Here is a 143,522-nt window from a genome sequence, read left to right as displayed (position 1 = left end):
TATGATTAATTGCAAGAGAATGGTATAGACAGTGAGCACTCTTGTTGGAGTTGAGTGGAGGGAGATACTACTTTCAGCTAAGTAGGATTGAGGTATGTGCCGGATCTACCAGGATAAGGGAGATTTGGATTGCCATGGGGAGGAGGGGTGGGGATGGGGAATGTAGCTCTTGCTAAGTGACTAGATCTTGGAGATGGACAGATGAGCAAGACACAAACAATCCCTGCTTTCGCAGAGCTCATAACATGCTTAATATAGTAGACAGTTGAATAGATATCTATCTAACATGGTGAGAACAGTGAGAAACATTCAAGATAGAAAGAATTTGAGTAAAGCCCATATCAGGAAAGTGAGAGAAATATGTTGGGGTAGAACAGGGACCAATTCAACCTGAGCCAAAGGTTTATATAAGGGAGTGTAAGAAATACTACCTTCTAGGCTCAAAGGAAGAGAGTAAAAGGCTTGGGAGCTTGGGAAATCTTACGGAGTAGGAAGCCTTTCTCGTACTTTTGAAATCATATCAGACAGCTTCTATTCTATTTACTCATGAGGCAACCTTGAGGGCGAGAGCACTTGTAGCATTCAAAGTAGAGAAAGGGGGTAAGAAATGAAATGATCCTGGCAAGATAGGTTGGGATCAAATTGTAAGGTCATGAATTATTCACTGATATTTGGTGATATGGACAAGTCACCTAATCTCTCTAAATATCATTTTCCTCATCTTTTTCTTTTTAAGATTTTTTATTTATTTATTTGACAGAGAGAGAGATAGCGAGAGAGGGAACACAAGCAGGGGGACTGGGAGAGGGAGAAGCAGGCTTCCCAAGGAGCAGAGAGCCCAATGCGGGCTTGATCCCAGCACCCTGGGATCATGACCTGAGCCAAAGGCAGACGCTTAACTGACTGAGCCACCCAGGCGCCCCATTTTCCTCATTTTTATGAGGGTTTTGGACTCCATTTCTAAATATAACATAGTGCTTAAGAGTACTCTGCAGCCAGGCTTGAATTCTGGCTCCATGCTTCCTAGCTCTATGACTGAGCAAGTTACTTAACTTCTCCATGCCTCAGATTCCTCATCTGTAAAATGGGGGATGACATGACCCCATAGTGTGCTGTAGATTAGATTAAATGAGTAACTATATGGAAAGCTCTTAGAGTAGTACTTGGCATATAGAAGTGGTCTGGAAGTGTTAACTCTACACCTTCCAATTCTTCAGGTTTTGACTCATTACCAGGTATCCAATCTGAACACTAGAACACAGGAATTATTTAAGAGGACTCACGAAAAACCGTAATTAAAATCCAGGACCTGCTATCCCCACAGCTGTGTCAAAATATGAGCTGAACTTGGAAAGGACACACCGCACAGGTGTTTCCTTCTGAAACTTGTTTAGAGAGGGCCTTAGAGGCTTCATTAAGAGTATAAAGCCCGGAATCTACTCATTGTCTCCTTGGGATGCTAATATTACTTTATAAATGTTGACTGGACTACTGCCATCTATTGTGTTGTTTTTCTGTTGTCTGTGCTGCTGATGAAGTCTGGCCACCGTTTTGACATGCACTTAACTATAAAACACATCGTGTACTAGAGAGTAATGAGTTGCAGAACAGCAAATGTGTACTTCAGGATCAGAAGAGTAAACTCCAGAGAACAGCGTTTCCTAAGTCATAACAGTTGCTTACCTGTAGGTCCCATGGAAAGAAGAACCTAAAACCAAGAATACTGGGCTTCAGTATAAGGAAAAGCCTGTAAAAAAAAAAAAATGAGCCAAGACATTTTATATTGATTTAAAGATTTTCCAACCATTTTTTTTTTCTTCTCTGGAGAAGAATCCTTAGTAAGTAAAAGAGATACAAGCAGAGCTGCTCTGCTGGGAGAGGTCAAAGTAAAGAGCGTGGAGCTATGCCTACCAGCTTTCTTTCCACTTATTCCCAGTCCTTCCATGTGGCCCCTGAGTCACTGTCAAGGAACTCTAGGACTCCTAAACTCACAGTTTAAAAATCAGTGATGCAATTGATTATAGGTTCATTTTTCCAATAGCATATTACCAATTTTTCCTAGGAAAGTTGTGCATTAGAGAAAAAGTGAAGTCCTTGTTTATGGGTTCCGGGTCCTGTACTTTATTTTCTTTATCTTTATTGCTCTCTTCCCCCCCCTCGGGATACACTCTTGCTCTTTATCATCTTTCTGGAAGCAAACCTCAGCCCTTTGTATACTTCTGTGGATATAGGATTGATCTGGAGGCAAATATGCCTGAAAGCTCTCCACTTACAGAAAATTAAAAGAAAAACAAGAGCAAGAACTTGATTAAAACCTAGACCTCAAGCTCAGACTGTTTCTTTTTATTCATTAGATTTGTCTGCCTCTGCTCATTCCAAGGTGGTGATCTTCACGGTCAACTCTTTGGGTAGTTCTCAGTCCTACCTGGATGTGGTACAAAGCAATGTGGATATGTTCAGAGCCCTTGTCCCAGCTCTGGGACATTATAGTCAACATGGTGTCCTGCTCGTTGCATCTCAACCAGGTAAAAGGTTTTATTTTAAATTAATCTGACAGTCCAGAGCATCAGTAGAATTGCCATTGCTGATAAAAGTCATAAAACTAGATTATAAAGGAACAGCTAGGCTATCCAAATTGCTCTTATACTGAACAGTACAGTACCTCCATATCCTGTCAGCCAGCCACTTCTTAGGACTGGCATGAATTAGAAGGTTACAACTTACAATTTTTTATGTCATATCACTATCATTCTGTTCCAGGGTTTTAGCCATGTCTCCTTCAGTGAGAAAATAGTTGAACACCCAAGAGAAAAATACAATGGCTTATGTGAAAGATCTTCTGTTAGCTCTAAAGTGTCATAAAATATTAGTGAGCATGCCAGTATGCGTTGTTGACTTTTCATATATTGCAAATTGTTTTTGGAACTGTTTTACTTAAAAAAGAAGTATTTTCAAGGAATTGGGTGGTACTGGACTCAAATTGGTGAACAGAGTTTCTTCATGTTCCCAGTCTAAGGGTATGCATTTTACATGTTTTCCTATAGTAATTGGTTGAGGGACACTGGTCTCTTTAATTCCTGACATCCCATTGGCATGGCAGAAAAAAGTAGTTGTTTTTGTTTGTAATGTTGTACTGCGTAGTGGTGGTATGTGGTCATTATTTTAATTTAAAGCTAGAAATTCATCTAAAGATATAAAAGAGAGCTTGACCAATGAAAAACAATTATTTTCTGGTTTTCTGTTCCCAGTTAACTAGGAAAATATCTATTTTACACTCTTAATTTATATTTAACAACACAGTTATGTAAAATCATGCTGAAGCCTGGCTAGTGTTTTTAATATATATTAAAAATACAGTTTGCCTCATAGTGCATTTAGAACCTAGGGAGAATATATAGAAGCTCTACTATACTTATTAACGTAATAAGTTTTTGTTTATGAACTAGGCTAGAAGTGTATTTTTAAAAATCTTTGTATTTTCACCTTGTGTGCGATATTCAGTGGAAATCATGACATATGTAACATGGAAACTGAGTGCATTTCCTGTAAATCGAGTGATCGGAATTGGATGTAATCTGGATTCACAGAGATTACAATATATTATTACAAATGTCTTGAAGGCACAGACGTCAGGAAAACAAGTATGGGTTATTGGTGAGCAGGGAGAAGACAAAGGTAAGAAGTACTTTTTTATCGTGAAGAGACTCTTCAAGTGTGGCATTCTCGTTTATTTACTTTTCCGTAAGTTTAAGACTAGGCAAGAGCCCTTAGTTTTATATTTTTTAATTGAATTTCAGAGTCCAGGATTAACTTGAAAGTTTAATTCTCTAGAGAGCCACGTTTAAATAAACCTTAACACATATACAGAACTCTTTCCTTTCCTCTCCCCACACTTCAGTCTTGCTTGCCTTTCCTAGGTTCAGACTGTCTCCCTAGGGCCATACCTCCTGTCTGTTTCTCACCTTTTTTAAACACAATTTTCACTCTTTGTTTATCCTTATGACCTCTTTCACCAGCCCACTTGCTCTCTTCCTACCACAGAAAGCATTCAGTTCCCCAGACTGGAAAGCCCCTTTTCCTATCCGAAAAGAATACTTTCCCTATCCAACTTGAGAATCTCTTCCTTTACTCCTTTACTGTTTCCCTCATGTTTTAAAGTCAAGTTGGTCAGGTGACAGAAGTTCTGTGTTTGTCCTCATTTTGTATGTAAGTACCTACTCTTTCCTCACTACTGCGTAAGTGTTCGTATGATCTAAAAGAGGCATGGGGCACCTGGGTGGCTCAGTTAGTTCTGGCTCAGGGTGGTCTCAGGGTCGTGAGATTGAGCCCCAAATTAGGGCTCAGTGGGGAATCTGCTTGAGATTCTTTCTGTCCCTCTGCCCCTCCCCACCCCCAGACTCTCTCACTCTCTCTCAAAATAAATCTTTTAAAAAATAAAAGAGGCATAGAGCATGGTCTCTTCCTTTATCACACTTAAAAATCATTTTAGAGCAAGAAGGAAAGTATTTACGTGATATTTTAGCTAATTGTGAAAGTATAGGGAACTATTTGATTAAGTGCCAGAATGAGTATTATAGACTTACAGTGCTTAGCTTATGAGTGAGCATTTAACATAAGTAGAAATGACTGGAGAAAATTCTATATAAGACATCATTGAACTGGACTTTGGAAGAATGAATAGGATTTGAATAGAGAGAAAAGAGTGGGAAAGATACTCCAGAAATGGGAAATCAGAAGCAGGCAAAGGCACATATTAACAGTGGTTGTATCTGTGTTAAAGGAAACTTTTAAAAATGTGTATTTGTCAGTATTTCCTAATTTTGTCACTATGGATATTTAGTATTTGTATAATTTTTAAGAAATTTTTAATAAAATGTAGCAGTATTTAAATCTGTGTAAATTGGTACTGGCTACCTAGAAAATTCAATGCTAGCAAGAGCCAGGCTGTAGAATAAACCCTTTCAAAACCTGATTTTGTGATTGAGCAGGATGACTTTTCAGGCTCAAAATGCTCCCTACACTAGACGCTGATCAAGAGGACCCTGGAAAAGGGTAGCAAACAAGAACTTGGAGCAGATGTATTGGAGTAATGCACGTCTAGGGTTGCAAACACACCTTAGACCCCATATTTTACTCACTAGTACTATTTGAGTTCTGGTCCACGTTGATCTCTTGCTTCTCTGATTCTTGCAGCTCTCCTAATTAGTTTGCTGTTTCCCCTCTTGTCTACCCTGTAAATGATGCCAAATAAATAATGATGTTGGCCAGAACTTTACTATGTGCTTTCCTGTATGAATCCAATCTTCCTAAATCACGTTACTCTTTTCAAAAACCTTCACTGACTTCCTCTGACCAAACTATTAAATTCCTTTTCTTGGCATTCAAGAAATCCCAAAATAAAGCCCTAATCTTCCTTCCCTATTATAATTAAGGAGGTAGTAATGTTATTTGAGAGTTAGAAGGGACACAGGGGATCAGTTACATTTTGTTGTAGGGAGCCAGCAATGGATACAGAGATGGTAAGAGTGATCTGCCTAAGAACCTATAGTTTTTAGGGTCAAAGAAGGACTAAAACCCAGGTCTTGTACCTCCCAGCCCTACCCAACAGCTTTGCTTCAGCCACAGGGAACTTTGTCCTTCTCCTTCTCTCTCAACATACTCAAATCTCATCCTTTGATGTCTAGGTCAAGCCCTCCTTACTTACACCGTGAAGCTTTTCCTGATCACATCACTCCACAGTGATTCCTTCACCCCTTTGAGCTAAAAGCTATTGCTAACTATATGGTAATTAACCATATAACCAGGAAACATGATGCTTATTCTTTTGTTAAACTGCTGTTTATTCTGGCCCAACTTGAATATTTTGTGTGTATACCTTCTCCTTATTGAAAATGTAAATTATTAAGCTGTTGTCTTAGTTGAAAGTCATACATTCACATTGCAAAAAGTTAAATAGTACAAAAAGGTATGTGCAGTAAAAAATAAGTCTCCCTTCTATGCCAGATCCCCAGTTTTTCTCCCTAGATTCCGTCACAGTTACCAGTCTCTTGTGTAACCTTGTGGCAATGTTCTGTGCATAGATAAGCACATATATGAAATATTTCCTAGGTGGCCAGTACATACATCATTCTGCACCTTGCCCTTTTGCTTACTGATATGACATGGAAATGATTGCATAATAACATATATAGATCTCACTCATCCTTTTAAACTACTGGATATGTCAACATTTATTTAACCAGCCCCCCTAATAAGTTACAATTTTTGAATGAATAAAAGCATTTCACAATATGGTTGTATTAATATCTCAAATTGTAAAGAGAAAATAAAGGATAGTGAAATTGATAAATAAGCCCAGGCACTGTGCTGACTGCTCTTGGAGCTATATAGTTGTGTAAGAACCTGACCATGTCTTCAGGAAGCTTAGATCTAACACAGAAAATGACTATAATGGAAGGCAGCATTGACTTGCCATGAGAGAGGTCCATGGGAAGTAGGCTTTTAAAAACACAAGGAAAGAATATGGCAATTTTGCCTTGAGCTCTCACATGGGAACTAGAAATAGAGGGATGTAGGTACATGTGAATTGGAATCACTTAAATATAATATTATGTACTATTTGACTTATATAAAAGAATACATAAAATGTATAACGTATATTTTGAAGCATAATAGTAGAACAAACATTCATGAATCTACAGTCAATTAAGAACATTACCAATACCACTGAAGCTACTGATGTTCTCCCCAACCCATGTCCCTGTGTTCCATCTAGACACCATCATCAGATCGCTTTTTATCCTGTCTTGTACTTTGTTTCAGAGATAGTTATATCCATGATAGGTCTAACTTACCTTGGCCCTGAAGCCAGAAATGGACAGAGGCTCCCTCTGCTGGTTACGTGTGTAAACATCAACTGGTTATATTTTTGCATAAGTGACGTCCCTGCAGTAACAGCAATTATAGTTACTTTTCATTGAAAGCCTACTATGTGTATTAAATGTGTTACATATCTCATTTAAAATTTACAAACACCCTCTGAAGGGGATGGTGGTTTTCCAAACTAAAAGATGAGGAAGCTTAAGACTCCATGAGGTTAAGTAATTTGCCCAAGATTACATACTAGGAAGATTTGAACCCTGCTCTCACTCCAAAGCTGTGCTTTTTCTTGCTGTGACTTAATTAGAAAGTTTATCTAAAGCATTTAGTACCGTGTCTAACACAGCGTAAACACTCAGTAAATGGCAGTTTCTATTACAGCGATCAGCAAGACAGCGATGAATAGAAACTTGGTGAAAAGACATGTAAAACTACACTTTGAAGTAAAGCAACATTAGGATTTGGAAACTGTTCTAAGAATAGCAGGTGTGCAAATAAAATTAATCCTCATCAAGTATTTCAGAGACAAATGACAGCTACAGCCTGGGGGGAGGAATACATGACATACAAGACCCTTTAGGATTAGTTTCCTGCTTCCCTCCCCTCACCAGCTTCCTCTTCCGCTATCCTGCCAGGCACTCTGTGCTAGTCATATGGTCAACCTGCAGTTTCCTGAATGATGCACGCACTGTCATGCCTCCTTGCTTTTGTACCTGATTCTTCCTTTCCCTGAACATTCATTCACTTGGCTAACTCCTGCTCACCCTTCCAGACTGGGCTTGAGTGCCGCCTCTCCCAGGAAGCCTTTCCTAATTCTCCAGGTTAAGTAAGTCCATGCCTCTAGCATAACTGTTATCACACTGTGTTAGAATTGCATATTTACCTGTTTACCCCACCGAACTGCAAGTTCCTTGACCGTGGAATGACCTTAGTAAATGTGTTTTGAAATGATGCTCATACTATCTTGTTGTAACCAAAGGTCATTCATACTATGCCCCCCCAAATTAGAGAGCAGAACATATACTTTGGAGCTGCTATTTTCGGCTGTGTTACTAACATCACATGTAAACCGCAGATAACTCCTTCAAATGATGGTTTAGAAATCCAAGGGTTGGATCTCAGAATAGACTGTTAGGTCATATGCTTTGGGCTTCAGTCTTACACAAGGGAAGGTGTTGTATACAATGGAAAAGGTCATTGTTCATTAAAATTTGGGGGGCCAGAGGATTGCTGTTCTTGAGAAATGGAGCCAGAAAGATAAGGATTGATTAGCTACAGTATTTGAAAGGGCTCCCTAAAATAGGTTGGACATATATTTAGGAAGTTTGAAGGGCTGGGCAGTAAGTAAACAAACAAAATAAGTCCATCTAAACTTAATTGAAAATTCTAATGACTATGTCACAAGCAAAATTGAACATAGTGAAGCTTTCTCCCTCTCACCATTCTTTCCTAATGGCTCTTGGAAGTCAGGATTCAGAGAGGAGAGAATGAATGTGATATATACATACACACACTCATAATTAACTTTCAGATTTTTGTGCCCCTTTCTGAGTCTTCTCATTCCTCCCTTGTCCCTTTTATTCATTCTTCCAAGGTCTGTAAATGCTGTATTTCACTTAACGGACATTTCCCCCAATTTTCTATCCATTGTGAATATACCAATAATGTACAGAAATTTTTTTTTTTAAAGATTTTATTTATTTATTTGACAGAGAGAGACACAGCGAGAGAGGGAACACAAGTAGGAGGAGTGGGAGAGGGAGAAGCAGGCTCCCTGCAGAGCAGGGAGCCCGATGCGGGACTCGATCCCAGGACCCTGGGATCATGACCTGAGCTGAAGGCAGTTGCTTAACCAACTGAGCCACCCAGGCGCCCAATGTACAGAAATTTTTTAGAAAAAAATTCATATATAACCATTCTGTCCAAGTAAAATGTATTTTAAAAATCTCTTAATCTGCCCACATTTATTTGTATTGTTCATATAACAATTTTTTTACTCAACATAAAAGCTTTAAAGATTTATTTATTTATTTGAGAGAGAGCATGCACGCAGGTGGGGGGAGGGGCAGAGAGAGAGGGAGAAGGAGAGAAGCAGACTCCCTGCTGAGCATGGAGCCAGATTGTGGATGCTGGGCTCAAGTTGACCCTGAGATCATGACCTGAGCCGAAATCAAGAATCTGAAGCTCAACTGACTGAGCCACCCAGGCGCCCCTTAATATAAGAGCTTTTAAAATTTTTTCATGTCTTTGAATTTAACTGTTGCAAGTATGCTTTCCTCTTTGTTGATATAATTTTGGATTATGCATGAAGTCAGTTCTGCATCATCTCCTGTGTATCCTTTACCACAGTAAAAATACGTGTGAGAGGACACAAAAGAACACATGGTCCCTGTCCCCTGCAAGCTTATCATCAGTTTGAGGAAGAGATATCTGGATACATATGGTGTCCTTTGTTGCTGACCCATCACTAAATGGCCTAATTTTGAATGCAGTTTGGAAGACATATCTTGGGGCGCCTGGTGGGACAGTTAAGCGTCCGATTCTTGATCTCGGCTCAGGTCGTGATCTCAGGGTCATGAGATGAAGCCCCGTGTCAGGCTCCGTGCTCAGCGGGGAGTCTGCTTGAGATTCTCTCCCTCCCTCTCCTTCTGGACCTGCCCCCCTGCACTCTCACTCATTTTTTCTCTCTAAAATAAATAAATCTTTTTTTTTTTAAAGAGTTATAGCTTAAATATAGTCTTATATATCCAAATGTATTTTTGTTTTGCCTACCCCAGTACAGATCTGTATTAAAGAATGTCTTCACACAGATGAGAAATAGATGAATATTATAAGGGTTTCAAAATGTTTGTGGCAATTTCTATTTAATATTAAAATGTGGTGTAAACATCCAGTTCATGTGCAAAGCTTTGAATTTTTGAGTTGTTTTTGTAAATGATGTAATGAGACGAAATGGTAACCCAAAAGATCCTCGTAGCAAACAGGACCCTGCCTCTCTAACAGCTGTGGAAATCTAGCCAAAATAGGTGACCAAATTATTCCTCACCTGGTGAAAGAAATTAATCTCAGTGTGTTTCCCAGTGGAGCAAATGCCAAGTGCTTGCTGCTGAGGAAAGAAAGCTTTCTACTTGGACAGTAAAACGGCCCTCGTAGAACTAGTGTTGATGAGAGAGCACAGGGAAGGAGGCTGAAGATAGGCTCTGAGGATCATGCTTTTGGGGGCATTGCAACTCCCAGGCAGTAGGCACAGCATACCCAGTGCCAACAGTGGAAAACTGTTTCTAGAAAAGGGGGAAAGGTGTTTAAAGCTTAATACAGATACCCTTGACTGCAAATGATCGTTTATCACGTCTTAATCCTAAGGGAGTTGTTAGCAACATATAATTAATTTTTCCTTTAATTTTTAGTGCCCACATGGGGTGGCCAAGAAGAAGTAATGAGTCCTAACTCTCAGGTGCAGTTGTCCAACAGGTAACACTGAGTGTCGATTTGCATTTGCCCAGTTGAAAATCGTGTATTTCGTAGCTACCATAACAACTGTTTACACAGCATGCCCTTACCAGGCTTCTGCAAACAAAACTAGCTAGTATGGACAAGTTCAAAGTACAAGAGATCAATGCTTTCTAGTCTCTGATTTCTTATTTGAAAGAAGATCCAGGAGTGCTTTGCAAACTTTATTTCAGATATACTGTGGACAGGTAAATGGTAAAACAGGGTTCTTATTGATAGTCCTTGATTTCCTGCTCTGATGAGTCAACATCTGAGGATATTAAGAATTTTCTTAATGTGGAAAGAATTTGTATCACTTAAATTTAATACGGGGGCGCCTGGGTGGCTCAGTTGGTTGAGCGTCCGACTCATGGTTTCGGCTCAAGTTGTGATCTCAGTGTCGTGAGATCGAGCCCCACGTTGGGGCTGCTTGAAATTCTCTCGCTCTCTCTCTCTCTTTCTCCTTCTGCCACTCCCCCGCTCACAAGTGCTCTCTAAAATAAATAATCTTAAAAAAAAATGTATTTATTGATACATAAATACATTTGGAAACCAATCTAATATGAATGGATAAGCCATATTATAAGTTCAGGCAAAAATAAAGTGTAACACATAGATCCCTGTGTCTTTTGCCTTTGGTCAGACACCTTCCGAGGTCCCTGCCCTATAGTTTGTACTCCATGCACCGTGTATTTTTATGCCATCTGTTGTCTCGCCATCACGTAATAACATACATTTCTGCAGTTCGGTGGAGACTTTTCGCTTTTTAAACATTCAGCTTAAGACTCTTAGCCTGTAACAACTGGAAAGAATATTCTCTTAGTGAGAAGAGTAGAGTGTTATATAATCCCTTCTATAATTTTTTTTTTAAGATTTTATTTATTTGACAGAGAGAGACAAAGCGAGAGAAGGAACACAAGCAGGGGGAGTGGGAGAGGGAGAAGCAGGCTTCCTGCTGAGCAGGGAGCCAGATGTGGGGCTCAATCCCAGGACCCCGGGTTCATGACCTGAGCCGAAGGCAGACGCTTAATGACTGAGCCACCCAGGCGCCCCATATAATCCCTTCTAATCTGATTCTCTACATAATCCTACATTTATAAGGAAGAAATTATAAAAGGAAGAAATCCAAACATGTTTAATTTATATCATTTTTATTATTTATAAAGAGAATGTATGTTGTTATAAAACTTCATATACTACAGATATCTATAAAGTAGAAAGTGAAAAGCTGGGGGGGGGGTCATCCCACTCCCCAGAGACAACCACTAAAACAGCTTAGTGTCCACATGTCCAAACATTTTTCCAGTGCTTATGCAAACATTATTATTTTTATTATTTGTATAATAATAGATATATGCTATTCATATTACCTTGCAACTTACTTTGTTTCCTTAATAATAAATCTTGGACATTTTTCCATGTTGTACATAGAAGCTACCTCATTCCTCTCTGGAGCTATACAGTACTACATTTGGATAGTGATTTATTGAACCAGTCCTCTTTTGATGAGTTGTTTCCAGAATTTTTGCTGTCTCACACAAGGCAAACATGCATATATATTTGCATATTTGCGCATATTGCAGTGGAGTAAAATCCCTGAGGAGGAATTTCTAGATCAGATGTTGCTAAATCTTCCTCCTAAAAGATTATATCACTTACCGCTCTCAACGGCAGTTATGGGAATGCCTGTTTCTCTGTAGCTTCTCCAGAAGTAGTTATCAATCTTTTTAAATTTGCCGATTTTGATAGGCAACACTGGCGTATTGTTTTAACTCACATTTAAATATTAGTAGAGGTGAGCTTCTTTTTATGTTAGCCATTTGTATTTTCTCTGTCAACTACCTGCCTGACATTTTTAAAAAGTTTTTTATTGTTATGTTAATCCCCATACATTACATCATTGGTTTTAGATGTAGTGTTCCATGATTCATTGTTGCCTGCCTGACATTTTAAGAAAAGTTTAGTCAGTAGATTATCTGTAGGCTTTCCTAACAATTGCTGTATAACACTTATTTCTGAATCAAAAAATATCTAATTAATACCTTAAATGGTATAAAACTAAATGTACATACTTTGTGAATTTTCTGAGATTTATTATTATTTGTTTATTTATTTATTTATTTATTTATTTATTTTTGGTAACCTAGAGCCATGGAACTGTTACGGGTAAAAGGCCAAAGATCCTGGTCTGTTGGACTGTCGGTAGCTGACCTGGTTGACAGTATTGTAAGCAATAAAAAGAAAGTACATTCTGTATCAATTTTAGCAAAGGTAATTTCTGTTTTCATACTTTCATCATGTTTTTAAACTTCGCAATTATTCGTATAAATCCAGAAAAAGTGTTACTCTGACTGTTCCTCAGGGGTCTTCAGTATCACTGGTTTCGAGAATGACACACCGGAGGAGACAGTTCGGTCTAAGCCCCGTCCTGCTTGGTTATGGGAAGCCTGGACTTCTTCCAGGTTGCCCCTCCCCCCCACGTAATTTTTGGGAAGCCTCAACAAACATTTGTGTATTCCATAAAGTTCTTCTGGTTGTCATTTACCACACCTCTGCCAGTCACCTCACCCCAGACTGACGTGCCAGCTCGTCTTAGCTGCTCGTCCATCTGCTTCTCCAGTTCACTTTGTCCTTTACCACTTTATCCAAGCATAGAGTCCCTAAAGCACAGCTAAGATAAGGCACACAGGCTTAACCACATTATCTTGAAAACTCTGGAATATCAGAAGGGAAATAAAACACGGAAAGGGAAACTTAAAACAGGTTACCGTATGTGACGGGGTCCCTCCCCAGGGAGTCCACTCTGACCATCTTCTCTCAGCCCCCAGCCTGCTCCCCATCCTGCAGCGGGCTAGCGCCCCACAAAGCGGCTGTCTCTGACCACGTGCTTCCTGTCTCGCACACATTTTCTGAAACAAGCATGAGTTTAGAAATTAAATGAACACAACTTTTTTTTAAAGTTCAATTCGTATCTGTTTATAACAACTAGAAAAGCAAGGAAGTATCCATATTTATGATATTAATTTTTTGCAGTGATTTAGCTCTATCATAATCCCTTTTTTTTTTTCATTTCAGGGATATTATGGTATAAACAGTGAAGTGTTCTTAAGTTTGCCTTGCATCGTTGGGACCAGTGGCATATCAGAAGTCATCCAAAGCACAGTGAAGGAAGATACAGTGACCAAGAAACTCCAGAGCAGTGCATCATCAATCCATGGTCTCCAACAACAGTTAAAACTTTGATTCTAAAGTTCAGTTACCAGAAGGGAAAGGTCATTTAATTTGGCCAACATATATGGGGTTGAGAATTTCTGTTTCTTATTACTTACCCTTACAAACTGCTTGGTTAAGGTAGACGGTTTCCGGTTAGCTTTGTAATTTGAATCCTTAGGGAGTGGGGCAGTGGGGAGAGATCTAATTTTCTGTGTTGCTCTTGAGCTATCTAAACTGTTCTTTAAACCTCCAGCAGAAGTAGACATGCATCTACAATATGCATCATTTAAATTTATGGATCCTCAACTAAAAGCACATTCAGCACTTTGGGAATATTTTGAAAGTATATATTTTTAAAAGAAAGTGACTCCCTGACTGTTATAATAAACACGATAAGCTGAAGGTCCAGTATTGATTTACAGAATCTGTGCTAGGTGTACTTTCAAAAGATCCCCAGCCTAAGGTATTGTTTCTTCTTTAAAATATAATTGGTAGTAATGGGAAAGCATTTTGTTTCCCCTCTTCAAATTAATTAGCTACCAAAAAAAAAAAAAAAAAATTTATGTGCACTTTCAAGTAGTAAAAGGGCAAGTGAAATTTTTTAATATTTGAAGAAAAAGTGTAGTTAAATTTCCAGTGGGACTGTCCTTTCTGAAATTTTTTATAACCCTTTCTTGGGCTATATAATAGATCTCCAACATCTCAAAAATCCACTATACTACTAGTATCATAGAGAAATGTGTATTTTTAGTGGAAATAGATTATGAAAAAAAAGCCAAGCAATTTACCTTAAAGCTAAAATATGAGGCTTTCTTAAAAACCATTAGTCTTAAGGAGAAGAGGTTGGATGGACTGGCTGTTCTGAGCGAACCTTTTTACCACTCCTGAAGAAATGATTCAGAGTCCGTATGCCTTTATGGGTCAGTAACAGTATCTTCGGGCGCCTGGGTGGCTCAGTTGGTTAAGCGACTGCCTTCGGCTCAGGTCATGATCCTGGAGTCCCTGGATCGAGTCCCGCATCGGGCACCCTGCTCAGCAGGGAGTCTGCTTCTCCCTCTGACCCTCCCCCCTCTCATGTGCTCTCTCTCATTCTCTCTCTCTCAAATAAATAAGTAACAGTATCTTCATATGTGAAAGATAGCGCATTATTACAGATGCAACACACAACTAGTAGTAACAGCTAATGCTGACACTTCTATTTCAGGCAGGGTGATGAGCACTTTATTATTTTATTGAATCCTGAAAATCATCCACTGCGGTAGGTTCTGTCATTTTATAGAGGAGAAAACTGAGGTTTAGTGCCCAGGTGTCACAGCCCAGGGGCACTTATCCACACAGCCTCTTCTTTTTCTAAGCAGTAGAAGGACGAAAAAGCCTAACAGCCAAAATAGTAAGCACAAGACCATAAAGCTGGGATTCTGTACACTACAGAAGGATTACCTCTATTCTCATGTAGGGGCTGACTTTCTTTGTTATCCCAATATAGTTTTTTGAAAGATGGATTCCCTGACTTCCCAGACTTGCCCTCAGCAAATAGCAAAGAGGAGTATGCACTGAGATAGGTGTTTATTTATTTAGTCACAGGGTACTGACTAGAAGCCTACAGCACACCAGGCACTGTACTGGGCACCGCAGATACACGGGTGGGCCAGCCGGGAACTAGGCACAGCCCTCACTGTCCGTACAGTCTAGTATGGGAGACATCGTAATCAAATCTCAGAAATAAATGTACAATTCCAAGTACAGTAAGTACTGCAAAGTTGTCCCAGTTGCTCTGAAAGCACGTAACAGGCAAATCCAAACCTCGTCAGAGAGCTAGGAGCCAGGTGGTTTGTAAGGGCAGACACATCCCTGGTTAGTACTTGGATGGGAGAAACAGTGAAACTAATGCCGATTTAGTGTAATAATAATGGATGCTTATAATGAGCTTAAATCATAAAGTGAAATTATACTGTGTCCCATGTTTGAGAAAGTATAAAGTATTTAATACGTTTGGAAAGATTCTCCGTGAGAATTACCTGGGCTAAAAACCTTGGGCATTTGAAGAGATATGTATTAGTTCTGTGTAAGTTCACTACATTGGGTAGATTATTTTGGTGTTACTCTTAACAATGTATCCTCACTATCCTGTTGCATGAAATACGGGAGTAAAACTGAAAGAATCATTTCTTGTATTTTTTAAACTAGCCTTTTCTAATATCTGTGATCTAATTAGAAATTAGATAATTTCTACTATCTAATTTCTAATACGCTCTTGAATAATAACTTTGCTGCAAGACATTGTGTAATAGATGAATTACCAAGAGTTCACTATATTAATTATAAATGAAGGTCAATGAGGGAGCCTGGGTGGCTCAGTCGTTAAGCGTCTGCCTTCGGCTCAGGTCATGATCCCAGGGTCCTGGGGTCGAGCCCTGCATTGGGCTCCCTGCTTGGCGGGAAGCCTGCTTCTCCCTCTCCCACTCCCCCTGCTTGTGTTCCCTCTCTAGCTATGTCTTTCTCTGTCAAATAAATAAAACCTTAAAAAAAAAATGAAGGTCAATGAATGCAATATAACAAATACTTACTGAGCATCTACTGTTACTCCAAATACTGTGTTAGAATATAAGTATTCAGGGACGCCTGGGTGGTTCAGTCGTTGGGCGTCTGCCTTCGGCTCAGGTCATGATCCCAGGGTCCTGGGATCGAGTCCCACATCGGGCTCCCTGCTCAGCGGGGAGTCTGCTTCTCCATCTCCCTCTGCTGCTCCCCCTGCTTGTGCTCGCTCGCTCTCTCTCTCTCTGACAAATAAATAAATAAAAATCTTAAAAAAAAAAAAGAATATAAGTATTCAAAGTTGAGTAATTGTCCTTGCCCTGCAGAAGCCCACCATATAGAAATAATTCTATCAGTTATTTCCTTAAGTGTTGAGTATTACCAATCACGTAGGTTCCATATGTAAGTCAAGAAGCAGTACCACCACTACCCCACTATGATTTGGTGGTAATTGCCTTTCATGGTTTTTTTAACTTTCACTGTTTCATTTTTCCAAAATCATGCATTGTTTCTTCTTGTTATGATTTTTAGTGGGGCTTGGATTAAAATGCTTTGATTTTGTAGTGCAGAGATAAATACTTGATATTCCAATTTACATCGTAGCTTTCCTTAAGTATCAAGAACAAGGAGTAAAATAAACTTTGACTTTAAAATCACCAGAAGAGGGGCGCCTGGGTGGCTCAGTTGGTTAAGCGACTGCCTTCGGCTCAGGTCATGATCCTGGAGTCCCGGGATCGAGTCCCGCATCGGGCTCCCTGCTCGGCAGGGAGTTTGCTTCTCCCTCTGACCCTCCTCCCTCTCATGCTCTCTGTCTCTCATTCTCTCTCTCTCAAATAAATAAATAAAATCTTTAAAAAAAAAAAGTTAAAAAAAATGAAGTTTAAAAAAAAAAAAAATAAAATCACCAGAAGATGCCTAATTTATTTAAAGAGTGAAAGAAAATTTGTTCAGATTGAGGAGAGTTTCTTTCATATAATTGATACAGTACCCAGCACATTTATTTCATTTTAAGTGGCTTAAGTGCAAAATTAAGAGACTGGCTTCTGTTGTTTTCAAGCTTTTATTTATTTATTTATTTATTTTTTAAATTTTATTATGTTAGTCACCATACAGTACATCATTGGGTTTTGATGTGGTGATCCACGATCCATTGTTTTCATATAACACCCAGTGCTCCATGCAGTACGTGCCCTACTTAATACCCATCACCGGGCTAACCAATCCCCCCTCCCCACTCCCCTCTAAAACCCCGTTTGTTTCTCAGAGTCCATAGTCTCTCATGGTTCATCTCTCCAATTCCCCCCGCCCATTTTTCCCTTCCTTCTCCTAATGTCCTCCATGTTATTCCTTATGTTCCACAAATAAGTGAAACCATATGATAATTGACTTTCTCTGCTTGACTTATTTCACTTAGCATATTCTCCTCCAGTCCCATCCATGTTGATGTAAAAGTTGGTATTCATCCTTTCTTGTGGCTGAGTAATATTCCATTGTATATATGGACCACATCTTCTTTATCCATTCATCTGTTGAAGGGCATCTCGGCTCTTTCCACAGTTTGGCTATTGCGGACATTGCTGCTATGAACATTGGGGTGCATATGGCCCTTCTTGTTTTCAAGCTTTTAAAAATTACTTCCAGCAAGAAAACTTTTTAAACAATGTATTACCTGCACTCTCCCAATTGATAAAAGCACAGTTGCTCTGAGGGTACTTCTGAATAAGTTGTGGCTTTAAGACCAGTTTGAAAACTGCTTTGCTTTTAAGTGACATAAAAGAGGTGCAGTGGAGGGGTGTCTGCGTGGCTCAGGTTGTGATCTAGGGGTCCTGGGATCGAGCCCCACGTGGGGCTCTCTGCTCAGCGGGAATCTACTTCCCCACCCCCTACCCCACCCCTGTGATCGCTCTTGCTCTCAAATAAATAAAATATTTAAAAAAAAAAAAAAGGTGCAGTGGAAAGATAGATTGCACTATAGTTTGGTTTGACCGGAGCTGTATACTTAACTAACACATGATGTCCTTATCAAAAAAAAAAAATACCTATTGGGATAGCCTGTGCCTGTGTGTTGGCAATAATTTAAGATACTTCCACATGGTTCAATTAGGCCCTCTGTGTTTTTGACTTCACCTAGATGCCAATTTAGAAAAGAATTAATACCACAGTCTGTTCCTCATTAGCATTAAGCTAACATCATCCAAATGAACATACTTCGTATCATCAAACCCAAGTTTTACAATACCTTGAATGACACCGTGTGCTTATAAAACTGGTGGTGAGTGCAATAATGACTCATACAAATGACCATGAAGAACTTCTTTGGGTAGTAGAAATGCAATTACGATCAAGTCCCTACTCTTGCTCTGTACAAGGATGAGGATCTGAAGATGAGCCTGCCCTCGAAGATTTGGACTTTGATAGTGGCCAGGCCAGTATGCACGTGTAGAGCAAGGTAGAATGCTGCGTGTGTTATGATTTATGGCTAGGAAGAGAGTTTCTGACTTAGCGGAATGGTTTCCCAGAGAAGAAATCATCGCCCGGTTTCCTGTGAAACCAGGGCTCTACACTTCGCCCTTGTGGATGTAGTATGAAGTACTTCTATGCTTAAAAAACAAAAACAAAACCTCATAATCAGAGAGACCCTAGGCATCATCTAACGCAAGCCTCTCATCTCCGAGCTGGGAAAAACTTAAGCCCCAACTACAAGTGCACTTGCCTTCTATTATCACAAGGGCAAGTTAGCCGCACAACAGTTTTCTGACTCCCAGCCCACATGATGAATCCGTCATTAAAGCTCACAAGCAAAACCTTCCTACTTCCCCTCCCTGCACCTGCTCCGTTAGCCTAAGGCAACCGTGAAACACCTGCTGATCTTACCCCAGTGCAGGGTTTCGACCCTCCCAACAGGCTCGGCCTGAGGAGAATACCCCACCAGGTGCGTCGGAACGCACGCCGCTCCCAGCCTGTCGCTTACCCCGGAAGTGACGTAAAGGAAGCGGAAGCGCTGGCCCGGTGGCCGACTTCCTGTTGTTAGAGGCGGGGGGGTGGGGGGCTGGTTACTAGGTGTGTGATTGTGTGGGGCGGCCAGGGGCGGCCCCGGAGCGGCTGACCCTCTGCCTGCGGGGACGGGAGTCGCGAGGCGGCCGCCATGGCGGTGTCGGAGAGCCAGCTCAAGAAAATGGTGTCCAAGGTGAGTCCTCGGCGCGCTAGCCACAGGCGCGCGCCCACCACTCCCCTTGGCGCCCGGCGGGGCCTGGCCGCACTCAGCCCAGCGCGGTTCCTCGGCCGGCCGGAGGCCCAGTGCAGTCCTCAGGCGCCTTTGCGGCCGCAGCCCCGAGGTGCCTGTCGCCTTGTGCCGGAATCCCCGCTCCGCGGCCGGGGAAGGGTGGGGGCGGGGGTCAACAAAGGCGCGGAGCCGCGGCCGCCTGCCACCTGCCGCCCGCCCTCCTCTCTGCGGGTAGTTTGGAACAGTCTGGGGCAGTGTAGTTTTCGTCCTAGTTTTTATAAACACAGAGAGGGGGTTGGCCTTAATTCTCCATCTGAGATAGTCCTCCACTGCTGTCCCAGTGTAGGGATCCGTCCGTCTTCGCCCTTCCGTCCCGGCCCCCAGAGATTGTGTCCTTTTCAGTTTTCTGTTTCTCACACAGCTCAATACCCGACCCGCGGAGGTCAGTTAACCGTTGGTTGAATTGGTCCAATTAAAAGTAAAAATGTTCAGAGAAGCCTAAGTACCAGTCGCTCACTACCTCAATGGAATAAATAGAATTCATGACCATTTCAGGGACTTTTGATTTTCTAAGAATAACCACTTTTAATTGTATGCTTCTTACAACGCGAACTTGTTTGCTTTGAACCTAATTTATAATCTTTACAGTTCAAGACCAGTGTATTTTTTTAATTCTTAAAAAGTAGATAGGCATTTTACATTTTAAAGCCATGAATTATTTTGATCATTACTTTAAATGTGGCACCTGGTGAACTGGGTGATAGTGGGGTTTTTTTCAGTTTACCAATTAGGAATAAGATGTATGTGAAGTGGTTGAGAGTTGAATCTTTTCCAGTTCAGTGGGTTAGCTTTGGATACTTTTGTCAAAGCAAGAATGGTAGGAATCAAAGTAGTTTAAGCAATTTTCATTATTAATAAAACACACACTTGTGTATAAACTTATTTCTTTGAAAAATATGCAGTCCCTCTCCCCTGCCCCCCCAGTAAAATCGTGCCTCTAGTCTTTGGTTGAAGAGCAAATAACCTCTAAAGAGGAAGTGGCAGTTTTCAAAATAAAGCTTCTCTTGATTGTCTAATAACTTCTAGGCTTCTTAATTTTCTTTTGATAAAGTAGTTATTCTTGATTGTAGAGGAAGTTTGGGGGAGCCCTAGTAGATAGTGGCTCAGGTCCATGTTGAAACATTTATATATCACTTTAAAAAACAGTACATTGTTTTACATATGATGTAACTGAAAAGTGTTCCATGCCGTTTTTGGTTTTTTTTTAAGATTTTATTTATTTGACAGAGAGACAGCGAGAGAGGCAACACAAGCAGGGGGAGTGGGAGAGGGAGAAGCAGGCTTCCCGCCAAGCAGGGAGCCCGATCCCAGGACCCTGGGATCACGACCTGAGCCGAAGGCAGACGCTTTTAACGACTGAGCCACCCAGGCGCCCCCCATTTTTTGTTTAAATTGATAGCATTAGTATTAAGGTTTATGCCTTAGTCTTCCTATGTAAGGACAAGAATATTCAAATAATGGTTCTGAATTTTAAAAACCATGATTAAGTTTCCTAAACTTCCTGTAGCGGAACCTGCCTTCAAAGACAGACACGGAACATCTTTAGAAGATTTTTTTTATGTCTCCACTGCCTCCCCCACCCTCCAGCCTCTTTTACCCTAAGAACAAAAAGGGACATAAAGAAGAGGTGGGAGAGGATATTCTACCTAACTTTTGGTTCTTGGCCCAATATCTGAAAAACTGAGCCTCCTACAAGTGATAATGTCAGTTCTGAGTATCAACATCTTTTCTATCCGGCCTATGTTAGGTAGGAATAGAAAGAAGAATAATAAAAGCAGCTTGTGGAGTTCCTTCTTTCTGGTAGAGGGCTAGCTCCGGGTGTTAGCCTTTCAGTTGGGTTTGGTGTGATGTAGGAATTGTTAGCCAGGACCCTAGCCACATTGCAAGGGTGATGGTCCTTTACTCCTTATCTGTGGGACCTCCACACGTATCATGCTACTTTGGGCCACCTGTTTTGACTTAATGTCTTTTTATTTATTTTGAGGTATAATTTACATACATTATATGACCTTTTTATATATTATTGTAATTTTTACCTTTTAGTATTATCTTGGCTTCCAGTTTAACTTTTAGTTAATGCCCTTCTCTGTCATCATTTTAGCAATTAACAGAGATACAATTTTACCACTAGTCCATCTTGTTTTACACATACAACTTTATGCTTTAGATTTTTCATGTAGGCAACTACCTGTATTCTTACAGCATTTCTAGAGGTGGAGTCACTACTAAATAGGTAGAAGAGAACTGACTCATTGAAGATTGCTGTGCACCTCACACTATTTTAAGTTCTAAAGATACAACAGTGAATGGTCAGATAAAATACTCTTCTGCAATTTAAATTCTCATAGAAGGTAATAACAACTCAGTAACTACATTAAGTACTATACTAAAAGGTGATAAATGCTTTGGAGAAGAGTAAAGCTGCAAAGGATAATAGAGAATGCTCAGGCAGGGAGATGGGATGGATTGCACTTTTACGGAATAGTAAAGGAACGCCTTTCTGAGAAGACCTATTTGAGCAGGGACCTGAAAGAGATGAGGAAGCCAACTGGAACAATCTGGAGTAAGAACATTCCAGGAAGAAGGAAAATAAGTGCAAAAGCCTTGAGACAGAAGCTTGTCGTGCATGATAAAGGAACAACGAAGGGGGCTAAGGTGGCCAGAGTAGCATGAGCAAGGGGGGAAGGTAGTGGGAATAAAAGTGGTAGATTTTGGAGAGTCTTGCAGGCCACTTATGTAAGGATTTTGTCACTTACTTGGAATATGGATGGGAAGCCATCGATCTGTTTTAACTTTGAACAGTATTGCTCTGGCTGCTGTATTGAGACTAGACTGTAGAGGGTAAGCATGGAGGCGGAGGCACCTGTAAGAGACTGTTGCAGTAAGCTAGGTGAGAGGTGAAGTGGCTTAGACCAGTTTTATAGCCACCGTAGTAGTGAGAAGTGGTCAGATCTGGTTATTTGTGAAGGTAGAGTTAATAGGATTTTCTCACAGGTTCACTGTGGATGTGAGGAAGAGGGGCATCAAGGATAATTTCAAGGTTTTTGTCCTGAGCAGCTGGATGTAGATATGGAAGAATGTAAGAGGAGTAGATTTGGGGGGGGGTAAGCAGTTCAGTTTTGTTGTTCTTGTTGTTGTTGTTTTAGATTTTCTTTATTTATTTGACAGAGAGAGAGCACAAGTCAGGGGGAGCAGCAGGCAGGGGGAGAAGCAGGCCTCCCGCTGAGCAGGGAGCCCGACACAGGGCTCCATCCCAGGACCCTGGGATCATGACCTGAGCTGAAGGCAGACGCTTAACTGACGGAGCCACCCAGGCACCCCAGCATTCAGTTTTGATCATGTTAAATTTGACATTCATGAGATATCCAAGTGGAGATGATCAAACTGGCAATTGGTTATACATGTCTAGAGTTTAAAAAGAGATTCAGACTGGAATTTTTTTTTTTAACTTGGGAGTTAATGTCACATAAGTGGTATTTAAAGCCATGAGAGATCACTAAAGGAGAGAGTTTAGATAAAGGAGAGGACCAAGGACTGAGCCGTAGGGTTCAGTAGTATTTAGAGGTTAGGAAGGGAAGGGACCAGCAAAGACACAAGAGAGGAGGAAAACAAGCAGTGGTGTCCTCAAAATCGAGTGAAGAATTGTCTTAAGAAGGAATCAACTTGGTCAAGTGCTGCTGATAGGTTGAGTAAGATGAAGACTAAGAATTGGCCATTGCATATAGCCATGTGGCAGTTACTGGTGACTTTGACAGTCAATTTCAGTCAAAGTGCAAAAGCCTGATTGGAGTGGGTTTGAAGAGAATGGGTGTAGGCATGGAGCATCAGTAGTTGCTAACATCACAGAAAGATACCCGGATAACATATGCTACCTGATGGGAAACACCATCGTCTGTGAAATGATCTTGCTGGAGGGGGGAAGAGAAGAGGTGGCAAAGAAGTAAAATTTAGAAAAAGTCCTGAAAAGGATCATAACTTTTAGATCCAACTAGTAATTCACAGGGAATACGAAGGACATAGGAACATATATATTAAACTACAACAAGGAGATGCAGTTAGCAAAATCCAAAGCATGAGAATCTCTGTAGGACAAATTAACCAGTTTCTTCAACAAATAAATTCCAAGGGGCAGAAATAGAAACGGGCCCACTGATGATGAATAGACAAATAAAATGTCCTATATCCCTATAATGGAATATTCTTCAGCAATGAAAAGGAGTAAAGTACTAATACATGCTGCAACATGGACGTAGCTTAAAAACATGCTGAGACATGTTACATGATTCCATTTATATGAAATGTCTAAAATAGGCAAATTGATAGAAACAAAATAGCAATTGTCTGGGGTAAATGGGCGGTTAGCAGTTATAAGGGAATGATTGCTAATGGGTACAAATTTCTTTTGGGGGTGATGGAAATGTTCTAAATTGTGGTTGCACAACTCGGTACTGAAACCCATTGAACTTTATATAATTCACCTTAAATGTGTGAATTATATGGCATGTGAATTATTAGTTATCTCAGTAAAGCTATTATTGGAAAGAGAGGTAGAAGAGAGAATCTATGGATTAAAAGAGACCTAAAAGACATTTAAGCAAATGATAATGTATAGAGTTTATTTGGATCTCTATTCAAACAAAATATGACCTGCAACTGCATATTTGATAATATTAAGGAAATGGATTAGTTTAGTATGATAATAGTATTGTGGAATTTTTTAAGTTTTTATCTTTTAAAGATATACACAAATATTTATGGGCATTGGGTTATGATGTTACAGTTTGCTGCAGAATAATACAAGAGGAGGGAAAGTGAATGAGGTTATAGATTATGACTGGCTATGAGTTGATTATCGTCAAAGCTGAGCATAGGATATAGGGCACTCATTCTACTATTCTGCCTATGTTTGGGTATGTTTGAAATGTTCCATAATAAAAAGTTCTAAAAAGAATAGGAAAAGAGCAATCATAGTCAGCAAATGTAGGAATTTCCTTGCAAGAGTTGCTATAAAGGAGAACTATAAAGGAGAAGTGTGGTTGTAGCTGGAGGGGAAGGGAGGTCAGGAATGTGTGCTCATAGTACTGATCCCATAGCAGGGAAAAAGCGTACTTCAGGTCAAAAGAAGGCAAGAAGTGCTGAAGAGAGGCCTTTCAGTAGACCTTCTGGATTTATTCCCTCATTTTTCTTGTATTTTTTCCTTTATTGTCTACCACTTTGTCTTTCTGCACTAGTCTCTGTGAGATTTCTTTTACTATGTCTTCTAATCCTCCTGTTGAATGCTTGTTTCCCAGCTATTATATTTTTATGTCCAGGAGTCCTTTCTTCTCTGAGTGTTCTTGTTTCATGGATATAACATCATTTCTTCTTTGAAGGTATTGATGCTAATTCTTTTTGAAGTTTTCTTCTCCTTGCATTTTTTCTGTTATTTCTTAATTCCTTCATTTCTGTTTGTTTTGGTCTTTGTCCTGCTTCTTGGAGTCTGTCTTTTTGGAATAGCCAGATTGCTTCTCTTTGAGAGAGAAGCACTAAAAGCTGACTGAAAGCTTTGTGTAGATGGACGGAGCTTATTAACTGGTGAGCTTTGATGTATTGTAATATGGTGGGGGTCCCTGTCTCCTTAGCTCCTCATCTGCCAAGAATGTGTAAGCCAGGTTCCTCATTTTCCTGGAGTGGAGTAGTATAAGGTGGGGGTTTGAAAATACAATATAGTAAATGATAAATTGCGGAATAGTTCGTATTGATAATAAATGCTGGAGTTCGGAGGAAAGGGAGAGATCACTATGGGCTAAAAGGAAGTCTGGAAAAGGATTCATTAAGAAGGGGGAGAGAGAGGAAAGCTGGGTCTTTGATAAAGATTAAGATTTGATTTGGTGGACAGGTCTTTCCAGTTGGAAAGAAGAGCTAGAATGGAGGTGAGTAAAGGATTCGAATAGGTAGCAGGAGAGAAAACTATTGAGGTTCTTTCAGGCTTTAATTAATGTTAATGATTCGCAAGAACCATTATACTTTTAAGAAGAGTGCTATTAAGAAAATAAGATTTTAAGATGATATGCCTAACAGTAAAATATGTGCATTAGTTTTAAAACTAAATTCCTGTGTGATTTTTCCTTTTCAGTACAAATACAGAGACCTAACTGTACGTGAAACTGTCAATGTTATTACTTTATACAAAGATCTCAAACCTGTATTGGATTCATATGGTGAGTTTATATAATAAAAACATCAATTACTGTACTTTGAGTTTACTCTTTTTGTAGGTTTCCCATTTTCCACTAAGTTTGTTGGTTTTTCCTTTGTAGGACTGAACCTCCACCTAATAAAAGTATTGGGGGGATAGGAAATGGCACAATCTAGTAATAACAGATTTGTTCAGGTTTTTTTTTTTTTTTTTTTAAGATTTTATTTCTTTGACAGAGAGAGACACAGTGAGAGAGGGAACATAAGCAGGGGAAGTGGGAGAGGGAGAAGAAGGCTTCCTGTCGAGCAGGGAGCCCGATATGGGGCTCGATCCCAGGACCCTGGGACCATGACCCGAGCCGAAGGTAGATGCTTAACAATTGAGCCACCCAGGCGCCCCTAATTATTTTGAGTTTTAAAAAAATAACAGACCTATGCAAATTTAGACCTAGAGGGGATCTTAAAAATAATTTAGTTTATCATTTCCCCAAATTTTATCCATAGTTATGAAGACTGTTTCTTGGGATGAGGGGTTAAGTTTGAGCAATTATAAATTAAACAAAATTAAATGGGTTTCTTTGCAGCAAGATTTCTCAGAGCCTTTAATAGGCTGGGATGTTATGCCTCACCAAGAGGGGAGAGAAGAGAATCTATTATACAGTATATCCTAAAGTTAATTAACTACTGAACTTTTTTTTTCTCCCCAGAGCATCTCTTTATATTCTCAGAAACACATTTTGCAAAATAATATTCTGGAATATCTTTTTCATTTTATAGATGAGGAAAACATTTTTTTAATATGGTCCTTAATTCTATAGAATAGGTAGGTACAGTGTGTGTCTACTGTCTGTTGAGATGAAATAAAATTGAGAGATAAGTAAAGAAATGACAATACCTAGATTTGTTCTTTGTTTTTGTTTTTTAAGATTTATTTATTTTAGCGAGAGAGAGAGCGCAGGGGGGTGGGGTGCGCAGGGTGGCAGAGGGAGATGGAGAAACTCAAGCAGACTCCATGCTAAAGCCTGACATGGGGCTGGATCTCACCACCCTGAGATCATGACCTGAGCTGAAACCAAGAGTTGGATTCTTAATTGACTGTGCCACCCAGATGCCCCCAGAGTTGTTTTTTTTTTTTTTTAAGTCTTTTTGTCCCCACCAATCCTAATGTCATCTTTCTAACTCTGTGTCCTTGTAAACCCCTAATGTGCCAGGGCCAGGGGAAAACCCCTGCTGCCTCCTGTCCATTATGAGGCTCTTGGCACTGAGGGCTACAAGCTGAGTTTTGTAGGTGAGACTATCATTCTAAACTCCACTCACTCCTGGGGCTTTGAAAACAATAGGAGCTTGGTGACAAGAGATGAGAGTTAACAGAGGGACAAGCAGTCCTGTGTTTTCTGAACAACAAAGACATGAACCAGAATTTCTCTCCCAAACCTAGGGCACAATTCTCCTTCCTGTCCACATACTGTGGTATTTAGATCTGGGGAAAACCTCATATTACCAGAATTGGAGTTAATTTAAAAATGGCTTCAGTGAGGGGAAAAAGTGACTGGGGCTAGAACTTTACTGTAAGTGTATAGTTTTTACTGTATGCTAAAAGAATAAATATGTTTATCTAAACTGACAAAGAGGGGTGCCTGGGTGGCTCAGTCGGTTAAGCATCAGACTTTTGGTTTCAGCTCAGGTCATGATCTCATTGATTGTGGCATCGAACCCAGTGTTGGGCTCCATGCTTACTGCAGAGTCTGCTTAAGTTTCTCTCTTCCTCTCCCTTCACCCTTCCTCCCGCCCCCCACTCATGAGTTCTCTCTCTCTCAAAATAAATAAATAAATAAATGAAATCTTTAAACTAACAAAGACTCCAGCATCACTGAATAAATTTTATATAGCATTATATGGCTGGACCAAGTCTAAACCATTGTTATCAGCATGCTTTTAGAGTAATTAAAACCCTAAATTTAAATAAGATGATTTTTTTTAAAAAGCACAAAATCAGAATAAATTATAGCACAGATTATAATTGTCAATGCTAAGTAAAAGAACAGAGGTAAACAGTACAGTTCTGTGTTCTTGTACTGCACATTACAGCTTTTCTATGTGATAGTGTTAATTCCAAATCATTATTACAAATAATAGCAGTCCATATGATACAAATCATGTGGCCTAATTATAATCAATTACAGATAGAAAAACTTACATGATATGAGAAATACTTGTATTGAAAGATGTCTATATTTGACTGAAAACTTTTTAATACTGTGGTTTGATACTACATTGGGATTGAGAATGACATTGAGTAGGGATAAACATCTGGGCAATCTAAAATTTAACGATACTGGGTTAACATTTAGTGTGGTATCAGCTGATAGTGATTTTTAAGTAACTTTATAATCATACTAGTTGGGGACCAAGAGCTTATATTTGCTGGGACTGAAGCACTCACATTCATTTTTCCAAGTAATTCAAAGCATCTTTTCTTCACTCATTTAAAAACCGATCCCACTGAGTCAGTCAGTCAACAAAGGATATTTTGTTATTGGGCAAAATGGGTGAGACATTAACAAGTTAGCTCCTTTCAAGGGTAATAATGAGTTTTAACCAATGTTTCTGAAAGAATAATTCATCTGGGAGTGTCTGAAAATGCTCATGACTGAATCATTATTCTTTCTTTTCAGTTTTTAATGATGGCAGTTCCAGGGAACTAATGAACCTCACTGGAACAATTCCTGTGCCTTATAAAGGTAAACATCTTATGTAATTTATGGTTCCAATATAGATGCATTGTGATGCACCTAGTAGGTACCAAAGAGTTATGAGTAAATTAAACCTACTTTCTCCTGACTTTAATGATGATATAAAGATTTTAACTTATTCTAATTGAACTTCATTTGGCAGCAGCACCTAATATTTTCAGCTTTTTCCCCCATTCTTTACTAAGTCATATCAACAAATAAGTGCCTCAGTGCCCTGGAAGAGTTTGATGTTTCATAGACTCAGGGAATCTTAGAACTAAAAAGGGATTTTTTTTTTTTTTTAATGTTGTATTTTTAAATAGTCTCTACACCCAATGTGGGGCTTGAACTCACAACCCAACCCCAAGAGCAAGAGTCTCGGTCTACCCGCCTAGCCAGCCAGGGACCCCTAGAGAGGGATTTTCAATGCCTTGTAGTTCAGCCTCCCACCCCATCCAGATGTTTCCAACAATGGGAAGCTGTATAGTATAATGGCTAAGGTAGAGGCTTTAAAGTCAGGGCAAAGTAAGGTTTCAGTTCTCTGTAATCTGTCAGTTTTGTGACAATGGACATCTAGAACAATTGGATGATAGAACTAAAAAAAGTATTCATTGTGATAATGTAAAGGACTTAGCACAGAGCCTGGCATGTAATAAACAAATACCAAAAGGAGCTATTATGGGATGCCTGGGTGGCTGAGTCACTTAAGTGCCTGCCTTCGGTTCAGGTCATGATCCCAGGGTCTTGGGATTGAGTCTCACATCAGGCTCCTTGCTCAGCTAGGGAATCTGTTTCTCCCTTTGCCTGCCACTCCCCCGCTTGTGCGCACGCTCTCTCTCTCTGACAAATAAAATCTTTTTTTAAAAAGGTAGCTGTTATTATAGTTGTAATGTTGGTGATAATGCTGATGATGGATAATTATGTCTTCTTTTAGCCAGTCAGCCATCTTCTGCTGGAATACTTACAGTGATAAGGGACCATTCAGCTTCATGAATGACTGTTCTCTTTTTGGACAGTTCTGTTTCTTAATTATTCTTTGTGACTTCCTAAGACCTGTGACTCTGTAATACACCCATTGATTTTATTTTTTTTAATTTTATTTTATTATGTTATGTTAGTCACCATACATTACATCATTAGTTTTTGATGTAGTGTTCCATGATTCATTGTTTGCGTATAACATCCAGTGCTCCATTCAATACGTGCTCTCCTTAATATCCATCACCGGGCTAACCCATTCCCCCCACCTCCCTCCCTTCTAAAACCCTCAGTTTGTTTCTCAGAGTCCATAGTCTCTCATGGTTCATCTCCCCCTCATTTTTCCCTTCCTACTATCTTTTTTTTTTTAACATATAATGTGTTATTTGTTTCAGAGGTACAGGTCTGTGATTCATCAGTCTTACTCAATTCACAGCACTCACCATAGCACATACCCTCCCCAATGTCCATCACCCAGCCACCCCATCCCCCCTCCTTAATCCTGCTCATATCTTTTAAAAACTGAAAATTTGAGAAACATCTTAAAACTTTGAACCAAAGTATTTGTGATTTTTCTTTTAAGTGTTGCTTAGTTGTAGCTCTCTCTTGCTTACCTACTAAGCCATTGATAAAACATAATAAAAATAGAGTAACTGAAGTTTCTCTTTCTCTTTCAGGTAATACTTATAATATTCCAATATGCCTGTGGCTGCTGGACACATACCCATATAACCCCCCTATCTGTTTTGTTAAGCCTACTAGTTCAATGACTATTAAAACAGGAAAGCATGTTGATGCAAATGGGAAGATATATCTTCCTTATCTACATGAATGGAAACATGTAAGTATTAACAGTATTGTGTGAACTCATTGCATTTTATATACTTTGCTCCCTAGCATCTCCTTTCTGTTAATATTCAAAGAGGATTCCCAGGAGGATAGATAAGTTCACATAAGATCCTAATCACTGAGCTGGATAATTGGAAAAGGTTCTCCAAAAGAAATATATTTGTATAGAGCTTGGTACTTTACAGAATACACATAGTCACTATTTTATTTGCTTGAATTGAACCTTTAAGAATAAATGGGATTCACATAATGGGAAATGCATTTTAAAAAGTAGTTTACTGGTGGCATATATTTGTGAAACTGTTCAAATCTCATTACTCAGCATTCCTATCAAGTAGCAAACCAGATAACCTGAGTTTCTCCCTCAAGGGAATAAACTGAATTCCAAGCTTCAAAGACAGTGTTAAAAAACTAAGCAGAGGGATGCCTGGGTGGCTCAGTCGGTTAAGCGCCTGCCTTCGGAGTCCTGCATCAGGCTCCTTGCTTTTTCATGTCCAGCATACAATTTAAAATTATCAAGTACATCAAAAAATAGGATAAAGAGGGGAAAAAAAGACAGTAGCAATAGGACACCACAACTCCCAGGCAACCCAGTTATCAGACCCAGACTTGAAAATGATTGTGATTGGGGCGCCTGGGTGGCTCAGTTGGTTAAGCGACTGCCTTCGGCTCAGGTCATGATCCCAGGGTCCTGGGATCGAGCCCCGCATCGGGCTCCCTGCTCTGCGGGGAGCCTGCTTCTCCCTCTCCCACTCCCCCTGCTTGTGTTCCCTCTCTCGCTGTGTCTCTCTCTGTCAAATAAATAAATAAATATTTAAAAAAAAAAAAAAAAAGAAAATGATTGTGATTAATATGTTCAAGATGGAGAACTGTATTAAAAAGGAACCAAGTGGAAATCTTAGAATTGGAAAATAGAATAATAGAAATTAAGAACTTGGGTGCCTGGGTGGCTTAGTTGGTTAAGCAACTGCCTTCGGCTCAGGTCATGATCCCAGAGTCCCGGGATCGAGTCCCACATCAGGCTCCCTGCTTGTCAGGGAGTTTGCTTCTCCCTCTGACCGTACCCCCTCTTCTGCTCTCTCTCTCTCAAATAAATAAATAAAATAAAATCTTTAAAAAAAAAAAGTAAGAACTCAGTAGCCTGGTTTAGTAGCAGATTGGACTCAGCAGCATAGAGAATGAATGAACTGGCAAATGAATACTTTACAAAAGATGTACAAGTCCATTATGGAAAAAATTCTAAATTTTATTGAAAGACATTAAAGAAGACTTAAAGGAGAGAGAAACTTATTCATGGTTCTTTGTCCTAACAGTTTTTATTTCTTTGTATATTTGTTAATTTTGTGAACTTGATAAGCTGAATCTAAAATCTATATGGAAATGCAAAAGATTGAGCATAGCTAAGGCCCTCTCCAAGAAGAATAAGGTAGAAGGGACTTGCCCTACCCATGTCAAAATGTATTATAGAACTAAGATAGTACGGAATTGTCATAGGAATATTCAGATGGATAGATGGAATATAATAACCCATAGGGGCGCCTGGGTGGCTCATTTGGTTAAGCGTTGGACTTTGGCTCAGTTCATGATCTCAGGGTCCTGGGATCAAGCCCCGCATCAGGTTCCACGCTCAGTGGGGAGTCTGCTTCTCCCTCTGCCCCTTCCCCTTTTCCTCCCCCTGCTTGTGTGCACTTGCGAGCCATGTAAATAAAATCTTAAAAAAAGAATTAAAAAAAAGATCCACTAGATATAAACACTTGATATATGACAGTGGTATTATAACAGATCGTTTGGGGATAAGATGAACTTTTTAGTAATGGAGCTGGGACAGTTGGATTCCTATTCATATACCACACAAAAGTTTCAGATAGATTGTTAAAAGGGAAAAGGAAAAAAAAACATAGAAGATTGCTTTTGTGATCTTGGAATAGGTTAGGTTTTTGGGTTTTGTGGGTTTTTGTTTTTTTTAACAAAACAAAGCATTTACTAGAAAGGAAAAGTAATAAATTTTACCTTGAATTTGTACAAAGTGAAAACTTATATTTATTAAAGACATTAAAAAGTATGAAAAAACTAACCACAAACTGGAAGAATACATTTGTAATACTTAATACCCTCAGACTAATATCCAGAATATTAAAATAACTTGGGAATCATAAAAGAAAGAAACCCAGTAGAAAAAGAGAGAAAACCCTTGAACAAGGGGCACCTGGGTGGCTCAGTTGTTAAGCGTCTGCCTTCGGCTCAGGTCATGGTCCCAGGGTCCTGGGATCGAGCCCCGCGTCGGGCTCCCTGCTCAGCGGGAAGCCTTCTTCTCCCTCTCCCACTCCCCCTGCTTGTGTTCCCTCTCTCGCTGTGTCTCTGTCAAATAAAAAAAACAAAACAAAACAAAACCCTTGAACAAGTAAGTACTTCACAAAAGGGAAATTCTAGTAGGCAATAAACATACTGAAAGATGTTTAACCCTGCTAATAGTAAGGGAAATATAAATTAAAACCACAGTGAGATACCACCACATACCCATCAAATTTGTGCAACCAGTTGACAATGTGGGTTAGTGAGGAAGCGGAGAACAAGAACTCTTTGACACCAGTTACTTTGGAAACCAGTTTGGCCTTAGTAAAGTTGTGAGCATATGCCCTGTGACCTAGCAGTTCCACACCTAGGTATGTAGCTCAACATTATTGACATTGTAGGTCGGGTAATTCTTTATTGTGGGAGGGCTGTCCTATTCATTGTAGGATGTAGAATCTCTTGCCTTTACCCACAAGATGCCAGTAGCATAACACCCAGTTGTGACAACCAAAAAATGCTCTTGGAATTTCTGAATATCCCCTGGGAGGCAAATGTATCACCCCCAGTTGAGAACTACTGCACAAGAGTAACGCTTGCACATACCTACTCGAAAATACAGCAAGAATGTATTCGGCATACATTGCTGAAGACTGGATACACCCTAGCTGGCTATTAGCGGGAAAATGAATAAAAAAGGTGTGTATTCATTGGGTGGAACACCATACAGCAGTGAAAATGAGTTAAATATAGCTGTGCTCTTTAACATGACTGTATCTTTCAAACATTGAACAAAAGCAGCCAATCTCGGTAGAATGAATATGCAGTTTGATTAAATTCATATGAAGTTCAAAAAAAGCCACATTAAACACACAGTTTAGGAAATCATTCTTAGGTAGTATGTTTAAAGTCAAGCAAAAGAATGATTATCCACTAAATCAGAGAAGTGGTTTACCTCATGAGGACATAGAGTGGATGCAGTCTGAAACTTCTAAGTTACTGTCAGTCTTCTATTTCTTAACTTGGACAATGGCTTCCAGGTGTTTTCTTTATTGTTACTCTTTAAAGTTACATAGGTCATACATTTCTGTAGGTATGACAGATTTCACAGATCTAACAGAAAAGACACAGTGGTGGCTAACTTTAGTATGGTATTCAAGGCTATACCATGAAGGATCCTGATTGTTAGCTAAGGACTTTGTCCTTCAGTAGACAGATGGGAGTCATTTTAGACTTCTGAACAAGATTAGGGTATTAGAAGCAATGATTATTTGGTATAATGTCTGAAGTATACTAGATGAATACATTAATTAGCTCTCTGACTTTAAAACATAAACCCCGAAATGCCAAGAGGCTTAACACTAGATAAGTTTCTTGCTCACATAATAGTCCACTGGGAGGGGCGGGCGCCTGGGTGGCTCAGTCAGGTAAGCATCTGCCTTCAGCTCAGGTCATGATCCCGGAGTCCTGGAATCGAGCCCTACATCGGGCTCCTTGCTCAGCGGGGAGTCTGCTTCTCCCTCTGCCTGCCGCTCCCCCTGCTTGTGCGCGCGTGCTCTCCCCTTCTCTCTCTGACAAATAAATAAAATCTCTAAAAAGAAAAATCTGTAGCTGACCTAATTTTTCTGTTTTTAGCCACAGTCCGACTTATTGGGGCTTATTCAGGTCATGATCGTGGTGTTTGGAGATGAACCTCCAGTCTTCTCTCGTCCTACTATTTCGGCATCTTATCCACCATACCAGGCAACAGGGCCACCAAATAGTAAGTATAATTAAGTTTGATTTTTAAACTCATAAACAAAACATAAAACCTTGTAAAAAAATTTTTTTTCATGACTTCACTTTTTAGCTTACCCAGTTAGTGGATTTTTTGGAAGTATTCTGAGGCCACACCTCTGCATGTACAGATTCCCACCAAAGACTGGCATTTGGGCTTCCGTTTGTGGGTAGAAATCTAACTATGGGTGTGCTAGATTCCAAAATGGAAGAGAAAGAATGCTGGAATAGAGCTAGAATTGTTTTTTAATTTTTAATTATACATGCCATGGAATAGCCTTATAGCATCAGTTTGGAAACAGATATAACTTGAAAGGTAGGCTGCTTTTCTTTGCAACTGCAGAATCAGTGTTGTACATAAGAATCAATTAGAGTCAACTGAATCATTCACATTCTGCAGTTCTGGCTGTAACACAACTGAACATCTAGCTCTTGGCTTCTCTTTAGTACAGCCAATTCATTTTACCTGGTATGGAGAGGGTGAGAGCCTGAAGTCAGTACTCTCCCCTGGTTGGTACACATTATCTCTATTATTTCTTCCCCCCCCCCCCCCAGAAATTCCTATTAATACTTTCAGATCACCCTGGATAATTGAGAGTTGGTTGTACTTACTTGTTTTGACTTTACTAAACCTATATTGATTTCATTGTGTTTTGAGCTATGATTTTTTTTTAACAAATTTTTTCAAGATTATAATTAAGCAAAACTTAAGTTAGATTATGTGAGCTTTCATTTTTCTCGTACTGGGAGTTATTCTCTTCCTTTTTAATCAGTTCTGTCTCAAGGAACATTTTGACTCACAAGCTGAATGGGAATTTAACAGAAAGAACTTTCTGAACCCATTTCCTTTTCCTTCCCTGCTTTCACAGAGTAAGTTTGGTTTTAGGAATTAGTAGCTCTTTTATTAAAAGTTCTAGTGATTCTTTTGGACTAGAAATTTGTTTTCATCTTAATAAATTCTGTTGAGGCTAGTATTTGAGGTTAGACAGCCTTGCTCTTTTAAGTTTGAAATACCAAATATTTCCTAGTTTGCCATTCATGTTTATTTGCTCCAATAACATAGCTAGTGACCACCGAAGATAACCTTTACAGAAGTTTAGGCAGTCTCCTAAGCAACATTTTTTTCCTAAATTTCTTCCAGTTTTATATTGACACTGGAAGTGTCCAGAAAGAGACCACAGTAAAGAGATTATTTTTGCAGTTCAGGTTTGCACTCACTGTATATCACATTAAACAATCTATAGCTGATTTAAGTAAATTACTATCCTTCAATTCAAGTTTTAATACTTTTTATACATTTAAACAATATTGATTAGTAGTAGGTATGAGTGTAAAGAGATTAAGTCCAAATTCCATTGCCCCCCACACACACACACCAAGGAATAGCCCAGAAATTTGGATATATACTTATATGAAGATTATCTTCTAGTTCAGAAATTATATACTTCTATTATTTTTATCATTACTCACAACACTTTTTGAAGGCGCCTGGGTGGCTCAGATGGTTAGGCGTCTGCCTTCGGCTCAGATCATGATCCCAAGGTCCTGGGATCGAGTCCCACATTGGGCTCCCTGCTCCCTGGGGAGCCTGCTTCTCCCTCTGCCTCTCTCTCTCTTTCTCTCTCTCTCTCATGAATAAATAAATCTTAAATAAACAAAACAAAACACTTTTTGATCTGCTGTTTTAGGATGACTTTGAGCTATGAGTCATATTAAAAAAGGTAATGGCCAAACATCATTTTTTGACAACTAACAGTAATAGTCAGCATTTATTGAATTGTAACTGTGAGACACAGCTAAGCACTTCATATTCATACTTATTTGATTCTTATAATAGCCCCATATGTTATATGTATTTGTATCCCATTTTATTCTGGCTCTAAAATTACTTTACCTCATTTTCTTCTTCCTTGATGGTCTTGGATCCAAATAACATTGTTGTTTCTAAGAATTAAAATTTGAAGGCTTTGGTGGAATTAGTATCTTTTCAGAACCTTAGAAAAGGAAAATTGCTTCTGATTATGAAAATTTGGTGCACGATTATGATTGCTCATAAAAACAAAGTGGTAGCTTATGTGTACAGAGAAAAACTAGCATGGGTGGGGAGGGGTAGTAATTGACCATGTATTTTGCCGACAGTAGTAGCCTTGTGTTCTGATGTTCTTAAGGATCAGCTGTGCGTTGCCCAGGAAGAAAAAAATGTCTTATGGAATCTAGCAATTGAGACATTTCAGGAGTTTTTTTCCCTTCCTGAAATAGCATTGAACATCATCCTAGCTTCATTATACTTAAGAAAAAATTTACTTAATATCTATAGTTCATCCTAACAGGGAGACTGTGAACACTGATACTTGGAGATGTATGCTCAGCAAGTCTGGTAAAGATTTATGAGGCCCTTGGTCAGATCCCATTATATATGTCTCCCAACCCACTTACATTCTGTGCTTTAACGGTTCATTTCTTGAAGGCTCCACCTCTCTTGCCTTCCAAGCCTTTATATACCATTCCTCTACTAGATCCCTTTTATTTACCCCCACATCCTAAGTTTAGATTAGCTGCCTCCTGTATGATCCCATGTGTATATATATATTTTACTCTGTACTTCTCCTGTCATAACATTTAGCACTCTGTATTATTATTATTCCTTGCTTATCTCCCCCACTAGACCATGAGCAACTTGAAGCCAGGAATTCTTTCTTTTTTTAATCAGAATCCTGGTGCTGGTTACATAGAAGCACTAGAATATTTATTGATTGGATTAAGAGCTAATTCATCATTGTATTCAGTGAGAAAAATTTCACTGAGGATAAACTGATTCTCAGACAAGTCATTTCCAATTAAAGTCAAAATTCTCTTTTTCTTTCACTGTGTTGATTAGCCTCCTGGCACCACTGCCTAGTTCAGGGTCTTTAGTGTTATAAAAAATATATAAACCATTCTTTAAGCTTGCTAGATTTGAACCTTTTTTCCCTCGTATTTCCAAGCTTTTGTTTTGTTTTTAACCAGTCTAGCTGAATATAAGTTTTGTAAAGGACTTCTCATACTAATTTGAAGTCTTTTAAAGTCCTCAGTCAAGCCAACAAAACCACCTGTGCAAACTGGTCAATATTTGGTCAATAATGGGTCAACAAGAAATATCAAAAGATTTCTTAGATATAATAAAGAGGGCACTTTCTGAGAAGCTGATCTTGGACCAGAGGAGGGCAGAATTACCTTCCTCTAAATTCCAGTTGAACCAGCTGCTGTGTCAGGTTATAAACTCTTTGAGAGTGTGGAGAGCTGACCAGGTTGACCTGTTTGCCGGTTATTCCCCGTTGGGACTGTCCTGTGTATTGTTTTGCCTCATAGTTAATGCTTTGAGAATTTTGTGATTTGAAGATACTGCTTGCAGTAAAGAACTAATATAATATGGGTGGAGTGTTTGTTTTGTTTTGGTGCTGAGATTTGGATTCTTTACCTGTATGAAATTTTGCAGTGGTTTGACAATGATATATGTCTTCTTTGATAGCCTGTATATCCAGGACTATGCATATTATTTTAAAATGTTAAAAATTATTTTTAGCTTCCTATATCCCAGGCATGCCAAGTGGAATCTCTGCATATCCATCTGGATATCCTCCCAATCCCAGGTAATGAAAAATCTTTTGAATAATTGTATTAGAAATTCTATTAGATCTAGAATTGAAATAATGGGGGCTAACTAGAGCATTAAAGAAACATAGTTGCAATTTAATGGAAGGTAAGACTTGATTTTTAGTGAAATTTTATAGTATGTATATAATTCCAAAGGAGTTTTTTCCATTCTAGAGAAATGTAGCTTCATTCTATTTACAAAGAAGGAAGGAGTGAGATAATGACAATAATCTTGATTGGTTTTGGACTTTGAAATCCTTGCTTGCTCTGCTTCCCTTTTAAGAATTTTATATATTTAGTGTAGATAACTGAAAGGTTAATGGATTACTAATTATAATGAATTCAACCAAGGAGAAAAATAATTTAATACCTTTTTTTTTTTTCTTGGAGAGGGAGAGAATCTTAAGCAGGCTTCACTCCCAGCGTGGAGCCCGATGTGGGGCTCGATCTCACAACCCTAAGATCATGACCCGGGCCAAAATCAAGAGTTGGATGCTCAACTGACTCAGCCACCCAAGTGCCCCTATATTTTAAAACCCTTTAAAAAAAAACCAACTTTTTCATAAATTACAGGGAATGGATTAATGGCTCACTTGATGGGGTCAGTCTTATTTATTCATTTAGCTCGTCGACTACATATACTACAAACCTCTGTTAACCATTTGATAATAACATAACTCAGGTAGGTTAAATTAATCGTGAGATCAGTCTATGAGTAAGACACATTAGAAAATCCATGAGAAATAATTAACCCATGTTGCAATTGTGTAGTTTCAGTGGTAATCTAGGACTACCTTCCAAAGGGGTGGTCTTTGGGTTGACTTATAATGCAAGACGGCATATGCCAGTGTCCAGATGAGATTTCTGGCTACTTTAACTATTAACAAGAAATTTTTCACCCTGCTAACTCTTTTTAGCTTCATACAACCCTCACAGATAAATGTAGCCAGATTTCCTGAACACCTGATGTATGTACATGTATAATATACAGGATCCTATAAGTTAAATTTAGTAATCTTATTTATTTATGGATCTTTCTTAATTTCACAGACTTGCTTTACAAGGTAGGAAGCATTCTGTCATATTAGGTAAGCAAAGACTAGATGAGTATCTGTCAGGGACAATAAAGAAAAAGACAAAAAAAGAAAAAATAATTATAATCTATAAACAGGCTATAAGTTTTAGATTTCTTGAGGCACTTATTTTTCTGATTAAGTTCTAGAAACAGAATCTTCTTGTCAGTAGTAAGATGGAACTTTGGACATAAGGAAATGGTTGTTGGAAGTACAGTAAGGAAATGGACTTCTGAACAATAAAACCATTTCAGAGAAACTCGTAGATAAAAATGAAGCTGGAAAATATTGGCAAAACTCTAAATCTTACTCACTTAGGTAACCATAAAAGTGTCTTCTGTGAGGTTATTTGTAAGAAGTTCCTTTTTGAGATAGCTGTTTTTCAAAGATTTGATGTTTTTTTTTCCTTTGAAATGTAACTTTTAATCTCAGTGTAAGTAATATGCCAATGCGTTGTTAAGGGTAACTGTATTCAAACTGCCATCTGTATCTTTCTGTATATAAAAGATTTTGGCAGAAGAGCTTCAGAACCTCTTTCTCTTCTCCCTTTGTCCTAAAGGAGAATTAATAAATCAGTGACTCAAGAAGAATCTTTATCTTAAAACAATGAATATGAGAGTCTTTATTCTTGCTCTAGAAAGTTGGACTAGATGATCTCTAAGTTCTCTTCCAAATCTTAAGATCTTTTGAAAGTTTAATTTAGCACCTGCAGCGTGTATACAAGGAAACTAAAAGGTATGTCAAGAATGGTTGTTCCAGTTTGGGTCTGTGTACTAGCACGCATGTAATAAGATATTAGGAACCAGTTCCTGGTATCAGAAAAGACAGACAATGGTAAGTGCTGTGATAAATAGAATTCAGAGGGGAGGTCACATCTCCTGTGGCGCTGGGAGCTCAGTGATAACTTCATAAATGAAAGAACAGGTTTACAAGGAGGACCTTGAAGAAGGAAATTCGGTGTTTAGAGGTGGAGGGAGCAGCAAGGAGTTATAACACTCTGTGACTGAGGGGATACTTTCCAGTTAGTCCAGCCCACTCATTTTATGTAAGCAAAGTGTGAAAGCCACCAAAAGCCCCAGGAACAATAAGGAAACACTATAATGCGGTTGAAGAATATGGGGTTAGGAGGAAAGGAATTAAAGAGACTAAAGGTGCAACTTCATGGATATTACACATCTCCCAGAACCTTCCCTGATCTCCTCTAGCTGATAGTGATTTTTCCATTCTATATTTCCTGGATTTTTACTTAGCATTTCTTATTTCCTTGATCCTATCAGGATTGTTTACAGGGATCTTGCCCTGTTTTGATAGCATCTTGAGGAAGAAACGAATTCATACCTTAGCTCCTACCTCAAGCACTTAGAAACAGTTCCTTAAATATAATAATTAGTAAAATTTGAAAGAGTACATAAAGAAAAAGGAACATAAGAGTGTTGGAAAATTCTTTTTAAATACGTAGTTTTAAAAGGACTCTTCAGTATGAAAAAGATGTGCTACATAGAACAAATTGTTTAATAATATACAAAGATAGAAAATGTACCACTCAGTTCTTTACTCAAGAAAAATTATTAACCCTGAACATAGAGAATAACTATGAAGAAGAAATTGAGCAAACTAAGAGACAAGGGAGTTCTTGGAAGTTAATGTCTGTAGGCCTAGAAAAGTTTTATACCAGGTTACTGAAAAATTCAACAGTATAATCACAGATTGTCTTTAAAAGGGTATGCAAAATGGGAGTAACCCCAGGAAAAAAGAGCACGTTTATCCCAGTTTTCAAAACCATAGATCCAGAAATTTCAGTACGATTGGCACTGTTTCCTGATACCATGGTAGCAGGGTTACTAAAGAGACCAGAAACAAAAGCAGCGTTCAGTAGCCTTTGGCATGTGTTTGCCAGGAACAGAAATGCCTGCTATTTTCTTTGATTTTGCTTTTATACTGATAGATGAGAGAGTACTGTGACTACATCGAATCTTCAACAAGTGCTACAAAATTTTTTTGTTGGGGACAAGTGATAAAGTGTGAGCTGGTAGTACAAACAGTAGAATCTTTGAACCACTACACTGGAAAGGGATTACTGACTCCCAGCTCAGAGCTCTTGCCCCAAGACTCTGTATGGGCTGGGTTTCATCAGTAATTTTAATGGACTTGTAGAAAGCATATTGATCAGAATTGCCAATATCATAGATCTGACAACTAATCCAGATTTATTGTCCAACTAACAGGTAGCTAGTGATCATCTTGTTTCACTTTTCTTCCCCATTGTAAGGGAAATACCTCCAAACTAGTGAGCATTCAGAGGAAAGTGATTAGACCTTAAAATCATGTCCTGTGAATAATGGTTGAAGGAATTTAAAAGATTTCACCTAAAGAAGAGATTAGAAGACTGATGTTAGAAGTCTTCTACTATTCAAGTGGTTTTCCAGAATGCAAATTTAGGACCATTAGGTGGAAATTCTATCAAAATGATATTTAGTGTTCAGTAGAGAAAGATGACTGTTTGTCAGGGATATTGTTAATGATATTTATAAGACAATGTTGGATAACAGACTGGAGAGAATACTTCTAAGGAAAATTCCTCCTGACTCTGATATGAATACATGAATGAGACAAACTATCCATAGAGTGAAAAGAAAATTTTTAAAACTATTTATAAAGAGGAGAATTTTCAGATCAGATACTCTCAAAGGGTATCAATGAACCATAGGTAAAAATTGAATAATATAATTTCCGGGATATGCTCGTTAACCAGAATGGGAAAGTTCTCTCACAAATTGGGGTTGCTTCTAGTTCTAATACTGTTCATCTGCCCTTAGAAATATACTAGTTGTTTTTTGCTCCCTGTGAAGACAACCGTCAAATAAGCAGGGCCAAGCAAGAGTATTTTAACCGTTTACTTAAGAGTGAATCCAATGTCATTAATGGAACTTCTTCTAGAACTTTGCTTGAATAGACACCTGGAGCTCTAAAAGTCATTAACTGATAAAACAACAGGTCAAGTTTAACTTCCTGAATAGGGTTCTTAAAGATACTCTAGCATTGAGTCATCTTAATATTGAATGGGTTTTGTTCTTTTTTCAGTGGTTACCCAGGCTGTCCTTTCCCACCTGGTGGTCAGTATCCTGCCACAACGAGTTCTCAGTACCCGTCCCAGCCTCCTGTGGCCACTGTCGGTAAGTACCCTTCAAAACTGTCTTTCTCCCATAAGGAAAGTCAGAGGCTCCTGTTGTGAAAAGTGCCTTTCAGTTTTACATGTGAGATGTCAGAATATTCTTCCTTGTTACGAAGAACTCTTAATGGTCAGTGTCCTATAATCCAAAACTTGAAGTAGGTGATATAGCATTCATTATATAAATGAGTCTTCTGTTAGGGCATATAAAGAAATGATTGACTCTTCACTCTTTCCTGGCTCACATATTTTTATTGATGAACTTTGTATGTGTTGAACTATTGACAGATACTTAGATTTCCCTAGCCTGGTTATATATAAAAACAGATGAGCTTCTTTAGGAGAAGAAAGCACCACGGGGTATATTGCACATTATCACAGGCCAGTAGTTGTTTCTGTTTAGTGTTGCTTATTAGAGTGCCTGAAGTATAATTTTCTTCAGTTGAGAAAATTTAAGCAATAAGAGCATTTCTACAGATCCCCGCCCCCGCTGCTGCATGCCCGTCGCTGCCACTCTACCGCCATGCCTGCCTCCTCCCATAGGCCAGTTATCTTTGCTTCTGTGCACAAGATCTCACCCTCTCTCCCTCCCTCGGGGGCCAGTCAGTTCAGCAGTTCTTCCCTCCCATTATCAGTTTCTGTTCTCTACTGGATTGCTCCTCATCAACACACACACAAAAATATGCCCTAAACTAACCTTAAAAAATCCTCCTCTCAATTCCACTTCCCCACCACTATTCCATTTCTTCATTCCCCTCTGCAAGCAAAACTCCTTGACAAATTATCCGTACTCCATTATCTTCAATTCATCTTCTCCCTTTCTCTTGTAAAGTCCCTCCATTTGGGATTTCCTTCATACCATTCTGCTAAAACTGTTTCTGTCAAGGTCACTAATGACCTTTACAAGGTTAAATCCAACAGGTAGTTACTTTTCTCCACTTACTTGGCCTGTCAGTAGCATTTGACACAGTTAATTACTCCTTCCTTGATACACTTTCTTAATCTTTTTTCCAAGACCCCACACTCGCTCGGTTTTCTTCCTAGCTTGCTGGTACTCATGGTCAGTCTTCTTTACAGGTCTCCTTTTCTTAATGTTGGCGTGCCCCCTGGCTTAGTCCTTAGCATTCTCTGTACTTAGCGTTCTCTGTACATTCTCCTGGTGATTTCCACCAGTCTTAGCTTTAAATACCACTTCTATGCCCACAGTTCCCAAATTTATACTCTCTCCTGAGCTCCAGATCCTTAGAGCACCTGCCTTCTTAGTATCTCCACGTGGATATTTAATAGACATCTCAAGCCCAACATGACCAGAATTAAACTCTGAATCTTTCTACACAGCTTCCCCATCTCCATTGATCCTACTCAGTACTCTTACTTTGGCATCATCCTTGATTCCTCATCAGGAGCCTACTGTCTTCAAAATAGATCTAGAATTTGATCATACCCAGTGCAAATCCAAGTCATCACATTGTGTCTTATCTAATTTATTTCAGAAGCCTCCCAAAAGGTTTCTGTGTCTGTCCTTGGCCCCTACACTCTGTTTTATACACAGCATCCAGAGTAATCCTAGTAAAACAGAAATAGGGGTGCCTGGGTGGCTCAGTCAGTTGAACATCTGCCTTTGGCTCAGGTCATGATCCCGGAGTCCTGGGATCAAGTCCCATGTGGGGCTCCTTGCTCAGCAGGGAGCCTGCTTCTCCCTCTGCCCTTCCCCCTGCTCGTGCTTTCTCTTTGCCCCCACTGGGCTCCCTGCTGCTCCCCCTGCTTGTGCTTTCTCTCTCTCTGTCAAATAAATAAAATAAAAAACCATAAATAACGTCGCTCCTGTGCTCAAAACCTGCCAGTATTTCCCCATTTTACTCAGAATTCAATCCAGAGTTCTTAGGCCTAGAAGGCCCTGTGTGATCCTGCTTTCTTCCCCTGTTATTTCTCTGACCTCATCCTCTACTATTCTATCTTAGGAAATCCACTTCCTATTTCCTTTGCAAGGAGCAGGCATGCCTACCTGACTAATCACCTACCCCCACCAATCCCCGCCCCCGACCCCCTAACAGTGCTTTATATATAGAAGTGCCTCAATAAATATTTTGCTGAGTGCCTAAATGAATGTAGGAGCGTATGAAGTTCATCTTTCTGTTATATTTCCTGATAAACTGTAACCATCCCAAGATCTAATGTAAGTACCCTCCCCCCAAAAAAGGATTTTCTTTGCTTTTTTTTTTTTTAAAGATTTTATTTATTTTTTGACAGAGAGAGACAGCACGAGAGGGAACACAAGCAGGGGGAGTGGGCGAGGGAGAAGCAGGCTTCCCGCTGAGCAAGGAGCCCGATGTGGGGCTCGATCCCAGGACCCTGGGATCATGACCTGAGCTGAAGGCAGACACTTAATGGCTGAGCACCCAGGTGCCCCCCAAAACAGGTTTTCTAATGCTGTTCTTGCCATTGATACAGTCTAGTTATTGAGGTTCTGGTGGCATGGTTTTATTAAAATGTTCTCAAAATTACTATAATGTAGCTCTTTTTCTACAATATAATTTTTTTTTTTTTTAAGATTTTATTTATTTATTTGACAGAGAGAGACATAGTGAGAGCAGGAACACAAGCAGGGGGAGTGGGAAAGGGAGAAGCAGGCTTCCCGCGGAGCGGGGAGCCTGATGCGGGACTCGATCCCAGGACCCTGGGATCATGACCTGAGCTGAAGGCAGACGCTTAACGACTGAGCCACCCAGGCGCCCTCTACAATATAATTTAAAGGATTTGAGTTAGAAACCTAATGATGGGAGATCTTTCATCCATAAGCAAAGCACACTAAGTCTTGTTAAGCTCTCCATTTTGGTTCAGGCATCATCAACAAAATGGGAATAGTGCTATTTGTTACCGTTTTTCATTGAGATAATAGCATAATCCCTTTGATTTCTAGAAAACCTCAGTTTCTAACAATCTTTTATATGTTAACTCATTTTAAACCATAGGTATGAAGCATTTTATAGCTTAGACTAGATTGTTTCCACATATCCAAAAAACAGGGATGTGGAGAAAATGGTATCTTTAAAATCACATCTAAGCTTTGCGCAGTGGCAGTATCGTAGCCAATGAGGTTTATCCGAGGTGTGATTATTGCTAATTAAAATAACATCTAATGTTTATTTTTAGAACAGACTATCAAAGAAATTTATGTATTTTTTTAAGAGTACTTTCTTAGGCTAGAAACATTTTATGATAATCTTGGCTATCCTTTAATATGTATTGTTCTATCTTTGTTGCTTGCCTGCTTGATTTTTTTTCATCGTTCTGGTAGTACATTGTGCACAACGCTGTTGGACTTCAAAACTGTAATACAGGAAAGCAGAAACATAAAAGTATTGAATGTCAGTTCACAACTAGTCAGCGTTTCCTCAGTAGATCTGTGGTCACCAGAATTTGTGCTATTATTCTCTATACTACCGAGACCATGAGAAAGAATGAATGTGGTATGTTTATCCTTGTACTTTGTATCACTTGATAGTTTCACTGCATAGGTTTTGATTTTAGATGTAAAACAAGCACCTGACTGAAAGCATCATTAACATATGTCTTATTATGGACGTGGATGCCTGTGCAAGTGTTGGTATTTAACCATCCCGACAGCACTGAAGTGAAAAAGCCATTTAAAAATGAAGTGATAAGGGCGCCTGGGTGGCTCAGTCATTAAGTGGCTGCCTTCAGCTCAGGTCGTGATCCCAGGGTCCTGGGATCGAGCCCCACATCGGGCTCCCTGCTCAGCGGGAAGCCTGCTTCTCCCCCTCCCACTTCCCCCTGCTTGTGTTCCTGCTCTCGCTATCTCTCTCTCTGTGTCAAATAAATAAATAAAATCTTTAAAAAAAAAAAATGAAGTAATAGAGGGGCACATGGGTGGCTCAGTCGCTTGAGCATCTGACTCTTGGTTTTTGGCTCAGGTCAGGATCTCATGGGTCTTGAGAGCCCCACAGTAGGCTCCTCAACTGAGCAGGGAGTCTGCCTGAAGATTCTCTCCCTCTGCCCCCCACCCCACGCAGGTGTGTGCTCTCTCTCTCAAAAAATAAATCTTTAAAAAAAAAATAAAAATGAAGTAATGGAGATTGCATTTTTTATAGCAACCTCTTCTGACAAAGTACTGAAGAAGGAGGACGGATACAGATCTTGGAACTTAAAATAGCTCTTTCTGATTCCAATCAATGTAGATTTTTTTTTTTTAAGATTTTATTTATTTACTTGAGAGAGAGAGAATGAGAGAGCACATGAGACGGGGGAGGGTCAGAGGGAGAAGCAGACTCCCCGCCGAGCAGGGAGCCCGATGCGGGACTCGACCCCGGGACTCCAGGATCACGACCTGAGCCGAAGGCAGTCGCTTAACCAACTGAGCCACCCAGGCGCCCAAATCAATGTAGATTTTACACAACATTTAAAATCAGAATATGTTTTGTCGTTTCATTTTATAGCTTTTTTTATTAGATAGCTTCCCACCTAACCTGACCTAAAGCCAGTCTTGTGAAATTGGAGCTCACTGAGGGCACTAAGCAGTGAAGACAGCTGTGGAATGATGTAAAACCTGTCGATGGTGCTTTCCATCAGGTCTGGGCAATTGTAGTGATATTTTAATACCCTGGTATAGTGTAAGGGAAGAAAAAAGCTGTGTAACTCAGATTTTTCCTAGAAGTCATTGTAAGACCAGGTGTATTTTTTGTATATCATCTTTGCAACTATCAAAAACATTTTCGGGGCACCTGGGTGGCTCAGTTGGTTAAGCGACTGCTTTCGGCTCAGGTCATGATCCTGGAGTCCCGGGATCGAGTCCCGCATCGGGCTCCCTGCTCGGCAGGGAGTCTGCTTCTCCCTCTGACCCTCCTCCCTCTCATGCTCTCTATCTCATTCTCTCTCTCAAATAAATAAATAAAATCTTAAAAAAAAAAAAATTTTCTACTGGAAAATCACTGGGAAAAGATGTGGAATTTGGATAACTTTCCTTAGATTTTCTGTCCATCGTAAGCATTGTTCGTCAACAAAGGCATCACAAGGAAGATAAACTTTTCTTGATAACTGAGGGTAAAAGTTAAATTTTTAAAAACTTAAATTTCTGTTTCTTTGGATTAAAGTATGTGTTTCTTAAGAGTGAAACACTTTTGGGGGCACCTGGGTGGCTCAGTCTTTAAGCCTCTGCTCAGGTCCCGGAGTCCTGGGATCGAGCCCTGCATCGGGCTCCCTGCTCAGAGGGAAGGCTGCTTCTCCCTCTCCCACTCCCCTGCTTGTGTTCCCTCTCTCGCTGTGTCTCTCTCTGTCAAATAAATAAAATCTTAAAAAGAGTGAAACACTTTTGCTAGGACAAGGTGTATAACTTTCACCAAGTTGGTATTGCCAAAGCTGTAAGAGAACCTGGACTCTGATTTTAAAGGTTTAAAATGACTTGACCACCACCAAATTATAAAGATTAAGTTGAGGAGACAATATTGATACTTGTTTATGTTCTCTTAATAGCAGATGCCAGAAGAAAGCAGAAGTAGGTATGGATATGTGGTCGTTTGTACGTTTTCTGGGCTGACAAATGGGTACTCAAGAGAACCTTTAGTCCCCAGCTGGGCATTTCAGTAGAGAACGCCAAACTCCCCTGGATAGGGAAGAGTGGCATGATGTGGGATCAGCTGATTCCCACTTTGATTCATGCATGGCGCCATCTGCCAGATAGATCCTCATGCGCTGGTGGTGCCCGTGGTGCACCTGGGTGGCACCGATTTGGAGATGATGAAGGTGTGGATATTATAATCTGGATTAAGAAGGATTGAAGGCTATCAGGCAAATGTTCAAGAATGTTACTACAGGGTGGTCCACTGTGGTCCTCTGAACAGTGTGGTGCCACTCAATGAAACTTCCCCATGTTATGAATATGTGTGTGAAGGAAGTCGGAGAACTAGCTGGCTCCTTTATGTAGTGTATCAGAGGATGTACTATTGCCATACTTCCTTTGTGCCAGAATCTCCAGGTTTATTTCCTCTCAGCGGAGTCCTTTAATCAGAGTGGTTACAGATGGCTTCAACCCTGATTTACTTAGTGTTCTGAAACTTTGAGGAGACAAATTTGAGGGGAAAACAAAATGAGGTGCTTCTGGCCAATACTTGACCCAGAATCGAATCTGTTGTTTGGACACTTTGGATCTGTTGTTAACATTCTCATCCTTGAGGAGCACCTGGGTGGCTCAGTCAGTTAAGCGTCTGCCTTCGGCTCAGGTCATGATCCTGGGGTCCTGGGATCGAGCCCCGCATCAGGCTCCCTGCTCAGTGGTGAGTCTGTTTCTCTCTCTCCCTCTGCCCCTCTACCTGCTTGTGCTCTCTCTCTCAAATAAATAAATAAAATCTTAAAAAAAAAAAAGTCTCATCCTTGAAAGATCCGCATAGCTAATTCACACTTTGAGAAAGAGTTCTTTGAAATCAAATAATCTATGAAGGGGTAGATGTACCTTTAGGATTGTATATCATTAACTTTTCCTATATTCAAATGGAAACCCACTTTCACTTTCCAAATGGAATTTTTTTTTTTTTTTGCTTTGGCACCCCTTCTGCACAGTCTTTCACAGACTTCCTTTGGGAATACCTGCCTTATCTTCAGGGTAAAGTAGTAGTTTCCTCCCATCTGGGCAGTCAGTGAGGGCTTACTAAGGGTTGCTGTGCTAAATTTTGAAAGCTTAAAGAAAAAGGCCCTTACGTAATTTAACACTGTATTTTAAATTTTTTTTGGTTAATATATGAAGGATATGAGAAGCTGATTAATTTGGCATCCTGGGGTTATTCCAATAGGATACTTCAAGGAATGACTTTGATTCTGACCCATCTTTTTAAGGATGGAATTTTACTGTCCTTCAAATTAATTGGCCTTTGTGCTTATGCCTGCTAGTAGCATCTCTCATTTTTTATAATTGGATGATTGTAGCACTGCCTTTTTTGAAGTAGTTAACTACTTTGCTATCCTATTTTTTTTTTTAATTTTTATTTACTTGAGAGAGAGAACAGAGTGAGCGTGAGCAGGGGGAGGAGCCGAGGGAGAGGGACAAGCAGACTCCATGCTGAGCACAGAGCCCGAATGTAGGGCTTGATCCCAGGATTCCGAGATCGTGACCTGAGCCAAAACCAAGAGTCAGACACCCAACCAGCTGAGCCACCCAGGTGCCCCTGGTATTGTTTTAATGAGGTTCATACCTATACTTACCTGTACATTTGAAAACTTGAGTTTTTATGTAAACTAATGTAAACCTTTCCTTGTGGTTTGTGTTTATTTTCAAGAAGCATAAACCTTGAAGAAAAAGTGTTTTTCTTACTGATGGTGATTATAGAAACTTTCTAGAGCTTAAAGAATACTGCTCTAATAGTGTTTAAAAGATAAATTGAGGTCCCCTGATTTCGTTGGAAGAAAAGTTCCATAGCTCACACAGAGGTTGGTAGTAGTATTAGAAGCTTACATGTTCATAGACTACAAAAGCTTTTTTAAGCAGCTTACTGAATTTGCCAGGTTTGCACTTAATAGCATGAATCAGAATGCCTTTATTCATACAGTTATTTAAATGTTCCTCCTAATTCAGAGATTGTCCTATTTTTTGTGTGTTTTTATTATAAAAGGAAATAATATGGGCTTGATGTGGTCCTTGAGTGACAGTAAATTACTCTTGGGGATTGCGTAGGCTCCATAGTTTGATCTGTAGCACAGATGTCAAACCAAAGACCCTAGTTATGTGGGTCTGAGCAAGTAACTTCCAGAAGTAAAAATGCTGAGCAAGTGATTCCCTTTTGCTGGTTAGAGGAGCGTTTAGAAAGGTTATTGTTTAGTCAGACAAATAAGTCCGAGAAAGACAACTACCCTTATGATGTCACGTATATGTGAAATCCAAAAAATAAATAAGCCAAGCAATAGATATACAAGCCAAACTCACAGATACAGAGAACAGAGTGGTAGTTGCCAGAGGGCAGGGGTTGGAGGGTGAGAGAAATGGATAAACTGTTCTCGTTTTTGGCTTAAATAAATTGACTATTTTTAAAGGTTACTGTTCAGTTATCTTGTACTTCAGGACTACCGTGGATTCTCTAATATAAATGATCTTTCTGAGTTACAGGAAACTGATCATGCAGTAAGTACTATTAGGAGATAAATAAAAGTGATTGTCTTAAGTGTTTAGTTTTAAATCAGGTAGTCTGTACCTGTGCACTTTGAAGATACAGGCCTGAATTATTTGTTGAGTTATCAGGTCCATTGGGTAGTATATTGGTTTCCTCGTAGTAGAAAAAAAATTTTTTTTCAATTATGTTTTAGTTCCTAAGACTTAAGTTCAGTAATTGGATCCTACCTAACATTTAAATGAGGTTTTTGCTTAGGATTGTTTCTCAAAATCTTTGTTACCTTTTCATTGAGGCTCATCTGGAATTGTAGAAGGGCACGTCTGAAATCTGACTCTGCATGGGTAAAGGTCAGGATGTGGGGACTTGAGGTATGGCAGTTTGGCACAAACTCTTCTTACTCCAGGGCTTGTTACCTGGGTATAAAGAAAATGAAAATTTCTCTTAAGACATCTGAGGGGGTTGGGGCGCCTGGGTGGCTCAGTCGTTAAGCGTCTGCCTTTGGCTCGGGTCATGATCCCAGGGTCCTGGGATCGAGCCCCACATTGGGCTCCCTGCTCCACGGGAAGCCTGCTTCTCCCTCTCCCACTCCCCCTACTTGTGTTCCCTCTCTCGCTGTGTCTCTCTCTGTCAAATAAATAAAATCTTTAAAAAAAAAAAAAAGACATCTGAAGGCAAAAAATTTTTTTTGTTTGAAAAGTGATCAAGATGATGAGAATCTCCCACCGATCTTTTTTCTTACTTAAACAATCCCTTAAAGTGTCAAGGTTCATCGAATTTAGAATTTTAATTGGTTTTCTTTTTTGGCGTTCATATTCCATATCTTCATTAAAATTCTCTTCTTTTTAGAAGGTAGGTGGACCTAATGTGTTTAAATATACTGTATAGTAAGGTCTGTGGGTGGCAGAGGAAAGGACAAGGGCTAATCTTGGCACTTCCACCCTCAGGTGAACTGCGACCTTTATCGAAAGCCAAGCAACTAACTGCTGCCTCAGCTTGGTTCCCATTTTGAGTGTTAATGGCTTTAGCTGGAGACTTCTTTGGGAGGCCTTATTTGGTGCTGTATGGTAGTGTTTGCTTTAACGTATTTCATAAGAGAAACAGAATATAAATTCCAGAATTTAAATGTGTGTTTTTAAAAAGAAATTTGAAAACTTCACATCAGTGTAAGTTGATCCATTTTAAGGTAGTAATTTTAACAAAACTTGATGTTTTTGTGTGTGAAAAATCCAGACTAGTTATAAAAATACACTTAATCCTTTATTACTTCAGATAACTTCTACACAGATAAACGGAACACTTTAACGGCTGCATAGGATTAACCACACAACTCTACTGCCTTGAAGGGACGTGTGTTGAAAAGCAAAAAATAGAGTAAAATAGTTAACATTGCAGATTTTAACACTCACTGCTTCCATTAACTCAAATAATTCTGCCTGAGCAGCTATCACAGTTCAGTGCTAAGCCCTTCAGGAGTCAAATTCTTTAAAGATACTGTTCCTGTCCGCAAAAGGACAGCCAAATTTTTACCAGGAAATGTTACCGAGAATTCAGTCTCTTTGACTTGCTTTGGTTTGCCATTTTGCCAGGGAGGTGAAAACCAATTTATGATTTTAGTTTCTCACAACAAATTCAAAAATTTAGGGAAAAGGCTAATTGTATTTAAATCTGAAAAAAATCTTATTGAAACAACTTAATACAGGGTGGAATAAACATTAAATTGTTTCTGTAACAACCTACCCCTTTTGATACGCAAACCACAGTTAAGTTTCTAACCTCTATTGCGAAGAAAACAAAACAAAAACAAAAAACCCAAGAGTGTAGGAGTCCCCAGTTCCCGGTTTGTAACCTGAGCGGTGTTCTCCACCCCCCACCCGCCGCCAGGTTTAGGTAAGTGCTTGCCTCCTTTTCCAGTGATCCACGTTGCCCTTCTTATCTGGAAACTATGGTATCAGGAAGTTTTTGGCAGATCCTAATCTTTTAAAAATATACCTTTGTCTTTTTTGTACTCAGGTATTTTTTAAAGTTCAAAGTATGTTTTTAAACTGATAAATATAGTAAGAACTATTAGTGGGAACTCATTAGGGTTAACAGAGGAAAGATCATTAGTGGAGATTAGCTTTAACACCATATTTGATGGTAGAGAGAAGATGGAATCTGATATTTAAGAACAGTAAACTGTTTTTGGTAGTTAAAATGACTTAAGAGTTTGATAGTGAAAGAGCTAGAGCTGGCTGTGGAAAAAAGCAGGATCATCTAGCAGGTAATTAGCGCCGCACCCCGGTCATTTACAAGGCCTTCAGGAAGTTTCTGCCTTTCATAGGTTGTGATTAGGATAATTCAAGCATTGTAGCAAATGTATACCATAATTTTGGGGATGAGGTTGGGGTGTGGGGACAAGGCCAGCAGGTAGAAGTTTATAGTAGCAACACAGTAGTAGAAAAGCAAGAATCACAGATGGATTACAGCGGTGTTTCTTAACCTTTCTTTCTTCATCTTCCTCCTCAGGAGCCTTTTTAGACATTTTTTTTTTCTTAATTAGAGTAATGTTGTATAAGACTGGCCGTGAACTCAGGAAAAAAGAACTAGAGAGCATAGAGTTTTGAAGATTACCCAAGATTTGGGGCTAGGAAGAGGGATGAAAGAAAGCAAGCCAAGAGCAGAGTAGAAAAAGCAAGACACTGTGCTTAGACTACAGATGAAAGCTTAAAAGCATCTGATCTTTCAGAAGGATCTAGAGGAATGCAGGTTGTCTTCCTGAGAAGGTGAGGTTAGTACTTTTAAACAGTGAGGGGTCAGACCATAGTTAAAGGAATTAGGATTCTTGTTCCAAAGGAGAGTGGGAGAAAAGAGTGGAAAACTCCCATCTGATGGTTTCACTCCTTTGAAGATATCCTGAGGATTTTTGCCTTGTGGGAAGATGGTAAAAGGAGGCTAGGGCTTTAAGAAAGAGTCAGAAGGATTGAGGACTTGAGTTAGGTTAGGTTTGGCAGGTGAAGTCTTTGGAGGTAGGAGGCCTGGTGGTCTGATAAATGTGAGAGAGGCTGCCTTGGCGGACCTCCTGCGTGCTGTAAGAGACGGCAAGAAGTCCGCGCGAGGCGAGATGCTCCCAGGAAGCAGGGGTGGGAGAAAGGGAGGTCAAAGGGACGAGAAGGAATGAATGGAGATCTTGGTAATTGGGGAAGGTTGCTAGTCATCCTGGTCTCTGTTGGGGATGATGTGAATAAAGAGGTGGTCAGACAGGAAAACAGCAAGAGAAATTAGGGGCATGAGCCTGGAGGTGGTGCAGTAGTTGGTAAAGTGATGAGAACACTTTAGAAAAGTTAGGTATTAAAGAGGCCAGAGATGTGAAAAAGAAGACCTCAGTTTTCATAGGGGAAATGTGGTTACCCTCTGGCTTTACCATTCTGAATTCCAAAGCACAAGTTACCTGAAAGAGTTAATACTTTTGCTTTTCAGAAATACGAAATAAGCTGAAATATTTTGTAAAATCAGAAATGAATTCTCGAAAGCACATACCTTATCGATTTGTATGTTAATAATCAAACAGGAGGTATTAATTGCTTCTCTGTCAACCCTGTAGGATGGATACTGTCTGGGCTCTCCTCAGCAAGAGGTTTCTAGCAGGAAGGAGGGAGGTCCTCGTAGGGAGAAATCAGCGCACACGGGGGGGGGGTCTGATCCTGGGCTCTCACTGTGCAAGCAGTGTCCTCAGGACAGATGGACGAAGGACTCTCTTCAGGAAAAGCGGGCCACAGGAGACCCTGTCTGTACTCATTTCTACTTGCAAGAAGAACACCTAAGTCAGAAAAAGCAACAACAACAAAAAACAGTTCTTCTGTGGTGGGAATGAGAGAGAAAAAAGAAAAAACAAAACTATTTAGACTCAGACTCTGCCTTTCAAAACCTCTGAAACCAGAGAACGCCAGAGTGTCCTGATGTCGTTTGCAAAAAGCCAGAAAAGCATTCAGGGTAACTTGGTATGAACCAGCTTCTGCAAGAAGACAACTTTCCTAACTAACAAGTGGAGCTTTTAGTTAGTACAAGGCGAGCTTATGTACTGGCAAGAACTGTGAGCAGACGGGACACTGAAGAGCAGGTGTGGCGCTGGCTGCGTGGGGCAGGCTGCCTGTTGTTGGTAAAGCGCGGCTGCATTTGAGAAGCAGTGTGCCTTTTCGGTACGGGGCCCAGGCCTGTGATGGGTGGGAACATGAATGTAAGAGTTTGGATACATTTCTGCAAACAGACTAAAGGGTTTTGGGGTTTTTTCCTCCTGTTGAGTATAACTCAGTGTCCCCGGGATAGAAATTTTCGGCTCAAAGTGGTAGTGATACTCTGTTAGTCTGTAATCATTTTTTAATCATTGTAGGCAGTGACAGATAAATATAATTCCCCACATGATATTCTGTCATCAAACATAATTGGAAATCAGAATACCATGTACACATTTGCTGAATTAGGACCCTAACTAAAGAACGCCGATAGTCCTAAAGAGTACCGTACCATACTTCTGTCACTGGGAGGACCTTTTGAAGAAAATATCAGAGGGATAAGTTTATTTGATCTGAAATATGCAAGGAAATTCTATAAGACACTGATGAGGAAGGGATGTTTTGAAGAGAATACTAAAGAATCTGAGACTAAACAAGTTTATCAGCTGTTGAATTTTCTGTACATCACTCTCTCTTGCTCATCTGTTCATTCCTCTTTGGGTAAAGGGTAATGGAGTAAAAGTCTTGTAGAAGGGAAGCCTTATTAACCTTACACCAAGGAAACTGCCTATTCAGTCCTCTTACTGGCCTCTGCAGTAGGTTTCTGTCTCCCTCACCTTAGCAGTGAAACCGGAGAATGCACCTGACCTGAATCAAATGTTTTTCTTTGGTATAAACTTGTCCCATTTGTTGGAGATTGGGGAATAATTGTAATCTGTGGGGACACAGCCCCTGCCTCATTGAGAAGAGAGCTGATTATTTCAGCAGTCAGTAGAAAAGGCGGGTAAATATGGATTCATAGTAACCTCTTGCAGGGAAAGTATTTCTGAATCAACTCAGATTTTAATGTTATTTTTGATGAAATTTTTACATTTACTAGAAAATTTCTCTTTCCTCCCACTCTGAAAGTGTCAACTCATTTTGTCCTGTTTTCTGAAGGTTCCTGTGAAAGGAATAGAAAGTGCTTAGGAAATTAAGCCAGTGGTTTCTGCCTTTTCCCCTGCAGGTCCCAGTCGGGACGGCACCATCAGCGAGGACACCATCCGAGCCTCTCTTATCTCAGCGGTCAGTGACAAGCTGAGATGGCGGATGAAAGAGGAAATGGATCGTGCCCAGGCAGAGCTCAATGCCTTGAAACGAACAGAGGAAGACCTGAAAAAAGGTCATCAGAAACTGGAAGAGATGGTTACCCGTTTAGATCAAGAAGTAGTAAGTAACTCATTGAATAGTTGCGAATTTTAGATATCTACCCCTTTTTCACCCTGGACGTTGTGGGTCCAGTAAGAGTTCAGAAAATTATGCATGCCTTTAAGCATTTGAATATAGCTTCTCTATAGCCTTGTTAGACGTGGGGCCTGGGTTGGCAGTTTGGTCTTTGGCAGTTGGAGGGTATTTAGAACATTTTTCCTTGCACCAACTTCACCCTGAGGGGTGAGGTTTGACTCAAAGGAGGGTGGTTTCAGTGCGTGATGTTACCAGACAGTTGCCAGGAAATAAGAATTTGAGAGAGTTCTGAGCCCTGATGAAGATCTGCAGACCGTGGGTCCAGACTTAAGGGTCCGTTCTTTTTTGTCTCCAGATGTCATTTGAACTATATTGAAAGCATCTTCAGCGAGCCCTCTAATGCAGCCTTTCGCTCTTAAACTTTCTCACATTTTTATCAGACTGCTGTGCCCGTATGACTTTTTTGGTTAATGATGAAGAAGAGGCCTACTGGCATGATTTAAGTGCCAGCTTCACTCGCCACTTTCCTTCCCACGAAGGAGAATTTATTCCAACAAATGTGTCTGAGGGCCCTGGGGACAGTGGTTTGTGTGTGCACATTCGTCTTACAAAATGGTTCTAGGGCGTAAAGTCAGCTTCACAGTAGTAGCCTGCGATTTTTAAAAGTTCAGGAAAGCGACACCAGGACAATTCCAAGCCTGCACCCGCCACCTACAGTAACTTGTAACTGAAGTTCAGCTATTTGGGGTTCTGTGGATTAAGCTGTGTAGACTGGGGGAAGCTATCCCTCTGTAGCAGTGGCCCCCTTGTTTGGAAGAAAAACCTCTTTTACGATTGTCATGTGAGGACCCTCCTGCTGGATGGTATCTTGTCTGATGGCTTAGTTCGCAACAACATTTGCCACTGCTAAGTGACAGACTTATCACTGCCACTGGAAGTGCTCAGCTTAGGGTATTTTCAATGTTATTCTGTTCTCACTCAGCATCTTACATCACCCTTTTTCCTCTACCTTTGGCCAGGATGTTGTTTGAAACAATCTCAACCATGAGTTGTTTTAAGTATCGCTTTTTTATTTCCCGGGTCTGTTTCTGTAAAATTGAGTTGTAGATTTTTGACCAGCAGATAATTATGTACAGTTAGTATGAAGTCATCATGCTTGGACTGTTTTGTTTTCAGGCTGAGGTTGATAAAAACATAGAACTTTTGAGAAAGAAGGATGAAGAACTCAGTTCTGCTCTGGAGAAAATGGAAAATCAGTCTGAAAACAATGATATTGACGAAGTTATCATTCCCACAGCCCCACTATACAAACAGATCCTAAATCTGTATGCAGAGGAAAATGCTATTGAAGACACTATCTTTTACCTGGGAGAGGCCTTGAGGCGGGGAGTGATAGATCTGGATGTCTTCCTGAAGGTACGTCTTCCTCAGTCTGCTTTCCAGGAGCTCAGAACTCATGTTTTAAAAGAGGCACTGACCTTGAAAGCCACAAACCAAGAGGGTTTCTGTGTAGGAGAAGTTAAAATTCCTTGTGTTCCCAGAGAGCGCGAGTGAGCTCTGGGGCTGAGGCTCCATCTGGGAGGGGAAGGAAGGTGCGCCAGTGGCTGCAGCCCCCGCCCCCCCGGCAGCACGAAGCTGAAGGTAATTCTTCAGTCTTACTGCCGGGCCTGCGTGGGTCCGGAGGAACAGTCAGATTTCCGTTGGTTCTTTCAGGTCATACACCATCCAAATTAAGATCGCTGACTGCCCCACCTGTTTGAGATTCTGTTTTGGTCTTTTCCTATTAATTTTCTTAGAATTGCATAATTTTAGACCCGTTTTCCTAGATCAAACAGCCCTGCAAAGTACTGAGCTGTCCTGCTCGTACCACAGCCCTTCTGAATGAAGGTGGTTCAGGCTCACTGCCGTCGCACAGAACGTGAAGACCCAGGGAGCCAGTTCTGGCTCCTCTTCTCTGTTGGGTCACGAAGAGCATGGTTTTAGAAGTAATAGTGGCCGCCCTTTGGATATTTGATCCGCTGCGGCTGGTGCTTCAGTAAACGTGCGAGGCTGGTCGGGTCACTTACTCATCTTGTCTGTCTCACTGTGATTAAGTGGCCAAACCAGTCTTGGGCCTGGTGCAAGCACATGAATGTCTGGGTGTAAGTCCGAGACCCCAGACTCCCTTTCTGTATACTGTCCCCTGCTTGGGTGCCAGAGCTTAGGGAAAGGTGCACCCAGGGAGGCCAGAGAGAGATGCTGTTGCTAGGCATGGGACAAAAGCTGGCTTATGCTGCTCATTCCCTGCTTTTTGACAACTGGGGATAGTCGTAGTTATCAAAGTTTTATGTAACTTTTGATAGGATCACAGTTCAGGTTTCCCTGGTGTCTTGGTTTATCTCAAGGTATAGTTCAAACTCCTGAGCCAGATCCTGTAATGGCATGCTTTCCCTGTAACGTAATCCTTTATAGAGTCTCAGAAGGTAACTTTCCTTATATAACCTGCCAGCATCAATCTAGTGAGTTTAAAAAGCCGTATGTCATAAAGTATTGGTTCCAAAGGAAGGTTGACAATGAGTTTAGGGTTCTTAGATCCCATCTAGTTTACAAACTGTCTGATACTTCATGCCTGGGTCAAATCCATTCTAAACTGTTGAAACTTTTTCCCCCCTCCCAGCATGTACGTCTTCTGTCCCGTAAACAGTTCCAGCTGAGGGCACTAATGCAAAAAGCAAGAAAGACTGCCGGTCTCAGTGACCTCTACTGACTTCTCTGATATCAGCTGGAGATTGAGCTCTTCTTTAAGCATTCTTTTCTTCTCTTTCTCTTATCAGTAGTGCCCAGAATAAGTTATTGCAGTTTATCATTCGAGTGTAAAATATTTTGAATCAATAATATATTTTCTGTTTTCTTTTGGTAAAGACTGGCTTTTATTAATGCACTTTCTATCCTCTGTAAACTTTTTGTGCTGAATGTTGGGACTGACTATGCTAAATAAAATTTGTTGCATAATTTTTCTCTTTATTGAACATTTTTAGGAAAAATTAAATATTAATAAGCTCGGTTTTTTATTTCACAAAGCATAATATCCATCAAGTTAAAAATTAGCATTATTTATTCTGTAACATATAAACTTTAATATGGGATATACCACATAGAATTCTAACTTGAAATATTTGAAACTGAGGGATTTGAGTGACTTTTTCTGTGAAAGAAAAGAATGCCCACCTTGGTATCATTCATCACTGAAGGGTTTATAGAGTTTAGATCTTTTATAAAAATTATCAGAAGTTGATGGAGCGTGCGACTCGATCTTGGGGTTGCGAGTTCAAGTCCCATGTTGGGTGTAGAGATTACTTAAAAAAATAAAATCTTAAAAAAATTAGAATAAAAGCTAGCAAGGTCAAATCAAGGTTTAATTTAGTATTAGGATTGGAACTACCATTTGTTTTTGTGTATATATCCATTTTTACATTGTAGAGAAAGTTGCACTTTTTTATAGTGTATCAATGAACATACCAGCCAGAAAAAAGAATCAGAATCTCTGTAAACACAGTATACACACACATCATTCATTCTTTTGAACCAAATGGCAAATATATATATAAACACATAAACATGGGCAAGAACTGCAATCATGTAGGAATTGTAAACACAAAGTATCATCCAACATCTGGATGCTCAAACAGCTGGAGGGCTAAATAGAGAAGTCACTGTTGCCCCCTTTTTCCACTTTTAGGAATTCAAGTTTAGTCAAGATTTTGACATATCTAATCCTATAACTACTCTCTCCTTCCTTAACTTCAGAATGGAAGCTTTAAGCAACTTTAAAGCTTGAGCCCCTTCTGAATTTCCCAGAGTTTCTGCACTCTTTTTCAAACGAGCCTCCTCTTCAGGGATCAGCTTTACCTTCATGAGATCTGTAATGCCATTCTCTCCGAGGACATAAGGAACACTAAGGAATACTTCTTTTAGTCCATAGAGGCCCTGAAAGTAAAGGCTTAATAATTATTTCTTCCGTTCTTCCTCCTTTCCTTCCCTTCCTTTCTTTCCTACAAAGGTCTGCAACATGAAAAACAACAGTTGCTGAGTGAATATTTCACAGCTTTGTGGTATGAATTATGGCAGAAAAATAGACCAACAGGACAGAGAACAAAATAAAACAGATGGTTAGACATATTGTTCAGATTCACCAGCCATCTTTCCACATGGGGCCATGTTTGCTGGGAACCACTCTCCTTTTCCTATCTCCTTACCCCAGATCACTTCCTATCGGGGAATCACTTCAAAATTCCTATTACTTTATTCCCAACGATTTGATTCCATTTTGCTTTAGCCTGTCACATTCAGACTAGCAGGGGAGTCTTACCCAGGCCTCAACTTCCCCTTCTCCAGGAGACTAACTGCTAATACTTTTGTTAACTAGTGCTTCTTTGTTAGGTCCTTCCATTGGACATAATTGAAAATCTTAGAAAACAACTCAAATGGAGCAAGACCTACCCACAGTGGTTCCCAATGTTAGCAGATATTTGTAGAGTTAAACATGCAAAAAAACTTACTTTTATGCAATTGAATGTAATAAATACCAGGACAAAGGTCTACAAAGATAAGTCCCTCTACCACGAACACCACACCTTTCTCTGTCTCTTCAGCAGCAGCAAAGACTAGACTTTTGGAGGAGAGATGCTTGAAAAAGATCAACCTCAAAAATTAATTGTTCTTCACAAATGCTCTTTTACCCCTATTTTATGTTAATGTTAAATGGTTTTTCAAACATGAACATCTTACCTTACTTATGGTAGTCTCCTAAGATTCTTCAAAATACTTTCCATTAAATCAGCTACAGATAGGGAAACAGCCCCAAGAAAGGAGTCGTCTCATAGCCACTGTGGAGTTCGAAGAAATCATGAACCTAAGTTAACTTTGAAGAAATAATTGTCACTGAACATCTATTTTGTGGCAGCTTATCTGGACAATGCCACAAAACTGAAATGTTTCCATCAATAATGTCCCCTAGAAATTTCTTACATCAGTTGGTTATTTAAGGTAAACAGTCATGAGGGTAAGTACAGAGATACAGAAATTAATATGAAATCAATTTTACCATTAACAAAGACTATATTGTCAGTCAGCAAGTGAGTGCCTGCTGTGTTTAGGGTTAGGCTCAGCAAGGAGTGAGACAGACTCAGTCCCTGACTGGTGAGCTAAAGAAAAGTGTGGGAAATAAAACAATGTATACTTAATGGAGCTGAGCTAATCTCATCCCCCTGGCAGAACTCAGGCTCACATCTAACTTCCAGGGACTGAAAATGCAAAATGCACATACTACCTGGCAACTACTTCTCTGTGGACATTTCCCCACTGCTCAGGATCTTTATCAGTTCCTATATCTAAGTTCAGGTCCTTTAGAGAGACCCCAGCAATGTTCACTCCACTCCACACAGGAACCAAGAAAAAGACACCAAAAAATCTTATTACACGGTATTATATAACAGCATTTTTTTAAGCTTTAGCAAAACTGTTATAATTGTGCTGTCTAGGAATGTTCAACAGAACAAAAAATTCAGATGTCTAAGTCCTGCCCCAAATATGCTAAACTAAGATCTCCCCAGGCATAGGGCCCATAATTCTATCCTCTTGGCAGAGATTCTCCACACAAGAAAGTGACAGTTTTAAACTTTCAACTACAGATAAGTATAAACCTTTATATGAATGGATTTCAAGGGTTCTTAGGAAAAACTAAGGAAAAAAGGACTACCATCACCATAGCACCTGTCCTCTTCCCTATAATGTTCTCCAGCTAATATAAAGAATTCGTGGGGCGCCTGGATGGCACAATCGGTTGAGTGTCCAACTCTTGATTTCAGCTCAGGTAGTGATCCCAGGGTCGTGAGATCGAGCCCTGCGTTGGGCTCTGCACTCAGCACAGGGTCCGCTTTCTCCCCCTCCCTCTGCCCTTTCCTCCTGTGCTCAAGCTCTCACTCTCGCTCTAAAATAAATATATTTTTTTAATTTTGTTACTTGGATTACAGTACTGAACTTTCTAGAGTGTCCCAAATTAAATATAAACTATATCATGTTACTTAGTGCTGCATTAAGAAAGTCTTTTGATTGGGCACCTGGGTGGCTCAGTTGGTTAAGCGACTGCCTTCGGCTCAGGTCATGATCCTGGAGTCCCGGGATCGAGTCCCGCATCGGGCTCCCTGCTCGGCAGGGAGTCTGCTTCTCCCTCTGACCCTCCTCCCTCTCATGTGCTCTCTCTCTCATTCTCTCTCTCTCAAATAAATAAATAAAATCTTTAAAAAAAATTAAAAAAAAAAAAAGAAAGTCTTTTGATTATAGTAACATTCTCACTTTTTTCAAATCTGAGTTTTTCTGGTAGATTATTAAAATGTGCTTAAATCCACTATTAAAAGGGTCTAGAGGGGAATAAGTCCTTTCTCCCCCCCACTCAGGAGCTATTTTACTTTATGATGAAATCTCTGTATGGTCAATAACGTCTAAATATATTTCAGAGAATCAACAGTTCAGTGGTGCTTTTAGGCTTACCGCTCGAGTCTCCATGCTCTCCCAGGACCAACCCATGGCAGCTTTCAGAATGGATACCAAGCCTCTGCCCAAGAAACGGAAACGGGCAGTGTCCAGATTACAGCCACTACCAATAACACGGTTTTTGGGAAATGCACTCAACTTCCAGGCTATGTAGGTTAAGATATCCACTGAGAAGAAAAAGTTCTTGTCAGAAAATAAGTTGTCAGAAAATGTTTTTATCTAACAGGATACATTTTTTAGGTTTATCTAAAACTGGTAAATCTGATGTTTTATGGGAGAAAAAAAAACATGGTTCTTTATCAACTCCAACTATACCACAATTCCAACAATATCTACCCAATAGAAATAAATTATGAGGGCGGCTGGGTGGCTGAGATGGTTAAGCGTCTGCCTTCGGCTTAGGTCATGATCCCAGGGTCCTGGGATCGAGTCCCACATCGGGCTCCTTGCTCCTTGGGAGCCTGCTTCTCCCTCTGCCTCTCTCTCTCTTGCTCTCTGCCTCTCATGAATAAATAAATAAAATCTTTAAAAAAAATTAATAATGAAAAACCTTTTTGTTGCTATCTTGCATAGTCTTTGTGCAAAACACAGTAGTAGGTTCACTCCATAAAAAATTTTGAGAAACGGGTGCCTAGGTGGCTCAGTCGGTTAAGCATCTGACTCCTTTTTTTTTTTTTTAAGATTTATTTGACAGCACAAGCAGGGAGAGCGGCAGGCAGAGGGAGAGGGAGAAGCAGGCTCCCCGCTGAGCAGGGAACCTGATGTGGGGCTCGATCCCAGGACCCTGAGTTCACGACCTGAGCCAGAGGCAGACGCTTAACTGACTGAGCCACCCAGGCGCCCCAGCGTCTGACTCTTGATTCCAGCTCAGGTCATGATCTCAGGTTCATGGGATCGAGCCCCAGGTCAGGCTCTACACTGGGCGTGTTGCCCGCTTGAGATTCTCTGTCTCTGGCTCCCTCTGCCCCTCCCCTCTCTCCCCCTCTTAAAAAAAAAATTAAAGTAAACGAATGCTCCCTTATCAAGTCTTTTAAATCATACTTTTCTCAGAGAATAACCCATTTAAAGCAAAAAGCTCAGATCAGGTGGGAACGGAAACAAGCATAGATCTTAGAATATCATTGTTGAGCAAAACATAATCAGGCCTTAGTCCCAGTAGGCAAAGGAAGAATTTTTGGTATAGCCTGATGGTTTGAATGTGTGAACTATTTTAAATTTTTTTTTTTTTAAGATTTTATTTATTAGCGAGAAAGAATGAGAGACCGACAGCATAAGAGGGAAGAGGGTCAGAGGGAGAAGCAGACTCCCTGCTGAGCAGGGAGCCCAATGTGGGACTCAATCCTGGGACTCCAGGATCATGACCTGAGCCGAAGGCAGTCGCCTAACCAACTGAGCCACCAGGTGCCCAGGATGTGTGAACTATTTTAAAATATTAGCTTTATCAGAATTTTTTTCTTATTGAATTTAAAAAGTGGTAACTATAAGCCAAAAGAAGGTCAGTGTAGATGTGGTGATAGCAAAAATGGAATTTTCAACAAAAAAGCAATAGGGATAGAGATACTACATAGTATATGAAACAATCCAACAACATATAATAATCATGAACTCAGAAGTAACCAATAAAATGGCCTCAGAATATATGGAGAAAAATTGGGAATTCCAAGGTGAATCTGATTCATAATCAGTGGAAAATTTTAATATACCCAAGTCAGTAATAATTAAAAATCAGTAGAAATTAGTAATAACTTAGTAAAAGCAAACAATTAACAATATTTATATAGAATATAGAAAAATCATCATGCCCAATAAAGTTGTTTTTTCCCTTAAATACATAAGGAACATTTATAATTAACTAGATTCCAAACTAAGGCTTACTAGATTTCAAAGAGCTGATGTTAACCCTAAAAGTAACAATAAAAATACCACAGATACCTCCCCAAAAAGTACCTACTGGTAAATTTATATTCTCAAATGGGCAAAACAAAATTTAAAACAAAAATAAAATCAATGACAGGAGTTATTAATCATAAAGTTTAAAAGGATGTAAAGAACAGACTATATATACTAGGACGAAAAAAAAAACTAGTATCGATAAAATAGAAAGCTAGTTGCCGGGGAGAGAACTTAAAATTACAAAAATATTTAGCAAAACTAGGAGGTTAAAGGGCAATGTCGCAAACAAATAATATTAGGATACAGAAGTAACCACAGAGAAGTTCAAAAAGTCATAAGATACGACCTTGAGGCTGGGAGGCATGATTGCGGTGGGGGGAGAGGGGGATACAACTTCTCATAAAATATGAAATACATGCCAGTGCATTTAAAAACTTAGATGAAGTGATCAAGTCTAGAAAACTTCCTAAAATGACTTAAGAAATGGAAAATCTGAATAAACAAATATACATTAATGAACTATTCAAAATCTATCCCCGCACCATTTCAAATTGTTTTACAGATGAGTTTTATCAAAACTTCAAGGAACAGTTCATTCTTCTCTCATGCAACCTGTTTTTTATTTGATAACAAAAAGATTTTGGTAGGAATAGTAAAACCCTGATATTAAAATTAAGCGAAGACCACAAGAAAAATAATAAACCCATATCACTTATTTACATAGATGCCAACAAGTACTAAATAAAATATTAACAAATATAATTAAGTGGGGTCTTTGAAAATACTTTATGACCAAGAAGAGTTTACCCCAAAAATGCAAAGACAGTTCAGTATCAGAAAATCTATTAATATACCACATGAGATTTAAAGGAAAAGACATATATGATTATTTGAATTGTAGAAAAAAATTATGAAATTCCAAGCCCATTTAGGGTTTAAAAAAATAAAACTCAGGGCGCCTGGGTGGCTCAGTTGGTTAAGCAACTGCCTTCGGCTCAGGTCATGATCCTGGAGTCCCGGGATCGAGTCCCGCATTGGGCTCCCTGCTCGGTAGGGAGTCTGCTTCTCCCTCTGACCTTCCCCCTTCTCATGTGCTCTCTCTTTCTCTCTCACTCTCTCAAATAAATGAATAAATAAAATCTTTTAAAAAATAAATAAAAAAATAAAACTCAACAACCTAGGAAAAGCAGGAAACTTCCTTAACCTCAAAAAGGTATCTATGAAAATCCAAAACAAACGTTATACATAATGAAGAAAAATTAGCATTTTCATTAAAAGTCAGGAACAAGGGCGCCTGGGTGGCCTAGTTGCTTAAGCGACTGCCTTCAGCCAGGTCATGATCCCCGGGATCCAGGGATCAAGTCCCACATCAGGCTTCCCTTGCTCTGCGAGGAGCCTGCTTCTCCCTCTCCCTCTGCCTGCCATTCTCCCTGCTTGTGCTCGCTCTCTGTCAAGTAAATAAATAAAATCTTAAAAAAAAAAAAAAAAAGTCAGGAACAAGACAAGGATACCCACTACCAGTGTTTCCATTTAACACTGTACTGGAGATCCTCTTAGCTAATGCAATAGGGCAGGAAAAAGATAAAGGTCTTAAGAATAAACAAGTCTTTATTTGGAGGTGGTACAATTATCTAAGAGAAAATGTTTGACAATGCATGAACTACTGAAATTAAAGAACAGAGACATGTGAGACACCATTAAACACACCAACATATGCATTACAGTAATACCAGAAAGAGGAGAGTAAGAAGCACAACAGTTATTTGAAGAAATAACGGCTGAAACTTCCCAAATTGATAAAACATTTATCTGCACAGATAAATGCAGATACTTCTGGAACTCCAAGTAAGATAAACTGAGATTCTCACTTCGACACATTATAGTCAAACTGTCAAAAGCCAAAGAGAGATACTGGAGATGGCAAGAGAAACCAGACTTGCTGCATACAAGGGACCCAAAATAAGTCAACGGCTGACTTCTCATCTGGAGCAGTGGAGGCTGGAAGACAGCTGAATGACATTCACAGTGCTGTAAGAGAAACTCCACCAAGAATTCTCGACCTAGCAAATCTATATTTCCAAAAATGAAGGCAAAATAGAGACATTCCCGAATAAAGAGAATTCACTGCTAGCACTTCCGCCCTACAAGAAATACTAAAGGAAGTTATTCAGGCTTAAAGGAAGTGATACCAGGCAGCAATTCGAATTGAAATGAAGAAATAAAGAGTACCGGTAGTAGTGATATGTAGCAACTGTAAAAACAAAAACAAAACTATATATGTACATAATTTTATAATATATATCATATATAAAACAATTATAAATAAATACAATTTATATCTAAAAATGTGTGTGTACACACACCCCCTTATTTAAAACTGCATAAAACGATTATCTATAAAATTTAATTATTGGGCCTACAAGATATAGAGAGAAAAGGTATTTGACAATAACAACCCAGAGGAGGGAGAAGAGAAAGAGCTAGAGTAGAGCAAGGAAGTGACACCAGACAATAACTCAAATCTAGATGAATAAAGAATACCAGAATGAAAAATTAAGGTTAATATAAAAAACTTAATAAATGTATATTTTCTTCTCTTAGCTTCTACAAAAAACACAAGATTATATATATAAAGCAATAACTGTAACACTGTATTGTCAATTTTGTTATATAAACGTAATATATAAAATAATAGCACAAAAGTCAGTGAGGGGCTGATACTATAATGAAGCAAAGTTTCTATATTTCGTTGGAATTAAATGTGCAAAAATGTGAAGTAGATCATGGTATGTTGAGCTGTATATTGTAACCCCAAGAGCAACCACTAAAAAACAAAAACCCTCAAAAACCATAGTTAAAAACAAATAAAGGAATTAAAATGGTGCTTCAGAAAATATCCCCTTAACGCAAAAAAGTCAGTAAAGGAGAAACTGAGGAACAAAAGAAGATATAAGACATATAGAAAACAAAGAGAAAAATGGCCAAAATAAATCCAAACATATCAATAAAAATATTCAATGTGAATAAATAATCCATTCAAAAGACAGAGCTTTTCAAACTGAATAAAACAAGATCTAATTATATTGCTCTGTAGAAGAGTCACATTGTAAATTTAAAGATATAAATAGCATATGAAACAAATCTAACACTGTTAACTACACTGGAATAAAAATAAAACTATAAATAGGTTGAAAGTAAAAAGATGGAAAATTATACACCATACAAATGTGAGTCTGAGTAGTTCTATTAATGTCAGACACATTTTTTTGAAGTTACTAGAAACAAAGAGGGATATTTTTAAATGATAGAAAGTAATTCATCAGGGCGCCTGGGTGGCTCAGTTGGTTAAGCGACTGCCTTCGGCTCAGGTCATGATCCTAGAGTCCTGGGATCGAGTCCCGCATCGGGCTCCCTGCTCGGCAGGGAGTCTGCTTCTCCCTCTGACCCTCCCCCCTTTCATGTGCTCTCTCTCATTCTCTCTCTCTCTCAGATAAATAAATAAAATCTTTAAAAAAAAAAAAAGTAATTCATCAGTAAGTTATAACAGTTATAAACATAGGCCCCTAAAATACATAAAGCAAAACTGACAAAACCAAAGGGAAAAGTAAACGATTCAATAACAAAAACTGAAAACTTCAACACCCCACTCTTGATTATGGATAGAACTACTCAGGTAATCAGCAAGGACACAGAAGACCTGAACAACCAAATACTACCAACCAGTTAGAACTAAGTTACACAGAACCGCAACAGCAGAATATACATTCTCAAGGGCACATGCAATCTTGTCCATGCTAGGCCACAAAATAAATTTCAACAAATTTAAAAGAGTTGAAATACAAAGTATATTCTTATACCAGAACAGACATTTGAAATCAACAACATAAGGAAATCAGAAAAATTCACAAGTATTTGAAAAATAACACGTTCCCCTTAAGTAACAAGTGGTTCAAAACAAAATCTGAAGAGACTCTTCCTCCCACTGCCAAGTCACACAGAGGCAGAGGCTCGGGTGCCATGTCCCATAACCTACCGCCATGGCCCAGGAAGGCATTGCTGCCAGAGATGTAGTGGACATTCCTACAGCTTCACCATAGGTGCTGAAGACGCCCTCATCCACAATGGCCTAGCATGTGGAATTAATGAAGATGCCAAAGCCTTAGAGAAGCACCAAGCCCATCTTTGTGTGTTTCATCCAAATGTGATGAGCCTTATGTACGTCAAGTTGGTGAAGCTCCTTTGTGCTGAGCACCAAATTAACCTAATTAAGGCTTGACAACAATGAGAAACTAGGGGAATGAGTAGGCATCTGTAAAACCGACAGAGGGAAAACCCTATAAAGTGACTGGTTGCTGTTGTGTGGTGGTTAAGGACTATGGCATAGAATCTCAGGCCAACGATGTCATCAAGGAGTACTTGGGATGCAAGAAAAGAAATCAAAAACTTGGCTCTTGCTCCTCAAAAGAGAAAAAAATATCTTAAGAGAAATTTAAAAATACTTGAGACAAAAGAAACAAAAACACTATATACCAAAATTTATGAGATGCAGCTTCTCTGAGCTTAAAGGAAAATCAATACCCATAAATACCCACTACAAAACAAAAAAGATTTCAAATCAATAACCTAACCTTCTATCTTAAAAAATAAGAAAAAGAAGAGCACACTAAACCCAAAGGAAGGAGAAGAAAAGATAATGAAGATTAGGATGCAAATAAAAATGAAGCAAAATAGAAAGTCAATAGAGAAAATTAATGACATCACAAATGGGTTCTTTGAGAAGATCAACAAAATTGAAAAACCTAGTCTGGCCAAGCTAGATTGTCCAAGAAAAAGAAGAGAAGGAATCAAATTACTAAAATCAGGAATGAGGGGCGCCTGGGTGGCTCAGTTGTTAAGCATCTGCCTTCAGCTCAGGTCATGATCCCAGGGTCCTGGGATCGAGCCCCACATCGGGCTCCCTGCTCAGCAGGAAGCCTGCTTCTCCCTCTCCCACTCCCCCTGCTTGTGTTCCCTCTCTCGCTGTATCTCTCTCTGTCAAATAAATAAAATCTTTAAAAAAAAAAAATCAGGAATGAAAGAGGGGATCATCACTATCGACTTCAGAGAAATAAGATAATATGGGAATAATATGAACTATGAGCCAACAAATTAGATAATTTACATAAATAGGTAAATTCCTGGAAAGACAGAAACTACTAAAACTACTCAAATAGAAAATCTGAATAGACATACAAGAAAAAGAGATTAAATCAGTAATTGGGAAATCTTCCCAAAAGCAAAGGCTTCACTAGGGAATTCTACTAAACATTCAAACAATACCAGTCCTTCACAAACTCTTCCAGAATGGAAGAAGGAACACTTCACTACTCATTCTATGAGGACATTATTACCCAAAGGTAGACAAAGACCCCTCTGGAAAAACATTTTCCCTCAAGAATATAAATATGAACATCCTCAACAAAATGTTAGCAAACTAAATCCAACAGCATTAAAATAGATTATACATAAGGACTAGGGAGATTTATCCCAGAATTGGCTTGACATCCAAAAACCAATTGGTGTAACCCATTAATAAAGTAAAAACAAAAAAAGAGTGTATCAAGAGACAAAAAGCATTTGACAGGGGCATCTGGGTAGCTCAATAGGTTAAGCATCTGCCTTTGGCAGCCAGGGTCCTGGGATCGAGCCCTGGGTCAGGCTCCCTGCTCAGCGGGGAATCTGCTTCTCCCTCTCCTTCTGCCCCTCCACACCCCCAGCTCGTTCTCTCTCAAGTAAGTAAATTAAATCTTTAAAAAAAAAAAAAAGCATTTGACAAAATCAAACACCCATTCATGGTAAAAACCCTCAACAAACTAGGAATAGAAGGGAATGTCCCTAATATAATAAAGAGCATCTATGGAAAACATACACTTAACATTATTCTTAAATTGGGAACTAAGGTAAGGATGCCCACTCTCACCACTTTTATATGCAATACTGTATTAAAGGTTTTAGCCAAGGCAATTATGCAAAAAAGAAAGAAAAGCCATTCAGAGTAGAAGGGAAAAATAAAGCTATATTCACAGACATGATCTTGTATACAGAAAATTCTAAGAAACTACTATCTTAAATCTACTAATCTAAAAATCTAAAAAAGTGGAAGATTTGTAGACTGAAAACTATAAAACATTGCTGAAAGTAATTAGAGAAGTCCTAAATAAATAAATGGGAAGACATCCCACTGACATCAGTCGGAAGACTTAGTATTGTCAAGATGGAAATACTACCAAAACCAGTCTACAGATTCATTGTACTCTTTATCGAAATCTCTGCAGGGTTTTTTGCAGACATTGACAAGCTGGTTCTAAAATTCATGTGGAAATGCAAAGGATTCAGAAAAGCCAAAACAGTCTTGAAAAGAACAAAGTTGGAGGAGTTAACACCTCCTAATTTCAAAACTTACCACAAAGCCACAGTAATTGACACATGTCTAAATAGTATGGAATGATCTTCATGATATGTTATTAAACTAAAGAAGAGGATGAGGGGCTCCTAGCTGGCTCAGTTGGAGGAACGTGCAACTCTTTATCTTGAGGTTGTGTGTTCGAGCTCCACACTGGGTGTGAGAGTATGTAAAAAAAAAAAAAAAAAAAAAAAAAGGATAGAGAGAAGTGTACATAGAAACAAAAAGCGTTTTATAAACAATAAAAATTTTCAACAGCTACTTATTTAAAAATGGAGGCTAAAGGGAAAAGAGGACAGAGATAGAAGCTAGACTTCTTGTAGCCATGTAAATATTTAATAAAATTATCAAACAAAAAAATATCAAAATTTAAATAGCAGTTCCTTGGGGCGCCTTGGTGGTTCAGTCAGTTAAGCATCTGCTTTGGCTCAGGTCATGATCCCGGGGTCCTAGGATTGAGCCCCACATCGGGCTCCCTGCTCGGCGGGGAATCTGCTTCTCCCTCTTCCTCTGCACCTCCCCCTGCTTGTAAATGCTCTCTCAGGCTCTTGCTCTCTCAAATAAATAAAATCTTTAATAGCAGTTCCTCGATATCAAAATTGAAATGAATAAATGTAATCATGTACTCAGTTTTGTCCTACCTGCAGACAAAACCTATTCCAAATGACTTTAAAATACAGTAATTTGACTGAATATCCCAGCCCAGATTTCTGAGCTCCAGACTCAGCTACCTGTTTGATATTTCTTCCTGAATGTCTTCAGATATCTGGAATTTAACATGTCTCAATTGGAAGTCTTGATTTTTCTCCCCTAAACCCAACAACCTCTCCTACTTCCCTCACTGACTCCCACCCCTTGAGAGCATCCAACCCGGGTAAATGGAGCCACCATCCAATTAGTTGCTCAAGGAAAAAAAAATCTAGAAGTAATTTTTTATTCCTTCCTGTCCCTCACTACATACAATCAGCAGTCCTGCACATTTGATCTCCAAAATATATCTTGAATTTGTCCACTTTATTCATGCACCAGTGAGGAGTTGTACAATTCTGGAAAGTCAGGCAGTAAACTAGAGTGCTACTTTCACTTCTGCACCCTCAATAATCTGGAAAACAGCTCAGATATGAAAACCTTTAGAATGTAAACTTCAAAAGTCATATGATTAAACAAATTATGCTTTCATATGTGCTAGTGTTTAAGGAAATCTTCATTATAGTAATACACATTGATAACAACTGTGCAGAATACGTTACTTTAACAAAATCAGAACACATTCTGGTTATTACATCAGTTTAGAATTTAAATATTTTTCTCTGGGCCCCTGGGTGGCTCAGTCAGTTAAGCAGCTGACTCTTTATTTCTGCTCAGGTCATGATCTCAGGGTCCTGGGATCCAGCTATGAGTCAGGCTTCATGCTCAGTGGGAAGTCTGCTCCAGGATTCTCCCTCTCCCCCAAAAAATAAATACCTTTAAAAAATTTTTTTTCTACCAAGTTACTAAACCCACCCCCATAAAAATTCTTCAGTGAACAATCAAAACAAAGCTGACATGGACTGGAAACAAAAAATCAGTTTGCAGCATGGACTATACTGGATAATACTGGGAATAATTAATTTAAACATGGACACATTTTGCTGGACTAAATCAAGGTGTTTCTCCTTTTATCTGGCACGCACCTGCTTGATAATCACTATGTTGGAGTTTGCAGTGACAAGGTAATCTGGGGAAAGATTTAAATAGAAAATATATTATGGAAGAAAACATCTGACATTTAAGTATACCTTTCCTGTTAGGCTCAGTCACCACACTGTGTTTACTAAAGAGTGGGGTTTTTTTAGATCTACTATGCCCAAAGCACTCTTTTAGATTCAGGAAATGTCACTAAGTTTTACTAAACTTATTGAAGTTTTCCTTGTACATTTTTTAAAAACCTCCTAACTGGGGTGCCTGGGTGGCTCAGTCAAGTTAATCATCTGCCTCAGTCTGTTAATCGTCTGCCTCAGGTCATGATCCCAGAGTCCTGGGATCGGGCCCCACATCGAGCCCCACATCGGGCTCCCTGCTCGGGTGGGAGTCTGCTTCCCCCTCTCTCTTTGCCCCTCTCCCCACTTGTGCTCACTCACTCTCTCTCAGATAAATAAAATCCTTAAAAAAAAAAAAAAAACTTAGGCTTTTGAGTCAAAGAGAACTGAGTTCAAATCCTTACTCCACTTAACTTCAGTTCACAAATGCATCATCTGTAAAACCTCATAGAGTTGTGCTAAGGATTAAATAATACACATAAAGTGCTTAGCTCTGGCACAGTGTCTGGCACAAAACAGACAATCGATTAACGATAACTGTTACGGTAACTACTATTACTGCTGTTCACAGGAAATCAGTCTGGTGCTGTAGGAAACTCTGAAAACAAATGGAAGTAAAACCTAATGAAATCTGAACAAGATGTTATGAGTGTACAGGGAGCAACCAACTTTGTAAGAACTGAGGAAGAGGTGCCTCAGTTGGTTAAGCGTCCGACTCTTGATTTTGGCTCAGGTCCTGATCTCAGGGTTGTGAGGTCAAGCTCCATGTCAGGCTCCATGCTCAGCAAGGAGACGGCTTGAAATTCTCTCTCCCCCCTCTCCCTCAATCCCTCCCCCTGCTCACACTTGGACGCAGGTGTGTGCTCTCTCTCTCTCAAATAAATAAATCTTAAAAAAAAAGAACTGAGGAAGTCTTCATAAAGGGAGATAAAGATATGATTTTATTTATTCATGTAGCATTAGAATAATTATAGTACTTAACTATGACATTAATCTTTGCTAGAAACAAAGTTTGGCATTTTCATGAAAGGGCTGCCATGTTGAAGATCCATTGTCTCACCAGTTAATTTGCCTTCATCAACATCCACAAAGGCAAGTTCATCACTCAAACACTAAAAGAAATTAGTCAAAAGCAGGGGGAGGGAGTAAGCCTCTTAATTAAGTGCAGAATGAAAGAAAATTCTTATACCATCAATCTATGTGTACCTTATGAGTTATTAGACTCAAAAGGAGACATAGTATGTTCAACATTTCATGATCTAAAAGTCCAAACCAGAAGAGATACAAGGAAAGTTTCAGTTCACACTTAGGAAAACAACAGAAATTGTTTACTAAACAGAAGAGTCTCTGAAGGTAGTGAACACCTCTTTAAGCTGAGGCTGCACAGTGACAAAGCAGGGATTCTGCAGAAGGAATTTCTCATCAGACTATGAGCTCCTTGAGAATAGGAAGTGTTTATTCATCTCCACTGTGATGCTTCGCACCAACCTAGCACATAGGAGCTCAATAAGTTTTTTAAATAAATGGATTAAAATATAAGGCCCCTTCCAACTCTAAAATTTTATAGCTCTATAATCGGGCAATATTACCTGCAAAAATTAATCAGTACTATTATTTCTAGCATGCTACGTAAGAAAGGAGGGAAAAATAACATATTTGTATTTGCAAAAGAAACACTTGAAGATACACAAGAAACTAATTTAAATGGGTGCCTATAGCAGACATTGGAGGAAAGACTGGATGGAAACTAGATGAAATATACACTTCGCCAGGTATATCTGTTTTTATTACTTTTATTTTGTAATCCTGTGAATGTATTATTTTTTGAAAAAATGTTTTAAATAACTACAAATTTTTATGAATTTTAAATAACTAAAATTTTCACTGAAAAAAATGACTGTTCTAGTACTTAGAAATAAATAATCAAGCATCTACAATTTAAGCATATGTCCAACTTATATTGTTGGATATTTTACTTTATTCTAATTAATAGAAATCCAAAGTCAAGCACTTTAAATTTTAAACTACATCATAATTGATTAGCTTAGAAGTCTAAACTCTATCACGAGGGAAATGCTGTTGCTTAATGAGATGCCAATGCTTTCTGAATACTCTAAATTATTCAGTGATTGTAGTAGTATATATCAGCATATATAGTATTGATAAAATTATCTTTGAAAAGCTAATTTTTAAAATGTACTGTTACCCCAGTAACAACGAGCACGCTCAGCACCCAGATCTTGGTTTATATAGTACCATTCTCCAGTAACAGGAACTAGGGATCCTTGGAAAAAAGGTTGATTTGGCCCTGGAGCAGAAAATATACAAGATGAAGAAGCTGAAACATAGTGCCAAAAAGTAAGGAAGTGCTCAAAACAAAACAAAAGCCTTATGTCGATGGGGTATGTCAAAGGCACACAGTAGTCAACTGAATAAGCTTCCAGTGGCCAAAGATGGAACAATTTGAGAAACAAAATCAACGAAGACATACTGGATTATAACCCAAAATATAAAATCCATGAATCCATACTAATATTTACAAATAAATTAATAGGGTGGAAGAAACAAATCTCCCATGCAGAATTCCAAATAATTTATGTAGACATTCCACTCTCAGAGGAAGCATAACTCCCTACCTCTTTAAGTGTGGGCTGTACATAGAGACTTCCTTCCAAAGAGCATAGTATGGAAAGGGGTAGAAAAGAGTAACTCAGCCAGGTGACTGAGGTCAACATCAACCATGATAAATCATGTTTACAGTATGTACTCTGGTTATGATGTGATGAAAATGTCACTTTAAATCTGTGTCTTCCTCCCAAAAATCCATAACCCATCTAACCATGAGAAAAATACCAAATTCCAATAGAGGGGCATTCTACAAAATACCTGACTAGTAATCCTCAAAACTGCCAGTCATCAAAAACAAAGTCTAAGAAACAGTCAGTCTAGAGGAGGCTAAGGAGACATGATGACTAGGTGTAATGTGGTATGCCTGATGGGATCCTGGAACAGAAAAAAAGGGCATTAGGTAAAAAATAAGGAAATCTGGGTAATGTATGGATTTTAGTTAATGATAACGTACAGATGTTGGCTCATTAATTATGACAAATATACCATATGATGTAAATAACTGGATGTGAGGTAAAGACAGAACTCTGTACTTATCTTTTCAATTTTTCTGTAAATCTAAAACTGTTATTAAAAAAATAAGGTCTAAAAAATAAGTCTATAAAAAAGTATTTTAACTCAATCTCTCTGGACACTTTCCATATTTATAAAAATGAAGGTGGGTAGAATATCCACTCTCTGCATTTGCTATCCAGTACTTTCTCCCTCTTAACATGCATTTGGCTTTTATTCTTTCATTCAACTACTATTACACTAGGCATGGTTCTAGACTTGGGATACAGCAATAAATGGAATAAAGATTCCTGCCCTCATAGATATCACATTATAGTAGTGAAAGTTTATGTACTGTGGTATAATTCAGTAATTTTCAAAAACACTGCCATTTCTTTACTAGGTTTGTACCATAAATTTCTGCCGATAAAGTAATAAACAATTCCTACTGACAATTATTCCTTATCAGCAAGGAGCTATTTAAGATATCACCACCTCGGGACGCCTGGGTGGCTCAGTCGTTGGGCGTCTGCCTTCGGCTCAGGTCATGATCCTAGGGTCCTGGGATCGAGTCCCGCATCGGGCTCCCTGCTCCGCGGGGAGCCTGCTTCTCCCTCTGCTTGTGCTCTCTCTCTCTGACAAATAAATAAAATCTTAAAAAAAAAAAAAAAGATATCACCACCTCCTTGGGGCACCTGGGTGGCTCAGTTGGTTGAGCACCCCACTCTTGATTTGGGCTCTGGTCATGATCTCAGGGTCCTGGGGATGGAGCCCTGGGTCAGGCTCTGACCTCCGCGTTGGGATTCTTTCTCTCCCTCTGGCTTCTGCGCCCCACCCCCCACCCCGCTCACACTCTCACACACTCTCTCGCTCTCAAATAAATAAATCAATCTTAAAAAAAAAACAAAAAAGCTATCACCACCTCCTTGAATGAAAGAAGTTGCCAAGGCTAGGGCCAGGAGAGGAAGAGATTAAAGTGAGCCTTACCCTGGGACTTTGTAGGGATATTGTGCACCACATTTTCTAAGACATACAAATGCTATAGTTGTCAGCATCAGAGAATTCAAGCTCTAGGAGCTTGTGGCTATTACTTTCTTTTTATGGATAGGGCCCAATCCATCCCTATCAAAGCAAGATAGTAAATAAATCTTTTACTTCAAGGTTTTCTGTACATATTATGTCTATACTTATCTATTCATGCAACCTGCCTTTTTTCCTCCTTCGTAAAACAGACCTAATAATTACTTTTTGGGATTTTATTAGATAACATATATAAAGTATATTATTTTCATTATTATTGATGTTGACAACAAATGTATTGGTTTTCATGTACATGTATTCTTCATTAGCAATGACGACACTGCTGATAAAGGCATTATAAGTTGATAGGACAAAACGAGTCACTGGGAATTCATATGATTGCTAGGAGCTGCAGTTGACAGAGGCTGACGTTCTTAGTGCCTTAAGGACACTTAGGTCATCTAGATGAAACCCGGGGCCAATCCTTTAAATCCAATGATCATGTCAGGATTAAAGGCTATAGAAAGGTAGCTTAAGGAAATTTTATAGATATTCCATTAATAAAAGCAAAGCACAGCTCCAAGAGTTTATTATTATTTACGAAAACATTATGGATTCAAACCAAGGTAATGTTCTTAGAAAGCGGTCAGAATCTTTTTAGTCCTGTGTCTAGCCATTTAACTGGAAGCTAACTTTATCTGCCACATCAATACTAAGAACTAAACACTAAAACTGACCCCACTTGGATAAGGAAGAAGGGAAATAAAGATAGAGACTAGGAAATAGGAGAGAGATTTTTAAAGGAAAAAGATCATTATATTGTACTAGTGGGACACCCACCACAACGGACAGGTTGTACACTTCTTTTCTGCCATCCATTTCTTCAGTGTGTGTGTGTGTGAGCTGTTTCCCAGTCAAGCGAAGGGGCACTTCATACGGTCATCACATGAGCGGAAGTGAAAGGTGTCACCATTCTAACACATAGGACACCATCATAAAAACTAGAAAAAGCAGCCCGCTCTGGGTGAAACAATTAGCAAAGCGCAGCTTTACCTCTGGACTAAACCAGCAGGGACTGGATAGGGCCCCCCATTCACCCCTTTAACTGAATACAACCTGCACAACCATATGCAGTAGCCTTACATCCAAAGGAGGGAAACTTCGTTAACCCTACGGCAGAGAACACATAACTCACTTTCAATAATACGCTGGTTGCACAGGCCACACCAACGGCTCCAGTTCCTGTGATGGAGATTTTATGGTGATGAGCGGCCTCCTCTGAAGTGAAATTCTTAGGAAGTTCACCCTGGACAGGCGCCATCTTGGAAACCTAAGAGAGTGAGGAAAAACTGCAAAGCCACTTCCAGATTCGGAACTGGTCTACAGTGAGAGAGGCCTCATAGAGAACTCCTGGGTCCCTGTGGGAAGAGAGGTGCTGTAGACCCCCCGGGGAACGACCAAAGTGGCTGGCAAAGAAGCTGGGTGGTTTCTGGCCAGCGCCCAACACCCAGGAGGCAAACCAGGGGGGCGGGAGAGTGGGGAGAAGGGTGGTGTAAGTTAAGAGGAATTAAGAAGGAGTGAAGGCAAAGGGGCTGCTCCACCAAAAACGACACGACAGTCAGGACACCTGTTCCTCCCCTCCCGCCCCCCAGCCCAGCTCTCAGCTCCAGCACCGAGCTCCGGCCCAAGACTGCCGGGCGCGCTACTTCGGCCACACTCGCACGGGTGAAGGGCCAGCCGCCCCTGACCGGGATGCGTGCGGTCTGCAAGGGGCACAGAGCCACCCTCAGGCAAAAGAAATTCGCTCCCGCGGCGCCCACGCTCCAGCCGGTCTGCAGGACGCCAGCAGCCGAGTACGTGGCCCCCCTCTCAGGAGGCAGACGAAAAGAAGGGAGGAAAAGGGCAGAACTGCCGGAGGCTGCAAGGGGGGAAACCGTTGGCTACTGAGGCTGCGCGAGGCCCCGCCCAGCTCGTGCGGCCCTCGTGGGGTCTGCGCACACCCGGAGCAGAGGATCGGCCAGGAGGCGGGCTCTGAGGTACTGCACCTGCCCCTGCGCCGGCTGCTCATCACCTGCACCAGCGGAGGGCTGAGGTTTCTGTAGTCGGCGGGCTTCCGGGAGGCTCCCTGGGCTCCTGGGCTCCAAGAGCTCGAGGTGCAAAAGATAACAATGAACTAGAGAAGGGCGCCTGGGTGGCTCAGTTGGTTGAGCGGACTGCCTTCCGCTCAGGTCATGATCCTGGAGTCCCGGGATCGAGTCCCGCATCGGGCTCCCTGCTCGGCGGGGAGTCTGCTTCTCCCTCCGACCCTCCCACCCCCTCATGATCTCTCTCTCATTCTCTCTCAAATAAGTAAATGAAATCGTAAAAAACAACAATGAACTAGAGAGTCTCAGCTATCAAACCGAGTACTGTTTGCCCAGAACTCATCCACTGGAGAGCCCGAGTAAATTTATTTCTAACCAAACCTTGTCTGGATGTATCCAATAAGGGCTTTTTGACTCTCCCTTGGGAACTTTTCCCCAGAGCAGCTGGAGAAAGATCTGCATGCTACTTTTAACCACCCACAAATGTGAGCCAAAGCAGAGAGAGTAAAAATTTTAAAACCCTCTATGCAAAGGGGATTTTTAAATAAGATAGAAATCCTAAGAATTTGATCAGTGCAGGGCTGATAACCATTTCCACTAGTGGATGGGAAAGCTTAACTCATTATTTATGAAGTAGTTAAATGCAGAATCCAAAATTCCCCTCTTATCCTTTGGGATACACCAAGGTTTCTAGTTCTCTTGTCCCACCACGTTCCACCTAATTGTTTTCTAACTCATTTGTAAATCATAATACATAATACACCTCTGACAAATTCTTTTAGAAGAAATAGAGCAGTGTTTCTCAAACTTTTTTTCATTATCTCTCCCTCAAGGGCCTTTTTAGACTTTCTCTGCCGATCATTCAGCTCCACCCACCCCCAACATGCAATTAAATATTAAAGAATAAGAGGGACAGCTGGCTAGCTCTGTCCATGGAGCAAGCGACTCTTGATCTCGGGGTTGTGAGTTCAGGCCCCATGTTGGGTGTAGAGATTACTTAAAAATAAAATCTGAAAAAAAAAAATAAAGAATAAGATTTTGTCTGGTAGGGTTGAACTTTAGGGAGCGAAACTCTTGTAATATCTAATATTTTCCCCCAATCCCCCATAACCAATTTTACACTCTTGGGGGTGATATTGCCCGCTGTTGAGAATACACCATGTGGAGCAGTTTTATTTCCTAGAATATTCCTTGTAGAAACTATATTTTGCACCCTTTCAATATCTGCAAGGATTTCCTAAAATGAAGTTTTAATTTGGTGTACAAAGAACAGCTTTAAAAAAAAAGGCAAAATCTACATTAGACTCCCCCATCCCTGCTATCCTAACTAAACTCTCTCATGATCCTGTTTTGTGCATTCAAGAGAAGAGGAAACAAGGAAAAAGAATAATGGGAAACTAATCATGCTCAGCGGGAGAGGACTAGAATGAAAACTATTCAGACTGCAAGAATAAGAATATGAACTGCGACTCTCTGCCCAATGAGCGCCCCTCCACTAGAGCCATGTAAGTCCTTAGGACCTGCATATCTGTCTTCTAATGTTTGTCACTAATCCTGTCCTAGTCTATTATAAATTATTTTGGTCCTGATTTCTTAGTTTTAATTGTGTATTTCCTATAACTGCCTTAAATTGTGAAATCAAGGAAATATTTCATATATATTTGTTCTATATGTATATATAATCAGAAGTACATATATGCACTCATATACATGCACGTCAATAATCAATTAGTTGAGGTACCCTAAATACTGTGAGATACTTGAGGGCATAAATCATGTCATACTGACCTCATAACCATAACAGAGCAAGCATAGCTGTAGTTTGCTCAACAGATGACCTAGAAAATGGTCTAAGCTTCCTGTGTGGCATTTCAATAGAGACACCAAATCAACTATTTGAGTTAATGTGATTTGGAATAATTATTACAGGTTTGAAGACATTCCATTTAATTTTTTTATACCATAAAAGTTTTATTTCTGTTTTCTTCTGATATACATGGTCTTAAAGATAAGTACTTAGTAAAGGTCATACATAGACACATGAAGCTAATGAAGCAATATAAAGTAAATATGCCTGTGCCCTAATAGAAGAATGAAATTTTGACACTAGAAAAAGTGCTGGTTGTTTTGTGAGAAAAATCATAAGTCTTATATTATAATGGGTTGTTATACATACTCTACTAAACTTGAAGTCAACTCTTATGTATGACATACCTCAGAAGTAAAACTTGCATCTGTATAGGTTGGGTATCATTAAAACAGAGCTTTAAGAGATTCATAGAAAGGAGAAATCTCTTTACCATTTCTTTTTCCGAGCCTTGAGGGACTGAAATTATGTCATGGGTCTCCAATTTTTTTATTTTTTACAGATCAGATTAAAATACTTTTAAAATGTAAAATATACAGTCTGATATCTTCTGTTCTATAAAACAGTGGAACATTAAGAGGCTTTAAAATATCAACTCTTTTTGGACATTCCAGAGTGTGTCTGCACTCTTCTTAAAAAAGGCCTCCTCCTCCGAATTCAAGTTAACTTTCACAACATCTGAGACACCATTTCGCCCCAAGACACAAGGGATACTGAGAAAGATTTCTTCTTTTATTCCATATAAGCCCTAAAAGGCAAAATTAGATTATTGTTCAGTAACCTGATATAGAAAAGCAGTTATGCAAGAGAGCTTCAGAATAAGAGGATACCAGGGAGACCATGGAGTTCACTAGAATCAGAGAGGGGGCAGAGCAATTAATACCGATGCTAATGTCCTATGTCTATGCAGAGTTTGTGTTCAAGGACATGAAGAACATACCAAAGGCCTTCAAAGGGACCAATAAAGGCACCATCTACTTTACCCCTTACGAGTTCCATTTTTCTGTCCAAAGAAAAGATGCCATCCAATCCTTTACGATGCCATTTTATCTGATAAAGGACTGCAAAATCAAGCAGCCTGGGTTTGGTATAAACTACATCAACACAACCGTGAAGGCTGAAGCAGGAAGTGGCTGGGAAGACTGCTTTGTATAAGTTGAGCTTTACACCAAGAGGCACCGTTGAGTCGGACGATAGATGCTACAGGTGACATCTCAGTCCTCCAAAGGTGAAGCCTCTAATGGAGCCTCTAGGTACTCTCACATGCCTAGCAGGGCCTTTGTCTTTTCCCTGCCAGTTACCAATGGAATGTACCCCTGTCCTTCTGGCTACTTCTATCTACCACTCCATCTGACTTCTATCCAGGACCTCCCATGACGAACATGGAATAGTTGCAACCATGGCCACCACCCTATTCTGGGCTCCTGGAGTCTCCAGCCAGCAGCCCTAATGTTCCCTCCACTTCTGCAGCTGAAGCCAAGGTCACAGAAGCAGGTGCCAGAACCAATTACGACCTGGGCAACAAACACAAGGCCTACATGCCCACAAACCAATTTCTGCCACCTTCCTACTACCCCCTGGAAGATAAGACCCAGTAGGCCCCTCACACCTCCCTGCCTTCCACCACTCTGCTCTTTCCTCTCTACCCCTGGAGTTGAGTCTAGGGTTGGAGGAGGCAGTGGGATGGTCTTGTTCTTCCTCCTTCCTTCCTTATAATTAAACATTTACCAGGAACTAGCATGGAGGGAAAGAAGAGGCTCCTTGACTCTGGACTGCTGCCTCCCAGCTTCCCACAACAGCTCAGAGCCCACAGGAGCTACTCAGCCAAGCTTCCCTCTCACCATCTCTGGGGCTCTCCTAGGATCTCAGGGTGCGCCCCCTGCTCCTGTTTCACTCTAGTCTCCCACAGAGGGACTGTGGCCACCCCTCCACCACAGTGCACCTCCCTCATTTTGGTAGGCACTTTATATTCAAACTCAAAAGCTCTATCACACCAGCCATCACACACTGTCTTCCTCTGAGGGCCCCTGCCAGCCTATACTCATATTCCCGCCACTCCAGTCTATGCCTAGCCATGGAAGGCCACAGTCCTGCCAGACTGTCAGCCCACACTCCATTCCCAGCCAGGCTCCAGCTCCAGTTACACTCACCTTGCCTTGACTTTCCTGCCCTTGGTCATTCTGTTGCCACCTCTGTGTAACTTTTGGAGCTTCAGTATGAGTTGCTAGGGATTGGGTGGCATCAGAAACAAGGCCACTGTGGCTGAGGAGGAAGCGCCTCTGCTTCCCTGTTAGTGTTTTGGGAATTTGTTTCCCCTCTGCTTCCTCTGTCTGTCTTCTAGAAGGGGCTTCTTGGACTAGAATTGGAGAATGTATATCCATCCCATCATGCCATCTGGGGTCTGCTAGGTGGGCTGGAAATAAGGGTCCTGGCCCCTGGGGCCTGGCCCTGCCTGGTCCTATGTACTGACCATGACCTGCTACCCAGCCCCCTCTTTTCTTTAAGCTTCATGCCTGGTTGACAATATGACCCCTGAATACACTAAAATTGGCTCTCATTTGCTACGGGACTGGCCATAAAATGAGGAAAGGCTATTTAAAAAGAATTCCCTAGGGCGCCTGGGTGGCTCAGTTGGTTAAGCGACTGCCTTCGGCTCAGGTCATGATCCTGGAGTCCCTGGATCAAGTCCCGCATCGGGCTCCTTGCTTGGCGAGGAGCCTGCTTCTCCCTCTAACACCCCCCCCCCATGTACTCTCTCTCTCTCTCATTCTCGCTCTCTCAAATAAATAAATCTTTTAAAAAAAAAAAAGAATTCCCTATATATTTTTTTTAAATCCAGCAATATATTAATATGACATAAACTGTGTACCTTATTTATTTGCTGAAATATAAATAAAATTGAAATAACTGGGGTAAAAAAATATAAGAGTATATGAATGATTATGCTCTTAATGTCAAATATTTAAGTTTTCCTATAAAATATAACTTATCACTAGAGGGTATTATGCTAAGCGAGATAAGTCAGTCAGAGAAAGATAATTATCATATGATCTCACTGATATGTAGAATTTGAGAAACAAGGCAGAGGATCATAGGGGAAGGGAGGGAAAAATAAAACAAGATGAAACCAGAGAGGGAGACAAACCATAAGAGACTCTTAATCTCAGGAAACAAACTGAGGGTTGCTGGAGTGGAGGGGGCTGAGCGGGATGGGATGGCTGGGTGATGGACACTGGGGAGGGTATGTACTATGGTGAGCGCTGTGAATTGTGTAAGACTGATGAATCACAGACCTATACCCCTGAAACAAATAATACATTATATGTTAATAAAAAAATAAAACTTGTTCACTGATTTGTACAGTAAAAACTATGAAATTCCCATATTACTCATTCTCAGTCTCTTCTCAGAGCATTTGACACCTCCCTGACATTGCCTCAGGAGCACCCTTGGGGTAATTGCTTATTCTCCCATATCCCCTGCATATCCTCAAAAAGGAGGGGTGTACTCATTCTGTACTCATTGCCTCTTTCAAACCATTAGTCCCCTACTCTCAACATTCCCCCTATTTTTTGTAGCTCATCTACTAATGACCATTTACTAATCTCTTGGTTACTCCATCTCATTCATAAAAGACTGACACCTAGCTTACAATCTTTCCTCTCTGTCCCAACTTCTACGATTAACCTTGGTGACTTCATTGTCCATGTGGATAAACTAACCATAACCAAGTCCCTTGACTTCTTCAGCTCATAGAACCTTCTCTTTCCACCCCAAGGATTCTACTGTGGACCTTGTTAGAGGGTTCCTCCCTATCCAACTTAGATCCCATGATTCATCCTATAACCCTTTCACCATAGACTAAGACCCTCTGCCCTATTTTAATTTTCAGTTTATAAATATTTCTTAAATTCCTTATTATTCATTTTCCTCTTATAATTTATTCATTTGTACGCAGATCATATTTAAGGGCCAAGCTCTTGAATTTTGTCTGTGACCCTTTAGCAGAAAGTCAAACCCATTATTAACATGTATATAAGCCAAAAGCTACACCTCCTCCATCCCTCCCTTCTACTTTCTCCCCCACCTCCCCTTTTCATGCTCCAGCAAGTAAAACCCATGCCCAGATAAATTCAGCTATCTTCTCTCTCCATTCCTGTGCTCAGATCCCTGGAGAAAACTACAGAATAAAGTTAATCTTTAACTTACATTAAAATTAATCTTAATTAATTAGTTAATTCATACCAACCTCAAATAAGCCTCCACCTAACAGCAATTCTGCTTTTTTGGGGGTCAAATTCTATTTCTCACTATCTACAAAGATGATTTCAAATCTTCTCAAACATCTGACTTCTCTATACATCCCCTGATTCTCAGTAGGTGATTTTGTCTCTCAGATGCATCCAATGCCAAACTTACAAATCTACATGATTCACTGCCTATCCTCTATTATCTCCTGTTAAAACAACTGGCTCTCTCTCCTCCTTTCTAAGACTAATACCTTCATCTATGCTCTGGATCCCACCCCCTCTGCTTATTTACTTCTATCTTCAATATCTTCTTTTATTATCAGCATCTTATCTTAAAAAAAAAAAACACAGACTTGCCTGACGTTGATTTTCCTCTCCAATTACTACTACTCTCTTTCCTTACCTTCACAGCCAAATACCTCAAAAGAGCTGTTTATACTTGTCTTAATTTCCTCAAAAGTTCTCAAGGGACTCTCCAAAGGGACAATTTGTCAATATCTGGAGACATTTTTGACTGTCAAAACTGGGGAAAGAGGGTATGCTACTGGCATCTAACACGTAGAGGCCAGGGATGCTGCTAACATTCCACAATGCACAGGAGAGCCCTCCAACAACAATGAAGAGCTATGGGGCCCAAAGTCAACAGTGCCGAGGTTAAGAAAACCCTAGTGTATTCCAATCAGGCTTTCATTCCTATTACTTCATTAAACAGGTCCTGCTAAGGTTATCCATGACCTCCGTCACTTTATCTTCCTGACATTTTTAAACCTAATTTAAATGACTTCTCAACATCAAGCAACAGAAAACCAATTCTTTCATCTTTAAAGCATCCTCCTCTCTCTTGGTTACCATGAATCCACATTCTTTTCTCTTGGTTTTTCTTTTAACTGTCTGGCCACCACTTCTTAGTCACTTTGTGGACTCACACTATAAACTCAAATTTCAACACTGGAATTCCTCAAGATTCAATCTCAGTCTGTCTTCTCATTTTATTATACTCTCCTTAGGCAAGCTCATTAAAATTCCCAGCTGCTGTTACCAAGTGTAATGGGTATCTGTTGTCTGCACTTGTCCAGCATCTCTTTGTTGTTGTTGTTGTTGTTGTTGTTGTTGACAGAACTTCTCTTTCCCTTTCAGGAATGTCTCTCTCCAAACTGACTCACACTTAGAACTCCAACCTAAAACTCTTTTACAAGTTCCAGAAGCTTGTACCCAACTGCCTATTTCCCCTCGGATATTGCAAAGGCGCATTAAATTCAACTTGTCCATAACTGCAAACATGATCTTTAAATCTGATTCTCCTTGAGAATTCCCTTCCTCAGTGGATATCACTACCTATATAATGGTGCAAAATAGAAACCTACAAATGACCTTTCATTTCCTTATTTCCCACTTCATTCCGTTACCAAGTCCTATAAATGTTACCTCCTAAATACAGTGTCTCTCAAATTCATCCCCTTCTCTTCACCTCTACTACTATCCTTTCTATTCTGGACTACTGTTCATCTTCTTGACAAGTTTCCACATGTCCACTCTTGTCCCTTTCAAATCTGTTCCCTCTATCACAGGCATAGAAATATTTTTAACATGAAAACTTGCCAGTCCCTTGCTTAAATTCTTTTGGTGGCTTTCCATAGCCCTTATGGTAAGGACCCAAATCCTTTTATAAGGCTTTCAGTGGCCGAACGCTGCTTACTTCTTCAGCCTCACCATGCACTTCCCTTCAATCTCTGCATTTCAACAACTGACCTTTTATTCAGATCCACAAGTGCCCTCTACTTATATCTACCTCCATTCCTCTGTACATGTGTTCCCTCTGCCTGTCCAGCCTTCCAAATTAACTCCTACTCATTATTCAGAATTGGTCACATTTTACTTCCTTAGGAAGTCTTCCCTTACCATCACCCATGCTTCTACCCAGGGTATTTAAATTCTCTTCTTGTATACTCTTAAGTACTTGGTAGTTTTTCATCATAGCACTTATCATAATTTGTTATTATATAATTTACTTTTATAATTATTTTATTAAGTCCATTTCTTTAATTGAATTTCATGAAGTCAGGACCTTTTTTGCTCTCCACTATATCCTCAATGCCTGTATAATGTATATATGCCTGGCACATAGTAGGGACTCAACACATATTAAAGAAAAGATGATAAATGAAGAGATAATTTAAGCCTACCTTAACCATAGTAGAAACTGGATGCACTCTCCTAAGATTTTTTAAAATTGATCCTGCCAGATCTGTCACAGACAGTCCAATAGCCCAAGAGGTATACCCTTTCAGCTTGATAATCTCATAGGCACTATGGTTGTAGAAAGTAAGAAAATCAAATTCATGGCAAATCAATTCAGAGAAAACATATTATTTTTCAAGCATCCATTTTGAAGTAACCTATATGTCAATGCCACTCCCAGAGATTTCTTCTAGAAATTATTTATGAATAGGCAATAAAAGTTTCTATACTATTTTCATAAACTTCATTATTCACTTTAAATAATAATTAACCCACCCTTCTCTTATCATAAAGGCAGAATACTAGGGCATACGTGCCACTAAAGATGAAAATTTTTTAAATTTTTGTTATTGTTGCTTAAGTATCCAAACACAGAATCCAGTCATCTTGAAGGTTAGCATATACACCTTGCAGACCACTTACAACTGTTACTAGGGTGCCAATGTAACTTTACATAATTATAAGCCATGTATACATATTTTTCATAAGAATAAATCGTTAAATCAACAATACATGAAAATATGGGAAAATGTTCATGATATATTTTCAAAGGAAAAAGGCACAGTCCTAAACATTATGCAATTTCTTATCTCAGGCTCGTAAAAAACATCATTCATATTTATAAAAACTTTAGAATTGCATCAATCCACAAAGTTACTAACAGTGATTATTTTTAAGTGATATTACAAGTGATATTATCTTCTTTACACTTCTCTGAATTTTCTTATTTTCTACGATAAATATGTGTTATATTTCTGCATTGCCACCAATAGATTTGGATTGATAGTCAAAGGCAAAGAATAAAGAGGTTTTAACTTAGCAATGAGCTTATTTAGTTCTGAGAAAAGGATCCAGAACAGAAAAAGGAACGTTTGGCATCATTATTCATATCAGGTGGTCTTACAACTATGTAGGTACAGTTTCAAGTCCCAAGGACTGCACACAACACACTTGGTAGCAAAAGATAAGACCACCTCAGCACAGGATAGTTGAGACTGGACTGTAATCATTGTAGTATGCTATGATTTGAATGTCAATCTAAAATCAGGGGCACAGTTAGAGGGCATACGGATTGCTGTCAAATTGAGGATTAACTTTCAGACTCTCAATTCAATATGACCAAGACTCTGTGGGTTAAGTAAAAGGAAAGAGAGGGAGACTCTGCTGCCTAGTGATTGATTGAACGATGATGTAGGAGTTGAAGAAAGCTCTGCAGTAGATAACTAGGGAAAAATCTTACCGGTGGAATCTGGATGACAGATCCACCCTCTCAGGAATTAACAAAACGGACTGACAAAGAGAAAAGGGTTGAGAAAAAAAATGGCTAAAAATATAATCCTTTAGTTGTTATTATCCATCCTAATGAAAATAAAACTGCTGGTATAAAAAGAAAGGTAAGGGGAGCAAATAGAACAAGCAGTTTTAAGGCTACTTCTTAAGACAAAAACTGATTGCTCTATTAAAAACCTGGAAGGACATCCTATTAAATCATGATGTCACTCCCCTGCAGTTGTTGGTTAGCCACTGGAAAATCAGAAGCTATAACATAAGAGTTGAGTTGTTTTTAGATAAAGACCAGCAGCATCCTGAGGACTCTTATAATTATAGATCCTCTGCTAAATGACCAAGGGGCAAATAATTTAATTTGGACACTGCATTGTTGGGAGGACTAATTGGAATGAGTACCGATCTGTATTGTGTTGCAATATTTGTTATTCAAATCACACAGGACTTCAGTGGAAAATGTGGTCTTACTCATTATTTAAATTAGATATCATAGGGCGCCTGGGTGGCTCAGTTGTTAAGTGGCTCCCTTCGGCTCAGGTCATGATCCCAGAGTCCTGGGATCAAGTCCCACATCAGGCTCCCTGCTCAGCGGGAAGCCTGCTTCTCCCTCTTCCCCCTTACCCCGCTTGTGTTCCGGCTCTCGCTGTCTCTGTCTCTGTCAAATAAATAAATAAAATCTTAAAAAAAAAAAATCTTTAGGGGCGCTTGGGTGGCTCAGTCGTTAAGCGTCTGCCTTCGACTCAGGTCATGATCCCAGGGTCCTGGGATCGAGCCCGGCATCAGGCTCCCTACTCAGCGGGGAGTCTGCTTCTCCCTCTCCCACTCCCCTTGCTTGTGTTCCCTCTCTCACTGTCTCTCTCTCTGTCAAATAATAAAATCTTTAAATATATATATAAAAAAAATAAATTAGATACCATACTTTAAATTAGAAAGAAACTAACATTCACTGTGGTGCAATGATTAGGAATTGGGAAGACAAATACTGTACAGCCAATACTGTAACATCCCTGCAACATTTAAATTGGTTAAATTGGTTAAAACATGTTCCTTAGTGGCTGGGTTGTAGTTCTGCCTCCAGATCAGGTCGTTCCTGCATTTACTGGAAAATGGCCTCTAATGGCCCCTATATCTGGAAATATATGGTATATGGGTAAAGGACACTTGTGTTGAGAAGGATAGGAAATGCTACTATAATATTAACATAGGTGTTTTTTGCTAGGCATTAACTTAATCTCTTATCTAAAGCTATTTGGTATAACAAAGGTTTGTAGGTTCCCTTAAGAAAATTTAAGAAAATGAGGGGCGCCTGGGTGGCTCAGGTGGTTAAGCATACAACTCTTGATTTTGGCCCAGGTCATGATCTCAGGTTTGTGAGATCGAGCCCTGAGTCAGACTCCGTGCTGGGCGTGGAGCCTGCTTAAGATTCTCTCTCTCACTCTCCCTCTGCCCCCTCCCCCCACACATGGCTGCTCTCTCTTAAAAAAAAAAAAAAGAACGAAAGAAAGAAAACGAAATACCAATAACAATTACCAAAGTGGAAAGATAGTTGGGGAAATTTACCTAAAACTCCCAATCGATGTAATCTCTGTGGAAATAAATTGGCCAGAAGAGGAAATAAATTTGCTTTAGAAATATCAAATACACAATTAAATGAGTCTCTCAGTACATTTAATAAGGTGATAGTAAATAAAATTGGAAAATAGGATAGTCCAATTAGCTAAGGATTACCAAAACATCTGTGAGTGATTTTGGTTACCTATTGTATAGATCCTGGTGGTTAGGGGTATACTAGCTTGTCTTTTTCTATGTATAAAATACCAAAGACATGTTTGTCAAAGGAACTCTGAGGAATATATGATACAAAGATAATTACCTAAGGTCATGGGGAGGTATCATAGGTAGAAGGTTAACAGTAGGTATGGATCCTTTCCAAAAAGGCAGGGCTATCTAGGAAGATGACTTTGGGTATGCTTTTGTACAAAAAATTTTTTAGGTTAAAAAAAGTTAAGCACTTGGGGCACCTGGGTGGCTCAGTCGGTTAAGCGGCTGCCTTCAGCTCAGGTCATGATCCCAGGGTCCTGGGATCGAGTCCCGCATCGGGCTCCCTGCTCAGTGGGGAGCCTGCTTCTCCCTCTCCCACTCTCCCTGCTTGTGTTCCCTCTCTCGCTGTGTCTCTCTCTGTCAAGTGAATAAATAAAATCTTTAAAAAAAAAAAAAAAAGTTAAGCACTGGAGGATTCTGAAAAGATGGTGAAGTAGGAAGCACCAGGATTCTTTTTTTTTTTTTTAAGAAAAAGAAGGGCAGCCATTGTTGTTGTCCCCCCCCCCCCCCATCATTGCATCCCCTTCCCATCTAGCTAAAGAGATCTCCAGGAAATTTAAAAGGAAAGCATCCACTCCCCATTCCCTTTATTTTTCTCTTTTTCTCTTACTGGGAGCCAGATATTAAAGACTAGAATGTAAAAAATCAATTGTATATATGGGGGAAAATTAGAAAGTAACCATGCATGACCAGGAAAAGGCATAGGCTCAGAATAGACCTAAAAGACCTTAAGATTATACCTCAGGCTGATCCTTGGCATGGAGACAGCCTTCAACACACACACACACACACACACACACACACACACACACACCCCCTCGGAAGGAAAAGAATCTGATTTCCAGAGTTACTATATTATTAGATTCAAATATCCAGTTTTCAACGAAAAAATCACAAAGTATTCAGAGAAATAGAAAAGTATGGCCCATTCAAAGGAAAAATATTAATCAACAGAAACCGTCCCTAAGAAAGACCTGATGGCAAATCTATTAGACAAAGACTTTAGAGTAACTATCTTCAAGATGCTCAAAGAAATAAAGGAGATGTGGATTAAGTCAAGAAAATGGTGAATGAACAAAATGGAAATTTTTTTTTTAAAAGAAAACGTAAGAAGAACCACCCCCCAAAAAATTTTAGAGCTTAAAAGCATAATAACTAAAATGAGAAATTCATTAGTGGGATTCAAAGGCAGACTTGAACAAGCAGAAGAAAGAATCAGCAAACTTAAAGGTAGAACAATGGAAATTACTGAATCTGAGGAACAGAAAGAAAAAACATTGAAGAAAAGTAAACAATAAGATTATTAGCAGATTTCTCATTAGAAACTTTAGAGTCCAGAAGGCAGTGGGCAAATACATTCAAAGTACTAAAAGAAAAAAAAAACTGTCAACAAAGGATCTTGTATTTTATATTTGGCAAACTGTCCTTCTAAAGTGAGGGAGAAATTAAGATATCCCCAAAGACACAGAAGCTGGGGGAGTCATCACCACTAGACCTGACCTGCAAGAAATACTCAATGGAATTCTGCAGGGTAAAGTGAACAGTAACTCAAAGCCATATGAAAAGATAAAGATCTCAATAAAGGAAAATGCACAGGCAAAATTATAAAAAGCTAGTAATACTGGTAACAGTAGTTGCAATTCTACTTTTTTGTTTTTGGAATAATTTAACAGACCAATACATTTTTTAAAAAGCAATCAAAAAGATAGTATTATTGTGACTTTAGTTTGTAATTCCTGTTTTCAAGTCTAAAAGACTGATGCAGTTAAAAGAATTATTAGTTTTTTGGGGGGGCATTCAATGTACAAACATGTAATTTTTTAAAAAGATTTTATTTATTTATTTGACAGAGATACACAGGAAGAGAGGGAACACAAGCAGGGCAAGTGGGAGAGGGAGAAGCAGGCTTCCCGCTGAGCAGGGAGCCCGATGCGGGGCTTGATCCCAGGACCCTGAGATCATGACCTGAGCCAAAGGCAGACGTTTAACGACTGAGCCACCCAGGCGCCCCAAACATGTTATTTTTGAAATCGATAATCAAAAGGGGTGAGGATGGAGCTGTAAAGGAGCAGAGTTTTTGTATGTTACTGAAGTTAAGCTGGTACAAATTCAAATAAGTGTGTTATAATACTAGGATGCTAAGTGTAATACCCATGGTAACCAAAAAGAAAATAACTATAATAGTTATAGAATATATACAGAAGAAATTTAAATATTTCACTACAAAAAAATCAACTAAACACAAAAGAAGACAATAATACAGGAAATGAGGAACAATAAGCTGTAAGGCATATAGAAAACAAAAATTCTCACCAAGATACTAGCAATGAGATCCAACAGTACATTAAAAGGATTATCCACCACAACCAAGTGGGATTTATTCCTGGGCTGCAAGTTTACTTCAACATCCACAAATCAGTCAATGTGATATACTACATTAATAAAAGAAAGGACAAGAACCATATGATACTCTCAATAGATGCAGAAAAAGCCATTTGACAAAGTACAGCATTCTTTCTTGATTAAAACTCTTCACAGTGTAGGGATAGAGGGTACATACCTCAACATTATAAAAGCCATCTATGAAAAACCCAAAGCGAATATCATTCTCAATGGGGAAAAAATGACAGCTTTCCCCCTAAGGTCAGGAACACGGCAGGGATGTCCACTATCACCACTGCTATTCAACATAGTATTAGAAGTCCTAGCCTCAGCAATCAGACAACAAAAAGAAATAAAAGGCATCCAAATCGGCAAAGAAGAAGTCAAACTCTCACTCTTTGCAGATGATATGATACTTTACGTGGAAAACCCAAAAGACTCCACCCCAAAACTGCTAGAACTCATACAGGAATTCAGTAAAGTGGCAGGATATAAAATCAATGCACAGAAATCACTTGCATTTCTATATACCAAAAACGAAACAGAAGGAAGAGAAATTAAGGAGTCGATCCCGGGTGCCTGGGTGGCTCAGTTGGTTAAGTGACTGCCTTCGGCTCAGGTCATGATCCTGGAGTCCCAGGATCGAGTCCCGCATCGGGCTCCCTGCTCAGCAGGGAGTCTGCTTCTCCCTCTGACCTCACCCCTCTCATGTGCTCTCTCTCTCTCAAATAAATAAAATCTTTAAAAAAAAAGAAGGAGTCGATCCCATTTACAATTGCACCCAAAATCATAAGATACCTAGGAATAAACCTAACCAAAGAGGCAAAGGATCTGCACTCAGAAAACTATAGAATACTCATTAAAGAAATTGAGGAAGACACAAAGAAATGGAAAAACGTCCCATGCTCATGGATTGAAAGAACAAATATTGTGAAATGTCTATGCTACCCAGAGCAATCTACACATTCAATGCAATCCCTATCAAAATACCATCAATTTTTTTCACAGAAATGGAACAAATAATCCTAAAATTTGTATGGAACCAGAAAAGACCCTGAATAGCCAGAAGAATGTTGAAAAAGAAAACCAAAGCTGGTGGCATCACAATTCCGGACTTCAAGCTCTATTGCAAAGCTGTCATCATCAAGACAGTATGGTACTGGCACAAAAACAGACACATAGATCAATGGAACAGAATAGAGAGCCCAGAAATGGACCCTCAACTCTATGGTCAACTCATCTTTGACAAAGCAGGAAAGAATGTCCAATGGAAAAAAGACAGTCTCCTCAACAAATGGTATTGGGAAAACTGGACAGCCACCTGCAGAAAAAATGAAACTGGACCATTTCCTTACACCACACACAAAAATAGACTCAAAATGGATCAAAGACCTAAATGTGAAACATGAATCCATCAAAATCTTGAGGAGAACACGGGCAGAAACCTCTTCGACCTCAGCCACAGCAACATCTTCCTGGACACATCACCAAAGGCAAGGGAAACAAGAGCAACCTGGTTCCAAAGTTCATGATCATAATCACTATGCTATATTACCCTCCAACACATATGAGTTCTTGTGAAATGATAAGCAGATTTTCCTTTTAAAAAATGACCCCCGAAGAAAGCTATGCATAATATAAGTCTGAATTTGGGGATTTTCAGAAGGTTAGAGTTATTTATATCTTACAAAAGGCAAAGATCAATATATACTTTTTGTCTGTGAAACTAATTCTTAAGACTGATTATTAAGGCACTGAGACATTGAATGAGTACTGTTACCTTTCAACAACTTGTTTATGGATATTTTTCCACTGGTCTTTGTCTGAATCAGTTCCTAATTTAGGGTCTAGAGTCTTCAGAGCAACACCAGCAACATTCACCCCACTCCACAAAGGCACTAAAAGAAATATATCTCAGAATAAACTCTTCTTTCCAGTACTGCATCAATTCTTTGAGTTCAATGGGTTTATATTATAAAGTTAGGTTACTACCTTACACATATATAAAAATAAGTTTAAAATGGACAAAAGAAAGAAATGTAAAAAACCAAAATTATAAAGTATTAGAAAAATATGTAAGACGAACCATGAGAGACTATGGATGCCAGGAAACAAACTGAGGGTTTCAGAGGGGAGGGGGGTGGGGGGATGGGTTAGCCCGGTGAGGGGTATTAAGGAGGGCACGTATTGAATGGAGGACTGGGTGTTATATGCAAACAATGAAGCATGGAACACTACATCAAACACTAATGATGTAATGTATGGTGACTAACATAATAAAATAAAATTTCAAAAAATATGTAGTAGAAGTTATTTATAATTGTGTGGTATAGGAGGCATTTAAAGCAAGATGGAACTACAGAATCCACAAAGAAAAGGATAAGATAAACTATCATAAGCAACTAGAAGGAAAAGAGCAACAAATACTACTCAACAGTAACAAAGAGCTGACAGGGAATAACTGTCAACCTAAAATCTTATATTAGTTAAACTGTCATTCAAAATGAGGTGAAACTAAAACACTTTCACATAAACACAACTGACAGGATATACTTCAGGAAGAAAGAATTGAATCCAGGGGAAGGAGTTAGACACAGGAAATAAAGATAAGCAATACAACTGGCAAACATGTACACAAATCCAGACAGGTATTATACTTAAATAGTAATAATTAGTTTGGGGATATGAAAACAGAATGGAACCAAAAAAGTAGTTAATACTGTTGTCCCTTGAACACACAGGTTTGAACTGTGTGAGTCCACTTATACATTAATATAAGTATAATAAGTATACTGGAAAATGTTTTGGAGATGTGCAAATTTGGAGATTTGAAAAAAACTTGCAGATGAACCATGTATTATTATAAAGAAAATAGCATATAATATATATAACATACTTTGATTGAATTAACTGTTTATGTTATCACTAAGGCTTCCAGCCAACAGTAGGCTATTAGAATTAAATTTTGGGGGAGTCAAAAGTTATACACAGATTTTCAGCTGTGTGGGGATTGGAACCCCTAACCTCCATGTCATTCAAGGGTCAACCGTAATTACATATGTGAGAGAACAAGGCCAATCAAACTTAATACATTCTAAGTTCTATGTATTATTCCAAAGAAGAATAAACACACTAATTATTTTGAGGTCAAGTATGAATACAGACCACTTACAAAGTGAGTGTATAATCCAAAGTAGTAGAGGAAATTAAAGAAAGTTTAAATGATCCAGTAGAAAGCAGAGAAGAAAAAAGAAACAAAAGAAAATCTCGCTAAATAGAATAATAAATATATTCAAATCAATACTAATCAGAATATACTACTTTATAAAAAATAAAATTCTGGAATATTAAATGTGAGACATTAAAACATACCTAGGAAAATTATTTTTAATGACTTTGAGGAGGGAGAACTGAGTTAAGAAGGGTCAAATTAAGGCACTGGTGAAACAAATATTTATCCAAATCAAATCAAAAGCATTTATTTTTAAAAGTAAAACACTATGATATGAGAAGTTTAGCTTGGGAAAAGGAAGGACAGTAATTGAGAGAGGTCATGAAAGTGTCTTTTACCAGAGTGGTAAGTGCATACCAGAGCAGAAAGTGCATTTACCAGAGTGGTAATTACACAGATGTGTTCACTATTTGATGATTTATTGAGCTATAAATTTATATTCTGTATAATTTTTCTGCATATGTTATATATACTTAAGTGAAAAAATGTTTTAAAGTATACCATAAATTTTATCATGGTTTAAAAAATATTTATTATACTATGACCCTTGAAATACAAGGAAAATAGAAGGGCTCATTAAATGTTTTGAATTAATGAACAATTGAATGAATGAACAAATGGTCCTTATTCCCTATAAAATGGGTTTATTGACATTATGGAAAGATTTGCATGTATGACACAATTAGAGAACATTGTAAGAAGCAGAAAGTTCGGAGCGCCTGGGTGGCTCAGATAGTTAAGCATCTGCCTTCGGCTCAGGTCATGATCCCAGGGTCCTGGGATCGAGTCCCGCATCGGGCTCTCTGCTCCTTGGGAGCCTGCTTCTCCCTCTGCCTCTCTCTCTCTCTGTCTCTCATGAATAAATAAATAAAAATCTTAAAAAAAAAAAAAAAAAAGTAGAAAGTTCTACTGTACAGCAGATATTAAATGTTTAAGTCCAGAAAAGAAAAAGGTTCATGTGGCCTAAGTAATAGTTTAAACCACATATTATATAATTCTACTTACATGAAAAATCTGAAATAAATAAATCAGAAAGTAGGTTAGTGGCTGCCTGGGCCTGGGGTGGGTGTGAGCACAGGAATGGGAGTTTCTTTTTGGGGTGATGAAAATGTTCTGTAATTATCTTGTAGTAATGGTTGCACAACTCTTTGACTACACTAAAATCCAGTGAATTACACACTTTAAATGGATGAATTTTATAGTATGTGAATTATATCTTAATAATGCTGCTGTTTAAAAATCACACTAAGGGCACCTGGGTGGCTCAGAGGGTTAAGCGTCTGCCTTCAGCTCAGGTCATGATCCCAGGGTCCTGGGATCGAGTCCCGCATCGGGCTCCCTGCTCCTTGGGAGCCTGCTTCTCCCTCTGCTTCTCTCTCTCTCTCTCTCTGTCTCTCATGAATAAATAAATAAAATCTTTAAAAAATAAATAAATAAATAAATAAATAAAAGTCACACTAAGTTAAAGTTCTCCAGATAAGAGAAACACTCATTGACTTTTAAAACAGCTATATGTTATGTGCAATATTTTATGAGAGATAGCTAAATCCATGAACAGAAGACAAAGTATAGGAATAGAAAAAGATACACCAGGGCAATACCAACAAAATGAAAGTTATGTAGCTATATTAATATCAGAAAAAAATATACTTTAAAGAAAATAAGCATGATTAGAGATAAGAAGTATGATTACATTATGATAATAGGTTTCTACTTACCACTAGAATCACCATGTTCTCCAATTATCCAACCATGGCAGCTTGTGGGATGGACACCCAATTTCTCTCCAATTAGGTAACGGAAACGGGCAGAGTCTAGATTACAACCACTTCCAATTACACGAGTTGCAGGTAAGCCACTTAGCTTCCAGACCACATATGTCAAAATATCCACTAGGAGGAATAATTTGTTAGAAAAAAATTAATGGTAACTTCCTTCTACAATTTTCTTTTCTAAATAGATAAATTGTATTTTTTACTTTTATTTATTTATTTTTTTTAAGTAGGCTCCATGCCAAGTATGGAACCCAATGTGGGGCTTGAATTCATGACCCTGAGAGGTCAAGACCTGAGTTGAGCTCAAGAGTTGGATGTTTAACCAACTGAGCCACCCAGGCACCCCTAGATAAACTGTCTTAAAATCAAATACAGATTCATTACAGAGTTCAAAGTGAAGCAAGTCAACAAACAAATAAGGATTATCTCTCCCATAGGTGTTAAAAAGGTTAAATTATTCATGATAAGAATTTTAAAACAAAAAAAGCCCTCTTTTGAGATAATGTACCTATCTGTATTAAATAAGCAGTAAATTAATTCTACCTTCTTAAGCACACTTAGATTTTGCCTCTCCCTCACCACAGCCTCATCTAATCTATCAGCATCTCCTACCAGAATAAGGCCACATGCATGATCAGGGCCATATGCAGATGTGAATGACAAAATTCAATATTCATTAATGAATTAAAAAAAAAAAAACTTTCTGGAGCGCCTGGGTGGCTCAGCCAGTTGAGCGTCACACTCTTGATTTCAGCTCAGGTCATGATCTTAGGGTCCTGGGATCAAGCTCTGCATTGAGCCCCAATTTCCTGCTGAGCAAGTCTGCTTAAGATTCTCTCTCTCCCTCTCCCTCTGCCCATCCCCCCTGCTCAAGTGGGCTCTCTCTAAATAAATTAATTAATTAAGGGGCGCCTGGGTGGCTCAGTCTTTAAGCGTCTGCCTTCGGCTCAGGTCATGATCCCAGGGTCCTGGGATCGAGCCCCGCATCGGGCTCCCTGCTCGGCGGGAAGCCTGCTTCTCCCTCTCCCACTCCCCCTTGCTTGTGTTCCCTCTCTAGCTGTCTCTCTCTCTGTCAAATAAATAAATAAAATCTTTAAAAAAAATAATTAATTAAATCTTTAAGAAAAAAATCAGGGGTGCCTGGGTGGCTCAGTCGTTAAGCGTCTGCCTTCGGCTCAGGTCATGGTCCCAGGGTCCTGGGATAGAGTCCCGCATCGGGCTCCCTGCTCCATGGGAAGCCTGCTTCTCCCTCTCCCACTCCCCCTGCTTGTGTTCCCTCTCTCGCTGTGTCTCTGTCAAATAAATAAATAAATAAAATCTTTAAATAAAATTAAATTAAAAAACAATTTTCTGCAACTATGAAACGAAGGGAATTTCATAAAAAACTCACATTAAACATCATACTCGATGATTAAAGACTAAATGTTTTCCCCACAAGAAAAAGAATTAATCGAGTACGTGCCCTCTCAATACTTGGGCAAGGGTGACACATGCCACTAACACCAGAGGATAGAGATATAAATAGTGTTTACTGGAGAAAATCTTAGAAGCAGAGAAATAAGGAACCACACTGTGTACACTGAACTTTCATTATTCCACAGCATAGGTTAGGCAGAGATCCTCTGTACACAATATAGCCAAGTGCAGAGGAGCTTCCTTTGGCTAGAAAGCTGGGTGTTCTCTAGAAACTCCTCCAAGAGCAAGGACAAGTCCCACCACCACAATGTTACGTATCTTTAAATTAGCTTTGGAGGGGGAAAGGAACACTTAGTTTCCTTAAGTAACAAGAAATTTATCAAGGAATATCTGGGTCTAGCAACAATGGTAAGAAGTATGTATTTCTAGGACCAAGGTCTACACACCAAGGGCCCCAGAAAGAACTGTGCATGCCAGGAATGCTGGTACCAGTGTAAGGCCTTGCTGTCTCTCCACAAGCTGACTCACTTCAGCTGATAGAGCTGAATTAAGCTACCAAAAGGAGGAAGGAAGCAAGCCTCCAGAGTCATGCTGATTTGTATCTCATTATTATTTACATTCACCATTGTATTGGAGGTTTTAACCAGTGAAATGAGGCAAGAATATAAAAAGGTCTTCAAATTGGAAAGAAAGAATTAAAATTAATAAAACTGTGTTTACAGATGACATGATAATATACACAGAATATCCTAAGAATTTGAATAAAATTACTAGAATTAGTTAAGTGAACTTAGCAACATTTTCAAGATACAAAGTCAATATGAGAAAAACAATAGTATTTCTAGACACTAGCAATAATCAATGGGAAAATGAAATGTAAAGACAACTTTTTTTATAATAGCATCAAAAATATGAAATGCTTAGGGATAATTTAATAAAATTTGTGTAAGACCTATACCCTGAAAACTACAAAACATTGCTAAAAGAGAATAAAGAAGACATACATACATATAGAGATATTCCATATTCATGGACTGGAAGACTTAATAGTGTTCAGATACAATCTCCAAATTAATCTATAGATCTAACACAATCCCAATTAACATCCCAGCATGTGTTTTTATAGAAATAGAGGAGCTAACTGTAAAATTCATGTGAAAATTAAAACAACACATAATACCCAAAGTAATTTTAGAAAAGAACAGAGAAAAAAAAAAGTAAGAACAAAGAGAATTTACATTAACTGATTTGAAGATTTAGTGTAATCAAGACAGTGTGATAATAATAAAATAATATATATGGAAAATGACAAAAAAATATATATGGAGATAAATGAAAAAATAGAGAATCTAGAAATAGACTCACATAAATGATAATTTTCAAAAAAGTTGTCAAAGCAATTCAAATGGGAAAAAAAGTATTTTTAACAATGTTGCTAGAAAAACTGGATATTATCATTGAAAAAATGAATGACACCTTACATCAAACACTAAAATTAATATGAAATGAGTTACAGTCCTAAATATAAAAGATAAAATGTTAAAACTTATAGAAAATAATAAATGAGAAAATCTTCAAACTTAGGGTGGGCTAAAGGTTTCTTAGCTAAAAGTCAAAAGAACATAGGGGTGCCTGGGTGGCTCAGTTGGCTGGCTCCTGATTTCAGCTCAGGTCAGGATCTCAGGGTTGTGAGATCGAGCCCCTCGTAGGGCTCTGTGCTCAGAGCTGAGTCTGCTTGAGATCCTCTCCCTCTGTACCCCTCCCCCCCAGCTCAAGCTCACTCTCCCTCTCTCAAATAAATAAAATAAATCTTTTAAAAATAATAATAATAAATAAAAGTTAAAAAAGCATAAAACATAAATAAGAAATTGATAAACTGGACTTCACCAAATGATATACTTTACTCTTTGAAAAATATCATTAAGAACACAAAAAGGTAAGCCACAGACTGAGAGAAACTTATGCAATACTTATATCTGACAAAGGGACTTGTATACCGTGTATATAAGAACTCTTATAATTCAACAATTAAAGGTTGAGTTATAGGTCAAAAGAATTAAAGGTCAATGGATCTAATTTTTAAATATTAATGAAAGATATGAATAGACCATTCACAAAAGAAAATATACTAAGAGCCAAGGAATACATGAAAAATGCTCAACATCTTTGATCATGAAGGGAATACAGTTAATTAAAACCATAATGATATTAGAATGACTAAAACTGAAAAGACTGACAATACCAGGTGTTCGCAAGGATGTGGAACAAACAGTACTCTCTTCTAGTGCTGATGGGAATGTAAAATGAACAATCACTTTGGAAAACTGTTTGGCAGCTTCTAACAGAGTTAAACATATACATACCATATAAGCCACCCAGGTATTTACCCAGAGAAATAATGACATACATCCATGAAAATACTTGTTCACAAATGTTTACAGCAGCTTTATTCATAATAGCCAAAAACTGGAAATAACCTAAATATTTACCAATGGATAAGTGGATATGAATAGAAAAAGAGGATTTAAAATTATTTAAAAGAATAATTACTCTTCAGCAGTAAAAAAAGAACAGATCACTGATACACCGAGCAACATGAATGAATCCCAAAATAATCATGCTAGGTGAAAGAAGCCAGACAAAAAAAGACTACATTCACTAATGAATGTACAATTCCATTATATGAGATTCCAGAAATAAGGGACAGACTGCAAAGAGGCACAAGAAAACTCTCAGAGGTAATGGAAATGTATTTATCTTGATTATGGTGGTGGTTTCATGAGTGATTACATCTATCAATACTGTGGAAAAGACATGTATCATATGACCTCACTGATATGAGGAATTCTTAATCTCAGGAAACAAACAAAATCTCAGGTTGCTGGAGTGGGGGGTGGGGTGGGAGGGATGGGGTGACTGGGTGATAGACACTGGGGAGGGTATGTGCTCTGGTAAGCGCTGTGAATTGTGCAAGACTGTTGAATCTCAGATCTGTACCTCTGAAACAAATAATGTAATATACGTTAAGAAAAAAAAAGAAGAAGAAGATAGCAGGAGGGGAAGAATGAAGGGGGGGAAATCGGAGGGGTAGACGAACCATGAGAGACAATGGACTCTGAAAAACAAACTGAGGGTTCTAGAGGGGAGGGAGGTGGGAGGATGAGTTAGCCTGGTGATGGGTATTAAAGAGGGCATGTTCTGCATGGAGCACTGGGTGTTATGCACAAACAATGAATCATGGAACGCTACATCTAAAACTAATGATGTAATGTATGGTGATTAACATAACAATAAAAATTTTAAAAAAAATACTCACTGTGGAATGATGTCAGCAACACAGCCAAATAAGACATACCTTCTCACCACCCACCCCTCAAAACCAACAATCTGGCATCCACCCATGGACAGAAATGCCTTTGCTGGAGCGGTGGGATCCAGCACTATACACCAAGGAAACCGGAAGGATACTCACTCACCCATGTGTCAGGCATGTAATCGGCACAGAGGCCTCAGTCCCAGCTGTGGACCCTGCAATGGCCCATGAGCCAATCCCAGCCCCACTTTACTACAGTCCAGGAGCCCCTGGAAAACAGTCTTAGACAATCCACCTATGGATAGGATAGCCTTTCTGGAAGTCCAGGTTTCCAGCAGAGAAGTCCCAGCACACCAGTGGGGCAAAATAATATGAGTTTGGATGCATTGAAAAGGGTAAGAGGAACAGTTTGACTTTACTTGCATCACTCCTCCCCAAGGTGGAAGAGCTCAGTGCCAAAAGAGATCTTCTTAGCTCATGATTTCCCCCACAAAGGAAAGTCAGAGTGTGTAAGCACCTACCTTCACTAGCTATGCAAACTCCTACCAAAGAAGCCCATTTCTTTCTCACCCCATCCAAAGTATTGAGTCCTGAGCTCCATGACTGGGGGATGAGAAGAAGCTAAGACAGTGGCAGACAGGACTCTCAAAGGGGCATTATGGGACATAGATCCTACTAAATGTGTTGTGGACTCCAACAGGAAGTGTGCCCATGAGCCACTGGGGATGCCCTGCCAGTAGATCCCCCCAACTAACACAGAGGCAATCCCAGCATTCCACACACAGACCCCCATACACACCCTACTGGGGTTGGCTCCCTCTATGTACTTCCAATGGCAAGAATGAGCATTAGCAAACAGCTAGTGAGCACAGGCAGAAAGCTGGACCAAAACTGTGGGTCAGAAAGAAACTGCAAACTTCAACTTAAGCCATATCCTTCGGAAAGCAAAAGAGAGGCTGTCAGCACTTGGCCTACTGCATTGAGGGTCAAAATGAGGCATAGAAGCTCAAGAATCCTGCCACAACAGGGTGTAAGATGTGTGGAGCAGGCATATACATAGGCCTGAGAAAGCCTCAGAATCCGTAGCAGGGCTGACAGAAGACATTTCTGTCCTGAACTAAGTTGGTAAAGACTAGGTTACAGCTACTTCAAATGCACAGACAATAACACAAGACTTCAAGGAACATAAAAATATCAGGGAAACATGACACTACCAAAGGATCTCAATAATCTTCCAGTAATCAACCCCAAAGACATGGAGATCTTAGCAAACAAAGAATTCAAAATATCTGGTTTAAGGAAGCTAAATGAGCTACAAGAAAACACAGAAATAGTTCAGTGAAATCAGGAAAACAAAATGAGAAATTTAATGAAGAGACAGAAATCATAAAAAAGAACCAAATTCTAGAGTTGAAGAATATAATGAGTGAAATGAAAACTGCAATAGATAGCATCAACAACAGAATGGATCAAGAAGAAGGAATCTGTTGAACTTAATAGATATATTCAGAATATTTCATCTTAAAACATCAGAATACACATTCTTTTCAAGTGCACATGGAACACTCACCAGAATAGATCATGTATCAGGTCACAAAACAAGCTTCAACAAATACAAAAAGACTGAAGTCAAACCATGCACCTTTTCCAACCACAACACTGTGAAACTAGAAGTCAATCACAAGAAAAAATTTGGGAAGATCACAAATACATGGAGGTTAAACAACATGCTACTAAACAATGAACAGGTCAACCTGGAAATCAAAGCAGAAATTTCAAACATACATGGAAACAAATGAAAATGAAAACACAAAGGTCCAAAACCTTTGAGATGTAGTAAAAGCAGTCCTAAGAAGGAACTATATAGCAATAGATGCCTACCTTAAGAAGCAAGGAAAATCTCAAATAAACAATCTAACCTTACACCTAAAGGAGCCAGAAAAAAAATAACAAAGCATAAAGCCAGCAGAAGGAAGGAAATAATAAAGATTAGAGCAGAAATAAATGATAATAGAAACTACAAAATAGAACAGATCAATGAAACTAGGAACTGGTTCTTTGAAAGGAAAGAGGAGAAATAACGAACACCATAGAAATACAAACAATTGGGGCATCTGGGTGGCTCAGTTAGTTAAGCGACTGCCTTCGGCTCAGGTCATGATCCCAGGATCCTGGGATCAAGCCCCACATCGGGCTCCCTGCTGAGCAGGGGGCCTGCTTCTCCCTCTCCCTCTGCTGCTCCCACTGCTTGTGCTCTCCTGCTCTCTCTCTGTCAAATAAATAAATAAAATCTTTTAAAAAAAAAAAGTACAAACAATTATAACAGAATATTATGAAAAACTATGCCAACAAATTGGACAACCTAGAAGAAATGGATAAATTCCTAGAAACATATAAACTACCAAAACCACAAGAAGAAATAGAAAACTTGAACAGACTGATAACCAGCAAAGAAATTGAATCAGTAATCAAAAAACTCCCAGCAAACAAAGTCCATGACCAGATGGCTTCACAGGCAAATTCTACCAAACACTTTAAAGAAGAGTTAATACCTATTCTTCTCAAATTATTCTAAAAAATAGAAAAGGAAGGAAAATTTCCAAATTCATTCTTTGAGGCCAGCATTATGCTGATACCAAAACCAGATAAAGACACCACTAAAAAAGAGAACTAAAGGCCGTATCTCTGATGAACACAGATGCAAAAATTCTCAATAAAATACTAGCAAACCAAATCCAACAATACATTAAAAAAATAATTCACCCCAATCAAGTGGGATTTATTCTTGGGTTGCAAGAACGGTTCAATACTCTCAAATCAATCAACGTGATACATCACATTAATAAAAAAAAAAAGGGTAGGAACCATATGATCATTTCAATAGATGCAGAAAAAGCATTTCACAAAGCATGACATCCATTCATGATAAAATCCATCAACGATATAGGTTTAGAGGGAACATACCTCAACATAATAAAGGCCATATATGAAAAACCCACAGCTACTATCATCCTCAATGGGAAAAACCTGAGAGCTTTTCTCTATAGTCAGGAACAAGACAGGGATGTCCATTCTCACCACTTTTTTTTTTTTTAAGATTTTATTTATTTATTTGACAGAGAGACAGCGAGAGAGGGAACACAAGCAGGGGCAGAGGCAGAGGGAGAAGCAGGCTTCCCGCTGAGCAGGGAGCCCGATGCAGGGCTCGATCCCAGAGTCCTGGGATCATGACCTGCGCTGAAGGCAGACGCTTAACAACTGAGCCACCCAGGCGCCCCCATTCTCACCACTTTTATTCAACATAGTACTGGAAGTCTTAGCCACAGCAATCAGACAACAAAAAGGAACAAAAGGCATCCAAATCAGCAAGGAAAAAGAGAAACTTTCAGTATTTGCACATAACATGATACTATATAGAAAACCACAAAATAAACCACAAAAAAACCCGCTAGAACTGATAAACCAATTCAGTAAAGTCACAGGATATAAAATCAACATGCAGAAATCTGTTACATTTCTATAACTAATAATGAAGCAGCAGAAAGAGAAATTAAGGAATCAATCCCATTTACAATTGCAACAAAAACAATAAGATACCTAGGAATAAACCTAACCAAAGAAATGAAAGACCTGTACTCTGAAAACTATAAAATACTGATGAAAGAAACTGAAGATGACACAAGGAAATGGAAAGACATTCCATGCTCATGGATTGGAAGAACAAATATTGTTAAAATGTCCATGCTACCCAAAGCAATTTACACATTTAAGGCAATCCCTTTCAAAATACCAACAGCATTTTTCATAGAGCTAGAACAAACAATCCTAAAATTTGTATAGAACCACAAAAGACCCCAAATAGCCAAAGCAACCTTGAAAAATAAAAGCAAACCTGAAGACATCACAATTCTGGACTTCAAGTTATATTACAAAGCTGTAGTAATCAAAACAGTATGGTACTGGCACAAAAAAGAGACACATAGATCAATGGAATCAAATAGAAAACCCAGAAATAAACCCACAATTATATGGTCAATTAATTTTCGACAAAGCAGGAAAGAATATCCAATGGGAAAAAGACAGTCTCTTCAATAAATGATATTGTGAAAACTGGACAGGAACATGCAAAAGAATGAAACTGGACCACTTTCTTACACTATATACAAAAATAAACTAAAAATGGATGAAAGACCTAAATGTGAGACAGGAAACCATTAAAATCCAAGAGGAGAGCACAGGCAGTAACCTCTTTTTTTTTTTTTAAGATTTTATTTATTTATTTGACAGACAGAGACACAGCGAGAGAGGGAATACAAGCAGGGGTAGTGGGAGAGGGAGAGGGAGAAGCAGACTCCCCGCTGAGCAGGGGGCCCGATGCAGGGCTCGATCCCAGGACCTGGAATCATGACCTGAGCCAAAGGCAGATGCTTAATGACTGAGCCACCCAGGCGCCCTGGCAGTAACCTCTTTGACATGAGCCATAGCAACTTCTTTCTAGATATGTCTCCTAAGGCAAAGGAAACCAAATCAAAAATAAATTATTGAGACTACATCAAAATAAAAAGCTTCTGCACAGCAAAGGAAATAATCAACAAAACTAAAATGCAACCTATGGAATGGGAGAAGATATTTGCAAATGATGTATCTGATATCTGATAAAGGGTTAGTATCCAAAATATATAAAGAACCTATAAAATTCAACACCCTCCAAATGAATAACCCAATTAAAAAACAGGCAAAAGACATGAATAGACATTTTTCCAAAGAAGACATACAGATGGCCAACGGATACATGAAAACATGCCCATTATTCATCATCAGGGAAATGCAAATCAAAACCACAACAAGGGGTGCCTGGGTGGCTCAGTTATTAAGCGTCTGCCTTCAGTTCAGGTCATGATCCCAGGGTCCTGGGATCGAGCCCCACATCAGGCTCTTTGCTCAGCCGGAAGCCTGCTTCTCCCTCTCCCACTCCCCCTGCTTGGGTTCCCTCTCTCGCTGTCTCTCTCTCAAAAAAAAATAAATAAAATCTTTAAAAAAATAAAATAAAATAAAAATAAAAATAACACAACAAGATATCACCTCACACCTGTCAGAAAGGCTAAAATCAAAAACACAAGAAACAACAAGTGTTGGTGAGGATGTGGAGAAAAAAGAACTCTCGTGCACTGTTGGTGGGATTGTAAATTGGTACAGCCACTGTGAAAAACAGCATGAATATTACTCAAAAAATTAAAAACAGGGCGCCTGGGTGGCTCAGTCGGTTGAGCGACTGCCTTCGGCTCAGGTCATGATCCCAGGGTCCTGGGATCGAGTCCCACATCGGGCTCCCTGCTCTGCGGGGAGCCTGCTTCTCCCTCTCCCACTCCCCCTGCTTGTGTTCCCTCTCTCGCTGTGTCTCTCTCTGTCAAATAAATAAATAAATAAATCTTAAAAAAAAAAAAATTAAAAACAGAAATGCCATATGATCCAATTATTCTACTATTGAGTATTTACCCCCCCAAAATGAAAACACTAAAAAGATATATGCACCCCTATATTTTTTGCAGCATTACTCACAATAGCCAAGATATGGAAACAATATAAGTGTATATCAACAGACAAATGGATAAGGAAAATGTGGTATATAATGGAATATTATGCAACTACAAAAAATGAGATTGTGCCATTTGAGAAAACATGGATGACCTAGAGGGCATTATGCTAACTGAAATAAATCAGACTGAGAAAGAGAAATACCATATGATTCCACTTATAAGTGGAATCCCCCCCCAAAAAAATGAATAAACAAACAAAAAGTAGAATCAGAGGGTGCCTGAGTGGCTCAGCTGGTTGGGTGTCTGCCTTCAGCTTAGGTCATGATCCCAGGGTTCTGGGATTGAGCCCCTCATCGGGCTCTCTGCTTGGCGGGGAGTCTGCTTCTCCCTCTACCCCTCCCCCTGCTCAAGCTCTTTCTCTCTCTGTCAAATAAATAAATAAAATCTTAATTTAAAAAAGTAGAATCAGACCTATAAATACAGAGAACAAACTGATAGCTGCCAAAGGGGAGTGTAGTGGGAGGGTTGGGCAAAATGGGTGAAGGGGAGAAGGAGATACAGGCTTCTAGGTATGGAATGAATAAGTTACAGGAATAAAAGACAGTATAAGAAAAAAAAGATGTTTATATATATATATATGTATACATTGTGTGTATACACACACACACACACATATATATGTTTCATATATATTATTTAATTTAATATTCAGCTACAAGAAAGAAAGAAATCCTGCCATTTGTGACATGGATGGATCTTGAAGGCACTATGTTAAGTGAAGTAAGTCTGACAGAGAAAGACAAATACTTTATGATGTCACTTATATGTGGATTCTAAAATAGCCAAACTCATAAAAACAAAGTGGTGGTGGGCAGGGGCTAGGGAAGAGGGGGATGGAGATCTCTTATATACTTTGGGTGTAGTTTATTGTACATAAATATTACCTCAATGAAATTGTTTTTTAAAAATAGTATGGAAAGATCATCTTTATTCAGTTAAAGGGAGGATAAAAGACTTACCTGGATTTGAAACAATAAGCATCTTACAGTCAGGACTATGTTGGACTATGGTAGGAATGATTGATTTCATGATGTTTACATTACGTTGGACCAGGGCAAGGCGACTTTCTCCCTCCTGTTGGCGTGCACCTGCTGTGACAATAACTAATTTGGAGTTTGCAGATACTATGTAATCTAAAAAGAAACAGAAGGCAATACTTGGATCAAGAACGCCATAATTACTGTGCTTTACTTCTTTGAAAGGCTATTGTATGACCTTGGTATTAAAGTACTCATCTATCAGCATGCCTGGGTGGCTCAGTTGGTTAAGCATCTGCCTTCGGCTCAGGTCATGATCCCAGGGTCCTGGGATCAGGTCCCACATTGGGCTCCCTGCTCCGCAGGGAGCCTCCTTCTCCCTCTACCGGTCCCCCTGCTGTGTTCCCTCTCGCACTGTGTCTCTCTCTCTCAAATAAATGAATAAAATCTTTAAAAAAAAATAATAAAATACTCATCTATCATAAATAAATAAACAAATAAGGTACACATTTACCTTCATGTCTGGCATTTGCTGATGAACAGACTTTCCATGTAGTAATGTTACATTGCATAAGCTGAAGGGGGCCTTGTTACTATGACTTACAAGTTTTCACATTTTTTCCAAATAATAACATATTGTACCATCCCTTTTAGCCCACATTCTCATTTCTTATTAAGGCCTGAGGCAATGCAAGTCAGCTCTCTCTGGCTTCTTAGAAACACCTTATGAAGCTTAAAACTCTGAGAATTTATGTCTGTTTCAAGATTCTAAGGATGAGCATGTATATTTACTTCTAACTATTATAAGGGACTAGATTTGAGATCACAAAGAAGTTCTTGATCCTCACAAGAAGGTAAACTACTTTCTAAATCTGATGACCAGTCATAAAACTGTTTTACCTACTAAATCCAATGATAATATGATATGATGCTCACTATCCTGTACTGGACTTTTTTTTTTTTTTTTTTTATTCATGAGAGACAGAGCGAGAGAGAAAGGCAGAGGGAGAAGCAGGCTCCCAAGGAGCAGGGAGCCCGATGCGGAACTTGATCCCAGGACCCTGAGATCATGACCTGAGCTGAAGGCAGACGCTTAACCATCTGAGCCACCCAGGCGCCCTGTACTGGACTTTTTAAAAAGCATTAAATACCTGGAAGTTATTTTCCATATGAATGTCAAAAATTAAACTAAGATTTCCTATATATCTCATCTCTATTTTTTTAAAAAAATTATTTTATACTCTTCTCTGTTTATTTATTTATTTTTGGAATCTCTACACCCAACATGGGGCTTGAACTCACTACCCTGGGGGCAAGAGTTGCATGGTCTTCAAACTGAGCCAGCCAGGTGCCCCCATGCTCTTTTAAAAAAGGAAATCCGCTTAATTTTAAAGACATTATTGTTTCTCCATTTATGGTCATTTCATATCTCTCTAATCCAAAAGAGGAGATAATTTATAAACCATAAACATTTTAATGTTTTCCGTGCCTCGGTAAAGATTTTAACTAGAAAGATAAACTTAGAAAGATGGCATTTCTTTGACATGTTTCACATTATCTAGAAAATTATCTCTCCTTTGTATCAAGTAAAAGACCTATATAGGAGGAAGTTCTCTCTCTGCACACAGTCTACTCATGCTTGCTCAAAGACCTTGCTTAATGTTCAACTTCCATAAAGTCTTATCTAACTATAAAAATCCAAAGTAATCTCTCAATCTCTCTCTGTTTCCTCATCCCTCTAGCTCTCCCTACTACCCTCTCAATTTTTAGAGAATGGGGAAAAATCCTTGCAACTTCTTCAGAGTCATCTCTCCACAGTTCAGATTATTTGAAATATTATGATGTTCAACAAATATAATTAAACGGTCTACCAAAGTAAAATATCAAGTCTTTTCGTAATCTGCTTCAGAATTATTTTTCTAGCTTTGTGTCTTAATTTTATGTCAGATTTTCCAGGTGCCCTGATTCTGTTAATGCCATCATCTCTTCACCTGTTATTTTCTGTTCTAAATATAACTCAATCCTCTAAGAGGCAGCAAACCATAATGGTCTGGAGCAAAGACTCTTAAGGTCCAACTGCCTATATCCTGACTCTGCCACTTCCTAGCTGTGTGACCCCGGACAAGTATTTTGCCTGCTCCTCTGACCCTTAGATCCTCATCTGCCAGACTGAGCTAATAATAGTTTTTCTTTTATCTGGTTCTTAAGAAACTGATTCAGTGAGTTAAAAGACAAAAAGTACTCAGAACAGTGCCTAGTATATAGTAAATATTCAATAAATGTCAGCAATTATTATTATTATATTAGCCAAGTACTTCTTCAAATACCAATTTCCCCACTAGGCATCTTCTAATCATATCATTCATAAATACCACTCTTGACTGAATTTTTATACCCTTTACTGCCTATAATGCTCAAATAGTCCTTATATATGGTTCCTTGTGTTATCTTTCGATGTTTATGTTGTACTTACATTCCTAACTTGATCATAAGTTCCATAATAACAGGTTTTGATTTCATATTCCTCCCTTTGACATTTTTAGCACCTTCTGTGTTCCCAGCACTTGGGCTCTGTGTTAACTGTTGTACATACGAGGCAATTAAAAACATCTTGGATAATCAATAATGTTCCATTGATCTTCACCATTAGAACTCACTAAATGTATTTTCAAACACTCTATTGTGTATTACATCATTCATATAGAATGTTTAAGAAATATATGTTCAATTTTAAAAATATTAAAGTTAACAACTCCATAAAAATCACGCAAATTAGTAGAACATCACCAATATCTTAGAAACACCTGTGTACCTCTAATAGGTTGCATCTCTATCTTTCATACTCAGAGGTTACCAACCATTCTTCAGAGTTGTTAAAATCACACACACAAAAAGTTGTACCATCTATGCATATTTAAGCAACATATTCGGTGTCACCTTTGAATCATAAGGTACATATTACTTTAGCTAAATATCATATAACTGATATTTATCCATGTTAACTGTGTCTCTGTAGTTCATTCACTTTCACTGTTGCATAATATCACACTGCATAATATATATAACTTAGTATTGGTATTCAGTGAATTGTTTCTAGTTTGGGGCAATTACAAATCACATCACTATACATTCTTGTACCTGTATCTAGTGCATATGTGCACAAATTTCTCTTGGGAATATACCTAGGGATGCAATTTCTGGGTTGTGGGATATGTTCATGTTCAACTTCACCAGGTAATTGACAAACTTTTTTTTTTTTTTTGTGAGAGAGAAAGAGCAGGGGGAGGGGCAGAGGGAGAAGCAGGCTCCCCACTGAGCAAGGAGCCAGATGTGGGGCTCGATCCCAGAACCCCAGGATCATGACCTGACCCAAAGGTAGACACTTAATGTACTAAACCACCCAGGCGCCCTATTGACAAACTTTTTTAAAAAAGTGGTTTTAGTTTACATTCCTACATTCCTACATGTCATGCATGAGCGTACCTGTTGTTCTACATCCTTTTACCTTTTCCCTTTCACCTTTTACCTACACAATTTTACCAATCTACCGGCTATGTAATGTTATATTGATATGCCTTTTATTTTCCTTTCCTTGATTACTAATGAGATTGTCTTTTCATATATTTATAGGCCATGTGAGTTTCTTCTTTTGCGAAATGTTCAAGTCTTTTCCCATTTTTCTACTGGGTTATATATATTTATCTTATTTTTTATTTTTTAAAGATTTATTAATTAGAGAGAGAGAAAGAGCATGAGCAGGAGGGGCTTATTTATTATGCAAGTATTTTTATTCTAAATACTATTCTTTTGTCAATTGTTCATGTTGCAAATATCTTCTCTTAGTTTATGGCTTTCTCTTCACTCTTTTACAGGGTCTTTTTATAAACACAAATTCTAGCTTTATATTCTTTCTTTTATTGTTAGTGCTTTTTGTGTCTTTGTGTTTAAGAAATTCTTCCCTAAAAAAAAGAAAGAAAAAGAAAAGAAATTCTTCCCTACCTGAGATGCCTGGGTGGCACAGTCAGTTAAGTGGCCGACTCTTGGTTTCAGCTCAGATGGTGATCTAAGGGTCGTGAGACTGAGCCCCGCGCTGGGCTCCCTGCTCAAGGTGGAGTCTGCTTAAGACTCTCTCCCTGTGCTCCTCCCCTGCTCATTCTCTCTCTCTCTCTCAAATTAACAAATAATTTTTTTAAAAAAAAGAAATTCTTCCCTACCCTGAGGTCATAAAGATATTCTATATTATCTTCTCAATAGACGATTTGAAGTTTTACCTTTCACATTTTGGCCTTTAACAAACCTGGAATTAATTTGTATGTGTGTTATCAGATAAGGGTTCAATTTTACTTCTTTCCATAAAAATAACCATTTCCATAACCAAAAAATTTTGTAAGTCCATACATTTCCCATTGATCTACAATATGATCAGTGTTATATAATAATCTTTTGTTTGTCTCTGCACTTAATTTGTGTAGTTTTATAAAGTCTTGATATCTGGTAAAGCCAAGTTCTCACCACCTTGTTCTTTTTTTTTTTTCCAAGAGTTTCTTGTTAAGGGGGCGCCTGGGTGGCTCAGTCGGTTAAGCGTCTGCCTTCGGCTCAGGTCATGATCCCAAAGTCCTAGGATCGAGTCCCACGTGGAGCTCCTTGCTCAGCAGGAAGCCTGCTTCTCCCTCTGCCCCTCCCCCTGCTCGTGCTTTCTCTCTCTCAAATAAACAAAATATTTTTTAAAAAATAATATTTTGTTGACTGGCAGCCCAGGCCATCACCATGGTGAAGCTGAGCAAAGAGGCCAAGCAAACAGAGGCTGCAGAATCTCTTCAAGGATGGCCAATATGCCATCCACTGGGACTTTAGTCCTCTCATGATTTACCAGGGATTTTAGAGGTGCGCCTGAACCAACTGTTTTGAACCTACTTTGGGAATAAAGGACTATTTGGTTATCTGGATTTGGAAGCAATCAATAGGCAGGAACAACATGAAAGGCACACACGCTAGCTGGGATAAGAGATGGGACATCACTCAGACATTCAATCATTGGAGGGAACAGGCTTCTTACCACACAGATGCATCTGTGGCAGAGTGGAACCTCTACTGAATTATTGATGATAGACTGTATCAAAATAAGTGTTTTTAATAATCTTATAAAAAATGTCTATTCTTGGACCTTTGAATTTCTAAATGAATTTTAGAATGAATTTAGTGTGTATAACAACAAAGAACTTTTTGAGCTTTTGACTACGGTTGCATATCATCTGTAATCATGAAAAATGGACATCTTACAATAGAGACTTACATGAGACTTCTATATGCAAGGTCTATTTATTTATGTATTTAATATTATTCAATGAGGGTGTATCCTTTTCTGAATAAAAGTTCTATAGATATCTTGTTAGATTTATTCCCACATACTTCCTATTTTTGATAATGTAAATAATAGCTTTAAATTCTTTTGCTTGTTTTTGACATATATAAGTACAATGAATTTTTTATTAATAACTTTATGTCGGGTGCCTGGGTGCTCAGTTGGTTAAGCGACTGCCTTTGGCTCAGATCATGATCCTGGAGTCCCAGGATTGAGTCCCGTATCGGGCTCTCCGCTCAGCAGGGAGTTTGCTTCTCCCTCTCCCACTCCCCCCTCTTGTGCTCTCTCTCTCTCTCATTCTCTCTCTCAAATAAATAAAATCTTTAAAAAAAAATAACTTTATGTCCAGCATCCTCACTAAACTCTTAGCTCTATATGTTGTCTCTTTTCTTATTTTTTTCCTTTACCTTCTTTTTAATTCACCAGGTACGTTTTTCTAATTTTACTTCTTCCCCTTTGCTAATTTAGAGGTTACACTGTTTCTATTCTTTTAAAGGTTGTTATAGAAGTTACAATATGCATATTTAAGTTATCAAAGTCCAAAGATAATCATCACCTTTCCATCTTTCCTAATGACTGAGGAACTTAGAACACTATTTCATTCCCCACTATCACATTTCACACCCAGATTTATATGCTATATTTTTAAATTTTTTAATCCCACAAGACATTATATAGTCTTATACAATTTATATTTATTTAGATTTGTCCTCATTTTTACCATTTTCTGTGCTCTTCATACTTTTTTTGCATCTCAGACCTTGTATCTAAGATCACTTTTCTTTTGCCTTATGTATTTTTGTATTTGTATTTTAATTATTTTTAATTTTTAATTTTTTAAAAGATTTTATTTATTTGACAGAGACAGAGAGAGAGCACAAGTAGGCAGAGAGGCAGGCAGAGGGAGAGGGAGAAGCAGGCTCCCCGATGAGCAGGAAGCCCAATGCGAGACTCGATCCCAGGACCCTGGGATCATGACCTGAGCCGAAGGCAGATGCTTAACCCACTGAGCCACGAGGCACCTCTTAATTTTTAATTTTTAAAAAATTTTTATTTAAGCTCAATTTAATTAACATATACTGTGTTGAGTTTCAGAGGTAGAATCCAATGACTCATCAGTTGCATACAACACCCAGTGCTCATTACTTCAAGTGCCCTCCTTTATGCCCATCACCCAATTACCCCATCCCCCCACCCACCTCCCCTCCAGCAATCCTGTTTTCCACAGTTACAAGTCTCTTATGATTTGCCTCCCTCTCTGTTTTCATCTTATTTTATTTTTCCTTCCTTTCCCCTATGTTCATCTGTTTTGTTTCTTAAATCCCACATATGAGTAAAATCATATGGTATTTGTTTTTCTTTGATTGACTTATTTTGCTTAGCATAATACCCTCTAGTTCCATCTACATCATTGCAAATGACAAAATTCCATTCTTTTTGATGGCTGAGTAATATTCCTATATATATCCTATGTATATATGGGACCAGTCCTATGCATATAGGATATATATATATATATCACATCTTCTTTATCCATTCATCTGTCAATGGACATTTGGGCTTTTCCATATTTTGGCTTTGCATTTTTATTAGTGAGGGTCTGATGGTAACTTAGTCTGTCTGAAAATATCTGTATTATAACCTTATTCTTGAAAGATATTTTTGCTGGATAGAGATTCTGGATTGACATTTACTCTCTCTCAGCACATTAAAGATATCATTTCATTGTATTCTGGTTTCAGGGTGTTGTTAATAATAAGTCAGTTACTCTTTCCTTTTTCTATAATTTGTCTAGTGACAACTTTTTCTTCTCTTTGCCTTTAGTATTCTCTGATTTCACAAGAATGTGTCTAGATAGGGATTTCGTATTTATCCTTGAGATTATTTGGCTTGAGTGTGTGGGTTATTTTTCATTAGTTTTCAAAAATGCTCAATTATAAATCTTCAAATATTTCCTCTTCCCCATTCACTTTTCTAATTAGATGTACATGACATTTTATCACTTTATCCTCTATGATTCTTAGCCTGTCCTATTTTCTACTTCTTGCTATCTTCTTTGTAATTGCCTTAGATTCATCATTTCTCTCTTCAAGATGTCTGCTCTATTATTACATCCATTAATTGAGTTTTTTATTTCATTCTATTTCATTATTTAGAAGTTATATTTGGCTATTTTACTTTTCTTTTTTTAAGATTTTATTTATTTATTTATTTGAGAGAGAGAGAGGGAGAGAGTTGGGGGGAGGGGCAGAGGGAGAGAATCTCAAGCAGATTCTGCACTGAGCACAGAGCCCAAACACAGGGCTCAATCCCATGACCCTGAGATCATGACCTGAGCTGAAATCAAGGGTTGGATGCTTAAATGACTGAGCCACCCAGGCACCCCTATATTTGGCTATTTTAAAAATATGGTTTTTTTTAAATAATTTCCTGTCTCATACTGATATTTTCAAGTTTGTCCTTTATTTCTTTAAGTGGAATAATTATAGTTAATTTCTAACTTGTGTTTCATAATTTCAACATCTGAAATCTATGGTGGCCTTTTCTGTTATCTCTGCTGGTTCTTGCTCATGCATTTTCTTGGTAGATTTAATTATTCCTACTATGAGATGTTCATTTTTTTGGAATTTTATTTGTGGAACTTCTTTGAGGCCTAAAATAAAGTGGGTTTCTTCCAGAGACTATCTTAAGCCTTTTTTTTTTTAAGATGTATTTATTTATTTGAGAGAGAGAGAGAGAAAGTGGGGGGAGGGGCAGAGGGAGAGAACCTTCAAGCAGACTCCCCACTGAACGCCGAGCCTGACGTGAGGCTTGATCCACTGACCCATGAGATCCTGACCTGAGCAGAAACCAAGAGTCAGACACTTAACCAACTAAACCACCCAGGTGCCCCAAAACTATCTTAAGTCTTAAGACTGCTTAAGATTTTTTTGTAATTCATATAAGGGCCAGCTTGTGGCTACAAATTCTTGGCCACCATTTCCCTCCTTTACTCAAGCAGCTGAGACGCTTGATTTTACTGTCAGTCCCCAGAGGTAGGGAGAAAAAAATTGCTTCTAGGTCATCCTTATGTTAAGGAATTGGCAAGTGAGGGCCAGTAAGCCAGATCTGGCCCATCACCTGTTTTAGTAAATAAAATCTCATTGGAACATAGCCACACCCATTCACATATTGTTGATCACTGCTTTAGAATTACAACAACAGAGTTGAGTAGCTTTGACAGAGACCATATAGCCCACAAAGCCTAAAATATTTACCATCTGATCCTTTACAAAAAAGAGTTTACTAACCCCTGGTGTAGTCCATTGGGGTTCCAGCTTTATGGAGTTAAGTCCTATAGAACTCCCCAAATTAAGCTGTCTCCAGTCTCCTAAATCCTGTGAGGCAGTGGAAACCAAAACTGAAGTTCACTAAGTTTGACTAATACTAGCTAATGAAAACTAGCTACAATGCTCTGCTTAACTCTCTAGTTTCCTGACTACATTCAATGCCTATTCTGAAAATGTCTTTATTAAGAGCATATCAATTCTTTAAGGATTGATAACTTCTTTCTTTCATATTTTATGCAGGAGTTTTGTTATTTACAGCAAAAAGATTGGTCCAGGTATTTATTCTGCCACATTCCTAGAAAGTAAAGGCTGAATGATTTTTAGAAGTATTTTAATACAGTAGGAGCTCTTTTAACCTGACTCCACTGAACTGATTCAGTAAATTAAATGATATAAAACATAATGATATCTAAGGCAACTGAATACTCTCAATTAGTAGACTTTCATATGGGAGGTCTATGTACTTCTGCTCATTGGTTGTTGCATAACAAGAATTAGTCATGTTCATATCCAAATGTATTTATGCCAATTATATCTCATAGTTATATAATATGAGGTAAGTCACTAAAATACAAGTGTAAAAGAAATGCATAGTAAAGATAACCAGTATATTCAGGATTGAGACATGAATAGATGTAACACAGAACATATCAACTAAATTAGTAATGTTTTATTTTTTTTTTTTTGCTGTGTGTTGGATACATTGACGTTTATTATACTTAAACTCTTTTTCTATGTCAAGCATTTCATAATTAATTTTTTAATAATTGTTTCTTTTTTAAAGATTTTATTTATTTGAGAGAGAGACAGAGAGAGCATGAGCAGGGGGAGGGACAGAGGAAGAGGGAGAAGCAGACTCCCCACTGAGTGAGGAGTCCAAAGTGGGACTCAACCCCAGGATCCTGAGATCATGACCTGAGCCGAAGTCAGAAGCTTAACTGACTGAGCTACCCAGGCTCCCCTATTATCCCCCTGCTTGTGCTCTCTCTCAAATAAATAAATAAAATCTTTTAAAAAAATGATTAAAAAAATAAAAATTAACCTTTTAAACTGTATGTCCTAATGAGAGTGGTGCTATTTTTAATTTTATATTTATGGATACCAGTTTGGTAAAATTCATTACTCTTTTTTAAAGCTCTGAAAAGAACTCTTTAAAATTAACCTAGGGACACCTGGGTGGCTCAGTTGTTAGGCGTCTGCCTTTGGTTCGGGTCATGATCCCAGAGTCTTGGGATGGAGCCCCACGTCGGGCTCCCTGTTCAGCGGGAGGCCTGCTTCTCCCTCTCCCACTCCCCCTGCTTGTGTTCCCTCTCTCACTATGTCTCTGTCAAATAAATAAATAAAATCTTTTTAAAATAAATAAATAATTAATTAAAATTAACCTTTTCCAGAGGTAATCTTTGAAGTATTAAAGAAAAGACTGCCATGCTGAAGATCCATCATTTCTCCCTTCAGTTTGTCCACTGCAACATCAACGAGGGCAAGTTCATCCGCCAAATCCTAAAATACATGAAAGTTTTGAATAACATGTACTGAAGAATGTTCCTATTTCAGTTTTAGAAAAATGAGAAAAATTCATGTATGGCTACTTTATAATCAAAGTATAGTGATATTTTAATAGAAAAAATAATATAAAAGTGATAGTTGGTGAATGTGCCTAGAGTGACCAGAAGTCAAGGTAAGCAACAGAATGTAGCAAAAATTACTAATTGCTTTGCCTTCATATAATTGTTCGATTTTTTAGAAGTGGCTTTTTTTCCACTTCAGATAATAATTTAAAAATGATGAAAAGCTACTAAGTTCTTTCAAAGTATTTTATTACATTTAACCTTTATGCCTAATTTCTGAATTGGCTGAAGTTGTTTTTGATATGCATCCTTGTGGCCAAAATAGAAAGGTGGCCCTCTGTGGGAACCCATTTCAGGCACAGTACATTTAACATTGGATCTCCAACCTAGGGGTAGATGGGCATATAACCAGACCATAGCTCCCAGTCAGCGACACAATCATGAGGGTAAACAACGGATACACTTAACAACCATTCTGTTTTTTACTTTCAGTACCATATTCAATAAATTTCATGAGATATTCAACACTTGATTATAAAATAAGCTTTGTGTTTCATGGTTTTGCCCAACTGTAAGCTAATGTAGTTCTGAGCATGTTTAAGGTAGGCTAGGCTAAGCTATGATTAAATACATTTATTATTAAATACATTAATAATTATATCTTAAATACATTTTCAACTTAGGACATTTTCAACTTATGATGAGTTTATTGAGATGTAACATCATCATAAATCCAGGAAGATCTGTATAGTCTCTTTTTTACTTACTCTAATTTGAATTGAGTTTACCAAATGAAACAGAATACAGAACTATCTAGAAGGAGTGTTTTCCCTCAGATTCCAGTGGCCAGATTCTAAAGATAAGAAGTAAGGGAAAAGGATCAAAGTCCCTATTTGCTACCATTTTTTCTCAGATCAGATACCATCTGACCTTTCTGGAAAACTGTAGATTCTAAAATGTACTAAATTATGTGTTATACATCAGGAATATGAGGAAGATAAGGAGTTTCACCCAGAAGGATCACATATCACTTCTAAGCTAACTGATAAGAAAACCAGATCATGTTTATGGATCCATTTCTATATTAGTCTATGTATCTGTCTGGGTCTGGACAGGAAAACAGAAACCACTCTAAGCATTTCAAAAGAAGGTATTTAATACAGGGAACTGGTTAGACAGCTGTTGGAGGGCTGAAACGACAAAAAGGGAACATTTGAGGTAACCCAGAGATAGAAATCACAGTTTAAAGCCACTACCCCTAAGACTGAGGGAACAAAGAGAGAGACTAAAGGAGGTGCTGATGGAGCCAGGCTCAGGCCTCTGTAAGAAGCAAAACCTGGCTGCTACTGATACCACTGAAGGGGCAAAATGAGGCTGGGCGCTCCAAAAGAAACTGGAAGCTAGAACCAACAGCTACCACTGAAGCAAAGGGCTGCAGCTGAGATGAAAGTGACCAAAACAAGCAAACAGAAAGGAGATCATTTCTCCCCTCCTGCATTCCAACTTCCCTCTAGTGCTTCCTATTCGCAGAACCTAACAAGATGCCAACTGGTAAAGGAGAAAAAGATTATGCAGAGATCGAGCACCAGCACCACAGAATACAGAAAGTTGGATTTGAAGCTGAATGATAGTAACAGCCAACACAGCCTGCTTTTTAAATTATATTTCCAACTTGAATTATGTCTCTTCTTTTTTTGTTAAAGATTTTATTTATTTATTCATGAGAGATAGAGGCAGAGGGAGAAGCAGGCTCCCCACAGAGTAGAGAGCCCGATGTCGGACTTGATCCCAGGACCCTGGGATCATGACCTGAGCCGAAGGCAGACACTTAACCGACTGAGCCACCCAGGTGTCCCGGATTATATCTCTTCTTAACAAGTTACCAGACAATTCTCTTTTCAAGGGAATCTTCCCAGCTCTGTTTGTCTTTTTTTTTTTTTTTTTAAGATTGTATTTATTTGACAGAGAGAGCATAAGCAGGGTGGATGGCAGGCTGAGGGAGAGAGAGAAGCAGCTCCGTGCTGAACAGAGAGCCCGATGTGTGACTTGATCCCCGGACCCAGGGATCATGACCCAAGCCAAAGGCAGATGCTCAACAGCCTGAGCCACCCACGCATCCCCCAGCTGTTTGTCTTGACTGCCAAAGACAGAATTCAAATAATCCCAGAAGTTCTTGTTTTCTAAGAATTAACTGTATCTATGAGTCATTTCTCAAAAAGAATTCCAAATAGAGAGCCTGCGTTTATTTAACCTGCCAGAATCTTTTAAGAATAGTTATGAGCGGGGTGCTTAGTTGGCACAGTCAGTTAAGCATCTGACTCTTGGTTTTGGCCCAGGTCATGATCTCAGGGTCATGGGATCATGCCCCGCATTGGGCTTCATGTTCAGCATGGAGTTTGCTTAAGACTCTCTCTCCCTCTCCTTCTGCCCCTCCACCCCACTTTCTCTGTCTCTCAAATAAATAAATAAATAAATAAATCTTAAAAAAAAAAAAAGAATAGTTATGATTATTCCAGGATCTCTTCTCCAGGGAGTTCTAGAATAACCAAAGTAAGGTGAGAGAAGAGTAAAGTTAAAAGAGAATTAAAATTAATCTAAGGAAGACTGCTAGGACCACTATATTCTGTACAGCAGAAGGAAGTAGGACATACTGCTATGCTTTAAAGTCCACCTTTCAATGATATATGCAGGTGTTATAGTACTTATTAGAGCCTATATGTTCCTTGAAGTCAGTAAACTATATAAATATGCATATTTTAATATCCTTCATCACTTTCCATTTATCCCACAATGCACATCTATAGGAACTGGGTATTTACCAGTATACTAAGGATTCTAGTAGAAAATAAATGGGCTCCAACAACTGACCTTCTCTCACAACTGGAATTCTGAAATTTCATGATAATATGCCTTGGAGGAAGCTTTTTTTGATTCATTGTGCTGAGCACTCAATAAATTCTTTAAGATTTTATTTTTAAGTAATCTCCACACCCAATGTGGGGTTCAAACTCACAACCCCAAGATCAAGAGTCACATACTCCACTGACTGAGCCAGCCAGGTGCCCCCTTCAATAAATTCTTTTTTTTCCCCAATAAATTCTTTATATCTGCAAACTCACATCCTTCAGTTTTAGACTTTTTCTTTTATCTCTTGAATAATTTTCTTCTCTTTCTTTTTTCTTACTGAAATGTCAATGAGTAATGGGATCTCCTGATTGGTCCTCTAATTTCATTTCTTTTCTATATTTCATCTTTGACAATCTGCTTTCTAGCAGCCCAATGGAAGTCAAAGGGTTTCTGCTTCACCGTCCAACTTGTAGACCTTCAACTATTCCTACTGCTTTCAATAAGATGCCTGTCTTTACTGTCCTTAATGTCTTGAGTGCAGAACCTGCCTGATTCAATTTCTCCAAAGAATATACTCCTTCCCCTTGCCTGCTGAGATGTGAGAGGTGGTTTCTTGGTTGAGTAAGGTACAGAAGAGAATCTGGTGTTTTTCCTTCTGATCATATAAACTTTGAACCAATTCTCCTGTGTTTGTCCCATCTCTTACCACCACTTTGTGAGGCATTGGTACTTCTAATTGCTGAGCCTTTCTTGGGGTTCTGGAATTTAACTGGCTTTGCTTCTTCTCACCTTCCTCTGCCAGTTTAAAAAAAAAAAAATTATCTAAATAATATAGTAAAGCTTTTCAGAACAGGATCTATGTCCAGTTGCCAAGGTTTGAATCCTAACCCCTTCACCTATATTAGCCACTTGACCATGGGCAAGTTACTTAATATCTATGCTTCACTATTCTCATTTATAAATGGAGATGATAATGTACCTATCTCCCAAGGTTGTTATAAAGATTAAATAATACCTTTAAAACATTTTAAAAAGCAAAAGGCTTGGGTTTTTTGTTTGTTTTTTGTTTTAGATTTTATTTGAGAGAGAGATAGTGAGAGAGAGCATGGGCAGGGGGAGGGGCAAAGGGAGAGGGAGAAGCAGACTCCCCAGTGAGCAGGGAGCCCGATGCGGGGCTCAATCCCAGGACCCTGAGATCATGACCTGAGCCGAAAGCAGATACCTAACCGACTGAGCCAGCCAGGTGCCCCGAGAAGCAAAAGCCTTGTACACTGAAAACTACAAATGTTGCTGAAACAAATTAAAGAAGATACAAATAAGTGGAAAGACATCACATGACCATGGATTGAAATACTTAATATTGTTAAGATGTCAACATACCCAAAACCCTCTACAGATTTAATGCAAACCCCTATGAAATCCCAATGACATTTTTTAAAGAAATAGAACAAAATCCATTCTAAAGAATCTTAAAGGACTCCAAATGGACAAAACAATCTTGGAAAAGAATAAATTTGGAGGTCTCATGCTTCCTGAATTCAAAACTTCTAAGTTTTCTTAATAGCATGGTATTGGCATAAAGACATATAGACCAATGGAACAGAGAGCCCAGAAATAAACTCTCACATATATGGTTAAATAATTTTTGACAGGAGTGCCAAGGCCATTCAATGGGGGAAAAGAGAGTCTTTTCAACAAATCATACTGGAATAAGTGGATATTTACAAGCAAAAGAACGAAGTTGGACCTATACCTTACACCATATACATAATTAAAAATGGATCAAAGACCTAAGTGTAAGACCTAAAACTATATAAAACTCTTAGGAGAAAATATAAGGGAAAAGATTCATGACATTGGACTTGGCAATGATCTTTGGATATGACACCAAAACACATACAACAAAAATAAAAATAGATAAATTGAGCAGTGTCTGGGTGGCTCAGCTGGTGAAGCATCTGACTCTTGACTTCAGCTCAGGTGATGACCTCAGGGTCATGAGACCGAGCCCCATGTCAGGGTCTGTGCTGGGCATGAAGCCTGCTTAAAATTTTCTCTCTCCCTCTGCCCCTCCCACCCCCCTCCCACTCGCTTGCTCTCTCTCTTAAAAAAATAAATAAATAAATTGAATTACATTAAAATTAAAAATGTCTGGGGTGCCTGGGTGGCTCAGTTGGTTGGGCGACTGCCTTCGGCTCAGGTCATGATCCTGGAGTCCCTGGATCGAGTCCCGCATCGGGCTCCCTGCTCAGCAGGGAGTCTGCTTCTCCCTCTGACCCTCTCCCCTCTCATGCTCTCTCTCTCTCTCATTCTCTCTCTCTCAAATAAATAAATAAAATCTTTAAAAAAGTTAAAAATGTCTGTGCATCAAAGAACACAATGAAAAGAAACAGCAGAGTGAAAAGAAAACCACGGAGTGGAGAAAATACTTGAAAATCACAAATTTGGTAAGAGATTGATATCTAGAATATAAAAAGAACTCCTACAAGTCAACAACAAATAACCCGATTTAAAAACAGGCAAAGGAGATGCAGGATCTAGTTACAATGTAGCTATAAAGTGCTACCTTGTCTTTGCCCCCTGCTCAAAATAAAGCTGTTACCTTTCTAGCCCTGTCCGCCATGGTGCTTAGCAGCCAGGGATGCATGGTCTCAGACATGTTTACCAAGTAAAACACTGACTTGAGGGGCGCCTGGGTGGCTCAGTCATTAAGCTTCTGCCTTCGGCTCAGGTCATGATCCCAGGGTCCTGGGATCGAGCCCCGCATCAGGCTCCCTGCTCAGCAGGGAGTCTACTTCTCCCTCTCCCACTCCCCCTGCTTGTGTTCCCTCTCTCGCTGTGTCTCTGTCAAATAAATAAATAAAATCTTTAAAAAAAAATAAAAATAAAAACAGGCAAAGGAGTGGCATCTGGGTGGTTCAGTCGCTTAAGTGCCCGACTCTTGATTTCAGCTCAGATCATGATCTCAAGGTCCTGGGGTCAAGCCCTGCACTGGGCTCTGCACTCAGCGAGGAGTCTGCTTGAGATTCTTTCTCTCCCTCTCTCTCTCTGCTCCTCCCCACCTCCACCACCCCTCCCTTCACTCTCCCTCTATCTAAAAGTAAATAAAATCTTAAAAAAAAAAAAAAAAAGATCCTTGGGGCGCCTGGGTGGCTCAGTTGGTTAAGTCGCAGACTTGTGATTTCACCTCAGGTCATGATCTCAGGGTCCTGGGATTGATGACAGGCTTCACGCTCAGCAGGGATTTGGCTTGAAGATTTCTCTCCCTCGGCCCCTCCCCCGCTTGCATGCGCTCCCTCTCTAAAATAAACAAATCTTTTAAAAATAAATAAAGGGGCGCCTGGGTGGCTCAGTGGTTAAGCCTCTGTCTTCGGTTCAGGTCATGATCCCAGGGCCCTGAGATTGAGCCTCACATTGGGCTCCCTGCTCAGCGGGGAATCTGCTTCTTCCTTTCCCTCTGCCCCTCCCCCCCCACTCATGCTTGCTCTCTATCTCTCGTGTTCTCTCTCTCGCAAATAAAGTCTTTTTAAATTAATTAATTAAAATTAAAAAAAGTTTCTATCTCTCTCACCCTCTCCCCTCTCCACCGCCACATATGTGCTCTATCTCTCTAAATATATATATATATGCAAAGGATTTGAACAGACAATTCTCCAAAGAAGATATACAAAGTGCCAACAGGCACATGAAAAGATGCTGTACAAACAGAAAAGAAAATTAAAGGACTTCCATTATTTTATCAAATTTGGTACTTTTTGTTTTATAATGGGCATGTAATACTTTAACAAAAAAAATTTAAGGTTTTTTATTAAGTAATCTCTATACCCATGTGGGACTGAACTCACAACCTTGAGATCAAAAGTCCCACACTTCTCTGAACCAGCCAGGTGCCCCTAAAAAATTCTTTTTAAGTATAAGTTTCTGGGAAGTATGACTCACCCATTACTCTTCCAGGAAGGCAAGGTATGGGATCGTTTAAACAGAATAGTAACAAGACAATGCAATCAATGTGTCTCCTATGAATCAGTTCAAATAGTCTAGCAATGCCGGACACACGGTAAACTCCAAATAAACGTTTCTTAAATTATGTCAAAATCAGATATCTAAGTGAACACATATTTGCTCTCAGAAGATTAGCCCTACAACCCTGAACTCATCAACATCTACAAGACCTAAAAGTTCTTGATTTTCAGCCACAGGATAGGCTTCTTACTTACCTTCAACAAGATACAAATAGCACAAGCCATGCCTACAGCACCAGTTCCAACAATGGTGATCTTATTCTGGGAGATTTTATCTTCCTCAATTAGATTCTCAATAAGCTTCTCCTTGATAGTTGACATTTTGAGAACCTGAAAGGGATGATGAAATTTCAGTGGAATCAAATTCCCTAAACTGATCACTCTCATAGGTATCAATGTACTAACCACACTGAACATCTAAGGACTTACCTATTGAGTCTGCAGAATGTTGGAGCCGAGTGTGGTGGGAAAGCGAAAAAAGGGGTGTGGAGAGGCAGAGAAGAACCAGTCTACCTAGGGGCTGGGGCCCCAATAAGCTTTTTTAGTTCTCCCTGCCCTCAAGCCATCATTTTCACCCCAGTACTACACACGCACAAATGCTCTGGCGCAATTTAGTACAGACAGCCGGAACACGCAACGCACTGCCTTTAAGGAAGATTTAAAAAAAAAAAAAAGTTACACCAAAAGGAAACCACCAACGGCAGTTGAGGTGCAAAGCCCTGTGACAGTTACTCTCTGGGCCCCCAACGCAAGAACGCTCCCACGCACGACTCTTTCGCCAGGACGCAAGCTCCGCCCACCGCTGGCCCAGGCGCAGGCGCATTGGCAGGCAGTTAACGCCCTCTCGTTGGGGGGCGGGGGGCGTTTCTGAGTGTGTGCCGTGGCGTTCTCCGTGACCCTGTGACGAGTTCTAGACAATCTTTATGAGTGTGCAGAAGAGGGATTTGGGGAGTATAGTTTCATTTCCCTCAGCCGGCCTAGGCCTGGGACTGATTTTAGTGCTGAATTTTTGGAAACCCTCATGACTATAGGCTGGTGAGGGCCAGGCTCCAGGCTCTAGTAGGAAAAAGCTCTCCTGAGAGCACCTCCTAGTCTTAGGGCGATGCCATCTTAAGACGGCGTCTGCGGAGATAGCTTCCAAATTGCTTCCAGATGACTTGGCTCTTTCTGAGGGCATGCTGAAGGGACCTGAGCCCCAAAGATGAAGAATTTAAGTAAAGGGTGGGCTTGGGATTGACCAACCTGAGTGTGAGGAACGTACTTTTCAATGTACTTACCATCTACACATTTATTTGCAGGAATTTAAAACATTATTATTGAGCTCTGTAACTTCAGGATGGAGTGCTGAAATAAAGATTGAATTAGGGACACCTGGGTGGCTCAGTTGGTTAAGCCTCTGCCTCCGATTCAGGTCATGATCTCAGGGTCCTGGGATCAAGCCCCGCATCGGTCTCCTTGCTCAGCAGGAAGCCTGCTTCTCCCTCTGCCTGCTGCTCCCCCTGCTTGTGTTCTCGCTCTCATAAATAAATAAATAAAATCTTTAAAAAATAAAGACTGAATTAAAGTAGTAATGAAAAGGAAAGGCCACATCTAGTTTTCTAAGGGTGGTTTTAGTTTATACCAAGAGTTTATAACCCACAGAAGGGGGCACAACCTCCTCAGTCATCTTTTGTTGAGTATTTGCATTTGAATCCTTTTCCATTTTGTTTCAAAGTCTGTGGTTTGTTTTTAATGTAGTTCACACCATGCAGTCACCCTGCTTAAAACCCGACCATGGATTTGCATTACACTTAACCGATTTTTTAAAATTAATTTTTTTATTAATCTCAGAAGTAGAATTTAGTGATTCATCAGGAAAGTAACTAATTTTTAGCACAACCTGAAAGACATTAATGATTTGGCCTCATTCTAGCCCTCCAATTTCATCTCAAGACACTCTCACCTCACTCCCCTCAAGCTTCTCAACAGCTTTTACTTGGCTCAGGACTTTTTGCTGTTCCCTATTTCTAGAAAGTTCTCCAACCATTCTCAAAGTTGATTCCTTATTTTCAGTCTTGGGCATAAACGACACTTCCTCTAGCTTTCCTTGACCAGTGTCAATTACCACCACCTCCTCACATCTCTCCTATTTCTCTTATGGCACTTTCCACAAACTATCAGCCCCAAGAAATAGGTTACCTATAGCAGACAGGAGCAACAGCCACTGTTGGTCCTATACTATCACTTGCTTGTATGCTTACTTCCACAGTAACTCTGGTACTTGCACCTCATTTACCACTCAGTTGAGAGGTCAGCACTGCTGGCCAGGATGACCAACAGGCCTCTGGTGGCAGAAGGAGATGTCATCTTAGTAGTGACCAAACTCTTGATTTAGGTGAAGAAAAAGGCTCCTCATTCGTTTCTACACAAGGTGCAGGGCAGGCCCTTGATATCCACTGCCTGAGTGGGCTCTCTGGGTGGCTACAATCCAAGCTAACAATCATTTTGCTTGATTGCAGCAATCTAAATACAGGAGGGCCAAGATTTGTACATTCCAACAACTGCCGAAGTGTAGTAGAAACACAGTGAAGAATTCTGAAAGCATGGCTTTGAAGTCCTGATAGTTTTACTTTGGCAACATGGGCTTTAGTGGAAAAGATGTTGATCCATCTACAGGTATATATATGTATGGATATATATATGAGGATAACTATGTTCTGAACATTCCATTTGCTTCCCCCACTAACTGGCAACTTGTGTAAAATGGGACTAAGGCATACTAAATCCACTTCCCAAGTTATTAAGACTAAAATGAGATCATATTACATTTAAGAGAATCAGGGCTTCGGGCGCCTAGGTGGCTCAGATGGTTAAGCGTCTGCCTTTGGCTCAGGTCATGATCCCAGGGTCCTGGGATCAAGTCCCACATCGGGCTCCCTGCTCCTTGGGAGCCTGCTTCTCCCTCTGCCTCTCTCTCTCTCTCTGTCTCTCATGAATAAATAAATAAAATCTTTAAAAAAATAAAAGAATCAGGGCTTCTTGCAGAGCTGGCCTATTCTTTGCCTGGGGCAGGAAGATACAAGGTGATCCCGGAACACTTTTTGTGCCAAAAAGTGAGGAAGGTTTACAAGATTAAATCTAAAAAATTCATGGGGAGCCTGGGTGGCTCAGTTGGTTAAGCGACTGCCTTTGGCTCAGGTCATGATCCCGGAGTCCTGGGATCGAGTCCCACATCGGGCTCCTGGCTCGGCCCCTCTGACCCTCTCCCCTCTCATGCTGTTTCTCTCTCACTCGCTCCCTAATAAATAAATAAATAAAATATTTTTTTAAAAAATCTAAAATTCATTAAAGATTACATTAATAAATCTTTAAGCATTATTTTTCAGTCATGTTGGTATTGGCTAATTTATTTTATCAGATACGAAATTAATAAATGTAAATAAATTTTTAAAAAAGACTTAAGTTGCCTCAAAGTTTACAAGAGGCTATGGCATAAATACAGGTTTCTATTTGGAGTAATTAAAAAGTTCGTAGATAGTGGTGAAGGTTGTATAACTATGCGTTCCACAGAATTAAACTTTAAAACATGCATTTTATGTGTAAATTGTATCTTAAGGCTTTTTAAAAAAAACTATAGAAAAGCAAATCCTATTATACTACTTGTCAAGACTACATAATTTGCAGGGGTGCCTGGATGGCTCAGTCAGTTAAGCCTCCAACTCTCAGTTTTGGCTCAGGTCATGATTGCATGCGTCCTAAGACAGAGCTCTGCAGTTTGGGCTCAAGGGTATCTAGCTGTGTGTCGGCTCCACACTCAGCCAGGAGTCCGCTTGAAGTTTCTCTCCCTCTGTTCCTCATCTCCCTCTCTCAAATAAATCTTAAAATAAGACTACATAGTTCAGTCTTGTCCTTTTACATTTGCCACACACTTGGAAAAAAGCTAATTATTTCTCTTCACTAGCTCTCAGGAAGTAAACTGGTGAAAAAGATGCTGGAGAAGTGATGGCAATAAAGTTGTCCTAGTTAACCTCTATTAATATTCAGGCCTGGGGGCACCTGGGTGGCTCAGTCGTTAAGCATCTGCCTTTGGCTCAGGTCATGATCCCAGGGTCCTGGGATCGAGCCCCGCGTCAGGCTCCCTGCTCAGTGGGAAGCCTGCTTCTCCCTCTCCCACTCCCCCTGCTTGTGTTCCCTCTCCCGCTGTGTCAAATAAAATCTTCAAAAAAAAAAAAAAAAAAAATTCAGGACTGGGTAAGGGTCATAGTTGTAGATATATTTTGAGGAAAATCTAAAGAAAATTTTTGAGTGGACAACCACCAGGGCTATTTGGTTTAAAATTGTTAATTGCCATTGTTACTGGCCCCAGAGAACAAAAGGTTCTTAAAATCTGTTTGCCAGGACGCCTGGGTGGCTCGTCTGCCTTCAGCTCAGGTTCTGGGATTGAGTCCTGCATCGGGCTCCTTGCTCAGCAGGAAGCCTGCTTCTCCCTCCACCTGTAGCTCCCCCTGCTTGTGCTCTCTCCCTCCCTTCCTCTGACAAAATCTTTAAAAATATATATTTTTTTAAATCTGTATTTCCCTATTGTGACCAAGTACCACTGCTTATGTTGTTGGCAAATGGTATTTTTACATTCATGTATAGAATGTCATCTACAGAACTGTAGGGTGCCAATTATGATTTGCACTACTATCAAGTTTTTTTTGTTTTTAAAGATTTTATTTGACAGAGAGAGACATAGCGAGAGAAGGAACACAAGCAGGGGGGAGTGGGAGAGGGAGAAGCAGGCTTCCTGCCAAGCAGGGAGCCTGACGCGGGGCTCGATCCCAGGACCCTGGGATCATGACCTGAGCCGAAGGCAGACGCTTAACGACTAAGCCACCCAGGCGCCCCACTATCAAGTTTTATCTCATAATACCTTGGGACTTAGTATATTAAAATTATAATGGAAATGGTACCAAAACAACCTAATCCATCTAGTCACACCCTTAATACATTAAGTCACATCAAAGTCTGATCATTAGTAATAATACACCTTAAAAAAAATCATTGCAGGGGCGTCTGGGTGGCTCCGTCGGTCAAGCGTCTGCCTTCGGCTCAGGTCATGATCCCAGGGTCCTGGGATTGAGTCCCCCATCGGGCCCTTGCTCAGCGGGGAGCCTGTTTCTCCCCCTGCTTGTGCTCTAACAGATGAAAAATAAAATCTTAAAAAAAAAAAAAATCATTGCAGTGTTGCCTAAGAATACTCTAATGGGTCCCAATAATATAATAAATTGAGAGTCACTGTTCAAAATTTATTTGGTATTTTAGTTGGTATGACACTTAGTTGGTTGCATTGTCTTTTTACATTATATGGCCATGTACACTACATTCTGACATACATGGTACACAAAGTAAGATCCTTTAGAACAGTTATGCACAATACACGCAATACTGAATTTATACATTGGATTCCAGGACATGACTGACTGGAAAAGATGGACTAGGCATGTCGGGTGTTGGGGGAAGGAACCCGAGGTGACAGAACACACAGTAAACACACATCCAGTGTGAAGAGCAGCCGCAGCTCTGGCCGTGGTGCCTCTGAGACGGTGGGGCTAACTTACGTTAACCCATTTAGGGCTACAAAGACAGGTATCATCAGCATCAGGATACAGCTGCAGGGTTTGGTGAACCATTGCTATTTGGAACTTTAGGAAACTGATGTTTTTTCTTAGGCCATTTTAATATTACTTGAGTAACAGATCAGATAGATAATAAGGACAATATACACAATCTCCAACTAAAATCCTGCTGTAGTCTAGACAGTGAAGTGGTACATTAGAAAACTTTAAAACTGCAGCTCCTTTTGGATCCCCCAAAGTGTATCTGCACTCTTCTTCAAACGGGCCTCCTCCTCAGGAGTCAGAGTCACCTTCACAACATCTGAAATTCCATTCTGTCCCAAGATGCAAGGGACACTAAGGAAGACATCATCTTTAATTCCATAGAGACCCTGAAGACAAAATGAAAAGTATTTTATGTTTTGAGTATGCATTCTGGGGTCTCCCAAGACTCGCATTCTTTACAATTATGAAGCTTATTTAATACAACTTGAGAAGCAGGAATTCCTTTCCACCATTTTCAGTTAGTATGTTATGAACAGTGCAAGTCATCAAAATACCAGGAAAGACTTCTGTTCTAAAAGAGAATCTCAATTATTGCCATTATCCATATCACTGTCAAAATTTTTATTGGTAACATCTTGGCAACTCTACCCTGACTTTTCTCCTCCGAAGAAAAAATTTTTCTTTTATGGTCTTCCACCCACCTCCACTTATTATCATAAGTTATCAAGTATCTATGTGGTGAACATAGTATACTAGCAGACATTAATCCTAAAGCTCAATGATTTCTCTCCAAAAAGAAAGTTGTGAGTGCATTAATTTATGTCACTTAAATCAATGACAACTAACCTAACTGCTTTCACAGAAGAATCTTTTTTAAAAAACAGGAAATAATGGCATTCAAATACAATGTATCACTACACAGACCTACCTTAATCATTGTGGAAATTGGATGCACCCGCCTAAGATTCTTCATTATACTTTCGGCCAGATCTGCCACAGACAGTCCAATGGCCCAGGAAGTGTAGCCTTTCAGTTTGATCACCTCATAGGCACTGTAGGGTAGGGAAGGATAGGAAAAGGTAGGAAAAAGTAGGGTAAGAGAAAACAAACAACAACATTGCTTTCACTGAACACATGCTTTACAGCAAATAATGCCATAAAGTTACATTATATTCTGAGTAATGTTTGCCACGTATACCAAGATATTATGTATAGGGATGTTCCAAGAGTATTGTTAGTAATTTCAGAAACCCTGGCAATAAGCCCACTGCTCTCCAACAGGGAGAATGGGTAAACTGTGGTACATACAGTGAACATATTCAATACAGTGGAATATTACAAAACTGTCAAAACCAGTAACTATATCTACATGCAACAAAATAAAGAATTCTTTAAAATGTAATACTGAATTTAAAAAAGTAACTCCAGAATTACATATAGTGTGTTTGACTCAAGATTATTTCAAGCAAGGGATGGGTGGTAGGACAGAAAGATGAGTGGGAGAAGGAGCTCAGAACTCATTCATATCCAAGGACCAGGAGACTAATGATTCTAACCCAAAAACACAACATTTGGTTGACAGCTATTGTCAATGTTTCTTGGGTTGGGTGGTGGGTTCACAGGTTTTTGTTTTGTTGTTTTTTGTTTTGTTTTTTAAGATTTTTTTATATTTGACAGAGACACAGCAAGAGAGGGAACACAAGCAGGGGGAGTGGGACAGGGAGAAGAAGGCTTCCCGCTGAGCAGGGAGCCCGATGTGGGGCTTGATCCCAGGACCCCGGGATCACGACCTGAGCCGAAGGCAGACGCCTAACGACTGAGCCACCCAGGCGCCCCAGGTTCACAGGTTTTTATAAGAGGGCCTTGTCTAAATCAATCATGATTCATTATTCATTTCTATAGACCTGAGGTCCACACATGATTTATAATAAGTAAATAATGGGGTGCTTAGGTGGCTCAGCCAGTTAAGCGTCTGCCTTCAGCTCAGGTCATGATCCCAGGGATCTGAGTTCAAATCCCATATCTGGCTCCTTGCTCAACGGGAAGCCTGCTTCTTCCTCTGCCTGCCCCCCCCCCCCCCCCCACTTATGAGCTCGCTCGCCCTCTCTGATAAATAAAATCTTAAAAAATATATATATATGTATGTATATGTAAAATAAGTAAATAATGCTACCAAGCTGAAAGCTTCCCTATTTAAACAATTCCTAACAGTTTATATTTTCAGTACAATTAAGAATCTAGACATTGTTTAAAACTTATCCAGGGACGCCTGGGTGGCTCAGGTTAAGCGGCTGCCTTCGGCTCAGGTCATGATCCCAGGGTCCTGGGATCGAGTCCCACATCGGGCTCCTTGCTCGGCAGGGAGCCTGCTTCTCCCTCTGCCTGCCTCTCCCCCTGCTTGTGTTCTGTCTCTCTGACAAATAAATAAATAAAATCTTTAAAAAAAAAACCAAAAAACTTTATAATCATCTGAATAAACAAGTTAGCTGCTTCTATTCATAAAGCCTGTAACAGGAAACTGAATTTAAAAATTCTTGGGGCACCTGGGTGGCTCAGTCGGTTGAGAATCGGACTCTTGTTTTCAGCTCAGAGTGTGATCTCTGGGTCGTGGGAATGGCCCCATGTCAAGCTCCATGCTCAGCAGGGAGGTCTGCTTAAGATTCTCTCTCTCCCTCTGCCCTTCCCCTGCACCACACGCACACGCTCTCTCTCTCAAATAAATAATCTTTTCTTAAAAAATAAACATTCTTATTTCTGTGGCATCTGGATGGCTCAGTCCATACAGCATGTGACTCTTGATCTCAGGGTTGTGAGTTCAAGTCCCACATGGGGTGCAATAAAGAAAACTTTAATAAATAAAAATTCTCATTCCTAACTGAATGAACCATATATGCTATTGAAGACTGAATGTGAAATAAGACTTACAAGCACTAAAAGATTTATCATACTATAGAGAAATATAGCAAAAAAAGACTGTTGCATTAATAAATTTTAATATCTCTACTTCTGTTTTATAGTATGCTCTTTAACAAAACTTTAGGAAAAAGCTTGTTTATCATTAAGTAATCTCTACACCCAACGCGGGACTCGAACTCACAAGCCTGAGATCAAGAGTCACGTGCTCCACCAACTGAGCCAGCCAGCCAGGCATCCCTAGAAAAATGTTTTCCAACAAGTACTCAAATGTTATTAAACTTTCAAACTTTCAAATAAAAATAATGTTTTAATCTTCTGTACTGCCAAATTATGGGATCTATTACCTGTCAACCACCTGTTTGTGAACCTCTTTCCACTGTTCCTTATCTCCATCAGTGCCTAAGTCAGGGTGCAGATTCTTCAGAGAGACACCAGCAACGTTCACTCCACTCCATACAGGCACTAAAAGAAATAGTACAGAATACATTTATTTCCACACGCCATCCAGGAGACCGCAATAGCACTTGAACCGGTCTTAACAGTTAACCTGCTTCAAGTGAACATACTCCTTGCTTGCTGACTTAAGACCCTTGATCTGTAACAGCACTAAGTCACTTTCTTTGAGATTTGCAGACCACTGGCCTTCAGAAATGAAGAACAAGAACTTTCCCAGGCCACAGAGGCCGGCAAGTCTGTTTGAAACCGCCTCACCTTTCTGATTAGCCTAGCAGTCTTTCAGCAAAATGTTTTCCTTTTTTTAAGGTCAGACAAATGACTTCACTGACTTCCCTTTGAGTATCTGTAGACCTTGCCCTCCTCTACAGAAAGAACAGAGTACTCTTGCACGACTCCTTGGTACCAAGGAACCAGACCTTCTTGTACAATCCCCCTGGGCACCAAGGAACTAGAACTTCTTGCAAAACCTCCAAGCACGGAGATAACTCTAACTGGCATCATTAAATCCGCATGTAATCAAGAATGTCACAGATCACTGCGTTCCCTCAACTGATTAAACACCTTCAAAAATCTCTGGGCCAGGCAGAAACCGGAGTTGGGCTTTTAGACAAGAGCTGCCTTCTCCCCCAGGTTGCCAGCCTCCTGAATAAAGCTCATATTCCTTTCCAGTCAAAACTCACCTCTTGAGTTCTGGCCTTTTGAGCAATGGGGAACCGAACTTGGGTATTGGTAACAAGACTAGTAATTCTGACCCATTTTTCTAATTCTCATTTCTTATCTGGGAGGATTATCTGCTTTTGGTAGATGGTCAAGAATACCAACACCCTTACTCTTAAATTTTCATTCATTAATTTATATAAAACTAAGAATTTTCACCATATTCTAACCTGTTTTCAATCTACTGGGATGTTTAATCCATACATATTTGAAATATAAAGATAGTATGAGATCATAAGAGGAATATTCTTGGCATAAGTAACTGAGAACACTACACAAATTACAACATATTTCAACTGTGACAGAACTTTTCTATCTGCTTCATTTGGATTGGCTGACCTTTTCAGAGCCATACAGTTCAAGTACAGACAGCTGTGATATCAAATGACTGAGGTCATCCTAAGAACTACCCTCTTATTTTAATATGTCCATTGTTAGTAGTAAAAGAAATTTCATTCCCCATTCCCCATGCCATAAAAAAATGTTAATATAAAACTTAAAACCTTAACAATTCTTAACATAATTATACCAAAAGATAAGACTTCTAGAAACCATCCTACTCCAATGAATGGATTATCTGATTTCAGCTCTGATTGAATAATGAAACTTCTGTCAATATTTTACACAATCTTTTTGAAAACAAAGAGAGAAAATAAGTTATGCTTACCACTGGAGTCTCCATGCTCCCCAAGGACCCACCCGTGACAGCTTAATGAGTGAACTCCCAGTCTTTCCCCCATTAGGTAACGGAACCGGGCTGAATCCAGATTGCAACCACTTCCAATAACACGGTTTTTGGGAAAGCCACTTATCTTCCAAGCCACATAGGTCAAGATATCCACTATGAAGAAAACATTCGGGCAAAGATACTACGTAAATTATTAGATAATGTTAAGCTAGTCAAGATCCATGGCTCTGTATGAATCTTGATAGTGATTATGACCAATCAATATTTGTTAAATTTTTAAACCTCTATGCATAATACAGCAAATTCGTTAAGTATTCAAGAAGTGTAGCTTAATGAAAATAAATTGTGCATCAAGAACACCTTATTCATACCTTTATCCCTTATCTAAGATCTTCTTGGGCAAATAATTTTTTTTTTTTTTTTTAAGATTCTATTTATTTATTTGACAGAGAGACACAGCCAGAGAGGGAACACAAGCAGGGGGAGGGGGAGAGGGAGAAGCAGGCCTCCCGCGGAGCAGGGAGCCCAATGCTGGGCTCGATCCTAGCACCCTGGGATCATGACCTGAGCCGAAGGCAGATGCTTAAGGACTAAGCCACCCAGGTGCCCCTAATTTTTAAGTTCTAACTACATTCAGGGGCATTGTATCCCCCTTATTATTTTAAACTTAACTATTTTAGCAAATCCATTCACAAGAGGAAAATGAAAAATATGACACAGACCATCAGTTTTACTCAAGCTCATCTGTGCAATTAAAGGTCTCACCTGGATTGGAAACGACAAGCAACTTGCAGTTTGGGCTGTATTTTACGATATTAGGAATGATGAACTTAAAGATGTTCACGTTACGCTGGACCAAATTAAGACGGCTTTCTCCCTCTTGCTGACGTGCCCCAGCTGTGATAACAACCAGCTTGGAGTTTGCAGTCACATTATAATCTAGACAAAAAAAAGAACAAAAACCAGATTAAGGCCTTTAAGAGAACTCTATTACCTAGCCAGCAAAAATTTGTTCCATGAACTTTTTTTATGGACATTTTTATCAGTTTTGTTACCTCCCCTATTTCCTTTCACACACAGGTAAATATAGATAAAGGCCTGTAATGCCACCCTCCCACCCCCAACTCCTCCTTTAGTTTTTGGCCACTTAACATGGAAGAAGAGTTCATCGACACCTTCCTTGTATTCTGGTTTTAGACTGGGACTTTATATAATGACAGCTGGGAGGAGATGGAAAGAATCAAATGAGATATTATCCCCCAATTTTTTGCCACCTGAGCACATGCTCACACTCTTCCGTACTCCTATTTCTACTTTACTACTTCATTGTGATCACACCAGCCCAGAGACAGGCTGTTTTGTTTTGTTTTTTAAGCAAAGGCAACTTTACATTTATCAAGCATGTCTTGCTTCTAGATACCCTATGGCACAGGATGGTTAACCCAGCCCATAGATAAGTGGTCAATGATTTTCAAGTGTCCAAAAAAAACACCATTTGTACACATATTCAGGTTTCCTGACTAGGGCTCTTAAGTGTGAGAGGCCCAAGAATATCTGAATAGGCTCATTTACCCTATTCTCAACCTTATGTTAGTGTGTGAAAGGAAGTAGGGGAAGTCAAGTATATTAAATTTAAATATTAGAAACAATGTGATTACATATGAACCTGAGGAGCTTTACTAATTACATTCTAACTCAGATGCTTTCCACATTATGGACACACTAGATTTCCATTTAAAACCATTTACTAGAAATTGAAACTGATATAAATAGGTTACCAATGCAAAACTGTTCAAAAGCAGGCTCTCTGATCTGTATAAAAAATAAATCTTTGAAGAAGGCAGAATTTCAAGCCTGACAGAGAATTAAGTCTAACACAGACCACAATATAAACTTGTTGAAATCAACCTTTGCCAGAGACAATTTTTGGTGTTCTAAGGAAAAGGCTGCCATGCTGGAGATCCATCATCTCTCCCTTCAGTTTGTCTTCTATGACATCAACAAGAGCAAGTTCATCTGCCAAGTCCTAAAAGATATAAAATTTTTAGTGAAATGGAAAATTGCTACTTCCAAGTTTTAGAAAGGCATGCAAAATTTCTGTATTTCTAGCACAGAAGAGTTCTGCTACTTTATTAGTATCCGGACATACCTCAAAGTAGAGACAAGCCCCCATTTAAAAACTGACTCACAGATGACCCATGCATAGGAAGAAGTACTGATCTTCTCTCCTCACTAGAGTAACCTTTGCAAGAGCTCCACCATGCCACTGTATGGAAGCAGAACACTGGATTGGCAATGGATGGAATAATATTCAATTACATAAAACTGCTCTATTTATGCTCTCAAATTCAGTTTTACATACTGATTTTAGGTCATTATTCACTACATAAGTGATTCTGACTAGTATTAATTCTTGGAAGTTAAAAAAGTGATATTCTGAATCATTCTTTGTATGTCTTCCATGTATTAACCAACACTAACAGTATTAAGATAGATTTGTGCATTACAAAATAGTATTGGTGAAAAATATTCTTTCAGTTGAACCTATAAATGTTCACAGGTGCATCTCAGACCAGAAGCACCAATAAGAGCTTTAATACACATGGGATGTGAACTATTATAACCAAGTAAATTATACTAGCTGAGCTTACAGATCTACCTCCTGAGTTATCTATAATATAAAAACCTGGCAGTTACTCTTACATACACCCGAGTTAGAGAGCATCACAGGAAAAGACCACAGGTGATTCACAGATGTGAGAAAAACAGATGGCATCAATTTCTGATCCAGTGGGAAAGCAGTAAGAATTGGTATAGGCATCCCCTCATTTTTAGGAAGTTTTGTAAATTATTTTATTTAAATTTAGATTTGGAGCTCCCAATAAGGGAGTGAAATGATTAATTCTGGGTTTTGAACAGGAAAGGATTGAAATAAGGAACCAAAGGCAGAAAAGAGCTATGTAGAGGTTGGGTAACAACACATGTTGCTTTATATGTGTTCTTAGGAGAGGCCACATAGTGTAAAGGTTATGGAGCTAAAATTTAGTTAGAAAGAATTTGTGAATGAATAAAGAACACATTTTACAGTAGTCACGCCTGCTTTATGTAAAAAAAAAAAAATTGAGGCAGCTTATGATAAAATATTTTAAATTTAGATTTGGAGTTCCCAATAAGGGAGTGAAATATAAAGTGTAAGCTGCCTCAATTTTTTTTTTTTACATTATTTTTTACATTATACCAATTCACTTTTACACAAGACCTAACATTAGTACCTGTTTTCACTAACTGAAAGAAATCCAAAGAGGATCTTTGCTTTTATGAAAAGGCAAAAAGCAGAAATAGCATTCAGTGTTTTTTCCTACAGTGAGCCCTCGGAGAAGTAGCATACATCCTAGGTACCACCAAGCTCCTTCCCCAGGGAACTTTACTCAGCATCTCAATATCAAGCTACCATAGCTTTGAACTGTGTGAGCATCTGTACTTTATTTTGTGCATCTGTTAGCAAGATGTGTCCTCAAGTATCAGAAAAGCCTAAGGTTATTTTTCTTGGGTCTGCAAATGCTCAAAAAATTTTCCATATAAATTAATGGTAACTAGGGGTGCCTGGGTGGCTCAGTCGTTAAGCGTCTGCCTTCGGCTCAGGTCATGATCCCAGGGTCCTGGGATCGAGCCCTGCATCCGGCTCCCTGCTCCGCAGGAGGCCTGCTTCTCCCTCTTCCACCCCACCCCCCGCTTGTGTTCCCTCTCTCGCTGTGATTCTGTCAAATAAATAAATAAAATTTAAAAAAATAATAATAGTGATTAATTAATGGTAACCGTCTCTTCACTTTACACCATTTTGGCTTTGGAAAAGCTCCATAGGAATGCTCTCCTTTAGGATAGTGGGGGAAACCTTTACACTATGTGGCCTCTCCTAAGAACACATATAAAGCAACATGTGTTGTTACCCAACCTCTACATAGCTCTTTTCTGCCTTTGGTTCCTTATTTCAATCCTTTCCTGTTCAAAACCCAGAATTAATCATTTCACTCCCTTATTGGGAACTCCAAATCTAAATTTAAAATATTTTATCATAAGCTACCCCAATTTTTTTTTTTTTACATAAAGCAGGCTTGACTACTGTAAAATGTGTTCTTTATTCATTCACAAATTCTAACTAAATTTTAGCTCCATAATTGGTACCAAAATTTACTATTCAAGGTGGGGATTTTTGTGGGATAGAGACTTAAGATTTCCCACATTTAGTGTGATTTTAATTTTACCAAATGTATGAATGATTTTCAACTCAACAATTATTTTAAAATAACTTTTCATTTGTAGGCAATTCATGCATGTTAATACGGCACAGTGAATTTAAGGAACTGTGTCACCTGCCTAACAAAAGGTTCAGATACCTTTTTGGTATGGCATCACATTTCTAAAGTTTGTTCCACAGAAAGTTCTTTGAGGGCATGAACCTGAGTATTTGTACATACAATGTGATAATGCAATTCTGGGAGGAGTGGGGGGATGGGTGGCTTCCAGAAAGATGGGCTCTCACTTACCTTCATTAAGATACTGATGGCACAAGCCATGCCAACAGCACCAACCCCAACAACTGTAATCTTATTCTGGGGGGTATGTTCTTCCTTAAGAAGATTCTGAATCAGCTGATCTTTGAGAGTTGCCATTTTGGACTTAGAACCAAAAGGAATCTATAGGGGGAATAACACACACAGTCACTACATCTTCTTTAAATTAATGCTATTGACCCAAAGTTGTTCCAAATGAGCTTATTTTACTTCTGGGATGCTTGCCACTAAAAAGGGGGAAGGAAAAAACCTAAAGATGGCCAAAGGAATGCCAGGGTCTGGCCTGCCTAGGATCTTGGTGTAAAGGATCTTACCTTGGCGTGGAAAAATAATAGTGACGTTTGGGTGTAAGTATAGCTTCCTGACGACTCACTCATCTTGACTTATTAACCCCAAGCAGGGCCGCCCTTCCTCACACAAAATCACTGTGAGCCGCTGGCTCAGCTCTACTCCAGTCACCAGGGTTCCCGCCAAACCCTCAAACGGAGGAACGTTTAAAAAGCTCCTGTAACTGCCTCACGAAACGATCCAGTCGCCGTAGGAGGTGCAAAAAGCTCTGCTCATGCGCACTCACTCCTTCCTCCAGCCCCAGAAGGATGGGCGGAGATCAGACCAACAGCTCAGCCCGAGCTCCTGGGGTTACCGCCCCTCCCCCACCTTGCCCTGCTCGGGGCTTGCGCGCATGCTCATTTCCAAGCAGTGGGCGGGGACAAGAGTAGAGTCCGGGCCGTGGCTTTCCGGAGTCTGGCACTGGGGCAGACCGCGGCGGGCTGGGAAGCCCCGCCCATGAGCCGGAAGGATTGGGAATCAGCATGCTCTTAGGGTCACACGGAACGAGCCCCGAGGCGGACTTTAGACCTAACTAGTGCCCCTGCTGGCTGCCTCCCTGGCCTCGCGCGCGGCCACAGCCAGACTTTAAATCGCAAATACTTGGTTGCTGTTAACAGGGAGGGAGGAGCCTCCTGTGGCTTCTACCGTGATCGATGTTGCAAAGCCGTGAGGCCCCGTAGGAGGAAGTGCAAAAATAGCTGCAGAGGCCTGGAGCCCTAAAGTTTATAAGATACTTGGTGGAATCCTCCATTTCCAGAGCCGGGGAGGAGGCCTTCGCTCTGCTAATCCAACCCTGCACTGCATTCACCGGGAAGATTATCACAGGTTGCATCCCAAAGCGCCACGTCTAGTCTTGAGTTCCAAAAGGACAAAAATATCCGAGAGGACTTCCAGGCAGGCAGCCCAGAGTTACCAAGCTGGAATCGGGTCTCTCCTCACAAATCACTGCTATTTCTAGACCTGGCTTCACCAAAACCTAAGCCCTGGGATCCAGCGCTCCCTTCAATGTGCGGACACGGGTGAGGGAAGAGCCCTACAGAAAGAGGGTCTACTCCCCAACTCTGCCACCACTCTGTGACCTCTGAGTTGCCCTAACCTTCTCCCAGCTTTAGGTTCCCCCATTTCTCAGAACGAGTGGATGGTACCAGATACCCTACTCTCAAAATACCATCTGCGATGCAGGAGGGCTGAGACTCTCTTCCTGCTTCATCTCTGCACGCATCGTGCCTAGCGTAGCACCCGATACATCAGCAGCTTAGTGTAATCTGCGCAAAGAGCGCCCTATAATCAGCAGACAGCAGCCGCTCTGTGGAGTCCACGTCTCGAGACTCCCAGGTTAAAAAGCGACCCGAGCAGCGCTCCCCGGCTTTCAGACCTCCTCCCTCTTCCCCCAGCCCCGACTGCTGAGGCTTTTCGGAAACCGGACCTCGAGTTCTGCGCCGTTTGCCTATTTTAAGCCCGGAGGTATGCCCCACCCTTCAAATCTGTCAGATCCTTGTTTTCTGCATCTACCTGGGCTTTCGACCACAGATAGCGGCGGCCACCTCGGTTCCCCAGCCCGACCAGAGGCCGCGGTGCCCGCTTAGAGCAAAAGCGGAACGCGGCGGGCTCCCGAGCCCACGCATGGCGTGGCCATCGCCCAGGGCTGCGGACTCTGCCTCCACCCCGCCACCCCCACGCCCCGGACGCTGAGAGCCCTTCGCGGGCAGCACGAGCTAGCAATCCAGAGGCAGCTCGCTCTCCTGACCCTCCAGCTCAGCGCGCTTGGAGCCCGACCGTACCGGGAGTGCACGTCGGGCGGGCGGGCGTCAGCGGCGCGCGAGGCTGGATCCGGACTTGGCGGCAGCGGCTCCGACACTCGGAGCGGAGCGCGGGAGGGGCCTTAAATGGGACCGCGAGGCTGACGTCAGGGGGGAGCCAGGCGGACGTGCGGGAACCCACGTGTGGGTCCGGCTAGGGGCGGGCTCCGAGCCGGGCGGGGCAGTGGAGAAGCTTAGGCGGCGCGCGCAGCGGGACCGCGGAGCTGCCGACAGACCCATGTGCGTCCGGAGATCTAAGGTGCTGTCCGAGCCACGCTACCTCTGGCCGCAAAAGCCCAGGCCAGTCAAGCCGACCTCAGGAAGGGCTTAGTCGGAATCTTCACTGCTGTTTCCCATTGCCCAGAACAGCTTCTGGCACGCAGGCGCTCAACAGTTTGTTGGAGAGGAGGGAATGCCTAGCACAGCATCCTTCTGACCTTACCCAGGTCGAGTGACCTCCAAAACTTGTCGCTGCGTCGCCCACCTGCTGCTAAACCTTCCAAGTCCCCCAACTCGCTCTAGCCTTCTTTGGTGCTGGTTCCTTTGCCTGGCCTTCCTTCCTTCTCTGTATCTTCTTTAAAAACGTACCCATCATCTGGTACCACACACACACACACACACTCTCTCTCTCTCTCTCTCTCTCTCTCTCTCTCTCTCTCTCTCTCTC

The 143,522-nt window shown here is 39.5% G+C and overlaps 4 protein-coding genes, 1 non-coding gene and 4 pseudogenes across 7 annotated transcripts in view; 7 read left to right on the top strand and 2 right to left on the bottom strand.

The window, feature by feature from the left end:
* UEVLD (UEV and lactate/malate dehyrogenase domains) overlaps positions 1-14,064 on the top strand; it is a 43,837-nt gene extending 29,773 nt beyond the window's left edge. For all 3 annotated transcript variants that reach the window (XM_035012427.1, XM_035012429.1, XM_035012428.1), the window contains 5 exons: positions 2,355-2,525; positions 3,502-3,675; positions 10,287-10,350; positions 12,516-12,639; positions 13,444-14,064. In XM_035012427.1, coding sequence (XP_034868318.1) covers positions 2,355-2,525; positions 3,502-3,675; positions 10,287-10,350; positions 12,516-12,639; positions 13,444-13,611 — 701 coding nt within the window. In that variant the 3' untranslated portion in view covers positions 13,612-14,064. The remainder of the gene's footprint in view (positions 1-2,354; positions 2,526-3,501; positions 3,676-10,286; positions 10,351-12,515; positions 12,640-13,443) is intronic.
* Positions 14,065-19,161: 5,097 nt separating this feature from the next.
* Positions 19,162-58,614, top strand: TSG101 (tumor susceptibility 101). Its single transcript, XM_035012421.1, has 10 exons — positions 19,162-19,303; positions 25,515-25,599; positions 28,252-28,317; positions 29,964-30,127; positions 34,060-34,186; positions 37,763-37,829; positions 41,988-42,079; positions 55,404-55,606; positions 56,798-57,037; positions 58,278-58,614. The coding sequence occupies exons 1-10, from the start codon at positions 19,262-19,264 to the stop codon at positions 58,365-58,367; spliced, it is 1,176 nt and encodes a 391-aa protein (XP_034868312.1). The 5' UTR covers positions 19,162-19,261; the 3' UTR covers positions 58,368-58,614.
* LOC118016363 lies at positions 45,139-45,268 on the top strand (annotated as a pseudogene).
* Positions 58,615-68,082: 9,468 nt separating the features above from the next.
* Positions 68,083-68,815, top strand: LOC118015674 (annotated as a pseudogene).
* A 12,130-nt stretch (positions 68,816-80,945) lies between these two features.
* Positions 80,946-126,456, bottom strand: LOC118015671 (L-lactate dehydrogenase C chain). Its single transcript, XM_035012423.1, has 8 exons — positions 126,223-126,456; positions 125,989-126,123; positions 118,739-118,856; positions 108,648-108,821; positions 97,306-97,479; positions 94,136-94,253; positions 86,811-86,934; positions 80,946-81,125 (listed from the first exon to the last, which is right to left on the bottom strand). Exons 2-8 carry the CDS (start codon positions 126,112-126,114, stop codon positions 80,961-80,963), a joined length of 999 nt encoding a protein of 332 aa, XP_034868314.1. The 5' UTR covers positions 126,115-126,123; positions 126,223-126,456; the 3' UTR covers positions 80,946-80,960.
* LOC118015673 lies at positions 81,105-83,012 on the top strand (annotated as a pseudogene).
* On the top strand, positions 113,433-113,590 carry LOC118015693 (annotated as a pseudogene).
* LOC118016399 lies at positions 124,300-124,430 on the top strand. The gene has a single exon (XR_004680816.1). It is a non-coding gene; the product is annotated as a small nucleolar RNA SNORA63 (small nucleolar RNA).
* A 4,586-nt stretch (positions 126,457-131,042) lies between the features above and the next one.
* LDHA (lactate dehydrogenase A) lies at positions 131,043-142,850 on the bottom strand (the record flags this gene model as incomplete). Its single annotated transcript, XM_035012420.1, is given in 8 exon segments — positions 131,043-131,764; positions 132,307-132,430; positions 134,639-134,756; positions 136,135-136,308; positions 136,921-137,094; positions 138,064-138,181; positions 140,700-140,849; positions 142,838-142,850. Coding segments are annotated over 7 exon segments (999 nt in total). The 3' UTR covers positions 131,043-131,599.
* Between the last annotated feature and the right edge of the window lie 672 nt (positions 142,851-143,522).

This window comes from Mirounga leonina, unplaced genomic scaffold (genome assembly GCF_011800145.1).
Source record: "Mirounga leonina isolate KUSES-001 unplaced genomic scaffold, KU_Mleo_1.0 Mir_166, whole genome shotgun sequence".
In the NCBI taxonomy this organism is placed as follows: Eukaryota; Metazoa; Chordata; class Mammalia; order Carnivora; family Phocidae; genus Mirounga; species Mirounga leonina.
This window is presented reverse-complemented; position numbering and strand designations above follow the sequence as displayed.

Excerpts from the sequence above, each read along its gene's own strand:
- TSG101 (XM_035012421.1), top strand. The coding sequence starts at position 19,262 with ATGGCGGTGTCGGAGAGCCAGCTCAAGAAAATGGTGTCCAAG. Across the intron at positions 25,600-28,251 it reads ACCTGTATTGGATTCATATG|TTTTTAATGATGGCAGTTCC; the intron begins GTGAGTTTATAT and ends CTTTCTTTTCAG. Across the intron at positions 42,080-55,403 it reads GCCTCCTGTGGCCACTGTCG|GTCCCAGTCGGGACGGCACC; the intron begins GTAAGTACCCTT and ends TTTCCCCTGCAG.
- LOC118015671 (XM_035012423.1), bottom strand. The coding sequence starts at position 126,114 with ATGTCAACTATCAAGGAGAAGCTTATTGAGAATCTAATTGAGGAAGAT. Across the intron at positions 118,857-125,988 it reads CTATTTGTATCTTGTTGAAG|GATTTGGCGGATGAACTTGC; the intron begins GTAAGTAAGAAG and ends CATGTATTTTAG. Across the intron at positions 97,480-108,647 it reads GCTTATTGTTTCAAATCCAG|TGGATATTTTGACATATGTG; the intron begins GTAAGTCTTTTA and ends TATTCCTCCTAG.